Genomic DNA, 144,179 nt, shown 5'->3' with positions numbered 1-144,179 from the left:
GAAAATGGTTTATGGACAAAAGGTCGAAAGGACAAAAGGTCGAAAGACAAAAGGTCGAAAGGACAAAAGGTCGAAAACGATTTGCATGGTTGGAATTTTTTCCTTCTTTGAAAAAAGATTTTCGACCTTTTGTCCCTTCGTTTTTGTTCTTCGACCTTTTGTCCTTTCGACCTTTTGTCTTTCGACCTTCTGTCCTTTCGACCTTTTGTCTTTCGACCTTTTGTCATACATTCCAGGAAAATATGCTAATTGAAAACAATTGTTGAATATATCAACTAAAAATGATAAGCTAATTTCTGGAAGTTTCTTGATGAGGATGTGATTTTCAATTGGACTAGTAAGCCCTAAATTATAATTGTGCGCGCTTTCAAACTACATAGCAAGTTTTTGAATTTTTTCGCAATTAGTTAGTAATAATTTGTTTTCCTCTTTCAATGCCGGTATTTGCTTCTGACGTTTTTCAAGATTTTAGATAATTTCCAAAAGGGCTTAGAGCCAGAGTCCAGTTGAGAAATCTTATTTTCAAAATTTTTGTTTCTTAATTGTGCAAAACATTTCTTAATTTCTTTCTGCAAATCCTGCAATATAATATTCATAGCAGGATCGCAAGTGCATTGAAATTGCCTTCTCCTCACGTTTTTAAGACGGATCAAGAGTTTACGATCATCGTCTATAATCACGGATTCAAGGTTTACTTCATATTTTGGAATTGCAATGCTCCTGGCTTCAACAATAGAATTTGTTAAGGTGATTATAGAACGAAGCCACACCTCAAATTTCCAAGAGCACAAGACTTGAGAACCAAACAGCGCTTCGCGTTAAAAATCTATCCCATTGCTCACCACCTGCAAGCAAGCAAGTTGATTGGTTTTCAACGCGAACTGTTGTTAGATACTCTCGTCTTGTGCACTTGAAAATTCAAAGTTTGGCTTCGTTTTATAATCACCTTAAAGTCTCACGAGCATTGTCAATATCAAGTCAAAAGAAAGTTTGTACCGAAATGTCAACATCAAGATTAGAGTCAATATATGTATCATATATATATTCCAGTCAGCTCGAAAATAATTGAAAGTAGAGCTGATAGGATTGAGAATCGCTTCATGGGATATTTGAAATGTAACAGGGACATGATCAGAATCAAAATCAGCATGAGTAATCAGTTGGCTACAAAGATGACTAGAGTCGGTTAAGACTTAATCAATCGAAGATGCATTTCTAGAAGAGGAAAAACATGTAGGGCTATCAGGGTATTGAATTGAGAAATATCCTGAAGAGCACTCATCAATTAAAATTCTGCCGTTGGAATTACTTTGAGAATTATTCCATGACTGATGTTTTTCATTAAAGTCACCAATGACTAAAAATTTTGACTTATTGCGAGTCAATTTTCGCAAGTCAGTTTGGAGCAAATTTACTTGCTGTCCAGAGCATTGAAAAGGCAAATAGGCAGCTATGAAAGTATACTTACTTACCAAGCTGTGTTTGAACAGAAACACCTAAAGTTTAAAAAAAATTAGTTTGAAATGACGAAAACAGTCGATGTTTTATACGCCTATGAATGATGATTGCAACTCCCCCACATGCCCCATCAAGTCGATCATTACGATAAACAAAAAAGTTAGGATCTCTTATGAGTTTAGATCCAGGTTTTAAATACGTTTCGGTAATAACTGCTATATGCACGTTATTTGCTATAAGAAAATTAAACAGCTCGTCCTCTATACCATTCAGAGAACAAGCATTCCAATTTAAAATATTCAAATTATTATTTGGATCCATTATAAAAACGTAATCCAATAACAATTTGATTTGTCAGTAAACGTAAAATCCGTTTTTGAGCATAACAGAGTGAGAGTCATACAAAGTTAAAAATAATGAAGATAACACGTCATGTAAATTTCATTTATGCGATGTAAACATGACGTCATGTAAATTTAAGTCTGGAATCATGTAAATTTGTGTTATAAGTCATGTAATCTCACAGAATCCTGCTGGATTACATGACATATAATTGAAGTTTAAATGACATGTCATGTAAATATCCAGTATATACCACGCTCCAATTATGTGCGTTATATGTCTCAGAAATTTACACGTTTCGTTCGAACTGTGTAGCCTAGAACATTTATGGTAAAATTTATATCACTTTCAACCATTTTTCTAGCCAAGTTTCTCCTGAATCGGCACTTTTCGGCAGCCATACTTAGTATAATTTTCGGTAATTGAACCGACACTTCCAGATTCGATGCGGCTAAATGCTTTGTAACACTAACCGCATGGCCATGAAGCTCACATTGCTTCATTTTATGTATCAGTTAAAGCTCCATGGTATAACAGAACTATCGGATCTTACAGGGCACATAAATATTAACCATTTTTAGACAAGCTTGGTTTTAAATAGTTTTTTGACATTTTGTTTGCTCACAGTGCAATCAATAAACTTGGGATATTCTGCTTTTTGATATATCTTAAAACTAAATTACTATGTAGAATTATTTTATATTCGATAGAGAACATAGTGTTTTTTTTTTTTAATAAAACAGCTTTTGATAATCAACGGAGGAAATGCCCTCATCAGTACTGCGGGCGATGGAAACCAATCAGCCCCCACCTTGAGGGAGGTTAAGGATGCCATTCACCAGTTCAAGAACAATAAAGCTGCTGATAAGGATGGTATCGGAGAGACTGGCCATCTGTTTGCATCGGCTGATAGGCACAATCTGGGAAACAGAACAGCTACCGGAGGAGTGAAAGGAAGGGGTAATTACTCCATCTACAAATAAGGCGACAAGTTAGATTGTGAAAACTCTCTAGCGATCACGATCCTAAACGCGGTCTACAAAGTGTTATCCTAGATCATCTTTCATCGTTTGCCACCTGTAGTGAACGAGTTCAAATCAATTTTTTTATTGTTATTATTAGGTCCGCCGAAAACGATTCCGTTGACAAAAATTCTTTATGTATATTCAGTTAAGAAAAATTTACAAATTACTATGAATAAATCAGAATAGTAATTCATTTACAATTGCATTTCGAAATTTCATTTCCCCTATTATCCAGTTCAGAAATTTGTCTAGACAGCAATTTCCGCCCTCTATCTATCGGATTTTGCTCGGGCGTACTGCAATGGAATTTGCACAAATTTCAATAGACAGCGGGGCTTCTCAGTATTCGACGCGGAGTTGTTACTGATAGTTAGAACAGCTTCATAAAATTTTGTGTTTCAGTGGCAGCAATATGGTTCTGTCGAAATGAGGGGAGAATAGTACAAAAGAAACTAGTGAGGTGGAGATACAAAGCGAACATCTGCAACTATTTGCAGAAGGTAAAGGTTTGTCAATATTGCTATGACTCAGTGATATTTTAAACACAATTGGGATATACTTCCTAAACTTGTTGCATGCTTGGCTATATTTATTATCTTGCTGAGGTTTATTGTGCGCTTAATACAATCTGTAATTTATTTCACACGTAATTAATGGTTCATAATGTAAAAGAGTAATTCAGCAGCTTAATTCAGAGCATCTAATGAATGTTTGTTTTTGTATATTCCAACGTTAAATAAAATTTTTCATCAATTTGAATCTCTACATTCCATACCATTTTTTTATGTAAATTTATGTGGTATGTGATCAATGTTTGTCTCACAAAAACATCATTGGAGAATAATGTTCAAATAGTTTTCAATTGTTACAGATCCCTTATCGGTGCATTCTGTTATAATAATCTCTACAAATTTCCCCAAACCTGCGTTGACCGCGTGTGTTGCCATTTGCTCAACAACGTTTCAAAAATTTCAGTCCGAGCGTAAGCGTTGTAAGAAAGGGGTTATTTAGTAAAAGTGAGCAGATAGATATTCCAAAAAGATTGAGGTGTCGAATATTTTATCATTCTGTTTCTCAAAACTTAAAACAAAACATTATGTCATGCATCCACTCAGAATACATATGCCAATCTAGATGGATATTCGTTACTGATATCTCTGGATATCTCTGGCCCTTCCTTTGCCTAGTGGTTAGAATCCGTGGCTTTAAAGCAAAGCCATGCTGAAGGTGTCTGGATTCGAATGCTGGTCGGTCCAGGATCTTTTCGTAATAGAAATTTCCTTGACTTCCCTGGGCATATATTATCATCGCCACACGATATTCGAATGCGAAAATGGCAAATTTGGGAAAGGCTCTCAGTTAATAACTATGGAAGTGCTCATTGGACACTAAGCTGAGATGCAGGCTCTGTCTCAGTGAGGACGTAATGCCAATAAGAAGGAAAAAAAGATCTCTGGAAACCTAGCAGCATAAACTGCGGAATTTGTTATTGTTGGTTAATAGGAAAAAGGGCTTCCCTAAGGGGAAATTAAACTCATACTTCTTAATATGCTGCTGATAAATGCCTGGTGACGCTAGTCGCCTGGCCAGAAACCCCACTTTGATATTCTTTTATGGATCATCACGTTTTTATGATCCACCCTGAGAGTGATGTAATTTTCATAATTTTCAGCCAATTTCAATAAATTTTCAACACAACACCACTACACTATTCATATTTCGTGGCCTATACTGGGAACCTCAAACGGACGGTCGGTTTCGGAGACATTTCCGTAATTTGTTTTGTGTGGATCAAATAAAACTAGTGTTTAAAACTGAATCATAAACAATTAGTATACAACAACTCTTTCAATTCATTTGGAAGCATCCTGGGCAGTTTCGAATTACCTGGAATCGATTTCTGGGGTATCAGTTAGGGATCAACCAAATTGATCAACACAAACCATATCATGCGACACATCAATCTTCAAGATTTTACAACAGAATTGTAGTACAATGCAAATTAAGTAATTGTATGCAACATAGGCCTATCTACAAGTACTTCCGGGATATACTAGAGCCGATTTCGGAACTCCGGAAAAGGACATTAATCCGATGTTGGCAAACCAGAACTTCGGACACTTTCCTCGTAGCATAAGAGTCTCATTTCTAACCAATTATGGAGTAACCATGGCAGTTGATTATTCAGAAAATGCCTCAGAAAGCATCGCTTTAAAATTTCTTGAAGTCTGATACCCATATTAAGTCAAAATGGTGCAAATTCCAAAAAATAAAAAAGCAAATATTTCTTTTTAAACAGAAGAAAATAAGAACACACAGCTCTTTTATTTGCTAAATCCGATCTTCTGCGAAGGAATTATGTCCCAGAATATGTCTACAGGAGTGACATTTGTTTTCTTCGTGAGTCAGAATGTTCAAAATTATGTGATCGTAAGCTCAAAATCATAGGAGAAGCTGCTTTGACGCTGTATTTGTCCCTAGACATGGATAACGTTATCAAAAGGAAGAATCAAAGCAGATTGTGGTTATGTCGAGTGTGATTGAAGAAAATAAGGTTTCAAAGTGGATTTTGACTTTTTCGATTTTCAATATCTGAATACAGAGCTGCCCAAATAAGTTATTGCAATAATAAGTGCTTTCAATAAATCAAACATTTAGACATAGATTATGACCGCCTATGGGACAATGCTTGTGATATCATCTCTCATCCAAAACAATCTCGCCAGATGTCACCTAGTATTTCAACATGGTGGATTCAGTGTTTTGACTCATTGAACTGACTCCCTTTTAGATACCTTGTTTCCGGATTGTTCCAAATTGGCCATCTCCGCCAGGGCACCTGAAACCTACTATAGGGTAATCAGTGCATCTCATAATTCTGAAAGTGCTTCAATTTTCAATTGGTTCTAGTTTAAAAAAAAAATCTGTTACATCAATATAAAAAAATGTCCAGTGGCCAATATGTATGGCCAAGCAGATTTGCCTTCGAATGCTTTCGGATACATTTAATTTCATCCTTTTTTCAGAAAGTAATGAGCATTTGAGTTAAGCAAAAAATTCGTCTATCTCATCATTTTGTCTATCCCCTGTAAATACGATAGTCTTATAACACTTTGTTGTGGAACAGATAATATTGCACACATAATTGTCCACATTTCAATGTAAAGCCAAAATAATACGATAATATAAAAACGATTTTACGCGGCATCTAGCACTTTGAAATTGGTTCTGAGAAATATATGGGACAGATATGCGTAGAATTTCAGTAGCGAGACAGTTATACGTAGAAATTCAACAGTGGGAAAAATTGTTTGGTATACTTTCCACAGAGTCTTCGAACAAAGTATGTTTACAGAAATTATTTTCTAATAATATAGGTAAAAATAGACTATTTGGCTACAAAGGTGGTAGATCATTTGGCTTGAAGTCGTTTGGCATAAAGCCGTTTGACATAAAGTCGTTTGGCATAATGGTCATTTCGCATAAAGTCGTTTTACATAATGGTCGTTTGGCATAATAGTCGTTTAGCATAATGAGTCTGAAACCAAGAATTTATCGTTTTTATGTTTCTGTTGAATCCTTCTGATGACATCAGGCTTGTCTTGGAGTCAATTGATACAAAATGACACTATATCATACAATCCTTCGCTCTTGAATGATTTTAAGAATATTAGGAAAGTTATTGTCAATAGTTTTTTATTATTTATCCAGAAATTTCCCTTCTTTCAAATATTAATTCTTCTTTTGAGTTTCGCTATTGGAACACATTTTCGCACAGACGATTTTTATTTATTTAGCATAAATTTACCCTTTTTTATATATGATAGGTATGAAAACTGTTGATTTAAAATTTCATTAAATTTCTCCTTCTTTTATGCATAGGCTGTTCTTTGGAGTTATATTTTTAAAGTATTTTTTTATTTCCAACTGACAAAAGGGCGGCAATCGATAACATTGATCTGCTCAAATTGTCAGCGAAAAGAGAAATCGATTACTGCTGTTACTTCGATGGATTGTGTAACTTTTCCTCGAATGTCGTTTCTCCGAACGTCAGTTCCCCGAACATCTCGTTTCCCCGACAATCCAACATCCCCGAATAATTTTCAGCACTCATGATTGTCGTTACTTTATACATTTCAGGGTGGTGAACGAACTGACCATATGCATCCTTCTTTATTTAATTGGGGGTTCTTTCGAGTTTTACCGTCCTCAGAATTTATGCCAACACGTGTATAGCCGAGAATGACAGAATGCTTCCTTCTTTTGACTATTTGTCGTTTTTATTATCACCCCTTTTCGGGGAACCGACATTCGGAGAAATGGCATCCGGGAAAAAGTAATACAATCACTTTGATGATTCTGAACGCACTTTTTATGTCTTTTTGTTTTATTACGCCGCATTTTTTTGGCGTCCATTCTTCTATTGGTTTAATTATAAATATTGCCTTTTTTGAAAAATAGGCTGTTCTTTGTATTAATACTGTTTTAAATTTTATTATTTAGTAAAGCTAAATGTTAATCAGTTTTATATTTTCTGTTTTACCAATGCCATATGTGTTGTTAAAATGATAATTACTTTAGAACCTGCCAATATTCAACACATACTCTTTTTGAGGCAAACGTGTGATCTCCTTCCGAGATATGCTGGAAAAAATATTATTTCAATCACAAATTTTCCCTTCTCTCGATAATAGACGGTGTTATAAATAAGAATTTATATTAAACCGTTGAAAAGTTTTGCCACAAATATTTTCCTCTAAAGATGTGTTGTTCATTTGAGCTATGCTGTGAAACGATTTTTTTTTTGCGTAGAGCCTTAAACATTTTAATGAATGAAAAATGAATCTGCTCTCGTATATAGGCTTATTTTGAATTAAGTCGCATTGATAGATTTTTGGATGAGAGCTTTTAATATTTTACAAAAAAAAATCCATTCTTTTATCAAGAAATTTTCATCGAGTGTTACGTCCAAACTGGGACAGAGCTTGATCTGCAGCGAAATACTCTATGAGCGTTCCCTTGATGAATAACTGCGAACTTTCTTTGTCAATTTACTGTTTTCAAATATGTATATCGCAACAAGCTTAAAGATACTCTATGTTCTGAGATGAAGAGACCCAACACGAGTTTTGTTCAGTAATGCTTTCTAATGTCACAACAATTTTTTAAATTCTTTGCTTAAAAAATCTTTGAACGAACACCACGCTTGTTTACAACCTACCAATTTTTTTTTTGCTATGGGTTCGGTGGTGTTGATCTCGGTAAAAGCTTTAAAAATACCGATATTTATTTTAGGTCAATCATTATGCCAAACAGCCATTATGCCAAACGACTTTATACCAAACGGCTTTATGCCAAACGGCCTTATGCCAAGCGACTTTATGCCAAACGGCTTCATGCCAAACGACCTTTTGCCAAACGCTTTTATGCCAAACGGGGTACAATCGGCTACAAAACCTCAAAAATGGCAAAAAATAACATGGGAAACTATGCCTTATATATGAAAATTTTATTGAAATCGGCTGAAAATTATAGAAATTACAGTCAAAACATCATAAAAATTTGGTTGTTAAAAATAGGTCAGGGACTAACTAATAACACAGATGACAAGACAAGACAATAGACAAGAGACTAATAATAACACAAGTGTGAGCTTAGTGGCCGAGTGGTCAGTTTCGTCAGGTATTCAGCAGCATTGTGTCAAGAAGTGTGGACTCGATTCCCGCTTCAGTCTGATTAACTTTTTGTGAGGAATGTTTCTCTGACGTGCTTCTGAGAGTTTCATGCTGGTTTGTTGTCATAAGTATTTACTAAAAATCAAACACTTTGAAAAAACTAACATTCCAAATGACGTAAATTTCATGTTTAAAGTTTAGGAAGCCGTGTCGATATTACTCATTGGTGATCTGATTTTGGAGATATTCCGATGTACCTTGGGGGACCGACATTTTCAATATAAAATATCTTTGGCGGCCATTTTGTTTTTGGTCAGTTTATCAAAAAAATAAAATGTGGGCTATATAATGCCAGGTAATAAGGAGCTACTCTGAAAAAATCTTTCAAATCAAATAAGAATACTTGCAGATACCTGAAAATTACGACATGATATTTTTTTCGAAGTTTTCAAGATCTTTATTTGGCCAGCGTGGTTTCAGAAACATAAATGCTCATTATTTTAAAAGGGTTGCACCAAATTGCTTCATTTTTTCACAACATTCTCTTATTGTAGTATTGTTCTGAAGGGTGAATATCCAAATATGATTAAAATTCTGTAGCCTGAGAAATGGACAAGGGTTTCTGGTAACGCGTCGGTCCCCCAAGGAATTTTTAAATATCTTCAAAACGAGATAACCAATTATCAATATCGACATAGATCCTAAAGCTAGAAGAGTTTTTTGAGAACTTGTGAAGAAATCGTGCAAAACTATAGAAAAACAAAAAAAGTTATGACGATTTGAATATTTATTTTGCGGTAAAAAATGAAGCTGCCAGTTAAATCAGGTTTGATCTTTTCACTCCTTGTAATGCATTTATTGGAAATATACATTGCAAGTGTATTTAAATTATCGCATATTTGGCAATTACGCTCAGAGCTTAAAAGCCTGGTAATTCCGATTAAGCATAAAGGAAATTTATTTTTATTTACAAACATACATTCATTTTATTTGATTTTATATGTCAGGCATATCTAACGTATATGTGAAGGTTTTCGCCAATTTGGACACATTCGATTAGTTCCCCAAATGAATCCGAATAAGCCTTGATCTGGAAAAACGGTCGCAACTACCCACCCTAGTATACACCAATGAATTCGACACCCCCAGGGCCAAGGGCAAACGAAAACCGGCCCGGAAGCAACCCTCTTTCGAATTCCAATTTGGATTGGTTTCGGACCATTCCATCAAGCTGGCAGCTTGTCGCATGTTTTCATTCCAATTTTGGCCCCTCACACCCGTTCGCCTGTGTAACAGATTGGGCTATCGGATCCACCTGTAAGCGGCTGGCTGGAACTGTCCGTATCACAATGCTAACTATATTGAATGAGACAGGGATGCAGGTAACCATTTGGAATTAATACATACATATTAGTTTCGCCGAAATCCGGGGATTGACCGTGGACCGCGTTTCCATCAGAAATTCAATTTCGATTTTGCGGGAATCGCAATTTGCCGGATTTGAAAGAATTCCTGGTGAAAAGGTTAATAAAACCGTTCCGTAAATTGATTGATGTCTTGCATTGGCATATGAAATCAGGAAAAACGTGGAGGTGGAAAAGTTTTCTTCGATTCGAAATGTGTATTACTTCCCAAAAAGAAACGTGGCACAGATTAAGTGAAGATGGTTTCATCTGGCTGGAACCAGCATCAGTCTAGGTCGTGCTCGTGGTCGTAGAAAGTGTGATTTATGATTTCACTTCTAAAGAGTAAGTCACTTGCTCTAGATTCCATACGTTGGACTGGTGGTTTGGTCGATGATATTTCGTGACGTGATGTGCATGGCGTACAAGACCAAACAGTAGCCGGTGGCTTCTTCACAGCTTTAACTATGCGCTGCTGTTCGGAGTGGCTGTTGTCCGTTGAGCTGATAATTGACAAAACTCATTCGCACATTTCTTCGGACAGTAACTCGATTGGTTTGCTGTTTCTGGGGAATCTGGCGAAACGTTGTTTGCGAATAGGATCTATCCTAGAAAATATTGTCGAAAAATACGAAAATGTTCATTTAATGTTTACCTCTTCATTCTTTCTGTTCTCTCAAAATACAACTTATTTTCAATATTGGCTGTTGTTCAAAGTTTAATGTTATGTAGGTATGTAATGTTGGTTGGATTGATGTCTTGTAATGCATATAAGATTTAAATGCTTTGAAGTTGTGATTGGTGGATAGTTTCATTCTAGTATTTTTTTTATAATAGCAAGTGATTAACATATTTACTACTAAATAAATATAGGCATAACTCAACTTGTAGTAATAACAAGATGCTTTCTTCTTCTTCTTGGCATAACGTCCTCACTGGGACAAAGCCTGCTTCTCAGCTGTGTTCTTATGCGTTCTTCCACAATTATTAACTAAGAGCTTTCTTTGTGTGGCAGGTACGATTGTACTCTATGCTCAGGGAAGTCAAGGAAATTTCCATTACGAAAAGATCCTGGACCGACCGGGAATCGAACCAGACTTCTTCAGCATGGCTTTGGTCTGTCGCCGCGGACTCTAACCACTCGGCTAAGGAAGGCCCCAACAAGATGCTTTTTGACTTCAATTTAATAGTGAAAATTTAATTTCCGGTGATAATAAATCAACCATTCGAAGAAATTTGATTTTATCAATAAAAAAATATGTTTTTGGGTAGTTTTTGCCACAACAATTTTTTAAGTAAAAATTGTTGTATGGACAGTTTAAAAACAAATGAAAAAAATGCATGTATACATATCTAGGATCGGATGAGTGTTCATGAAGTTATAGTCAAACAAAGATGAATTTGTTAGCAAAAAGAAAGAAAATTAGAGGAAAACTACTCCTAACTTTAGTTTTGATTTTGGACAAATTTGATATTCTATGAACTTTTCACAAATTGAATTTTGAAGACAAATGTGCTAACAGCTTCGAAGTTGACTGAGAAACAACAAAGTTATGAAGACTAAATTGAAGGTCTTATATCAAAACTTGAAAATGCACCTTCAAGCCGGTTGCGCCATCTCTAAATCTTAATATTTTCGGTTCAAAATTTGAGGTTTCTTTTTTTATCTGATTTAAATTCAGAAGAGCACACCAATTTTTGGTTTTGAGAATTTTCTAAAAATAAGCCGCACCCTATTGAAGAGCTACTTTCTACAAAGCTTCAGACAATTTAGCTGTGAAAAATTCTGCCATGTCATAATGAATCATGGAAAGACCCAAACAGTACTTTACACTACAATCATCCAACAGTTAAAAAAATATGAATTTTCATACATCTACAAATAGCGATTCCAAACCAAAAAAACGAACATATAACATGTTACCTATATCAGGATACGCATATCTACCTGAAGTCCTGCCAAATCAGGGTAAATTGATAAAATAATACTAAGATACGACGGATAGACATTTTTGATGTTTTGCCCAGAAATTTTGAGCTGAAGAACCCAACTAACAATTCAGAGCCACAAATAAGCATACATGTTCAATTATTGTTTATTAATAGCAATGACATCTGAATAATCTGAATTTGCCTTTTAAGGAGCTGGGAAAATGGTTTTTAAACACAAACTAAGGCCAATGTTCAGCGTTATGCGTTGGAATGAACAAAAGTGGAATAACCACTGATTAAACGTTTCCAAAGATTATCATTCGACTGGTCAAGATTGTTTTACAAATGATCTGAACAAGACATGTTTCACCTAATTAAAAAGCCAATATTCCACAAAACAAATGAAAATGTATTAAGGGATATTCAGAAGATGAACGTTTTATTTGCTTCGCACTTCAGCTATTTCCACATGCTTAACATGAACATGATTAAGAGCTGAATAAGTATTTTATAAAATAATAATTCAGCTTTTGTTTTCATAATACAGAAAACAAAAGAGACCAAAATGCCGATTAAAAAATACATTGTTCAACAATAAATTAGCGTTGCAAAAGAGGACACACTACAGCAAAATTTTCAGAAAATGGACAAAATATTCGAAACTTGTGTTGAGTTCCGAATGCACTTTAAAGTTCAAAATACTAATATAAAAAAAACCATACACAATCATTATAATGTTCGTTAAATGAGTGAATGTAGGGGGGTCTGTAGCCTTGAGGTTACGCTTTCGCTTCAAAAGCGGAAGGTCATGGGTTCGATTCCCAGCCCCTCCACAAAAAACCCGTCCAGCCACCAGAAGACGCCTCACGGAGGACCGTGCTTTGGGGAGCACATCCATCCTCCGTCAGTATCAGACACGCTAAGCCTGCTCAACGCAGCGCATGTGTTAAAACTACACAGAATGAGGCAACCAATGCAGGACTCTCTGGCTGAGTGAAAATTCTGTGTAAGTCGCACTCATGCTGTGTGTAGCCGATGTGTTGGCCTTCGGCTGTGCGAGGATCGATGGAAATAGAACTGACAATCTCTCCCGCGCGGCAGCAAACAGTTGGCCGTTGGTAAGATGGGGAGTTTTCTATGATTTTTTCAGGCGAAAAGCCGGAGGATGGTCGCAAATGTGGAAGTTTTTCCCCATTTGTTTCTGCTTCGGCTATTCGAATGAAAAAATCTCTGAAAACTTGAAAATTTGAATGTTTTTTTTTAATGTTTTCAGAAGAAAAACAGAAATGGAAGCGAATTCCGCATTCCAAGCGTTCCTCCTCTGTGCGCATTTCACTCATTCGGTTTGTTTACCACCGTTTGCTCAAAACTGTGTACAGCCCCCTTTGCACAGAATCTGTGCTGCATGAAGAGAGGCTGATTTTGTGTACTCGGCACTCATTTCTGAGCGTGACAAGTTTAGCGTGGATGGTGACTGAGACAAACTGATCTGTCACGCTCAGAAATGAGTGCCGAGTACACAAAAAAAATCAGCCTCTGTTTTAGGTTACATAATTTTTAAAAGACTGGCTTGCTCTTTTTGACTCCCATGCAATTAGTTTAGAATGAAAAATTGCTAAAAAACTAAAAAGTGGATCTTCTTAAAACTAGGGTTTTGTCACTGACACCCCTTTGCTTCTAACCGCCTCATTTTCATGCCAGTTGTTACAACAAGATTGAGATAGCTTTTCGTCTTTACAGGGCAGGTAGCGACTGAGTGTCTTGAAAATAGGAAATTGAAAACCTCTTGCCAGACGAAAGAGACCTAAAAGTTAACAAAAAAGAGGCCAAAAAGAGATCAAACAGGGGCAAAGAAATCAACACAAAACTTAATACGAGCCAGGAGATAAGAGTTTGATTCTTCATAGCAACAGACAGACAGACTCTAAGATCTGATCTGAAACTTTTTTTTTTGAGAATTCCTCGTTACCTTACGACAAGTTTTACTGTATGTGTTTTTTTCGTGATATTTTCAAGGAATTTCATCATCAATTTATGCAAATGTTTTTTTCAAATGTTCTGATATAACTCCTGAAGTTTCTAAAGAAGATATTTTAGAAGATTTCCACTCGGCTAGTTATCATAAGCAAAACAAGGCGAATCATAATTAAAACAAGTATTTGTCGACCAACGGACTCATATTCCGTAACCCACACAATAGAAATCTCAGCCAGCACGTCGTTGACGAGTGTGGTGTGGTATTTCAATACCTAAAAATTAATGCGCTCTCGTGCTATGCATTGCATATAAATAGAAAGCGTTGTGTTTGGATGAGCATCTAATTCTTCCAAAAGAGGTGCGCTTTACGAAAACGGACCACGTGATTATTGTGCTGAAATCGAATTCAGGTTAACTTCTGTGTCCATGAGTCCTCTCGTGGCGTAGGGGTAACGCACCCTAACTATGGATCAGGGAGTCGTAAGCTCGATTCTCACCGAAAAGACGTATATTTTTTTTGCACAAACTTCCCATCAATTTGTTCATTTAATCCAATTGCAAAGTATATGTAATGATTAGTTTTTCGGTAGTTGCCAAACTTCCACTCGGCTGGTTAGCCGTAAACCATGAATCAAAATAATTAAACACAAGTATGAGACTGGATGCCAAACCAGAGCAAAGAAAACTTTTATCAGTAGATAAATCAAGCTAATAAATTTTGAGTGTTATCGAAAATTTAGTTTTTTACTCAAACTTGTTCACTTAGGCTATCATAATCTATTTTATGAAGGGAAAACTACATATGCATCGCGTGTTACAGGCAAACGGGTCTAAAAATAGGGTTTTACGAAATATTTTAGGTAAAAGATATTTTGAGTGTAATCGAAAATACAATTTCTGCTCAAATATATTTACTACACTCAAGCAAGCAAATTAATGTCGAAGAAACAATGTTTCCCATCCTCATCGTAATAGGTCGTTCTTTCATGGAACGGCCTACTTTTCTGCACTGAATTAGGCAGTGTTGTTATAGTCATTATGAAACTGAAATAAGTTGCGTGATGACTATTACGCAACGCTTTTTCATAACGCAACTGTTTCAATAACTTTGGGTTGATGTATCTATTTCTGAACCCTGCACTTCCAACTTTTTTTGGACCCTTGGTAGGGTGTTTTATGTATTTTTGACATGGTTTTGCGTATATAATTTAGACACTTCCATTTGATTGTGCCGTAAATGGCCAAATTATTTACGCGTAACGGTCTGTCCAAAATACTTTGAACACCCTAGGAGCCCAGATAGCCGTAGCGGTAAACGCGCAGCTATTCAGCATGACCATGCTAAGGTTCGTGGGTTCGAATCCCGCTGGTCGAGGATCTTTTCGTAAAGGAAATTTTCTCGATTCCCAGGGCATAGAGTATTTTCGTACCTGCCACACGATATACACATGCAAAAATTGTCCCAGCTGGGATGTAACGCCAGAAAGAAGAAGAAAACCCTAGTTGGCGTAAGTTTTCACCCACTTGCCAGAAGAAGAGTTAGGGCAGTGTCCATTTATTACGTAACGCTGAAATTGAAAATTATCTCCACCAATTTTTATGTGGACCGTAACGCTTCAGGCTACTCTCTCCCCTTTCTAGCGTTTAGTAATTTTTGGATAGCACCTTATAGACAAAAGTGTTTATCGCCAGTCGATATGTCACTCTCTTAGTGTGGGACGAAATTCAGATTTTTGCTCTAGTCCACTTGTTGGAATGACATCTGTGCAAAATTTCAGCTCAATCGGGGGAACTATAATTTAGCACCAGCCGTTCAGAGTTTTTATGGGATTTACTACACACTAAGATTTTTCTCATGAGCCTGGCTGTGCGAATCTCGGGTTTCCAATTTTAACCGAGATTCAACTTAAAAACTGTCCGGTTGTGTAGTAATGAAGTACCGTAATTTCGGGTGAAATTGATCATTTTTCACGGTTTTTCTAGTCTGTTTTCTATAATTTTAACAATGCCAAACAACTTAATGCAGGAAAACAAGTACGAAGGTGAGCCTCATCGATTCATGTACCGAAATTTTCTAACAAATATCATTTTAGTGTTAACAAATATCTCTAAAATAAATAATCAGGGTATCTCGGGGTGAAATTGATCACTTGACAATGCCATTATTGTTAGTTTTCAAAACAACTCTACATGATGAATTTGACCTCCCTGAATCCGAATATGCTTGTCAAATTCTTAACAACGCAATATTTATATAAATAACGAATATTTAAATTTCAAGAATTACGCGGACAACGCCTAAATGTATGCAATTTCTTAAGGAATTCAATGATATCTAACAGAAATTTAATTATTTCAACCATATGAGCTAATTGGTACGAGTTTTGGAGGTGGAATCTGGTTTGGGGATGTATCTCAAGTATCCTCAAAAACTTTCAGGTTTATACCATGTTCAAATCCTTGATTAGAAATAGAAGATCATAGGTGTTTGCCAATACTGCACCGTGCATGATTTTGAAATTTTACATTATTTTCATAGTAATAAACATTCTTTAACACAAAAAACTTCACAACACACAATTCGACAATAGTTACGACAAACAACGTTCATTTACTGCACCTTACATTGATATTTGTGCTCAATTACGAATTAATAAAATCGTGTGATACGATGATCAATTTCACCCTTCTGATCAATTACACTCGATTTTACGGTAGGGGAAGACGGGCCCGCCGGGGTTAGGCCCACCATCAGTTTGGCATGAAAATGGCGGTTTTCTTAAAAGTTCATCAAGCACTTTCCATTAACACAGATTTTTTGACTTTCAGAACCATTTAGGGTGATATTTACATTTAATTTTTCATAACAAATACCAAAAACAAAGTTTCTGCTCGTCGATTTTGAATTTGATCTTAATTTACCACTTAAGGATTTCGGAAGGGATTTTGCTGTAAAAACATTACTAATTATCCGTCCATGCTTTAAAAGAAATGTGAAATATGCTTCAGACCTTCACTTCCTCCTTCACTTTCGGGGAACGGAATACTCCAACACTTTTCACAGTGGTTTTGAGAGTGATCACAAGAAATGATTATTTGGGTAACCACAACCTTATCGTAGAGGGGTGGTTTCTCAACTGAAAGCATTCCATAATGTATTTTTTAAAATTTATCAGTTTTTGATTGCAAAAACGTAGATACTGCTGTGATTTGTTTGTTGTACCACACACTACCGAATCACTTTTTCTTAACGCACCGTGTTGTTTTTCTTGTTGGCTTTTCTATGCCCGATTTTAAACTCAAGTTTAATTGCATATCTATTCATCATACAAATTCGAAAACTTATATTCAACAATTTGTGCTCGATAAGCAGCACCGGAACGTGTATTCACTGAGCCCACATTGGTTATGAATGAGGTGCGCATCTCTTACTGATTGGAAGTCATGTTAGTTTTATGTTAGGAATTTGAATTGGTTGGATATTCGCTTGCTTCAGCCAAGTATTTTTCAAATTCAGAACTCTGAAAAGTTTCATAAGTAGATTAGAGTGCCTTGTACCTTTCAATTCCGCCCTAAATGCTTATCTTTGACAGATGCACGTATTTCGACTCCCACTACTTTAATGTCAGTTACTCGAAGAGACGACGTCAAGATCATCATAGGAGATTTGAACGCTCAGGTTGGCCAGGAGGAGGAGTTCAGACCGACGATTGGAAAGTTCAGCGCCCACCGGCTGACGAACGAGAACGGCCTACGATTGATAGATTTTGCCGCCTCCAAGAACATGGCCATTCGTAGCACCTATTTCCAGCACAGCCTCCCGTATCGGTACACCTGGAGATCACCTCAGCAGACAGAATCGCAAATCGACCACGTTTTGATCGATGGACGGCACTTCTCCGACATAACCGACGTCAGAACCTATCGTGGCGCCAACATTGACTCCGACCACTACCTGGTTACTTTTACTTACTTTTGCTGGCTCTACGTCCTTCAAGACATGACCTGCGCCACAATGTTACGCCAACTAACTCGGTCCATGGCTGCTAACCTCCAATTCCTCGATCGCCCCACACTTCCAAGATCCTGCTCCACTTGGTCAAACCACCTAGCTCGTTGCGCTCCCCTTCGTCTTGTACCGGCCGGATTTGAGTTGAACACCATTTTTGCGGGATTGTTGTCCGGCATTCTCACAACGTGTCCCGCCCATCGTACCCTTCCAGCTTTGGCGACTTTCGTGATACTGGGTTCACCGTAGAGTTGCGCAAGCTCGTGGTTCATTCTTCTCCTCCATACGCCGTTCTCACATACTCCGCCGAAGATCGTCCTAAGCACACGTCGTTCAAAAACTCCTAGCGCTTGCAGGTCCTCTCCGAGCATTGTCCACGTCTCATGCCCGTAGAGGACTACCGGTCTTATTAGCGTCTTGTACTTGGTACACTTAGTACGGAAGTGAAGTTTACCAGACTGCAAGGTCTTGTGGAGTCCATAGTAAGCACGACTTCCGGCGATGATACGTCTTCGAATTTCTCTGCTGCAGTTGTTATCCGCCGTTATCAATGATCCGAGGTAGACGAATTCGTCCAACACCTCGAACTCATTCCCGTCGATCGTCACGCGTCTGCCTATGCGAGCTCTATCGCGCTCGGTTCCTCCAGCCAGCAGATATTTCGTCTTCGACGTATTTACCTTCAATCCAACCCGATCTGCTTCACGTTTCAGCCTGGTATACTGTTCTGCAACCACCTGGAACGTTCTTCCGACAATGTCCACGTCGTCAGCGAAACAGATGAACTGGCTGGATTTATTGAAGATCGTGCCCCGCATGCTGAAGCTCGCCCGTTTCATAACACCTTCTAGCGCAATATTGAACAGGAGGCAGGAAAGATCATCGCCTTGTCGAAGTCCTTTGCGTGTTTCAAACGGGTCCGATAAAGCACCCGATATCTTCACACAGCACTGTACACTATCCATCGTTGCTTTGATCAGTCTAGTCAGTTTCCCGGGAAAACCATTATCGTCCATAATCTTCCATAGCTCTTCGCGGTCAATGGTATCATAGGCCGCTTTGAAATCGATGAATAGGTGGTGCGTAGGGACTTGATATTCGCGACATTTTTGGAGGATCTGCCGCAACATAAAGATTTGGTCTGTCGTCGATCGCCCGTCCACAAATCCGGCTTGATAACTCCCAACAAATCTGCTTGCCAGTGGCGATAGACGGCGGAAGATGATCTGGGAAAGCACTTTATAGGCTGCATTAAGAATGGTGATCGCTCGATAGTTCTCACATTCTAACTTGTCACCCTTTTTGTATATTGGGTATATTATTCCCTCCTTCCACTCCTCCGGTAGCTGTTCTGTATCCCAGATCCTGGCTATCAATCGGTGCAGACAAGTGGCCAACCTGTCCGGGCCCATTTTAATAAGTTCCGTTCCAATACCATCCTTTCCAGCTGCTTTGTTGTTCTTGAGCTGTTTGATAGCATCCTTAACTTCACCTATTGTGGGAGTTGGCACGTCTCCCTCATCCGCCGTACTGATGAAGCCATTCCTCCTGCTGTCTTGATCTTCCTCCTCTGCGCCGTTTAGGTGTTCATCGTAGTGCTGCTTCCACCTTTCAATCACCTCACGTTCGTCCGTCAAGATACCTCCATCCTTATCCCAGCACATTTCGGCTCGCGGCACAAAGCCTTTGCGGGATGCATTTAGTTTCTTGTAGAACTTACGTGTTTCTTGAGAACGATACAACTGCTCCATCTCTTCGCACTCCAACTCTTCCAGGCGGCGCTTTTTATCCCGGAATAGATGGGTTTGCTGTCTTCGCTTCTGTTTGTATCGTTCCACGTTTTGACGGGTGCCTTGCTGCAGCATCATCGCCCGCGCTGCATTCTTCTCGTCCAAAACCGTCTGACACTCCTCGTCGAACCAACCGTTCCGTCGATTTGCTTCCACGAACCCAATGGCACCTTCCGCTGCGTTGTTTATGGCTGCTTTGAGACTACTCCAGCAGTCCTCAAGAGGGGCTTCGGTGAGCTCTCCCTCTTCCGGCAACGCTGCCTCAAGGCTTTGCGCGTATTCAGTTGCGACTTCGGGTTGCTTGAGTCGTTCCAGATTGTACCGGGGCGGGCGTCGGTACCGAATGTTGTTCACAACGGAGAGTCGTTGGCGCACTTTAACCGTCACAAGGTAGTGGTCCGAATCGATGTTTGCGCCGCGATAGGTTCTGACGTCGATAATGTCCGAGAAGTGCCTTCCATCAATCAAAACGTGGTCGATTTGTGATTCAGTCTGTTGGGGTGATCTCCAGGTGTACCGATACGGGAGGCTGTGCTGGAAGTAGGTACTATGTATGGCCATGTTTTTGGAGGCGGCGAAATCAATCAGTCTAAGGCCGTTTTCGTTCGTAAGCTGGTGAGCGCTGAACTTCCCTATAATCGGTCTAAATTCCTCCTCCTGGCCAACCTGAGCGTTGAGATCTCCGATATCAATTTTGGCATCATGGCTTGGGCAGCCGTCGTATTCACGTTCCAGTTGTGCGTAGAAAGCGTCCTTATCGTCATCGTCACTTGCTAGGTGAGGGCTGTGCACGTTGATTATGCTGATATTGAAGAAACGGCCTTTGATCCTCAACTTGCACATTCTGTTGTCGATTGGCCACCACCCAATCATGCGCCTCTGCATTTCGCCCATCATGATAAAAGCTGTGCCCAGCTCATGTCTATTGCCGCAGCTCTGGTAGATGGTATAACCATCCCTATACGTATGTACCGTCGACCCTTTCCAGCAGACCTCCTGCAGCGCTACGATGTCGAACTTGCAGACCCTCAATAATTCGGAAAGAATGCGGGTACTTCCCAAGAAATTGAGAGACTTACAGTTCCATGATCCGAGTTTCCAATCGTTAATCCGTTTTCGATGCCTGGGTCTATGCCGATTGTTCCGGTCCGAATTTACATTGTATGCTTCCTGTACTGATGATTTTTACGGCTGGCTTGTAAGGCCTGCACCAACCCCCTGTCTCGCCGGAGGATCATCGTGCACAGCACTGTTTAGAGTCCCACGCTGGCACTAGGACGATGATCAGCCGCTCCTAACATGGAGAACAGACGCTGTTTTGAGCCGCCCCTAACATGGAGAACAGACGCTCTGATAAGCTACACTCTCAGAAGAGAGGAGCCCCCCTTCCCTGTCAGCATACGACCAAGGTTCCACCAGGGTTGGTTACCCGATCTTCCCTACGGTTATTCGTACCCCAGGCGGCACCACGGGGAGGTAGGGATAGGAGTTACTAGACAAGAGGCTAAGGACCATAAATGGGGTCTATTTTATACCTGCAGGTACGCGAAGTACCAATGGTACGCATTGTCCAGTCATTTACCACCCAACCACTACCTGGTGATGGTGAAACTGCGCCCAAAACTATCCGTCATCAACAATGTACGGTACCGACGCCTGCCGAGCGGCTGAAACAACCGGATGTCGCCAATGCGTACGCGCAGCATCTTGAGGCAGCGTTGCCGGATGAGGGCGAGCTCGATAGGGCCCCTCTTGAGGACTGCTGGAGGACAGTCAAAGCAGCCATTAACGACGCTGCCGAAAGCGTTGTCGGATATGTGGAACGGAGCTCAAGAAACGATTGGTTCGAGGAGGAGTGCCAGGAGGTTTTAGAGGAGAAGAATGCAGCGCGGGCTGCAATGCTACAGCATGGTACGCGGCAAAACGTGGAACGATACAGACTGAAGCGGAAACAGCAAACCCGCCTATTCCGGGACAAAAAGCGCCGCCTGGAAGAGGTGGAATGCCAAGAGATGGAGTTGCTGTACCGTTCTCAAGAAACGCGGAAGTTCTATCAGAAGCTCAACACATCTCACAAAGGCTTCGTGCCGCGAGCTGAGATGTGCCGGGACAAGGATGGGAGCATCTTGACGGACGGACTCGAGGTGATCGAAAGGTGGAAGCAGCACTACGATGAACACCTGAATGGCGCAGAGAACTCAGGCACAGAAGGTCAGGACAGCGAAGGCGATGGCTACGTCAGCACAGCGGACAGCGGAAATCAACCAGCTCCCACGATGGGGGAAGTTAAGAATGCCATTCAACAGCTCAAGAACAACAAAGCCGCTGGCAAGGATGGTATCGGAGCCGAACTCATCAAGATGGGCCCGGACAGGTTGGCCGCTTGTCTGCATCGGCTGAAAGTCAGAATCTGGGAAACGGAACAGCTACCGGAGGAGTGGAAGCAAGGCGTTATATGCCCTATCTACAAAAAGGGCGACAAACTGGAGTGTGAAAATTATCGTGCAATCTCCATCCTAAACGCCGCCTAGAAAGTGCTATCCCAGATTCTCTTCCGTCGTCTATCACCTATAGCAAACGAGTTCGTGGGAAGTTATCAAGCAGGTTTCATCGACGGCCGCTCCACAACGGACCAGATCTTTTCCGTGCGGCAAATCCTCCAGAAATGCCGTGAGTACCAGGTCCCTACGCACCATTTGTTCATCGATTTCAAGGCGGCATACGATAGTATCGACCGCATAGAGCTATGGAAAATCATGGACGAGAACAACTTTCCCGGGAAGCTCACAAGATTGATCAGAGCAACGATGGACGGTGTGCAAAACTGCGTGAAGATCTCGGGCGAACACTCCAGTTCGTTCGAGTCTCGGCGGGGACTACGACAGGGCAACGGACTTTCGTGCCTGTTGTTCAATATTGCGCTTGAAGGTATCATGCGGAGAGCCGGACTTAACAGTCGAGGCACGATTTTCACGAGATCCGGACAATTTGTTTGCTTCGCGGACGACATGGATATTATTGGGAGAAAATTTGAAACGGTGGCAGATTTGTTCACCCGCCTGAAACGCGAAGCAACAAGAGTCGGGCTAATGGTGAATGCGTCGAAAACAAAGTACATGCTGGTTGGCGGAACTGAGCGCGACAGGGCCCGCCTAGGAAGCAGTGTTACGATAGACGGGGATACCTTCGAGGTGGTGGACGAGTTCGTCTACCTCGGATCCTCGTTGACGGCTGACAACAATGTTAGTCGGGAAAGCGGAAGTCGTGCCTACTATGGGCTCCAGAAGAAACTGCGGTCAAGAAAGATTCACCCCCGCACCAAATGCACGATGTACAAAACGCTCATAAGACCGGTAGTCCTCTATGGGCATGAGGCGTGGACTATGCGCGAGGAGGACTTGCAAGCTCTTGGGGTTTTCGAACGCCGAGTGCTAAGGACGATCTTCGGCGGCGTGCAGGAGAACGGCATGTGGCGGCGAAGGATGAACCACGAGCTCGCTCAACTCTACGCCGAACCCAATATCGTGAAGGTAGCTAAAGCTGGAAGGATACGCTGGGCAGGGCATGTTGCAAGAATGCCGGACAACAACCCTGTAAAGACGGTGTTCGCCACGAATCCGGTCGGAACAAGAAGGCGCGGGGCGCAGCGAGCTAGGTGGATTGACCAGGTACACCAGGACCTGGAGAGCATGGGTCGCAGTCGAGGATGGAGAGAAGCGGCCATGAACCGAAGGAATTGGCGAAATATTGTTGGCGAGGCTTTATCAAGATAATTGATGTAAAGCCAAATAAGTAAGTAAGTCGAAGAGACTGCAAGTGGTAGTCGAAATACGCGTATCTGTTAAAAATAAGCATTTAGGGCGGAACTAAATCTACTTTTAAGTTTCTCTATTGAGATTCTGCTCAGAGGATTCGAATAAATTAAAAAGAGACTGAAAAGGTGCCCAATGTCACAAGTGTTGCAAAACATTTTTATGCGTGAGAAAAACAATACAGGATGCAATTAAACATAAAAAATGAGTTTAAGATATTATGCACTACAATAGACCGTACAATTGAAATGCATACTAATGGAAACATTTTCCAACTGTGAAAAGCGAGAGAAGAGAGAAGGAAACTGTCAAAAAATGTAAACAAAACTCTCATAGTGTGAGAAGTGCTTATAATTTTGGTCAAAGAGTATATTCCCACCACAAAATTAAATAAATTGTTATTTTGACCGAGTTACGAGTGTCAATATTATGCTTACGTACTCAATCAACGTTCACCTTAATGCTAATGCTTATTCTATAAACAATCCTATATGCATGGTTGATTAATGGAAGAAATGACTGTTCTGGTGGATGTCATCCTAGAATTTTTGGCTTGCAGTTACGGCAACATATTCCTACAAGTCGAAAATTCTAAAAAAAAATCCCTAGCGCATTTCTTCAAAGAAGTCTAAAAATTAACCAGAACATTGTGAAAGAATTTTCAAAATCATCACCATTCCAAGAGTGAGAGCCCACTAAATTACATCAATATTATCTATTCTACACTGGTGGTCCCGGTAAACTTTGTTTCGCCATCAAGTAGGCTGTTGAAAAACGCCATGAAACATCATGTACAAAATAATAGTTCTGTTGGTTCCCGTTTTTTTAACTTTCCCGTTCAATACCCTGTGATTTTTATATTCACAAACGCGTCGAAACACTTCTGGAACATAACTATGGAAGAATTTTCAAAATCTGATAGCCTATTCTCAATCCATTTCGTCACATACAAACACAATTCCATTTTTATTTATATAGATATTCTGATTGGTAGCAAGATTTTTATGTACAACTTTTTCGAAGCAATCATTTCTCATAAGATCGTTCAAGGCCAGTTCCAAACACATTTATTTCTCCGTCTTCAATTCTGTGTTGAGCTTATTGTTACAACAGGGGGATGGGGCGTTACGTAATAAATTTTCACGATTGTAAACATCGACTGTCCCGGTTAGAAACTGCGCTTGCTAGACGAGGATAGGAAATCATGTTTATTGAGGAAGCAAAAAAAAAATTTTCACAAGGCAACCTGATTTTTTCAATTATATTCTTAAAATTAAGGTGAAAGGTGTTTTGGGTGCGCGTTACGTAATTAAAGGGGAGGGGGTTTGGTGAAACGTTACTTACTGTTACATAGGGTGGGGGGGGAGTTGGTTTGGGTTGGTCAAAAAACTTGATTTCTAGCGTTATGTTATTTGCGTACCATGCCCAATGGACATGCTGACATTCGAATAGTGTTACCATCAAAAATAAGAATTAAAAATCAGAGTTGTCAAATCATACTTCAGTTTTGCGAGATATCTTAGATCTGCATTTTGTTTAGTAGTTGTTTTTTTTTTATCAAAAACATGATTTTACCTTATTTTTACGGCCTTCCTATGCGGGCTTATCTTTAAAATTTTGGTAATAAATATGTGATGAATTTTTTTTTCGTCCATCCATTATTCAAGCACCGTCTATCCAGCGTTCTATTGGCTGCCACCATTTCAAATCACATCTTCATGCACACGCGCTCCTGTCTTCTGTGCTCTACTGGCATGCCGAAACAGAAGGGAAAAAACCATCACGTTGGTGTCAATTGGACCATTGATGCGGTCAGTGGTCAGTGATCGAATCTCGGCCAATCGGCTCTCTCCCCCAAAAGATTCTTCTTTTTTCCCACCGCCACTTGGTAGATCAACCGGTACTCACGACGACTCAGTCAACGAGAACGGAGTCTTCTCCCCGACCACTCGTAATCTAATCTATTTCAATCATTTGTGAACCGTGATAAAAGATAGACATTTATCAGATTATTCCTCGGGAGGAAGGATCCTCATTCACTACCAGCACGAATTACACATCGGAAAGAAGATAAATTCGTGGTGCCCGCTTGAGTGGCCAGACTTGTCTAGTTGTGCTTGTGGACGCGAGTGTAAGGGGGGAAAATATTATTACGTTCCTTCAGTTGGTGCTCTATCCGGTGAACATTGTTTGCTCAGGATTTTCTGTTTCTTCGGCCATCACCCAACGAGCCATTGCTGGTACCAATCAAGCTTCAGAGTCTCGACATCGCCCCAAGTGGATGTGGAAAATTTTCGTAACGCATCGGAGAACCAGTTGTTGTTTCTACTATTATTTGCTGTGAACTTCGCCAAGAATCTGCTTGTTTGTGATTTTGACTTCTTACTAGGAACTAGGCAACGAGAAAAAGTCAGTGCGAGTGGAAAATGAAATTATGGTAAAATATTTGCCATGATGAAATAACATTCGGACAACCATTGGACTGGGAAATCGTTATCGCGAAGAACTGTGGAATGACTTTGGTCAGGCTTTGTGAGTGAGTTCCACCGAAAATAGTTGAGAAATCATTTTTTACTGAGTGATCCACCGTTGAGAGTTTTCCTATTCAAACCCTGAATGCATTTGCGTGGCAAACGAAGGCAAATTCCTTTCTAAAAGAAACTGTTCACGTTGTGAAATTGCAAACCAACTGCTATTGAAGGTATTTGGCTAGGTGCAATCTACTTTTCTTCGAAGAAAAAAAAATACACGAACCGAAAGCACCCACAAAAAATGTTCATCAACAGAAGTAGGAAGCACACCACCGGCTCAATAATGCTCATGACGAGTCTGGCGTTCGCTTTGGTCCTTTTGATTGTACCGGCAGCCTTGGTGGAAGCACAAGAGGCAGGGAACCGGGCGCGGAGTCACAAAGCTATGGAAACATTCGGCAGCAGCAGTGTGGTACAACAACCGAGATCCGCCACTAATGAGCAACTGCTACAGGACGAAGATGAGGATCAGGACATGGTCGATGGAAGCAGCGTTGAGAGCAGTGAAGATGGCATTAGTGGTAGAAACAGTGGGTCTGGTGGTAGCAGTGAGGATGCTCGGGGTACAACTGATGTATCGTCGGAACAACAGGATGTGACGACGCCCGGAAGTGTTGGTTATGTCGCAACGACTCCGAAGATTTTGAAATCAGCGAAGGTGCTTAGCAGGTGAGTTCAAATTTGGTGTATTTTTCAAAGTTGTTCTTTGATTGGATCTTCCTCCACACAATAAAAGATAAATTGTAAATCATGGTAAATTTATGTACAACAAAAATATGTACAAATTGTTGTAATAACATGTTTAAAACGACGTATTGTTCGATTCACAGCGTTTTATCTACATATTTTATCACAATCATTTGAATGAAATTTGAGGCTATTATCAGAGGACGCACAATTGATATTACAATTTATGTATTGTTGTGTACACAGAGACCTATCCTATTCCTAACACTTACGATTATTTCGTCGTGGTTGTTTTTCAAATTTTAATGGGACCACCCAAACAAGGAATTATCGTCTTATTGTTTTCTTGTCTTATTGATGTTAATCTTTACAGTACTGAATGCCCATATTAAAGCTTCAAAATTATGTATCCTTGCCATCGTTCGATCGAATTGGATGAGATTTTTAAGAAAAATCACAAATGAGTTGTATTTTTGATTCATGCATTAGAAATTTTGAATTAAGTGATCGTTCTGAATTTAGGTCCAAATTTTTTGAGGTACCAAGGATATTTAAAAATGATAATTATGAAGAAAATTCAAAAGACATAAAAAATTCAAAAATCAATGGAACATGGATCTTAATGATAAAATTTATCATTTGCTTCAATTTGAAGTGATATTGTGATGATTTAGGCATTTAGGGAATATGGCCACCGGGTATCAAGAAAACGTATCCCAAGCATTCAAAATATCAAAACACTTATATTTTTTGCAATGATAATGGAACTTATTTACTTAATGATATATCTGTATCACAATAGCATCGAAAAACCAAAATTGATGGAGTCCTTGATGGATCTTTATTACGTTAAAAAAATCATTAAGTCCGGTCTGCCTAAACACCGACCAAATAATGTATCAAATTTTGAGTAATTGTCACATTTTCGAAAAATTTTGATCACCTCCTCGTCAGTTTCCAGGATCGTTAGAGCCCAAAGCGACTCGTGTGCGTACCAATATGTTGGCAGATGGATTGAAATGGGGACCGTCTTCAATTATCATTGGCGGCATTCAGGACTGATTTTTAGCTACAATTATGGGTTAATAATCCCCAAAAAACCAAATGTGTCACATTGTATGAAGAAAGCCACCTTTCTCAAGTAACAATTTTGTTATTATTACGATATAAAGAAAAAAATGGGTAACAAAACCAGATATGTTCATGGACGTAGCCAGGATTTCCGTCAAGGAGGGGCTAGCAATTTTGAAGGCTTTATTACAAATTTACAAATTTCACGCAAAAACGATCACTATACACATGCTCTGCAAATTTTTTGCATGTAACGTTAAGCTATAAAGAACATCCATTCGCATTTTGATGGGCTTCGTAGCCGTGCGGTTAAAATCACCAGGCATTTAGTCGCATCGTGCTAAGGAATATGGGTTCGATTCCCCTGAACTTTTCGTGATGATTGTGTTCCGACTGAGCCACTGGACGTTGCATGCTAGTCCGTTGTCTAGTGTGGTTGCTTCCTTCAAAGGGCAAAATGCCCTCTGGAATCATGAAATGTGTCCGTGTCTTTTAAGAAAAAACATATCTTGGTTCAATTTGTTTGCTAGAATGGTTTGGAAAATTTCAGGGTAACAAAAGTTCAGAAATTCTATTGGTAGAGATTCTACCCAGACAACCAAAATGTACGTATAACGAAATCACCTGGAGGCTTTGTATGTGCAAAATTTCACTTATAACATTTCGCGAAAATGCCTTCTACGCACAAAAGTGGAGGCGAAACGCGTGCATATATTATGTGATAATAATAACATACAATGCGAGTGTATAAATATTCTACCGAAGTAACCTGTGATCCAATGCGACTTAACTTATGATAACAAATATTGATTTGACAGCTGTTACGGATTGATTCGACTTACTTTGTACGAGTGTACGGGACGAAGCAAAATGTACAAATGAACTCAGAAACGAAGTGTTTTATGCGAAGTAGCTTATCAATCTGACGAGTTTATCCACGGTGTTTTGCGGGTTTGATGTAATTAGTATGAAAAAACGAGTTGTAACGTGAATTTTCATGCGATTTCGGGTTGTCTGGGTAATGACCAGTAATTTCACCCTGGTCAGTTATTGACACGCAACATAACAAGTTCTTATATATGGACACTTATATTGAGCTGTTTGGTAATCCAATCCGCATGGTTATTAAATTAATTAACTCATTACGCGTTGTAAAGATGGACAAATTATGGGTGAAATTATGAAAAAAATTCCACGTGCTCATCTGGGATTTGAACCCAGGACTCTTGTATGCTAGACGAGCACTAAGTGGCTCGGTAGCTTAGTTGGTAAAGCGCTCGTCTAGCATATAAGAGTCCTGGGTTCAAATCCCAGCCAAGCTCGTGGATTTTTTTCATAATTTCACCCATAATTTGTCCATCTTTACAACGCGTAATGAGTTAATTAATGTAAATTTTTACAGTTCCATCAAGGATGCATTTCTTCCACAAGTAACTTCTGAGTTTTTGTAGTCATCTCTAAGTATTCCTTTGGATAATTACTAAGAAATTGCCCCAGAAATGTCTCTGGATTTCATTAGGGATTTCTCCTAGATCTATTTTTAGTTTTTACTATGGTTATGTATTCTATCAAATGTTAAACTTAAAAAATCCAAGCTATAAGTTAATGAATTACATTTTTTTATTTATTTTTAAAAGCTCTACTAATGAAACATTAGATTTCTGAACATTGAATATGTCTTCCTAAATTCCTTCAGGAATTACACTCAAAATTATTTTCAGGGATATTCTTAATGTTAATTTCTGGAATCAGTTCAAAATTATTTTAAGGGTATCTTCTCAATTTTATCATTTATTTGGAGAGATTATTTGAGAAAAAACGAAAAAATAGTAATTTTGCCAGATTTTTTTTCTGAATTAACCTCAAAAACTACTCCAAGAACCATGAATTTCTCTTTGGTTACTAAAATTCCTACATAAGTTCATGCACTCAACTGATTGGTTCAGAAACTCTGAAAACGAGTGAGGCTGAGAGTGGATTGTGGCTGCACAGTGAAGGATAAAGAATCAATTGGTGAGCTCGTTTCAGAACAGAACAACCCTTTTTACCTTTATTTTTGTAATTAAAAAAAAAACTTTGAATGGTTCCACACTACAAGTGTAGACTTGCGAAAGGTTCACTTTATTCAACAAACTTTGGATGGTTCGCCACTGTAAGTGTCGGCATAAGAATAAGAGTGTTCTATGATGTTCCAACCAATCGAGTTTTTTGTTTCTTTTCAAATAAGTAAAATATAATAACACATGCTTTCGTCCTGACAGCTGTAGGAATGTTACATTTCGGTATTTGTTCAACAAACTTTGAATGGTTCGTCACATCAAGTGTCGGCATAATTTTCCACTACATAGAAATTGTTCATATCAAATGAAAATATTATATTTACAAATAAGCATGTATATATCTCACAAATCATTATTTATCATGGTCTAATCGCTTATCAAAGTGAATCCTGTGACCCAACGATCCTTCCCATTAACAAACATCCCTCCCAGTAACCTTTGTGGAGATGCAGAGGTAAACACGGTCTCCAAATAGCAAAGGTTACACACTAATATTCCTTCCCCCAATCCCACCTGACTGCAAGGACGTGGCCGGCGCCGCTATTGACCCTGTATAAATAGAGGCACTGAATTATGCACATTGAAGAAGATTATGGCCAATCCCAGCCGAACTTCTAGTTGATTCTTTGTGCATTTTCACTGACTTCGGTCAATCACGGAATAGCAACCATTGATATGTGTAGTCAGACTAAGCTAAGCTAAGCTAAAGCTCAACTGATTGGTTCAGAAACTCTTCATAGTTATTTTCTCAGGATCTCTTCTTAACTAGAATTTCCTTGAGCATAATTAAAAATATTCCCCCCGGATTTTTTCTCAAAGTTTTCTACATTCCTTATAAAATCTATATAGGAGAAATTTCTTCTAAAATTATTTCAAAATTTCTTACAAGAAATTCGCCAAGGATTTATCCACGATTTTGTCTAAAGCCCCAAACACAGTATAGACGGCAGCACGGTACAACTGCAAAACGGCAAGCCCATCTTGATCTACACTCTACTTGTCAAATTGATCAAAACATTGAAATATCATTCAAGTCTATGTTGCCTATGTGGTTACCAAAACTGGATCGCATGCAGCTCGAACTTAAGTACATACGGCTTGAGTGTCAATCACAAAATATTTACACGGTTTATCTCACATTTGATCGTATTGTGTTGTCTCACACCACGTATGTACCGGATTTTGATTCATTACGGTACACGGTTCGAATGAAGTCTCTTTTGTCATGCATCGATCCATAAATAAAAATCATGGCTAACCCGATTCATTCAACGTTTCAAAAAGGTAACATAAGTACCGTAAAACGGGGTAACTTTGATAGTTTTTTCGAAGAAAACTTGAATATTCTTGCATTTTTGTTTCAAAGATTTACAATTTATATTTTTAAAACAAGTACTGGCATCCTAGCTATCGATTACAGTCGATAAATTGGCAAAAGATTTATTTTGATTGGATATATAATTTTTCATATAATCGAAAGTTGGTTTTCTGTTTTGGGGTAACTTTGATAATGGAGTATGATTCGAACAAAATTGAATGAATAGCGGACATTTGTAGGGCATTGCATACCTCTAGGCGTTATACGTTATATGGAAATTTCTGACTTAGATTACAAAAATGGTCCCAGTTTGTGAAAATGCTTTTCGCTAAGAGATTTGAGACCGTATTCAAGTTCTATGATAACTAGGCTATCAAAGATAAGTGGCCAACTATTCAAAACTACATCAAATAGTAATCGTAAAACAGATTGTTTGTAAGCGTTTCGAAAATGTTAAAATTGTGTCAATTATTTAAATTCGTATAAAAAGCCTAAAATGTTCTTGATTCAAACGAAAACCACTCTTACATGAAGTGTCATACTAATATTCTTTAGTTTTGCATTTGTTTTGCTTAACTGATTAACAGAAATTATGATATTTCGTTTAGTTTGTGGTGGGTTACGCACTATCAAAGTTACCCGCATTATCAAAGTTACCCCGTTTTACGGTATCAATATCATCAAAGCCTACTCAATCACGCTAATATTATCAAAGGTGATCAATTCGTTTACAATACATGCCCTCTATATTGAAAAGTAATGAAAGTATAAGTTTCAACCTGTAAAATCGTAACTACTCGGAATATGAGCCATGTTTGGAATTTGAGACAAAACGGTACAGTGAGTGAAAACGGTACTGAGAGCCGATATTTCATGACTCGATGTCTACCATATACCATAGTTACTCGATGGTTCTCTAAAATAGTTTTATAAAGCATTTCTGTTCCATGATTCAGTAATTCCATAAGTTGATGGACTCTTCAGTATGGGTTTGCTGGTTTGACTATATTTAAAATATTCATTTCAATCATTTTCTACTTCTATTTGACTTTCAATCACTCGGAAAAACTAGTTTTTGTATCGTTAAACCCACGTTCTCCTTGATATTTGGCAGCGCTGCCCTTATACACTCACAACACAACACGAGTAATCAAAAGAATGTCAGAAAGAAAAATGTCAATTAAATGCCTCTGACTACGATAGTTTCGCTAGGAAACTTTACAGTCTAGTTTGTTTCTGTCATTGTTCGTAATAGGCGCTACTTTTACTGTATATGTGTCAAATTCGACATAACAAGCTAGATCGTAGTATTTATGTTATTTATGGTCCGATATTTCTGAATATTATGCAAAACTTATTATTCGTGCAATTGTTATCGTATCTGACGACATTCAATTAACAGTTTTCTGTCTTAGTTGATATTCATTCTACCGCTTGTCGCAGATGAATGCAAAAAAATAAAATAATTGCTGACCATGGCAACGGAACGAACGTATTGAAAATTGTCAAATGTTAACAGCACTGGTTAAAACACAGTGAAAAGTGAAGTAGAACTTCCATCTCTTCACTGTTTTTTTTTTTGTGGGTACATCTCTGGAATCACAGGAGAATATCATTTAAAAATTTCTGGCAGCTTTTGAGGAAAAATGTAAGTCCTTTTTTCCTCATTTTCCAATTCCAATATCTACAGACGATCGCCTAGCAAAAAAGTTCTACCCTATTACCCCGACCGCCATCAACTCGAATGCCATGACCCCGAATTTTATTTTCTCGAATGCCATTGGCCCGAATGCCATTACCCTGAATTCCATAATCCTGAATTACATTAGACCGGGGTAATGTTATGCAGGATGATTGTGCATTCGAGGTTTTGTTATTCTGGTTAGTTATACATTCGGGAAAATGTGATTCGGAGACATGTCATTCGGAGCAATGGGTTTTGGGGTGTAGTAATTACCTAGTGTAGTAGTTTCGGAAGAAAATTCTAGCATAATCTGGGAACTGCAAGAAGAGATTCTGGAAATCCTAGCCAAACGAATGAGGAAACTGATTTTCTAATTCGTGTTTAAAACTCGTTGTTTTTTGTCTGTGAATATATGTGTTGTTGAAATTCAGAGATCCCTTTTTTGTTGAATTGATTAGAAATATGATTGAACATGTGAATGAAAATTATCAAAATATTATAAAAATCAGGGATTATTTTAGAGGTTTATTGTTTCGTCAAAAAAGTTTTATAAACAAAAATTACACTGATTATTCAAACGAAAATAACTTAAAAAGCGTTTGTTCCTTCAACAACTTCCTTTATTATGGTTTGTAGAATGAGTTTTATTTCTGGAATTATAAGTCTAAACTTACATTACAGTACTAACGTATCTGGAACATTGTTCGAAATTTCTTTATACTACATAATTTGCATCTAAAGGTACATCGTCTTTGGACCACTTTCAAATCACAAACGAAAAAACCAAAAGCTTCACGGAACACTACATTTCTGGTAAAAAAGATATGGAAGATAGGTTTTTTCACTTTTTTTGACGTTTTTACCGCCCTACTACAGTATGCCAGGGAAGATGAGAAAAACTTCAACATGAAAACATTTTCAGTCTTGGAATTTGAAATCGGCATCGTTCTTGTAGTTTATCTTTGCTTATAAGGTTTCAGCACTACACGATTGTTTTTCCTGCCGTGATTTTGTTAGTACATTATTTGAAAGTATGAACAGATTTAAACAAACACTAATTGTTTGTATTCAAATAGTATGAATTTAGCAGCATGACATGAGCTATGGAGCATTCCCCCTACGTACACGTGTATAGCTACCACAGAACCAAACTGCGCTCAGCCTGTAACGCTTTGACCTGTAACGGGTGAGAAAAGTTCGTATTTGTTTTGGTTCTGACGTGCCGGTTTGGACGGTTCTAGGTCGGATCAGAATAAAAAGTCCACCTTATACCGGTAGGAGTTTGATAGGGTTAATATGTGTTTGCCATCCTAGCTGAGTAACGGCAGCAGGTTCAAAAATGTGGCTTACTTCTAGGAATGACCAGTACGACGGATTATCGCTTGAAGGGTTTTGAATCGAATTATACGGTGCAGTTGATTCCACGATATGAACTTTCACGGGCATTAGGATGTGAAACGTGGGTGGGTGGAATTCGCTTGTGCGAGTTTATTTGTGTTTGGAATTCGGACTGAGGTTCGGAGAAGGTGGTCAAATGCATTAAAACTGATAACATTCTGTATCACAAAAAAGTTTTGTCATGTTCAACCAAGGGTGAACTTCTATAAGACTTGTTGGTAACAGGATAATACATATACAGAGCCTTACATTCGATAGGTTCATTCAAATAAATTACTTAATATTTTGAATTTACTTGTTTTAATTATGAATCGTGGTTTACGGCCAACCAGCCGAGTGGAAGTTTAACAACTACCGAAAAGCTAAACATTACATATAATTTGCAATTGGATTAGATGGACAAATTGATGTGAAGATTTGCGAAAAAGTTACACGTCTTCTCAGTGAGAATCGAACTCACGACTCCCCGATCTCTAGTTGGGGCGCGTTAACCACTACGCCATGAGAGGACTCATGAACGCAGAAGTTAACCTGAATTCGATTTCAGCTCAATAATCACGTGGTCCTCTTTCGCAAAGTGCACCTCTTTCGGAAGAATTAGATGCCCATCCAAACACAACGCTTTCTATATATATCCAATGCCTAGCCCGAGAGCGCATTGTTTTTTATGTATAGGAATAGCACACTACACTAGCCAGCAACTGCGCTGGCTGAGGTTTCTATTGTGTGGGCTTCCAATGGGTCGCGACGTTCTCAAACGACCGGTTACGGAACATGAGTCCGTTGCTCTATAAATACTTGTTTTAATTATGAATCGTGGTTTACGGCCAACCAGCCGAGTGGAAGTTTAACAACTACCGAAAAGCTAAACATTACATATAATTTGCAATTGGATTAGATGGACAAATTGATGTGAAGATTTGCGAAAAAGTTACACGTCTTCTCAGTGAGAATCGAACTCACGACTCCCCGATCTCTAGTTGGGGCGCGTTAACCACTACGCCATGAGAGGACTCATGAACGCAGAAGTTAACCTGAATTCGATTTCAGCTCAATAATCACGTGGTCCTCTTTCGCAAAGTGCACCTCTTTCGGAAGAATTAGATGCCCATCCAAACACAACGCTTTCTATATATATCCAATGCCTAGCCCGAGAGCGCATTGTTTTTTATGTATAGGAATAGCACACTACACTAGCCAGCAACTGCGCTGGCTGAGGTTTCTATTGTGTGGGCTTCCAATGGGTCGCGACGTTCTCAAACGACCGGTTACGGAACATGAGTCCGTTGCTCTATAAATACTTGTTTTAATTATGAATCGTGGTTTACGGCCAACCAGCCGAGTGGAAGTTTAACAACTACCGAAAAGCTAAACATTACATATAATTTGCAATTGGATTAGATGGACAAATTGATGTGAAGATTTGCGAAAAAGTTACACGTCTTCTCAGTGAGAATCGAACTCACGACTCCCCGATCTCTAGTTGGGGCGCGTTAACCACTACGCCATGAGAGGACTCATGAACGCAGAAGTTAACCTGAATTCGATTTCAGCTCAATAATCACGTGGTCCTCTTTCGCAAAGTGCACCTCTTTCGGAAGAATTAGATGCCCATCCAAACACAACGCTTTCTATATATATCCAATGCCTAGCCCGAGAGCGCATTGTTTTTTATGTATAGGAATAGCACACTACACTAGCCAGCAACTGCGCTGGCTGAGGTTTCTATTGTGTGGGCTTCCAATGGGTCGCGACGTTCTCAAACGACCGGTTACGGAACATGAGTCCGTTGCTCTATAAATACTTGTTTTAATTATGAATCGTGGTTTACGGCCAACCAGCCGAGTGGAAGTTTAACAACTACCGAAAAGCTAAACATTACATATAATTTGCAATTGGATTAGATGGACAAATTGATGTGAAGATTTGCGAAAAAGTTACACGTCTTCTCAGTGAGAATCGAACTCACGACTCCCCGATCTCTAGTTGGGGCGCGTTAACCACTACGCCATGAGAGGACTCATGAACGCAGAAGTTAACCTGAATTCGATTTCAGCTCAATAATCACGTGGTCCTCTTTCGCAAAGTGCACCTCTTTCGGAAGAATTAGATGCCCATCCAAACACAACGCTTTCTATATATATCCAATGCCTAGCCCGAGAGCGCATTGTTTTTTATGTATAGGAATAGCACACTACACTAGCCAGCAACTGCGCTGGCTGAGGTTTCTATTGTGTGGGCTTCCAATGGGTCGCGACGTTCTCAAACGACCGGTTACGGAACATGAGTCCGTTGCTCTATAAATACTTGTTTTAATTATGAATCGTGGTTTACGGCCAACCAGCCGAGTGGAAGTTTAACAACTACCGAAAAGCTAAACATTACATATAATTTGCAATTGGATTAGATGGACAAATTGATGTGAAGATTTGCGAAAAAGTTACACGTCTTCTCAGTGAGAATCGAACTCACGACTCCCCGATCTCTAGTTGGGGCGCGTTAACCACTACGCCATGAGAGGACTCATGAACGCAGAAGTTAACCTGAATTCGATTTCAGCTCAATAATCACGTGGTCCTCTTTCGCAAAGTGCACCTCTTTCGGAAGAATTAGATGCCCATCCAAACACAACGCTTTCTATATATATCCAATGCCTAGCCCGAGAGCGCATTGTTTTTTATGTATAGGAATAGCACACTACACTAGCCAGCAACTGCGCTGGCTGAGGTTTCTATTGTGTGGGCTTCCAATGGGTCGCGACGTTCTCAAACGACCGGTTACGGAACATGAGTCCGTTGCTCTATAAATACTTGTTTTAATTATGAATCGTGGTTTACGGCCAACCAGCCGAGTGGAAGTTTAACAACTACCGAACTACCGGTCGTTTGAGAACGTCGCGACCCATTGGAAGCCCACACAATAGAAACCTCAGCCAGCGCAGTTGCTGGCTAGTGTAGTGTGCTATTCCTATACATAAAAAACAATGCGCTCTCGGGCTAGGCATTGGATATATATAGAAAGCGTTGTGTTTGGATGGGCATCTAATTCTTCCGAAAGAGGTGCACTTTGCGAAAGAGGACCACGTGATTATTGAGCTGAAATCGAATTCAGGTTAACTTCTGCGTTCATGAGTCCTCTCATGGCGTAGTGGTTAACGCGCCCCAACTAGAGATCGGGGAGTCGTGAGTTCGATTCTCACTGAGAAGACGTGTAACTTTTTCGCAAATCTTCACATCAATTTGTCCATCTAATCCAATTGCAAATTATATGTAATGTTTAGCTTTTCGGTAGTTGTTAAACTTCCACTCGGCTGGTTGGCCGTAAACCACGATTCATAATTAAAACAAGTATTTATAGAGCAACGGACTCATGTTCCGTAACCGGTCGTTTGAGAACGTCGCGACCCATTGGAAGCCCACACAATAGAAACCTCAGCCAGCGCAGTTGCTGGCTAGTGTAGTGTGCTATTCCTATACATAAAAAACAATGCGCTCTCGGGCTAGGCATTGGATATATATAGAAAGCGTTGTGTTTGGATGGGCATCTAATTCTTCCGAAAGAGGTGCACTTTGCGAAAGAGGACCACGTGATTATTGAGCTGAAATCGAATTCAGGTTAACTTCTGCGTTCATGAGTCCTCTCATGGCGTAGTGGTTAACGCGCCCCAACTAGAGATCGGGGAGTCGTGAGTTCGATTCTCACTGAGAAGACGTGTAACTTTTTCGCAAATCTTCACATCAATTTGTCCATCTAATCCAATTGCAAATTATATGTAATGTTTAGCTTTTCGGTAATTTTGAATTTACTTTTTTTATCAGTTTCCACATTTTGGTAGTAATTGGTTGAATATTTTTCGTCATTCTGTGCAGGCTTTGTTGAAAGATAATTTCAAGATACTAAGTACCCCCGTTGGTTGCACCACTGTTCTTCTGAACACGTTTCAATCTGCATCCCGATAATCTGCACATCGTTCAAACTAAAATAAAAGCTTTTCAATTAGAGGAACTCGATTGCGTGAGTTACCAACATGTTTCAACAACTATAGGCAGCATAAGTAAACAGTGCAACGACTGTTGAATCACTTTACCCCGCATAATTTTCTAATATTCATCAATTACCGTAGGTGCCGACGTTGCCAAATGGCACACCAAATAAGCATTCTTATCACGCATCCTTGAAGGTATTCAGCACAACCTACCTCAACCTTGTAAATACTACCAATGCATCAAGTTGCAAGGCTCCCCTCTAACCGATAAGAAGCAAATAGAAAATTGAAACTTCCTCCCCTAAGTTGCTGTTCCGCGCAAGGTTCAACGATGGCGGCACCGTGCCAACCACAGTTCCATTTTCTTCTCGAATGCTCATTTACTGGAAAATTAATATTCGTTTGTTGCATAAATTTCTCATAAATTAGGGACACCAGCCAGTACTCTTGTTCGCCAGTTTCCTACGTCGCCGTTTTTCTCATCCTGCTAGAGTTAAGTGCCCTAATTAATTATTGGTTGGATGGTTACTTGGCAGGATATTTTTAACCTTTGCCAAGCAACGTCAACCGCCTAAGTTGGTGTCAATTTTTGTTCGTCTTTTGATTGTTAATGACGTTCATTACTGATCGGCTGGAAGGGTATTGATTTCAGCGTTTTTTTTAATAAGGGTTCAAAGAACGAGCTCATAATGGGATAAATAATATGAGTGATAGTTATTTTTTAAATAGAAATTTTAACTTTGCCCTTTAAAATCTGTTACGTTGTTTTTAAGAAAAAAAATTCAAACCAATCCGAAATTTAACATTACCGGTCTGCTCGTATAAGCATTCATTTTTATGGTCCAAAACTGCAACAGGGGTGCTAACATTTTCTTATTTTGTTAGTGACCATTGTTTTTTTTGAGACTACTGAGACTTGTATTAAAACATCTTATATTTGCATTACTTGTTTTTTTTATGAAACTTTTTTGGTATTTTATTGTTTTAACACCGCTTAGTTTAGTTCTGCTCTCAAAATAAGTTTAACCTTCGGGCTGTCACGCAGTTGTTTTTTTTTTTTATAAATGACACATTACACCATAGGGGCACGCTGTGATTTATATGCCGTCATTGTGAAACAAAGATATCTATCGACACCAAACCGAAATGTATTCCTCAAGAATCTTCTTAAGAACAATACTTGACAGGTCCTTTATAATACGGTCAAATCAACAAATGTACATGAAAGTCGCATAATAATGAACGCACTATATACGGTCTGAGTAAACCACAATTTGAAATCGGTTTAGCTCAAAATCCAGATAATATAGAAACTTGGGGTCTTTAGTAAAGTTGTTCTGGAGGTGAAGCACTATCTGATGGTACCTTATTTAATTCGAATATTGATCACTAGGTGGCACTAGTGGGCATGACAGTTTTACATTTGTTTTGCGGATATCTCAGGATCCTGACCATTTAGAAGGATGTTCGAGCTAGTTGATTCAAAATTTTGGCACTAGGCGGCGCTAGTGAGCATGAAACTTTTGTTTGCAGATATCTCAGGAGCCTGAGAGATAGTGTCTTCGGCAAAGTAGTTCAGTAGCTCAAGGGCTATCATTATTTGAACCAAGAAATAGGATAGTTTGCCACCAGGCGGCGCTAGTGAGCATGAAATTTTTATTTGAGGGTACTGCAGGATCTTGAATTTTCAGACAGGCACCTTCGGCAAAGTTGTTCAGAAGCTCAGCGATTATCATTATTCTACAAAATCTCGAACTTTAAGGTTTAAACAAAGAAAGAATTTGAGTTACAGATAAACTCTGCCGAAGACGCCATCTTTCTTAGTGATCAGGCTCCTGAGATATTTGCGAAACAAATGTTTTATGTTCACTAGCGCCGCCTGGTGGCAAATTTTTAAATCAACTAGCTCAAATAATGATAGTCCTTGAGTAACCGAACAATTTTGCCGAAGACGTCATCTTTCTTTGACTCCGGGGATATTCGCAAAACCAAAGGTGTTGTACAAAGTACACCGCGCGACTACTCGCGCTACAAAAATGCGCGGCGACTGAAAGGTTAAAGTACATTTTTGTTAAATAAAATTAAGTGTACCTACTTATATATATATATATATATATATATATATATATATATATATATATATATATATATATATATATATATATATATATATATATATATATATATGTATATATATATATATATATATATATATTATATATATATATATATATATATATATATATATATATATATATATATATATATATATATATATATATATATATATATATATATTTTAAATTGACTTATTTTGTTCCATTGAACTTCGAGCCTTCTGAGCATGGATTGTTTTCAACCAATGTTGTTCAGCATTAACATCGCTTTTGAGTATACATCGTCTGAGACATCGTAAATAATATATTACTGGGTCAATTCTACATTTTGAAGAATAACATAAAAGTTGTTACTACGGTTATTTCAAGCTTCTTTGTGCAATGGGGTCATTTTTGGCCTATCGGAAATCTAAAGCAGCTGTAAATTTGAAGACAAAAGAAATGGAAATCTGAAATTTGCTTACTTCTCCTAACTTTTAAAAGCGAACATTTTCATGGTCAAATAAGCTTCCGGTGGCCTCTAGGAGTGACTTTACAAAAAAAGTGACACATTATGTATAAGGGTAAAAAATTATCCATGACTTTGAGTCGCTCTCAAAAATCCATTTTTGAACTAATTTTCGTTCTTTTAGCTTTATATGGAATGAAACCCTGGACTTTTTTTGTAAGTATGGTTACTCTGGACACTAGAGATTCTATCAAGAGTTCCACCACCCCTTTCTCCAGAAACTGTTCCTGAGATTTTTCTAGGAATTCCTTCGAAGATTGCGCAAAGGATTGTACCAGAAATGTATCCGAGGTTATCCCTTCCATAATCCCTACAGTGAGTTGCCAGCGATTTCTTCTAGAATTCCTCCAGAACTATTGAACTAAACTAGATTTTTAAACCAGTTTCAATAGGGTTCTAGAAATACCTTCAGAAATTTCTCCAGCAATTCTTTCAAGTGTTCCTCTAAGGAGTGCACCAAAAATTATTTTAGGGATTTCTACAGGAAAATATCTACAATGATTTTCTTTTGTGACTACTGAGGTTATAAATGTAGAGAAAACACATTACAGTAGACTCTCCACATCTCGATGTTCTACATCTCGATATCTCTCCCTATGTCGATGATTGCTTCGGTCCCTTCATTCTGCACAAGATTTCTCTCTCCATATCTCGATACCCTCCTTTTCTCGATATCTCCATATCTCGATGTGTTCCTGTTGATTTTTTGTTCCCAATTTCCTCTACATATGTCGATATCAACATTATCAAAGGTTACTAGACCAGATTTGAGTGAATCAGAACAATTTAGAAACACGATATGAAGTTTGTTTGTTTGCTCCCCAAACTTGTTAATGATGCTTTTAACACTTGTATGATGAATTCCAAAGCGTTTCGCCAATTTTTGCATAGTAATACCCTTCTCACTTAGCCATGTGTCCAGAACCTTTTTTTTACTTCCTTTTTAATACGCGACATTTTGGAAACCAATAATTTGAACCGCGTAAACAAGCGGAAGCTGACAGGCAAACGAACAACACGCAGTGAAGACAACATAAAAAATCATCACAAATACATGTGTACAACGCAATTGTATGTGGATAGTTTATTTTCGATACACTCCTTATTATTTTCCTAGTAACGGAGTGATTTTCAATCTAGTGATCCTTAACCCCTCTACCGGCAGCTTCATTTTTTACCGCTAAAAAAATATTCAAATCGCGATAACTTTTTTGTTTCTCGATATTTTTGCACCATTTTTTCACAACATCTTAAAAAACTCTTCTAGTTTAAGAATCCGTGTCAATATTAATCATAGGTGATCTAGTTTTGAAGATATTCCGATATTCCTTGGGGGACCGACATTCTCCATACAAAGTGTATTTAGCGGCCATTTTGTTTTTGGTCAATTTTTCATAAAAATAAAATGTGTACTATACAATGCCAGGTAATAAGGAGCTACTCTGAAAAAATCATACCAATCGGTTCAGTATTCTTGGAGAAATCTAAAAATTACGATATGAGGTTTTTTAGAGTTTTCAAGATCTTCATTTGTCCAGCGTGGTACCAGAAACATAAATGCTCATTACTCAAAGACGGCTGCACCAAATTGCTTCATTTTTTCACAACATACTCGCATTAATATATAATTCCGTGGAGTGAATATCCGAGTAAGATAAAAATTTTGTAGCCTGAGATATTTACATGGGTTATGGCTACGCGTCGGTCCCCCAAGGAATTTTGGAATATCTCCGGATCCAGATGATCAATTATCAATATCGACACATATTTTTAAACTAGAAGAGTTTTTTGAGGGCTTGCCAAAAAATGGTGCAAAAATATCGAGAAACAAAAAAGTTATCGCGATTTGAATTTTTTTTTAGCGGTGAAAAGTGAAGCTGACGGTAGAGGGGTTAAATTAATGTTCTTTGTCTCGATCTCTCCCTATCTCGATGGTCCCTTCGATATGCAGATGTGGAGAGGCGACTGTATTTCATGTATTTATTTCAGTGTGCATGATTTGTTGTCAGTGTACAGACATGAATCTTTTGAGCATGCTTTTATTTGACAGTTCGAAGAACAATAAGCGCGAAAACGGCATGAACTTCATCACGTAGTCGAGAAATTAGTTTGATGAATTTTGCCGTGAGCGGTTGTGCTAGTTTGAACCCAGCTCATGTTTATTCGGCAGAAAGTTAAGTGACTTAGTGGATTCGGATACTACAACTACTTCATAGGTTCGTCCAGTTCAATCTTTACAAAGAATCCGCCAGGAATTCCTCCTAGGATTTCTGTGGGAACTTTTCAAGCAACAACTCCAGATAATGCTCCGGGGATTTCTTGAGAAATTTCTTCAAGGATTCTTCAAACGATTTCTACTGCTCTATAGGAAGAGCTTCCTCCATAATAATTCCTAGATTTCTTCAGGGATTCCACCAGGAATTTCATTTGACGTTCCGCAACGAATTTTTCTAGAGATTCTACAAGAAATTACTTCAAAATTTTACTTCAAGAATTCTCCGAATTACTCACAGAATTTTCAAATTAATCCTCCAAAAATTCCCTGAGAAAATTGTGCTCTTAAAAAAACACTTAGCTAAGAAGCAGACTCTATCCCAGTGAGGACGTTTATGCCAAGAAAAAGAATTGCTGTGCAAATTCCCCTAGAGATTCCCTCATGAATTCTTGCAAAGAATATAATCAAAAATTACCCATAAGTGCTTTTGAGGATTCCTTCATTATTTTCCCCGGAATTTTTCGCGAGGAACTGGGTCCTTTACTGAAGAAGTTTTTGAAAAAACCCTGTATAAATTCCTGGAGGAATAGCTGGAGAATTCTGTGAGCCATCCCTGAGGGAACCTTTAGAAATATTTCATTGTGAAATCCTTAAAATATAATTCCCCAAACTTGGTATTCATGACCCCAGACTGTTGCTCTGTCTATTATACAAAAAAGCGATCTGACGAGACGTTGAAACGGGATCGCGAAAACCAAGTTTGGGAAATGATGCCTTAGATTAATCCCTCGAAATCCCTGGATGATCCTCTCCGGAAAAAAAATAAGGAGAAATCCCAGCGTGGAGGAATCCTTGCTCAGACTAGTCCCTAGGAACATATCTGGGAGAACCCCTTGAGGAATCTTTGCCTAATCTTTTGAAGATTCCTTGGAAAATCCTTAGCATGAAAATTCTTGCAGGAATCTCAGGATGAATACCCGACAAAATCTCTGAAGAAATTCCTAAAGAAACCTCTTGAACAATTTTTAGAGGAACCCATGTGGAGATTTTTCTGGAGTAATTTTTGGAAAAACTCTTGAATAAATTGCTTGTTAAATCTTTGGAAGAATCCCTGTAGAGATTTTCCTGGAAGAATCTCTGGAGGAGTCTCTGGAAAAAATCCTACAGGAATCTCTGAAGGATTACCTGGGTAAATTGGAAATGATTCAAAGAAAGGTTACCCGCAATAATTAATGAAGGAATCTTTAAAGGATCTGGGTAAATTGATGAAGAAATCTCTGAAGGCATCCAATGAGGTATCATTGGAGGAATCCCTGGAAGAATCACTGTGTAGATTATGCGGGAGAAATCCCTGGACAGCCCTTGGAGGAATACATGGATGAATATCTGAGAAATATCTGAAGGAATCCATGAAAAGAGTTTCCTAGACAAATATAGCTGGAGATTCTCCTAATGTAATGCCTGGAGAAATTATTTGAGTATTTTCTGATAAAATTCCTGGAGGAGGATTCCATGGGGGTCTACAGGCAGCTACATTTTTTACCGCAATAAATTTAAATAATATTCAAACCTTGATAATTTTTTTGTTTCTTAAGGTGAAGATGAATCGAAGCCAAACCTCAAATTTTCAAGAGCACAAATCTGGAGAACCAAACACCTGATTAACCTGAAAACATAATCGATTGGTCACTAGCTGGTGGTGACCAATCGAATAAGTTTTCAGCTCAAACGGGTGTTTGGTTCTCCAGATTTGTGCTCTTGAAAATTTGAAGTTTGGCTTCGATTTATCTTCACCTTAATATTTTTGCACCATTTTTTCACAAGTTCTCAAAAAAACTATTCTAGTTTACGGATTTATGTCGGTATATGTCATTGGTGATCTGGTTTTAACAATATTTCGATGTTCCTTAAGGGACCGACATTCTCCATATAAAATATCTTCAGCGACCATTTTGTTTTACGCCAATTTATCAAAATAATAAAATGTGAACTACACTGTAGGGATAGTGAAAGGCAAGGAATAAAATAATTCAAATTTAATAAGGATTTGCTCGATGTTGAAGAAAATATACTGATGCAGATCATAGTAGGCAGTTGTTTCCGAGTATGAAAAGCAGATGTCAGTTTGTTGGTTTGTTTTGGGGAAAATAAACGTGTTCACTACATACACAAATCTAAGTAATAAGGAACAATTAATACAAATCGGTTAAGTATTCTAGGAGATATCTGAAAATTACGATATGGTGGTTTTTGAAGTTTTTAAAATCTTTATTTTGCCAGCGTGGTACCAGACACATGAATGCTCTTAACTAAAAGATGGCTGCACCAAATTGCTTCATTTTTTCACAACATACTCCAATTAATGCATTGTTCCACAGAGTGAATATTCAAATACGATAAAAATTCTGTAGCCAGAGATATTTACGTGAGTTATAGCTACGAGTCGGTCCCCATAGAAGTTTTTGAATATCCCAGGATCCAGTTGACCAATGAACAATATATACACAGATTTTAAAACTAGAAGAGTTTTTCGAGAACTTGTGAAATAATGGTGTAAAATTCTCGAGAAACAAGGAAGTTATCGAGGTTTGAATATCTTTATTGCGGTAAGATATGAAGCTGCCGGTAGAGGGGTTAATCTTTGGAGGAATTTCTAGAAAACATCTTGAAGGAATCCTTAGAGGAATTTTCAAAACGCCAGACCGAAACTCTGAAGAAATATATGAGGGAATTCCTGGAAGATTACCTGGTTTTTTTTTTAGAAATTTACCTGGCGATTTTCTATAATTCCTTAAGTAATTGTTGGAGTTATCCTAAAATAAAGTGAAGTAATTTCTGATTCTAGAATCAGAGCCTTTGAGCAATTTCTGGATCAATTCCGGGAGAATTTTAAGATGGAATCCCTGGAGAGATCTCTAGAGAAATCCATGGAGCCCTAAAGAGGATTATCTGGGGGTATCCTTCCATGTATCCTTGGAGGAATCCATGGATAAATTTCTGATAAAATATCTAGAGTATTCCTTGAATAGATTGTTCTTATGTTACACCTGGAGAAAGACTTGGAGACATCTCTGCAAGAATCCCTGTAGAGTTTTACATTCCTATAAAGTTACGGAAGAATCTCTGAAATAATATGAGGATGAATCGCTTGAAGAATTCCTAGAGAAATATCTGAAAGGATTCTTGGAAGAACCCTTGGTGAAATTCCTGGAGGGATCCCAATAAAAATTTAAATTGGGGAATCTGTGAAGGATTCATTGGAGGCATTCCTGTAGTTACTCCTTGCAAAATTTCTAGAAAAATCCCCTAGAGATATTCCTGCAGCAATCCTTGCAATAATTCTTGGAGGAATCTCTGCAAGAACTCCGGGCAGAATTCCTGGAGGTATTCTTGTAGCCCTATCGGACCTGGTCACAAAAATCATGGTGACATCATGGTCACAGGATCACTGGTGTTATCCCTAGAGAAATCCCTGGAGAAATCGTTGTAGAGGTTACGGTAGATAATCTCGCAATAAATTTTTAGTAAAATTTTATGAGAATTCGAAGGAATTCCTGGAGACATCTTTCTACCGATTTCTATAACATTCGGAATAAAAGTTTTGGCATTACATCTAAAACATTTGTTCTCAATCGAGCTAAAATTTTAGAAAGAAAATTTGGCTCCACTCGAATTTTTACCCCACTTTAATCTAAGTATAATTACTGTCATAGCTAAAACATATTCAAGGCAAGTGAAGATGAGCAAATATATGGTTAAGTGTGATTTCGATAAAACTGACATGAAAAGTGCTAAACCAAAAGCCATTGACATTTGTTGTTATGATCTGGTGATCCTGCCCTAAGTTATAACGTAATTTGGAACTTCCAGATGTTGAAACGAAATACATAAAACCAAATAAGTGCTTTGTGCCTAAAAAGTATAACGCTCGTAGTATTCATATACAGTTCATAACGATAGCCATTTCCCCTGATGGTGATTTAATTCTAGTGCCTACCCCTTTGTTCCGGTTTGCATTTATTTTTTTCTCATCATGCCCCACCCTATAGGAAAGAGATTGGCTCTGACATTTCATGCTTGGTTCACTTTAGTCCCGTTATGAATTAATTAAGCGAATCGGGCTGAAAATTTTTGAAAGCGCTATCTTTGTCGCACAATCTGATATTGTTTGCATACTCTGACTGACTGTGACTCTTGAGGGATAGAAAAGGGGAGCCCTCAGATTGGATGAAGGATCGGAAAGGGTGTCCGATGGTGGGAAGGGGCCATCAATTTATTCATATTTTTCCGAACGCGTATTTTTCTGTGTTTTTTTTTTGGGTGGTCCAAAAAGGGAAAATGAGAACGGCAACAGATATAAGTGAATGATGATGGTTGGTGATATTCAATAAATATTTCAGATGCAGTACTTGTTTACGATTCACTCTGACGAGTTTTTGTGCTGTTCTTGGCTTTTGTAGCTGGACGCCCACGAGCTCACGAGAGTCATGATTATTTCGAGCGGTTGAGTGCAATGCATCGCGAAAAATCAATGGAACCTTGTCCATGTAGCAGAAAATATGGATCATATGAAAACCATTATTTTATTGGAATTATTATGAGCATTGGTTTGGTTGGAACAAAAAGGGCAGTGAAATGAATAAGTATAATCACTGATGTACTATTTTTGGAAACATTTCACTGCTTTGCTGTCGATCATAAGAAACAATTATTAGTAAATTTTATGTTATTTTTTATCATTGTAATCGAAACATATTCTTACATTCTAAATTCTTTCTTCATGTTCCAATGGGGCCTTCCTTAGCCGAGTGGTTAGAGTCCGTGGCTACAAAGCAAAGCAGTGCTGAAGGTGTCTGGGTTCGATTCCCGGTCGGTCCAGGATCTTTTCGTAATGGAATTTTCCTTGACTTCTCTGGGCATAGAGTATCATCGCACCTCCCAAACGATATACGAATGCAAAAATGGCAACTAAGGCAAAGAAAGCTCTCAGTTGATAACTGTGGAAGTGCTCTTAGAACACTACGCTGAATAGCCGGTTCTGTCCCAGTGGGGACGATAATGCCAAGAAGAAGAAGATGTTCCAATACAAATTTATCTGAAAAAAATGCGAGTGATTTTACCAAGGTTTCTTCAATGAATATTATTAACAAAATCTCCAGGGAATTTCCAAGATATAACGGAGATTTTATAGTCATTCTTGTAAATTTTGTTTAATTTTTTTTAAAGATTGGTAAAAATATGAATATCTTTTAATATTGATTTAATATTGATTAAAAAAACCTTATAAATCACCTCCAATATTATATCATAATAGTTTTTTTTTCATACAACACCCCCATTGAATCGAGTTTAAAGCTGTGTAAAATTAATCCGCAATAAATCTTCACATTTTATTTGAATCGCCACTCACTCCCGTCTCAAGAGGGGGTATCAAATCTTTGATTTCGTTTCCCTCCATGAAACCCTTCCATTCGCATCCGAAGCTGTGCCATTCGTCTTTTTTTTCGACCCTACGACACTAAGACGTGAGTCTGGCTTTGAATCGGGCACGAAATGCTTTTCACTCATATTTCACCTTTTTAATCAGCTCTACAAGTGCCCTCGTGTCAGTAGCTGCTGCCTCACGAAGTTCTGCTGAATGGCCATTCACAGGCTAGAGAGAAAAAAAGAGTGCAAACTGAGATATGATGACGCACGCGGTGCCTTATATTGCGAATTGCTCCTTGCTGCTGCGACTGCTTGCCGGTGCAGCACAGTAAAAAGCTATGCAGGATGGATGCTTACTAGGGAATCGATGTTAAATCTGAAATGGTAAGGGATGGTTGGCAATAATGAGACATGAGGTATAGTTTGATCAATTTGGATGATAATGAATGTTTGAGACATTACCCATTGACTATTTTCCATTTCCATTATTATGAGAATATTAAAAAATGTTGTGCTAATTTTCCATTTTCTACCTTCAAAAACCAATATAAATTCAAAGAAACGAACAAAGATTTTTTGATACAAAACCGCAAATCTTTGATTCATTAAATTCGACTAACGGTTATACATGAATTATGGAGAAAACGATAAATCATGTCCCACAGTTGACCACTTCTCCCTATCAAAAAAAAGATCACTCACTGCTTTGATTCACTTCTTACGTTTCGAAAGAAAAATTATTATTAGTTTTCTCGCTGCGAGGATTACAGTGCGACGGTCGATTTGTCGAAGGGATTATATTTGCACTACTACATCGCCGGTGGCTAGATTAGCACTATCAGTCTGCACAACGCTAAGCTGAGGGGAGGAGAATTTCATTTAATTTTTCCGGTGTTAAACGTATCGTGCTCCTATTTTAATGCCACTCAATTTGCTGTTTCCCGACATAAACCACCAAATGGCCATTTTCTCCCGAAATCCCGGCGCCGTGAGTTTAGTATCTAATAACGGGATCACAAGTGGTCCCGTAAAATAATAAACCCGACGTCCGACACGCCACATAATGGCATTATTGTCCTCTGTCGCCATCTACCCCTCTATGTGGAGTTTCGGTTTCATCAGCAGCATCCATAAGAGTATATTCTGCCGTCTCGCACGACCAAACATTTGGGGGAACCCGAGTAGGGAATGAGAACTAATTGAAATATAATTTGGATGGTGTCATGGTACATAATAACTTAATATGTCAGTGTTCTGATCTAGTTAATAACAATCATAAAAATATACTACTGATACTGATAGTACTACTTAATACAAAAATAATATTCATTTATTGAAATGCAGTCCTTAAAAAATCCCAGAACTTTTTTCTATGTATCCTTGGAAGAATTTCTGTTTGAATATTTTGAGAAATTCTGGGGAAACCTTATTCAAACATTATTTGCCACAGCTTATTTCTTTTCACTGAATCGTACGCCGTCTTTTAATTAATTAACAGATGTTGAGTCTGCAAGCTATACTGCTAAGATTTCGAAATCAAATTCCGCTCGGGCTTGCTCGTTTCTGACATCAGGTCCGTCCGGGTGGTAGAGTTCGCTTCCGGCGAATCAGGGCGAATGAACAGCCGCAAACATCCATTCATTATGTGTTCTAATAAAACAATTGGAGCCATTGAATTAAATTTTGTTTATTGTTATTATGGCTTAATTTTGTTTCTATTTCGCACTGTCCTCTCGCTGGGGAGAAGTCGGTCATCAGGCGATGGCATCCGGTCAACATTCTCTTCGCTGGCTGGATTTGACGAAAGTGCTGCCAGGGCGATAGCTATCGTCCAAGGTGTGTAGCACGGTGTGAGTGGTCTTTCTTTATTATGTTAGTACTTGAAGTAGGAAGACGTTTGCTGAAATGTTTTGTCTAGCGTTGCTTTCATTTGTGAGACAAGAGAGGGTGTTAGGAAGAATGTTGTTCTATAGGGTTGACAAAACAACTGTAAGTTTGAAATGATTCAGAGGATGATATTTCAAGATGCTCATGATTTTTTATGCTTTTAGCTAACGACAAAATGGTATGTGAACGACAGAGCGACAAAAGGCTCTGTTATTATTCTTCTAATTCTTTTGTTTAACTAATTTTTCTCCTGCTTAACGTTGTTAATAATGGAGGGAGGAGGCCTGACTAGTTCAGAAAAAAAGACCACGTGGTTTATGGACAACCCCATATGTTTGTTCTTCTACTACTATTAATTCTTTTTCTATTTCTTCTTCAACTGATACTTTTTCTTCTTTTTATCCTTCACTTTAAACGTCGTTCATGCTCTCACAATCTCCGTCTTATACAGGGGTGGAGTTCTAAGAAAATTGAGAGTATCTCTCACTTATTGCTCTCTGTAACTATCACGATCCGCAACACATCATGAGATTCTGTTTATCATCTACGATATCAATTGAGAGTGCTGAAGATTTTTTTAAGATTTGCCTAGCTGGAAACCACCCTATTTCACTACTATGCACCTGTTTTGACTACCTTATCTCTATAATACTTTGTACCATCATGTTGTTCCCTCGATGCTTCCGAAAACAAACGAGTGCCTCAAGTCGAATAGAAATAGAGCACTGCATGATGTCTGGCAAACGTTCCGGACACCGACGACTGTAGGGCTTCCGTACGAACATCCATTTGAAGTGTTTATTTATTTTGTGTGCGTACCTTAAGCTCGTATGCTCTGCGATTCGACGATGTTCCGGTATTTGCTGTGTGATACCCCCGCATCAACAACAATTTTCCGCCGCTTGGACAGCACAAATCGTCCCTATTTTAACATGCACTCCTCCCCTATCTCGTGGATCACTTCCAGCTCAAAACGCAAATCAAAATGGCATTTTCAGACTGACTATGTCATTCTCCTTGGCATTACGCACTCACTGCGACAGAGCCTGCCTCTCAGCTTAGTGTTCAATGAGCACTTCCACCGGTAGACTATCATCGTACACCTACGGGTTATAGCCTCCATTTAATACCTATGCGATTATCCTGGCCGGTCTCCTGGAATGAAACTGACTTTTTTTCTCTTTGGAGTTTATAGTTAATCTGAAAACAGCGAAATTAGAATTATGCTTGAGACAATACCTATTATCAAGAAAACTTACTTGAAAATGGTTTGAGTTATTTTCTCGTTTCCAAAGCACTACGATTAGAGTTTGCAATCCCGGAAACATTTCCCGGGAAATGAGATTTCCCGGGATTCCAGTTTCCCGGGAATTGATTTTCTGTTTCCCGGGATTCCCGTATTTCCCGGGTAGTTCTAATAAAAAAAAAGAGTTGACCATCCGTTTTCAAACAAAAACCATGCACAATTTATTTTTCATATTATTTTAACCAATGACCTCTTTAGATCACTAGTTATACAGTCGCCTCTCCACATCTCGATATCGAAGGGACCATCGAGTTACGGAGAGATCGAGAAGAACAAATTTTTAATGAACACTAGATTGAAAATCACTCCGTTACCAGGAGAATAATAAACAAGCAGACGTTATCTCGTGTTCTGAAATTGTTTTGAATCACTTGTCTAGTCACCTTTAGTTATGGTCATATCGACATACGGAGAGAAAATTTGGGACATAAAATCAATAGGGACACATCGAGATATGGAGATATCGAGATAAGGAGAAAGAAAATGTATGCAGACTGAAGGGACTGAAGAAATCATCGGCATAGGGAGAGATATCGAGATATAGAACATCGAGATGTGGAGAGTCGACTGTTTTTCGATGTTGATTTGTTGTTTTTCGTAATCAAATAGTTGTCAGAGTTGCTTGCTGTCACTATCAACGCTTAAAATTTGCTGATTTGTACATTGCCGACTGCGATACAATTCAGATCAATCTACATCACATCAAAATCATGCTGTCTACTTCATCACCAGTGCATTGATGGCGATTGACTATGGATACCACTGATGGGTTAAGTTTGGCCTTAAATTAAGCAAATAAAATGGCAATTTATCATTACGATATTTTTAAGAGTGCTGCGGATAGATTGAAATTATATGTTGGTCACTGTAAAACAATGATAGCATGGATAATTACCACGTGATCACTCATTCTGCAATGATTGTGATCTAGAGTGCGTTGTCGCATCACTGCTGTTGGTTGTCAAATCAAAATGATATTGATAGCTCCTAAGTGATATTGATAGAGAGAGTATCAGGCATCAGCTGATATGATTAATATCAAACAACTCTGATAGTTGTTGATGAAATTACTATCTTCGTGTTTTTTTAACATTAAACTTGCTTCATTTTCACGTTTTGGAGGATTTCCCGGGATCCCGGGAATTCCCAGGAAATGGACATTTTATTTCCCGTTTCTCGGGAAGTCAAATCTCGTGAAAATTGGAAACTCTAACTACGATCAATAATTAACACTCTTATGGAAACGATAGCAACCACTTGAGGGGCCAGCTATCATTTTCCAGCCCTCACTGTTTACCACTCCCCGCATCCACTGTCTACCTTTCTTCAATATACCTTAGTTGCGTCCTGACGAAAGAGCGACTATTATAGTTTTTATATTAAAAAATAACCTACGCGTTCATAGAGTTGCTTATTTAGTCTTCACGTCATGTTAAAAGCAAAACAGAGAAAAAATGCGTTGTTTTCAAAAGAACTCTCAGAGCACAATAATAATCATCGGAATTGGCTACTCTGCTGTAATGAAATTGATTATTTTTTTATGTATTATTTTTATAATTGCTGTTTGCGTTTGACGTGCAAATCTCGTCTAGGGTAAGTGTTCCCTTAGTTGTGGGTGTTCCTATAGTTGCGGTAGTGCCGTTTTTACTGATTTTATTATATTAGCCACAGAACCGACACTGCCAATCGACGTATTTTTTCTTGTTGATATACGGAATAGTTGAAAATCGCGTTCAAATTGCATCAAAACTGATGAAATATCACTAAAATTGCTAAAACTTTTCTAACTTGTACCAAAAGTTGCGGTAAAGTGTTCCTATAGTGGAGGATCCCATAAGAAAACAACAGATACCGCAACTATAGGAACACAAATTAAAAATTTACCGCAACTAAAGGAACAGTGTACCAATAGTGGAGGTATTATTTTTCACTGACATTCCGTGGATTGCTGCGATGAAATCATTTTTCTCATTAAGTCAATGGTCGTTACTTCCCGTTACACCATTAACAAGTACATTAATTGCGCTTTTTGAATTTAGGCGGTTAAATGAAGTTCAATCGTGCTTAGTACCTCCACTATTGGTACATCTACCCTAACTGGTTTTCAAATGCGGTAACACAAAGTAACCAAAAGATGCTTAGCAACCATGATCCATATCACGCCAACCTAGCAAAGAAAATTAAATTTTGACTTCGCCTTCCTTGTTAAAAATCTTACCACGTTTGGTGCTCCCGCATTTGATATTCGCATTTCAAACGCACACAGCAATATATGTTATTCTGAGATTACGGATCTAAATTTTGAAGAAAAAGATTTACAAACAGCTATAAATCGGTAAATATGCGTACATGTTTTTAAAATCATGAGTTTTTTGTTATGCAAAAATCGATTGTACGACATTTCCCCGAATGAATTTATCCCGAAAACCATTTCTCCGAATGAACTGTTTCCCCGAATGTACTGTTTTCCCGAAAACTTTTTCGAAAGATAATTTTTGTTTATTTATTTTTAAAATTATCGGTCTAATAGACTATATTCTGCTAGTTTGATAATCGCTTTAAACGAATGATTCTCTTATGAATTATTCAAACCGAAAAATGAAAGATGGTGTATTTGGATTGGAAATCAATGACTGCTTTTAAATATATGTAAAAAAAAATAAGTTCGAAATTCAAATTTTATGATGCTTAGAATCATAATCAAAACGCAAAAAATTAAGAAGGTATGTTTTCAAAGAATATTCAAGAGACAAACAAATCTGATGCTGAATGTCGTTTTTTCCGAACATAATTTATCTTAAGGGAAAAAAAAATTGCATTCGGGAAGTGGCTTTCGGGGGATATGTCGAACAATCGCAAAAATCCATGTTTAACTAGCTTAGCTTAGCTTAGCTTAGCTTAGACTGACTGCACATATCAATGGTTGCTGTTCCGTGATTGACCGAAGTCAGTGAAAATGCACAAAGAATCAACTAGAAGTTCGGCTGGGATTGGCCATAATCTTCTTCAGTGTGCATAATTCAGTGCCTCTATTTATACATGGTCAATAACGGCGCCGGCCACGTCCTTACAGTCAGGTGGGATTGGGGGAAGGAATGTTAGTGTGCAATCTTTGCTATTTGGAGACCGTGTTTGCCTCTGCATCTCCACAAAGGTTACTAGGAGGGATGTTTGTTCATGGGAAGGATCGTTGGGTCACAAGATTCACTTTGATAAGCGATTAGACCATGATAAATAATTATTTGTGAGATATAAACATGCTTATATGTAAAAATAATATTTTCATTCGATATGAACAATATCTATGTAGAGAAAAAATATGCCGACACTTGAGGTGACGAACCTTTCAAAGTTTGTTGAATAAAGTGAACCTTTTGGAAGTCTACACTGGACCCTTTGGACAACCTTTTGGAAGTGTCGAACCATTCAAAGTTTTTTTTAATTACAAAAATAAAGGTAAAAAGAAGAAGGTGTTTTTAATAAAAAAAAAAAATTAGGCAGAAATAATTTGTGAATCAGAGTTTATGTCGACACTCACAGTGACGAACCATTCATATTTTTTTGAAAAATCATATTTACGTCTCACCGTTTTAACGATTAAAGGTGCAGTCATACATATTTTATAGATTAGAAACAATAGCATGAAACGAGCTCACCAATTGATCCGTCATCCTTGAGCAGCAACAATCCTCTTTCAGCGTCACTCGTTTGCTTAGCTATATAAAAACACTCAGAGAAAATAGGCGCGCAACCCGTGAGGGAAAACAACTGACGACTGCTGGGGCTTTCTTGACGCACTCCCCAGGAGCAAGCGTCAATGTCGGAAAATCAAAAAGAACTAATCGAAAGCGGCACTTTTCACTTTACTCGATCGACGCGGCACTTTTTCACTTTACTCGATCGACGCGCGACATGTTTGATCCTGTTCTCATCGCCGGCCACGGCAGGAGCAAGCGTCAAGGTCGAAGGATGAAACACAACTAACGGATCACGCCACTTTTTCACTCTCACTCGACCGACGCGTGACATGTTTGATCCTGCCCTCATCGCCGGCCCCCGCAGGAACAAGCGTCAAGGTCGGAAGATCAAACACCAATCGTAAAAATCAATGTTTAACTAGGAAGAAAAACTTTTCATATGAGCTTTTGGGAAAAAAATATAGGTTGTTCAACCAGAAGCATTTTGTTAGAGCTTATATTTTTTAAATATCGTAGAATAGTAGAGAAACTTTAAAGTAGATTGGAGTACATTGTACCTTTTTATTCCGCCGTACTTTTAATAGGGCGTAAAGTAAAGGTACAAGGTACTCCAATCTTCTTTTAAGTTTCTCTATTGAAATTCTACTCAGAGGATTCCAATACATCAAAAAGAGGTGGAATAGTAATTGAACTATGCCCCAAAAAAAAAACGATTATGATTTCATTTGATGTTCCTTGGGGGACCGACATTTTCCATACAAAATGTCTTAGGCGGCCATTTTGTTTTACGTCAACTTATCGGAAAAGTAAAATGTGGGCTATACAATGCCATGTTATAAGGAGCTACTGTGAAAAAATCATACAAATTGGTTAAGAATTCTTAGAAAATTACGATATGAGGTTTTTTGAAGTTTTCAAGATCTTTATTTGGTCAGCTTGGTACCAGCAACATAAATGCTCATTACTCAAAGACGGCTGCTCCAAATTACTTCATTTTTTCACAACATACTCTCATTGATGTATTGTTTCAAAGACTGAACATCTGAATACGTTAAACAATCTGTAGCCTAAGATTTATACGTGGGTTATGATTAAGCGTCGGTCCCCCAAGGAATTTCGGAATATCTCTGGATCCAGATGACCAATGATCAATATCGACACGGATCCTTAAATTAGAAGAATTTTTTGAGAACTTGTGAAAAAATTGTGCAAAAATACCGAGAAACAAAAAAGTTATCGCGATTTGAATTTTTTTCCTGCGGTAAAAATGAAGCTGCCGGTAGAGTGGTTAATAAATAAAAAAGATATAGCACATATAAGGTATCCACTTTATAAGCAATAGTCACTTTATAAACTAAAAAGTCTGTAGTCTATTCGAATTGAAAGAAAAAAAAACTTTCCCTAAAATTGGATTCATATGTATGGACAACAGTGCAAATTTCTCTGGAGGGCGTTTTGCATTTTTTCCTAGATGATGATGTTCTGGGGAAAACACGGCTGCTAACGTCTACTATTCGTCACGATCTTTCTTAGTAATTCTTCCAAGAACTTCGTTTTAGAGTACAATCTGGATTTTAGCTGGAATCTGGAAGATAGCCATAGTCATTACTACGGTTATTCCATCAGAAATCCCTTCAAATATCATTTCAGTTTGATTATGCAAAAAAGTCCCTAGCTCTTCAGAAAATTATCTATTGATTCTCGTAGGATTTCCTTAGGACTTCTTGCAATATTCTCGGTTAGAGCATTTTTAATAATTTAAAATTCCTTCAGGAAGTCTGATGTTTTTTTTTTTTCCTAGTCATGCATCTAAGGATGCTGCTAAGAAAATGTCAAAGAAATTATTCAAATTTTTTTGGAGAAACTTCCAATAAACGTCACGTCTTCTTCTTTTCGGCATTACGTCCTTCACTGAGACAGAGTCTGTTTCTCAGCTTAGCGTTCTTATGAGCACTTCACCTGTCACTAACTGAGAGCTTTCTTTGCCAATTATGCCATTTTCGCATTTGTATGTCATGTGACAGATATGACGATACTCTATGCCCAGGGAAGTCAAGGAAATTTTCATTATCAAAGGATCCTGGACCGACTGGAAATCGAACCCAGACACCTTCAGCATGGCTTTGCATTGTAACCGCACACTCCAAACACTCGGCTAAGGAAGGCCTGTCATGTGGAATTCAAAAAAAAAAATCTTGTGTAAATTCTAAGTAGGAAGAACTTCTGAAAGAACTAATGAATTTTTGATATAACCACTGCATATCGCAATATTGCTCTTTCTAAAATGCGTGCTCATCGAAGGCAATTGAATCTGCCTTCGGGTGATGCACACAAGCAGTAGCTAGAGTGAAAGTCCTGTAACCTTCGTGTTGTTAACGTCAAAGTAGTATTTTAGTTTGAATAAAATCATATTTAAATCTGTTTCGTTTACACCTGCAAGTTTAAATAACCGAGCAATGTGTCTCGGCCACCCTAAACTCCAGGATGTATCACTTAGATTTGAACTAACCAGGATTACCTAAAAAAAAATAAATCTCTGAATAATGTCATTTAAAACTTTTCGAAGAATAATTGAAAAAAAAGTATGAATGATCGAAATAATAATTGTTATAATTACTGTAGTATTAACTGGTGTGGAACCTTGAATTAAGTTTTGAAGGATCCATGGAGATTTGAAAATTGTATTGGAAGAATTTTTCTAGAAATGTTCGAGCCACAGCACTGATATTTGTAAAGAAATAATGGAAATATGCCGACAGAAATTTCTAGTGGAGAATAATGATGATGCCCAGGTCTAGTATATTGAAGAATTTTTGAATAAGGTTCGAAAAGATTTCATAGAATAATACCTGAAATAATGTCTTGGAGCAATTTGTAGCAGCAGTGAGTATTCGTAGATAAACTTTAAAAAAACCTCAAGAAAAATGTGATAAAATCGACGCAGGAATTGTTGTAGGGTTTCGTCGAATAAAAACGAAACTCTGAAATAAATATATGCGGAACAACTTCTGTAGGATCTGTGGTAATTTTTCTCAATTGGAAACACCAGTGAAAAAATCAGTAGAAAAACATCTGGAGCGAGTCCTGGGATAATTGCTAGAATTTTTTCAGGATAATATTTGTGAAAATTATTGGAGGTAGTAACGTTGGAGTGCTATAGGATTTTCTTGATCAAATTCTGTTGAAATTCAGCTAACTATCCCTTAAAGAATGCTGGTAGCCTAGGTGGTAATTTGTGGAATAGTTGCGAAAGTCTTTGAAGGTTTATTTGGAACTTCTAAAAGTTTGAACCAGAATTCACTGATAGCGGATAAAGGCAAAAATGTGACTTTAGAAACTTCTGAAACCTTACGCATAAATATTTTTTAAAGAATTGCTATAGTGACCAAGGCTCTAGAAAGAGACCTGTTTATCTGAGAAATGTACTCTTTTGCGTTATTTTTGCAATTTTCCTAAAAAGTTTATTTGATTTGTGTAAAATAGGCGAAAACACATTTACGTAAAAAATAAATGAAATGTTCTCCACCATGTTTCATATGCTCATGAACGACATCAAACTGAACTGTACTTTCCTTCACTAACTGACAATCTTAAGTATTGTTTCCTTGCCTAAGCATGGTTTATGCTGAATAAACAAACATTAAAATAAAGGACTAAACACTTTAAACAGTATTTTGATAGCTGCGCAGCCGAAATTGATTTTTTCTCTCGAAAGGCAATTACCTGAGATTTTAATTTTTTTTTCAGATAGTAAATACCCAGACAACTTGATATTGACAATGCTCTCGATACATTAAATAACTTCATTGTTGAAGCAATATAAAAAAAAACTAAACTTAAATTTAAATCCTTGATTATAGACGATAATATGAAACTCTTCATCCATTTCAGAAACATGAGGAGCAGGCAATTTCAACACACTGGCGGTCTGAAAATGATATGGCAGAATCGGCAACAAGAAATTATAAAACGTTGTGCTCAATCGGAAAACACAAATTAAAAAAAAAAAATATATATATATATATATATATATATATATATATATATATATATATATATATATATATATATATATATATATATATATATATATATATATATATATATATATATATATATATATATACATATATATATATATATATATATATATATATATATATATTGTTGGATCCTGCTTCTAAGCCGTTTTGGAAATTATCTTAATTTTGAAAATAAAACCTTAGTAGCCAATTTCGGCATTGCATGAGGAGAACAAATTACTAATAACTTATTGCGAAAAAGCTCAAAAGCTTACTATGCAGTTTAAAATCGCACCCAATTTCAATCTAGGACTCACTAGTCCGATTGAAAATCAAGTTACTCAGAATTTCAAAAGCGGAAGAAATGAGAATTATTATTGAAAAATGTAAATGTAAATGCCCCTGGCGATGATGGAATTTTCTACATTCTCATCAAGAAACTTCCAGAGAGTACAGTCGACTCTCCACATCTCGTGTGTCGATGATTTTCCGGTCCTTTCATTCTGCATACATTTTCACTCTCCATATCTCGAAATTCTCCTTATCTCGATATCTCCATATCTCGATGTGATTTTCGTTCCCAATGTTCTCTCTGTATGTCAATATGCCCATTGTCAAAGGTTACTAGACTAGATTGTAGAGATTCAAAACAATTTGCAAAGACGAAATGACATCTGTTTGTTTTTAATATTCCTGGTAACGAAGTGATTTTCAATCTAGTATCCATTAAAAATTAGTGCTATGTCTCGATCTTTCCCTATCTCGATGGTCCCTTCGATATCGAGATGTGGAGAGGCGACTGTAGCTTATCATTTTGAGTTGATATATTCAACAGATGTTTTCAGTTGGCATGTTTTCCTGACCAATGTAAAAATGCCAAGGTTGTAAGAATTCCAAGATTGTACCAATTTTTCAAAATCTCGCTAAAGCTTGCTCTCCTATATCAATGAACTTTTTTGAAAGGTTTTGGAGAGGTTGACAGTAGACAAAGGAATTAGGAATGAATAATGGCTGGGGCGCTTTTAAGATATTTCGCATTTTTGAGAAACTCCGCTGGTCAACATTTAACAAGACACTTGTCTTTGTTTTCAAGCAAATTTGATCTCTTATTACGATGCTGCTCTGATTTTATATATCTGGAGTTTTTATTTGTTATTTTGCACTGTTTTAATAAATTGTTTTCACTTAAGGTGAAGCGGCGTGTAACTCAAAGAATCATTAGAATCATCATTGATGTAACAGTAGTAGTGTCGCCTTTCCATTGTATATTTTCAAAACAAACAAACAAAAAATATAACATTTGTGTTAAGCATATTTTTATGTAAACACATGGGAAATTTAGTAAATTGACGAGTATTGGAAATCAAAATTAACTGTTCAATCGTACATATCAAAAGAAAACATTACAATTTAATGAAGGGCAACGGAATTTCTCTGTTTTTTATTGGATTTATCGCATATTTTTGTTATGCATCGGTACGGTTTATGTTTGCAAGGGATGACGGTGTTGCCAGGTGATTGGTGACAGATTTTTCTAGCAATTGTTATATGCTTGTTTTCGGAACATTTGCTGCATATTATAAAAACTTATCATTTTACAAATAGTTTTCCATCATAAGATCACTGATTTAATAAAATTTTAATGATTTTTGTGATTAATCCACATTAAATGCTATGATTTCACAGATAGCAACTCTGACATCACTGCGCTCAACGATCGCGATGATTGTGCACACACGATAGACGCGTCCCGACGCATCCCGACGCATCGCACTGTGGAGCTTTTCAATTATTTTGGGTGGTCCAAATTGATAAACACTTGGTATGATTTTATGCTTCGTAGAGATGGTTTCTGTAATTTGAGAGAATCGAAAAACAAACAACGTATGAGTTTCAAGTTTCTATGCTTTGCCCAACCTTTCCACACTGAAAATTAATACAACAGAAAAAAAAGTTGGATATTTTAGACTATGAACACAGGCATGTCTCAGTGTGCGGTGGCGGCGCCGATTCGCAACAAGTGAAAACCATCGCCATAATAGTTTTGAGTGATGGGGTTGATAAAACTTTATAAATATTGAAATCCCGGTGGAAATGTGTTCCTTTAAGGAAAGTGAATAAAAGATTTGTTTAGTGGAAGTGTAGTGAACGCAATATGGGATCCAAAACACAAATGCTTGCCGCTGAATTACAATCGAAAAGGTAAGTACCTTCTATTTACAAGTGTAGTTGTGTGAGGCAATGAAATGCGGCATGAAATCGGAGATTTTTTTGTTGAGAATATAAATCTCATGTATATTGTCGCTAAATTGATAATGCTGTACCGTCAAACGGGGTAACTTGCAACACTTTTCAACTTCAAATCTATTTGGACGAAAATTTTAAGAACTTGGATGAACCAAATACAATCTGGTATCCTAATCGGTACGTAAAGAATGCCATGTGGTATTTATTTTAATATAATTTGGTTTCCTGTATTCAGGAGAGGCTGAAAATATGTATTTTTCATACTACCCCTGATGTGGGGTAACATGCAACACACAATGCTGACTGAAGTTTACTATCAAAATTTTTATCGATACCATGTTTTAAATCATTAGATAATTAACCACGCAAAAGCATAACAACAAAAAAAAACTTGGTACTTGGTAATTTTTGAAAAATCATTAGTATTAATTGAATTATAAGTATTGACCCTATCCGATTAAAAAATTAATTGATTTTCTATTTTATTGGTTCCACAAGTGAAAACTTTAGCAAACCACAAGTCTTGACGACTAGTAGAAACCCATTCAAAAGTTTTAGTGTTATTTTTTTTTTTATTAAACTGCAATGGTTTGGAGGTTTTGCTTCACATAACTTATTTTTTATTCATTTTTTAACCAAAGTAACGTATCATATATTGAAAGCATGTCTTGAAATGGCCTCTGTTGGTAAATGAAAATAGCTATCTTTATATTTCATGTGAATAGTTCACAATGACAGATTTGCAAGTTAAATTTGAACAGATTTTTGAAATTAATTTTAGTTTTCTAGAATATAAAATAATAAAATCCAATAATAATGCCATTAATGTAACTTTTCTAGATTTTTATACCGAACGTGTAATAAGTTGGTTCAGGATCAACAGTTTTAATGTAATTCTACAAATAAATGGTCAATCTTGCTTTTCCATGTGTTTTTGATGACAAGCGGCAGAAAACATCTTGCCATTGAGATTAAAATTACTGTTGCAAGTTACCCCACAAGGGTAGTCAAAAACGTTTTTAATTATTTTCTGTGTTTAAACGTGAAATTAACCAAACTTTTTTACAGTCGTTTTGTACACTATTAAATACTGTAGCAAACAGCAAATACCTAGAATAATATTTATATCCCGGTTGTGTGGTACTAGGAACGATTTTCAGTCTTAATTTTATATGAACAAATGTGTGATATGATTTTCTCCTCCAACGAACCAACCAAAGTAGAAATAATACCAAAAACCTCACCAAATCCTCTCTATTTATATCTAAGGCCATTAACCGGTGTAACAAATTAGAATAATTGAACTTAATGCTTTAGAAAACATCAATTCAGTTACATGTCGTTGTGTTGCAAGTTTCACCCCTGTTGCAAGTTACCCCGTTTGACGGTATCTGAAAGTGTTGATTAAATATTGAAATACCACCTGAAGCATTTTTCTTCGCATAAATTATCCATTAAATCAGGTGATAAGCAGTTATATTTCATCGATGTTGCAAATACCAATACTATCATAAGAATATGTTAATGATTTTGGAAGAAGCCATTTTGTGATGACGCACCAAAAGGCCTTAATACCAAGCGTTTCTTTCATTTGTGTTTGTTTATAGGTGAAATTTACATCTTTTGATATTGTTAGAGTTTTTTTTTCTTAAGTGTTGGATGTTTGACGAGAAATGTCATATAGCCTTTAATACAATTTAAAAATTTTATTCAATACGCAAAAGATTAGGTTCAAGGGATTTGCGTTTTGACCTGGAAGTGCCCCATAACGAACGATAATGCATGTGATTCATCTTTTCGTTTTTGCATCCCTCTCTTCCCATAGGTACGAGCAAGGTCTGGAGGACTACGAGGAAGCCGCTGCCCGAGTAGAGCAGGAAGACAACCAGCAACGGGAACAGCAGCAGCAACAGCAACAACAGCAGTCCCCACTCGGAGGCCTGATGAATCCGATCCTTTCGACGTTGTTCAATGTGGTGACGACGGCTTTGTCGTCAAAGAGATCGATCGAGGTGGCGGGACCCAACCCGGCCATGATATTTGGAGCCTGGAACAACCTCCAAAAGGCACTGGACGATGGCAGAGCTAGTGCCCGGGCCAATAACGATGCCGAAGAATCAACAAGCAGCGGCGATGGCAGCGGTAACGATGCAGATAATCAAAATGGTAATGAATATTTTCGGTTGCTTATTTGACATATTTTCCCGATGACATACAGCGGGTGCTTCATGTGCGCGAATGCCACCCACAAACAACTATGATTCAATGTTTGTATTTGTTTAGCAACATGCACGGAGGATATGCTGTAATGGGGTGGACTCGTGGACATCATTGCTAAAATTTTTCACTGAGGAATTGCTGGTTGACGTGGGTGAGATGTTTCCGATGTCATGAAAAGTTCTCAGAATCTGTTTCGCTGTAGATCATCACATCAAGCGATGCGATGAAGATGATGATGGTGATTTCAATTTTCATCTGAAATTGAAGCATTCGTGAAAAACTAAATCCATGTATTTGACTTGTTTATTATGTTGAAAGGATGGCTTCCAGAATGGCTAACAAGCTTAGAGCTGTTGTGGTTTTGGATTGTATTTTAGGACTACATAACATTGACACGATACGCTGAATACTCAACGTATTTTATTGTTGCAAGACAGCGTCCATTTACGACGTAACGCCAAAATTTGAAATTCCCTTATTGAGAAAAACGGTTTTAATGTATTTTTCAAGATCCTGTCATTCAATTTCAATAGCAGGATCGCGAGTGCGTTTAAATTGCCTTCTCCTCCGTTTTCAATTAACTTAAGTTTCAATAATTACTCAAGAAATAAATTTTCTTGAAATAATATGCTACGAATTCTTGTTATATGGACTCCCGAGAATAATCTTAAAGATGTTGGATTTTCTTGACCCCTTGGAAGATAGTTTGTAGAATACTTGAAAAATCTTTGGTAGAAACTCTGAAAAAAAAAGCTATTTTCAATTTCTGAAGCATGTTTTGGAGCAATACACAAGAAAATTCCAAAACACGTCGTTATTTGACATGAGTGGATTGTAGGCATTCAACAGATCCTTTCCATCAGCTACAAATAATAAAAAAATCAAGTTGATCTTGTGTTGCAATCTGCCATCTATATAACACATTTTTCACTCTAACACGCTTTCCTCTCCAATCAGAAGGTATTTGCAATATCGAGTAAGGTTGAAATCGCTAAAGTCTAATCTTATATTATCTTATCGTTGCACAAAACTCAAGCTACCTATCAGAAACCTCAGAAAAAACTTGTTTATTAAAAAAGTTTTCTCGCCTCTCCGGTCCTGCAAAGATCCTTATCAGCCATAGTTTTGTGTTACCAAATTTACACCACACCAATGAAAACTGCAACAGATGCTTCACGATTGTCTTCTTCTGGCTGTTCATTATTTTCCCAACAACCAAACTATCCCCATTTAGTCTCATTAGTGTCCGCAGATTATGAACTTGACTTCTGTATGCAGGGCATCCCATACAAAGTACTGCGCGGTGACATTTGCACACGGTCACTTATATAATAAAGTTAATTCGATTTCATACTTGTTTAATTTGTTTGCTGGACTTAACTATCCGTTCAGTAGAGTAAAGTGGGGCGAAAGTTTCTTTTCTTTTTCATTTTTCCAGCTCAATGCAAAACAAATGGTTCAAATGGTAATCGAACTAGAGTAATTTCTTTCCAAAATGTATAGAAAACAATTAAGGTTTCTAAAAATAATGACAACTTGTTGTTTTTCTGTATAAAAATTTAATTGTTCGATGCTTTGAGGTTTATTAGTATTTGTACACATATTTAAAAAGCAACAGGTGGAACCAGCAGGGCAAAAGTACAAGATATAATTACTACCTAGTATGTACTTATTATCTGAAATTACCCAAATATGCAAAAACATAATGAAATTTCAATGATTTCCCTAGTTATATGATAAGTTTATATTTTTGGGTATATAACTATCAATCCAATTTTGAGAGAATTTGAAATCAGTGGCTACTTTTATGTTAACATCACTTTATTTCTGACATGAACTATTCCTGGTATGACAAAATATAAGTAAACTAAAATGGTTAAATATTCTTAGTTTGTTAAACCAAATTGTAGACTTTAAATTAGCTGTCCACCGTATGACATTTGTAATTTTGTTGATTCCACTAAGGTCGAAATTTTGCCCCACCCTACTCTACCCATATGCAGTGGAGGATAACGCGAACTTTTTCCGGCCAACGCGTTCAGTTGACATTCGTTGTCCACGGTCATCTGATACGGTGGCGGTGGAAGCTTTTCCCCACCAAGTAGAATCAACTATAGGTACCTACACGGTAGCGAACAAGTTTATTATCTTGCTGGGCACTGTACGTATGTACCTACCCCCTAATTGGATGTAGCATCTGGTGGTGCTGATTATCCGCCGAAAATGGACCAACAGCATCGGCGTTGTTCTGCATATTGCTCTGTCTCTCTTTGTCGGTGTACAGAGTTGGATTGATCTGGTGAGAACATTTCATGTGATTCCCCACAATTGTGAAATTCATAAATTCTTTATGAGCGTAATATCCAGAGTGATAACAATAAGCGGCACATTCTGTATCAACTTATTTGTGTCGATCATCCGATGAAGTGGTTGTGTGGTATAGTATGTAGCTCTTAATCGGATGGTTCTTGGTTGGAATCCCGCTCTAGCATTTATGTTTTTTATTCCATTGATCATAAACGGATGCACAAATCATAAGTTCAGGCATTTTATCCATGATTCAAGCAATCTGAAGCAAATACATAACGCGGATGTTGTGTTATGGCTATTTGATCCATGTGTCCAAATCATGGTGTCTATTCATATGATGAAAACACACCGAAATCATGATTTTATGAGTGATAATCTTGCTTTTGGATTCTGTTTCTACCCGTGAATACTTGGAACGATTCTACTCCATTTTCCTGAATTCTATTACCTCAAATGCCATAAACTCGAATGCCACTATCCCGAATGTACCATAACCCCGAATGCTCTTACCGCCAATATACATGTACTTCGAATGATATTGCCACGCGATAACGGAATTCAGGGTCATGAGTCTTTTGGGAGATATGGAATTCTAAGTAACGAGTTTCGGGTTAATGGCATACGGAGAAATAAGGTAGAATTTTCATTCGATTTTCACTGAGGAACTGAGCAAAAAATCAACAAAGCATTTCTAAAAAATCTGCTAGATGATGATTCATGCCTACAACCTGGCAACGAATACTTACATTATGTGTCACTTATTAAAGTTTAACTTTTGGATTATCTTCAAGTCACAGCACACGAGTTCACAGATAACTACAAAAAAAAACATAAAACATTACAAATGATTTAACCATAAATTGAAAAGAGATGTTTTCTGCTGGGTGGCGAGATAAATATGTACAGAAACAGTTTGTAGTAAATTTGTGAATGGTTCAAATTTCCCAAAGTATTATAAATGTTCCAAAGAATATAGGAAAATGAGGTAGAGGTTCGACCTCAGTGACAACACGGTGCTTCTCAGATCGTTATTCTCAGAAAAAAATATCCGTCATATCTGAGTTCACTAATCGATCTCTGAGACAAAGCTGCAGCTGTGGGCAAAATAAAAAAAGTTGAGCCCTTTTTGAAGTTACGACCTTTTGAAGTAGTAAGTCCACAAATTCAAAGAAATTCAATGATATTGAAACGGTTTTTTTTCTTTATCGTGAGAAATATACTATCAAAACCTAGTATAAAGAGTCCGAGATCGACCAAATTTAGCGTTATGCCAATTTTAGGCCTAACCAGTACAATTTACTTTTAAAAAGATTAAAAATAATTTGCAATTTCATTTTGGAGACGAACTAGCCAACGGATGAAAATCTCGATAATGAAGATAAAAATAATGCAATATCATCAATCATGTTAAAATGATGACAATAATAAATTGTAATAACATGCCATATTTTTTTTTCAAAATAGATATTTTTTCATAGGCTCAAGTGCCTTCAGGCATTACGGAGCCAGTTTGTTCAAACAACTATTTGTTTTGTAGCACAATATTTTGGATAATTGAGTAAACCCATATACTTCTGTTTCAATTTATTTTGATACAACACATGGTTACATGTTGTACATGTTGTAACAATTCCCAAGTTCACCTCACAGAATATTTCCAAATTATGGGTTGTCAAGAAAAATTACGAATTTTCATATATAGCTTTGTATGAACCGTATTGTAGCTTATGAATTCTGAACATACCAACTTGAAACGACTTGTGTGAGCTAAACTAAAAGAGCATGGAAAATTAAGCTCTGCAAGTGTCACAATTTAGAATTAAAATACCAAAGAACATAAAAACAATAGGCTATTGGATTATTTCTACTTTGCCTAAGCATCTCTTTTTTAATCATTTCAACCATTTTTGGGAAATTAATTTAAGGAGCCTAACACATCTCTTACTGAAACATAGGGTAGTCTACCTCGGGTCGCAAGGGTATCCAAATAGGGATCTTGCAAATTTTATCAACTTATCTTCTCTTAATTTTCACTCACATACACTTCTTTTTCTTTGTCCTCACATACGTCCTCACTGGGTCAGAGCCTGCTTCTCAGCTTAGTGTTCTAAGAGCACTTCCACAGGGTGTCCGGCCATTTGGCCGAATTAATTTTCATAAGAGATTTTTCCTTCTTTCATTCTAGACTATTCTTCTAAGAGTGAAGTATTTTTCATAGTTATTGGAATTTACGCTCGTTTATGAAGAGTCTATTTCAAAATATATTTTTTTAGCACGACGGTCTTTCTCCTCCAAGATTACGATTGCAACGTGCGAACTGAGCTTTTTACCCTTGCTTGCGTAAAGCAGTAAACCGAACGAAACAGTGAACACTTACGTCGAAGAAGCTGACTGGCTCTCCGTTGTGAAAAAAGAAACAAAGGCTTGTAGTTGCTAGAACTATGAAATATTTTACTTAGCACGATTCGACAGATCGAAGCAACCCGATACTGTCAGAGGCCTACAAGACTAAAAATGCGATGCGAAAACCTCTGCTGGCAGCTCTTACTTGTAGCAGAGAATTGAATGATTACATACATTTAGAACGTTCTTGTTTTCAGCATTCACTGTTTCTTGAACTAACACTAAAGAGCTTATTTTTGAATATCAACGATGATTTACAATTCTTTAAGAATAAGCAGAACAAGTTCTTTGAAATTTATTTCAAATCCATACATTCGGTCAAATGACCCTGTTGCCATTTACGCATTTGTATATCGTGTGGCAAGTACGATGATACTTTATGCCCAGGAAAGTCAAGGAGATTTCCATTACGAAAAGATCCTAGATCGACCGGGAATCGAGCCCAGTCACTTTCTGTATGGCTTTGCTTTGTAGCCGCGGACTCTAACCACTCGGCTAAGGAAGGCCCCACTCATATACACCTTACACAGAAATTGATTGGTATTGTACTATACAACAGGTTCGAATTCAAGTTGGTCAAAAAGATCGATATCGGAAAGGAATGTACAGCAAAGAAGGACGGACGGCACACAATCGTAAGCTGAAACTTCTGAAGTAGTCATTAGAGCAAAGTAAAGTAAAGCTATATTAAATGTCAGTGTGAATTTTACCAAGTTATCCAGATTAAACTGCTATAAACAAATTTCACGATTCATTTCAGCTCCGGAGTGTTTAGAGCATTTGAGCTAATGAAAAATTAATTGATTGTTTTGTTTCACCAGTTTGTCGTTAACAATTTTTGAACATGATTAACGTTATTAGAATGCAGATTTAATCTTTTTAAATTAGTGCTTCTGGAGATTATGCCCAAAAAGGCGTAAATATAAATTTGATTAAACTTGTGACACAAAACTCCGCCACTGAAAAATAACTTTGAATCAAGTTTTGATGATATATTCTCTCTGATAGTTACAGGAGTAACTTGAAAACGGGACCTACGATTTTTTAAATTTTGTCCAAATATACAGCTTTGTCATAGAAATTTCCACAATTTTAAATTTCCACTTAGTTTTGCGAAAATATTTTTTAGTATTTTACAGTTTTGAGCAATTTTTCGATGAACATTTATCTAGTGTGTATTTTTTGGCAAACTTAAGTTTACGGCTGGTATAAAGTATGCCTGTCATAAAATTATCGATATTTTGTGTTTTAGTCAGCGAACTTTTACTCAAAAAAAAAAAAAATCGTTCAAGACAATCAATTTTGTAACTGTTATAACTAAAAATGGGCAAATATTTTGACACAAGTTTGTTCAGCAAAATTATAGCCAGTATGTTGAAGGTTCGCTGTATGGTATTTGTTTTGTTTCAACTGTATTGTTTTCCTGAAAACTCTGATTATACCGCTAAGGTCGAACTTTTGCCCCATCTTACTCTAAGCCTACATATTTAAATCAACTCGAAAGATTTCATAAAATCATTCTTGAAGAAACATATAATCGAAAAGTAATGCATTTTATAAATAACTATTCAATTACGGAAAACAACAAAAACGCTTTGAAACTAGTGATATAGCGAGGACATTGGTTGGTAGGGGAATTAGAGGCTCAATGGACACATTGAGAAATGGTATTTTCAAAACCATAAAATGGCATTTTTTTATAATTTACGCCCGGCTTGTTTTCAAGTTTTATATTAGTATGACGTGCTAACTCATTCATTGTAATAAAAATTATATCATATGTCAGAAAAGTGAGATAGAAAATTTGGTCGAATAAAAGGCTACAAAAAAGGTATCGGGGCAAAATTAACACTTGCATGAATTTTGGTGATTTTAAAATATAAAATGACTGTCGATCGTTCAGACATGCATAAGGGCTCTCCCTCAATCATAATACCTGAACCTTTCAGAGTTGATTACTTTGCTCAAAAATAAGTTTCTTCCACCACCTTGCTTATATGTCAATTTGAAGCTGATCAAAACTTAAAATCTTATTTCATAGGACAAATAAAGTAAAACATAAAACTTTATATTGTCAAACATTTCATTTCAACATATTCTCAGAGATTAAGGCGATGTCCATTTCGCTCCGTATGTTCATTGTGCCCCCAATTCCACTATGATATGATAAATCAATTGTGCGATAGTTTTTTTATGTAGATGTTTAATCCCTAATGAAATGGATCTTCCCAAGAAAAATAGGAATCTCGGGAAATACGGAAGTCCCTGGAATAGGAAATCTCATTTTCCGGAATGGAAACTCTAGATCAAACAAGATTTGTAAACTTTTATGCATGAATCTTTCATTTCCTTTTCATTTCAGGGAAGTAGATAAAATCGTTGGGAGTAGCTTTGCTAAGAATGTTAATGCACACTCCATGATTCCATCTCCTGGGATGGGACACAGGTGTTTCTCCCTTGTGCCCTGACTCAAGAGTTTTGGCTTGAGCGCATTCCCTCGCACTTTAGAAAAATATTAAGACCTACCCATTTATAATAAATTTAGTAAAATAATAGAAAATCAATCGACTTCTGGTCTTCATTAAAACAAACACATATTTGAAGAGTATATCGGTACGAACTCACCAAATTCATCAAATCGATTTGGTATCCAATACAATAGTGACTTCTTTTTTGTCACTTGCCATTGCCATATGTAATTTGAATGGAATTTTTTGTTATGTCTTGAACAATAAAAGGAATTACCAACACAGCTTAAAATATGTTGTAAATTTCAGTCTATTTTCATGCACATATTTGGAGCATCAGAATAAACCTAAATTTCAACGACCAATCCATTATTTTTCAATCGAATTCACTTTGAATGTACACGATAATGTAATATTTTCATTCCAGTTGAGTCAGTCGTCGGGTGTAGACGCATTTTTAAGCGCTCCGTAGTTATTTTAAATTATTTTTTTTGCTGTTTACAAACAGCGCGCGCGACCGGTAAACCAATATGTTGAGCTTTAGTTAGCGTTTTAGCTACAATTTTCGGAATCCATATAGATTAAAACCTTGTACATTGCTTATGTAAGATCAGTCCTAGAATATTGTAGTATTGTGTGGTCTCCACATATAAAAACACATGGTGATAGAATCGAATCAGTACAGAAGCCATTTCTTTTATATGTGTTACGCAAATTAGGCTGGATAACGTTTCCACTGCCATCATACGAGGCTCGATTCATGCTTATCGATATTCAAACCTTAAATGAGCGTCGCGAAATAGCCATGATTTCATTTGTCTTTGATATTGTATCGCAGCGAATTGATTCCACCAATATTTTATCATGTTTGAATTTCTACACGCCCGCTAGACAGTTAAGAAATCGGAATTTGTTTGCGTCAAATAATCATCGAACTAACTATGCAAAATTCGGCCCAATGAATCGAATGATGTCTCTTTATTATTTATTTATTTCTTCTTTGCCTTCAACTCAGTGGTTGCACAGACTGTAGCTTAAATTAATTATCTTATCCTACTTTTAAATGTCGTCTTTGTTATATTAAAATCGAACTTGTCATGCACTTCATTAAAATATCTACAGCAGCTATGGAGAGGATTATTATGACCGTAAAGCGTACGATGCGTTGGTAGATAAAATAACGTATTTTGTCGTAGACGACGAACCGGAGCATGGAAATTCATATGTCGAAGAAGCATTGCACAGAAATTGATCTGACCATGTCGCGAACAAAGCTAAGACAATATTTTAATTCCTTAAGATATAATAATACATATAATTAAGAAAACATATAGTCTACTATTGATTGACAAAATAAGTAAATATTGAACCATTTTTAGTTGAAAATTGAACTCATTTGAGTTTACATGTGGCTTCGATTCATCTTTACCTTAACCTTGTAATGATATGTTGGTACTTGGGACACAAACTTGTTGCGCTCAGGTCAGGATTTAAGAGGGGAGGGGACATGGAGTCGATTGCCCTGGGCCCCTTGAACGCCCTCCCCGAGTGTTGAAAATATATGAAAAAAAAAAATATTTGTAATACTTTTAAATATATTTTTCTAAAATGTAGTTCATTGAAAAACTTCAAAAGGAATATCACATCAAAGGGTGCTCATATTACCCAGGTGGCCATTTTGCCCCACCTATACTATAACAAAAAAGTTAAATTTTGTATCTTTCGGGCCACCTGAATGAGATTTAATCGGGACACCCAGGTATCCAGATCTGGCATTTTTTATAATTGATGATTGATGTATCTCTCAGCAGTTGAGACCTACCTTGACCACGTTCTAGCTGGAAAATGTCAATTGCCTACTGAAACAAATCGAAGACAGCTTAGCATCATCTCATTGATTTATATATGTCTTAAAGTCCTGAGAGGAATCAAAACTATGTTTCAAAATTTTTCGCGACGTTTAAATTCAGAATCGAGTCTTTCTCTGGGGAGAATTCTGAATAATGATTGATAAGATTCTGGGACGAAACGTCGCGAAAAACCTTGAATATCGTTTTGATTCTTCCAATGATTGCAGTGTAGAAACCAGTAACTCTACAGCTCAGACCAGTTGAACCTCTTTCTACAAGCGTAGCCAATGATCGTCTAATATTTTTTTAAGGTGATACCCATATTTCAGATTCCGGTAAACAATAAAATAGCCTAGTAGTAACGTAAATAATGTTGAATTTTTCTGGGTTCGATTCCCGAACGATCCAGGGTTTTTGCAGGATTTTGACAATTTTCTCGCATTCCCTAGAATAATAACTATGGAAGTGTTCTTAAGGACACTTACCAGAGAAGCTTTCAGTGCGGACGTCATGGAAAGCGGTGAAGAAGAATAACCTCAATGAATACAATATGTAAGATATCAGAAAAAACAGTTCCTGACTATAAAAGATCTGGGAAGATCACGAAAAGTTACTTAAAGTCTCTCAGTATGACAAAGGCCAAGCCTGCCCTGTTCTTTCCATATTGAGTGGAAAACTCGGGCGGAAAAATTCCAACTGGATGAAATTAACTCTTTTATCTGGTTCCTGCGAAAAGTTTTCGTTTGTTGCAGTGGAGCGCGGCTGCATACGTAAACACATTTGGTCGTCGCTTCTGGTTTGGTTGTCGCTGGTGGATAATTCCCATCCCATCCATTCGCGGGCGGCATTCCGAGCCAGTCAGGGTAAGAAGGCTCCCCGTATTTTGGGGACATGACATCTGCAGCATGGGTCATGCGGGAACTGCTCTGGGGGAGTTTTGTGGGATAATTAATTGAATTATACTGAAGTTTATAAATGTCCGCTGCAGCTGGAAAAGATGGACCCAGCAAGAGTGTTGAAGAAGTGGGGTAGAGTTGGTAGAGAAGGGGTGAAGACCGGGTTGCTGGTAATTACTCTTGGCTGCATGTGCACTTTTTTTCGATTATACTGGACACACTTACAGGGGGTCATTGACTGGCGGGATGTATCCGAATTTCATGGCGGAATTATGCTTAATTTAATGGAAGCCATATTACAATCGGCTTAATGAGTTGTTTTTATTTTAATCGGAGCCGCAGGTGCTGTTTCTCGTAAGAGATGATTCAACTGCATTGTGTTCAGTGGAAGGCGGATCAGTGCTTCCCAGATTTCATGTTTATATGTGGAAAGTGGATTCAGTTTAACCCTTTGCCTGTGTTCTGGGGTCAATTTTCGCTTTGAAGAGCTGTAACTTTTTGATTTCAAGAGCGCTTTGAAGAGCTTTCGTGAGTTATGTTTGATCCTTCGACCTTGACGCTTGCTCCTACGGGGGCCGGCGATGAGGGCAGGATCAAACATGTCGCGCGATCGGTCGGATAAAGTGAAAAAGTGGCGCGTTCGATTAGTTCTTTTTGATCTTTCGAAGTTGACACTTGCTCCTGGGCAGTGCAGCAAGAAAGCCCGAGCAGTCGTCAGTTGTTTTCCCTCTCGGGTCGTGCGCCTATTTTCTCTGAGTGCTTTTATATAGCCGATCAAATGAGTGAAGCTGAAAGTGGATTGTTGCTGCTCAAGGATGACGGATCAATTGGTGAGCTCGTTTCATGCTACTATTTCTAATCTATAAAATATGTATGACTGCACCTTTAATCGTTACAACGGTGAGACGTAAATATGATTTTTCAACAAACTATGAAAGGTAGTGACGAACCTGTCGAGTGTCGACATAAACTCTGATTCATAAATTATTAATGTCTATTTTTTTTTTTTCAAAACACCTTTTTCCTTTTACCTTTATTTTTGTAATTAAAAAAAACTTTGAATGGTTCGACACTACGAGTGTAGACTTGCGAAGGGTTCACTTTATTTAACAAACTTTGAAAGGTTCGTCACGTCAAGTGTCGGCATAATTTTTCTCTACACAGATATTGTTCATATCAAATGAAAAAATAATATTTACATATAAGCATGTTTATATCTCACCAATAATTATTTATCATGGTCTAATCGCTTATCAAAGTGAATCCTGTGACCCAACGATCCTCCCCATTAACAAACATCCCTCCCAGTAACCTTTGTGGAGATGCAGAGGCAAACACGGTCTCCAAATAGCAAAGGTTACACACTAACATTCCTTCCCCCAATCCCACCTGACTGCAAGGACGTGGCCGGCGCCGTTATTGACCATGTATAAATAGAGGCACTGAATTATGCACACTGAAAAAGATTATGGCCAATCCCAGCCGATCTTCTAGTTGATTCTTTGTGCATTTTCACTGACTCCGGTCAATCACGGAATAGCAACCATTGATATGTGTAGTCAGTCTAAGCTAAGCTAAGCTTAAGAGCGCTTTGAAGAGCTTTCGCATGAACTAGAGCCAACATGCGGCAATGTTCTCAACTAATCAATCATTTATATAGTAGCACTTTTCCTTTTGCAAAACTTCACCGAAGAAAATTTAATTATTCGTCTCTTGTCCAGTGTTATACAGAACTATGTTCTTATATATGCGCTTCCAAAGTTTCTCAATTTCGCTCTTTTTGGAACTTTTATTATCGAAACAATTTTTCTTCCCAATAAACCATCCCCCTTTCAAATTTTATATATTTTTCCGAAAACTGAATTAATTTTTTATTTCAAAATATAAGCAAAAATCGAATAATCATTCAAATTTCATGATTTGAACTTTGCGTCAGCATGACTCCAAGCACAGACAATATATTGTTTAGTCCAGATAGAAGGTTGATAAATAATAGTTTAATTTTGAAATTTTAACCACAGTGTCAGACATGCACAATGAAATATTTAGCAGTGAATTCTACTACAATCAAAATATCTAGTACTCATTTCCAACGGTTCCGCTTCCTGCCCAGAAACCTTCAACGCATTCCATAATGCACAGGTGGAAACCCCGAGGGGCGATGCCGACTGACATGCTTGTCATGGAATCGCACTTCCCCCCGTAGTTCATCCTGCGGCTGCGGTTGTCATTCCGCGTTGAAAATTTTATGCAAATCTCGTAGAAACAATTTAATGAATACACCGCACCGAGAAGCATAGAAAGATACCTTACCATTCTCAGGACGATAGACAGGTCTCTCCACTATGGTTGTAGGTAGACGGTGCTGTGTTTCGCCAGTTGGTTGAATTCCTACACCGACCGTTACTCGTAACTCACAAACTAGAAGCGGGAAAATCTCCTTCCTGCACGGAAAAATCCCACTCCATCCATATCTAATTTTCTGCCTCGTAAGTCGGTTGCACACTGCGGACGGAACGTCCCTTCTTTCCACTCACTCACTCACTCACAGCAGCAGCAGACCTGGAGTTCCAGTAAAATGTATGCACACTTTAGTATTCATTTTCTAAATGTATAATTGAATTCCGAGGCAAGTAAATTCAATTTGAATTTGGACGACGATGATACATTTACCTTCGTCTCTAAAATGAATAAACATTATGAAGGGAAACCGAACGGTCGGCCGACCACCTTCAGCTCACTCATCCCGCTTGCCCGACGACGAAGACTGTAGTGAATATAAAATTATATCCTTGGAATTTGAGTTCAAGTAGACAGTGGCGCTTGATTTTGGGTCTGCTTACATGTTATTTTTCTTAGATTTAGTTTGTTCAAAGAATTGTGTTAGGATTTGCTTTTGGAACTGATTAAAAATGATTTTGGTTTATTTACAATTTTTCCTATCGAAAGCGAACAAAATCTTCGCAGTGTTGTTGTCCAGCATTCTTACAATGTTCCTCTATCAATATCTTCTTCTTCTTGGCATTTACGTCCCCACTAGGACAGAGCCTGCTGCTCAGCTTAGTGTTCTTATGAGCAGTGAATAAATTGTCACCCAACACCCAGCAACTAAGACATTGTCATCTCTTATTCTTGTTGTAACAATTTTATTCCGCAACATCAGTTTATTACCACTTGAACAGAATATGACAAAGATAGATCACCATGAGCGAAGCGATTTTCTGGGCTTCGCATTGCAATTTTCGAGAACTTTTTCTGTGTTGGTAAACATTGGCACACGATAGTTCGATAGAACAGCATGCATAAAACAAATTTGGTTTTGTCTTTAAAATAACTGATAAATCGCGAGTTGAAAAGGTTGCAACAATGTTGTGCCCTGTGATTGTCATGACAATTTTGCTTCTGATTATATCCCTATCCGCAAAAGTATGGATAAACGGGTTGTGAGCGACTTGCTTTGTTGTTTGTTTTTCGTCTCCTTTGATGACAATTTGATTCACTGCTTATGAGCATTTTCACAAATATTAACTGAGAGCTTTCATTGCCAAAGTTGCCATTTTCGCATTCGTATATCGTGTGGCAGGCACGATGCTACTCTTTGCCCAGGGGAGTCAAGCAAATTTCCATTACGAAAAGATCCTGGACCGACCGGGAATCGAACCCAGACACCTTCAGCATGGCTTTGCTTTGTAGCCGCGGACCCTATCCACTCGTCTAAAGAAGGCCCCTCCCAATATATTCTCGTCCATGATTCTTCATAGTTCTAAACTTCTATGCGATCAATACTGTTGTATACTTACCTTACCAGTCAGGCTAAGGCCTGACTTGATCCATGGCTGCTCGTCGTAAGCCACGTATTCTGCGAAAGGTCCACAGATCGTCTTAAATTTGATCGATCCATCTGAACCGCTGCGCACCACGTCGTCGTGTGCCAGTCGGAATGTTTTCGAGAAACATTTTCACCAGGTACTTAGTTATCCGACATTCTGGTAACATGCCCGGCCCACCACAACTTCCCATTTTTTGCGAGATGAACGATGGTTGGTTCTCCCAGCAGCTGGTGCATTTCATGATTCATCTGCTTTCTCCACGTTCCGTCTTCCATCTGCACTCCGCCGTAAATGGTCCAAAACACCATCCGTTAGAAAACACCTAGAGCGCTTTGATCCTCTGCACGTTGGGTCCATGTTTCGTACCCATAGGGGCGTACCGGTCTAACCAGAGTCTTGTAGATGGTTAACTACGTGCGATGGCGACCTTTGCTCGTTCGACGAGTTCTGCGGTGTCCAAAGTAGGCACGATTTCCAGCAACAATGCGTCTCTGGATTTCTCTGCTGGAGTCTTTGTCGGCGGTCACCAGTGAACCCAAGTATACGAATTCTTCCACAACCTTGATTTCATCACCTCGATGTTCAGTCCGATTTGCCTAGCTTCAACCCTTAGACGGATGTACATATCCGCCATCGTCTCAAAGTTGCGAGCAACAATATCAATGTCGAAGGCGAAACCAAGTAGCTGAACGGACTTTCTGAAGATCGTGCCACTCGTGTATATAAGGTACAGTGGGGGAAGTGTATCAGTGGGGTAAGTGGATCATTATCACACGACGCGACGCGAGACAGGACACAACACTTATGGTTCTTACAAACGTTAAAAGGACATATAAATTACCTTTTTTTAACAACCGGTTTCGGGCTTGATGCTGCCCATCATCAGGACGATGTCCAACCGTTGGACATCGTCCTGATGATGGGCAGCATCAAGCCCGAAACCGGTTGTTAAAAAAAGGTAATTTATATGTCCTTTTAACGTTTGTAAGAACCATAAGTGTTGTGTCCTGTCTCGCGTCGCGTCGTGTGATTGTGATATAGTTCTTACGTTGCACAAAACCCAAAATAATAAGTGGATCATTTGTCAATATTAAGCATAAATACTTGAATATGTTGAATGATTTCGCACCATTGCTTCGTTTTAGGTTATATTCTTACGTCCACACTAATACTATTGCAAAACTGGTACTACACATACACTAACACAAGCAAACTTGTTAGCAGCAAAAATCAATTAGTTTCAAAATTGTTTTCTACCAATCAAAAATCCATTGTATCTCAGTTTAAAATCGAATACTATTAGTTTTCTCAACACATGGTGAGCATTTCAGTTCTAATTTAATGAATATCGATGAAAAATATGTGATTTTAAAAAATAAATACAGATATATTGGACATGGTACACTTACCCCTACTTCTTCATGGGGTGGGGTAAGTGGATCAAGTATTATTATCATTTGTTGGCAGACTACTTACAAGAAATTAAATAAGTTTCAATATCCGCAAGTGTTGTTTTCCTTTAACTTTATCTATTCCTAGCTTAAACTTGTCAAAGTGGCCATAGAAAATTTGAATTAATCCACCTAAAAGGTATATCAATCTTTCTGGTATAAAAAATATAAAAGAATGAATATTGCAAAATTCAAACAAAACTTTTTGTGGTATATCTTTTGTTTAATTTCAAAAAAGGCAAAGTATACATTTTTTTTTAATTGAATGCATATTAAGGAACCTTATTTGACCATATTAATTGTTCTAGACAGATGGAACAACTAAATAAATAAATAGAATAAAAAGATTTCAGTATGTTAATCAAAAGTAAATGTAACTAATATTTTTAAATTATGAATGTTTTTCAAAAACATCGTTAGGAATAATCCTACAATACTTCTGTACAACTTATGAGTATTAAATGGATGATTTTTCTCCAAATTACTCTAGTTACAATATTTTTTTTTGTTCGAATTGCCACCATGGTGGGGCAAGTGGACCATTTGGCGCAAATTTTCAAGTTCCTCATACTCATTACATAACAATCAAAAAAATCAAAATAAATGGTGATTTGAAGTATATTAGTCCCTCACTTCTCATCCACAGAAAAAAGTTTGATTAACATTATTAACGTTAGCTGTGCATAACAATGAAGTTGACTATTGATTTTTCTGTATCCACTTACCCCACGGTACCTTACCCGCTCTTCTTATAACTCCCTCTAACGCAATGTTCAACAGTAAACACGAAAAGCCATAACCTTGCCGTAACCCTTTGCGAGATTCGAAGGGAGTCGAGAGTGTCCTCGATACTTGGACTACGGACATCACTCGCTCCATCGTCGCCTTCTTATCAGTTTGTCCGAGAAACGGTATTCGTGCATAATCTGCTATAGCTGTTCTTAATCGATTGCATCATAGGCTGACATTGCATTCGCGGCATTTCTGCAACACCTGGCGATTGGCGAATATCTGGTCCGTTGTTGCTCGTTTGCCCATAAATTCTGCCTGATATTGTCCAACGGATTCTCTAGCAATTGGTGATAGACGACGGCATGAAATTTGGAAGAGTACCTTGTAGGCGGCGCTAAAAATGGTGATCGATCGATAATTGGCGCAATCCAACTTGTCGTCCTTTTTGTAAATGGGACACACGACACCTTCCATCCACTCCTCCGGTAATACTTCTTCCTCCCAAATCTTCGAAATAGCCCAGTCCAGCGCTCTTGCCAGTGCATCACCACCGTATTTTAGCAGCTCACTGGTCCACTCCAGCGGCTTTGTGGTTTTTCAACCGACTAAACTCCGTTTCTATCTCTTGGAGATCTGAGGGCGTCTTCCGTCGTCCGCGCGTGCCTCCAAAGTTATTTTCGTGCCACTTTCGCTACTGGTCACATCACCATTACGGTGCTCGTCAAGAAATCTTCGATGCAGAGATGTCAACCGGAAAGTCGAACTGACAACGGAAAAATTACAGTCCCTACTGGGCGCCCATGCTGCTGAGCGAGTTATCCATGTGCGGGATAAACAAACACCTTGGATCACCCGAGGCATTGAGCAAGCTGCAGGAGATCTTGCTTTGCGTTATAAAAACGTCCGTAATCCCAACCGATCCAGAGACAGCAATCAGTGGCGAGAATATTAACATGCCCGTAATCGAGTAAAGTCGCTGATTAATGGTGCCAAAAATCAATATGTATCACGACATTTTTCAGCTGACTTTTCTGCCAAAAACTATAGAGCAATTTGCGTAGAGAAGATGCTGAGCCCATTTATACTCCCATTATTGACTCATATCTTCGATACGATCATTGCTGACAAAACATTCGAATCCTCCTGGAAGAAAGCAGTAGTAACACCGATCCCCAAATCGTCCAACCCTACGGCTCCCAAAGATTTCCACCCCATCAGCGTTCTCCCATCTATTTCGAAGATCCTTGAAAAGATTTTGCTGGCGCAGATCTCCCATCTCCTAGACAACTTCAACCCTCACCTCATGGCTTCACATCAATCAGGCTACCGACGCGGCTATAGCTCCACAACTGCGCTGGCAGATGTAGGATATAATTTCTATGCTGTTCGCAGTGCGCATCGTACCTTCGTGCTGTGCGTACACGAATTCTCTCTGCTCTTGGAAGTTTTCTTAAAAACTACCTAAAGCAATAAAACAGTACTTTTCAGTGCTACACAAACAGTACTTTTCAGTGCTAAAATTAAAAACGGTACTTTTCAGTGCTACTTAAACAGTACTTTTCAGTACTATTTGTTCTACTATTGATCCCTTTACGATCCTTGTTTGGACCGGTGCCTTCGATTTTTCGTTGGACCCGTTGGCGAAAGCTAGCGGTGGTAATCCTTCTTGGACACCGTCAAGGGAAAAAAACCTCTCGAAGGTCACGTCTTTCTCGTTTATTAACTAAACATGGTATCAACAACTAACAAAAGGAAGGGTGAATCTCTGAATTCACTACTTCCTTCCAAAAAAGTGGGTTTTAAAACTGTCACTACACGTGGCAAGAATGGAAGAAAGGACGCTTCCCCGGAATGCGAAGTTTCTTCCAAGGGTGAAATGAATAATTGTATCGAAATGAGCAATCAGTTCGATGCTCTAGACAAATTTTCCGAACACCAAATCGAAGCAGCCTCTAGCCCAGGCTCTTTGATTCAAGTGAGGAAGCAAAGAGTGCCACCTATCGTGATCAGTTATTCCGAATTTGGGGGATTTAGGCAGGAGATCTTGAACTCCATTAGGGGAATCAAGGTTTCCTTCCAAATCGCAAAGAAAGGAGACTGTCGCGTTTTGCCGGAAACTCTTAAAGATCGCGAACTTCTTCTCAGATATCTTGAAGAGAAGAAGCACAATTTTTTTACTTATGACGACAAAACTGAACGTTTGTCCAAAGTCGTCTTGAAAGGTCTCTCAAGTGATAATAAGTCACCTGAAGAGATCAAAAATGGAATAAATGATTTACTTGGATTTTCTCCAGTCCAAGTAATCATTATGAAAAAGAGAACCCAATCTGGCATTGTTCGGAAAAAGCTTTCTCAAGAATATTATTTAGTTCACTTTAACAAAAAAGAACTAAATAATATTAAAGCTTTAGAAAAAGCTAAACTTATGTTCGATGTTCGTGTGACGAGGGAACATTTCCAGAAACCTGGAGGAAATTACCAGAACCCCACTCAGTGCCGTCGGTGCCAAAAGTGGGGTCATGGTACAAAAAATTGTCGCATGGATGCTAAATGCATGATTTGCGGAGGTTCTTCTCACGCTAAGGACGACTGTCCTGTGAAAGAAGATACCAGAAAGTTTGAATGCGCCAATTGCAAGGGCCCTCATAAACCTAACTTTTGGGAATGCCCTTCACGCAAGAGAGTCGTTGAGGCTCGTGCCAGGCAGATGAAGGATAATATCCGTTACGATAACGGTCGTTTCCGGAATTTGCCTGGTAGAGTATCGAACAATGCTCATTTTTCAGTTAACGATCTTTTGATTAGGAATTATACCCACCAGGAAGATCATAATCATGCTCATTCACAAACAAATTTTAATCCGTCGGGTAACCGTTCGAATCTTTCAATTTCGAATGTATCTACCCACGGTAAATCCTTTGCCGATATCGTAGCAGGTAATTTGGACTATTCCCCTATTCGTTCCATGAGTACCCATCCTACTTGTTTCAAATCAAATGAAAAAAACCCTACCTCCATAGGTAACTCCGCTTCTTCGTCAACCGGAAATTCCAATGGGAAATCACATGACATGTCTGCCTCTGATTTTAATTTTCTAACTGAACAATTGAATCTAATGATTGATGCAATGTTCAAAGCCACCACTATGACTGAAACAGTCCAAGTAGGTGTAAAATTTACAAATCAAATTGTTATTGGATTACGTTTTTCTAATGGATCCAAATAATAATTTAAATATTTTAAATTGGAATGCTCGTTCTCTGAACGATAAAGAGGACGAGCTGTTTAATTTTCTTACAGCTAAGAACGTGCATATAGCAGTTATTACCGAAACTTATTTAAAACCTGGATCCAAACTAAAAAAAGATCCTAACTTTTTTGTTTATCGTAATGATCGACTTGATGGGGCATGTGGGGGAGTTGCAATCATCATTCATAGGCGTATAAAACATCAACTGTTTTCGTCATTTGAAACTAAAGTTTTTGAAACTTTAGGTGTTTCTGTTGAAACACAGTTTGGTAAATATACTTTCATAGCTGCCTATTTGCCTTTTCAATGCTCTGGACAGCAAGTTAATTTGCTCTAAACTGACTTGCGAAAATTGACTCGCAATAAGTCAAAATGTTTTGTCATTGGTGACTTTAATGCCAAACATCGGTCATGGAATAATTCTCAAAGTAATTCCAACGGCAGAATTTTATTTGATGAGTGCTCTACAGGATATTTCTCAATTCAATACCCTGATAGCCCTACATGTTTTTCCTCTTCTAGAAATCCATCTACGATTGACTTGGTCTTAACCGACTCTAGTCATCTTTGTAGCCAACTGATTACTCATGCTGATTTTGATTCTGATCATGTCCCTGTTAGATTTCAAATATCCCAAGAAGCGATTCTCAATCCTATCAGCTCCACTTTCAATTATTTTCGAGCCGACTGCAATATATATGAAACATTTATTGACTCCAATCTTGATGTTAATATTCCCTTACAAACAAAACTTGATATTGACAATGCTCTTGAAACTTTAACAAATTCCATTGTTGAAGCCAGGAGCATTTCAATTCCAAAATGTGAAGTAAAATTTGAATCCGTGATTATAGACGATGATCTTAAACTCTTGATCCGTCTTAAAAACGTGAGGAGAAGGCAATTTCAACGCACTCGCGATCCTGCTATGAAAATTATATGGCGGGATTTGCAGAAAGAAATCAAGAAACGTTTTGCAGATTTAAGAAACAAAAATTTTGAAAATAAAATTTCTCAATTGGACCCCGGCTCTAAGCCCTTTTGGAAATTATCTAAAATCTTGAAAAAACCTCAGAAGCCAATACCGGCATTGAAAGAGGAAAACAAATTATTACTAACTAATTGCGAAAAAGCTCAAAAACTTGCTATGCAGTTTGAAAGTGCGCACAATTTTAATTTAGGACTTACTAGTCCAATTGAAAATCAAGTTACTCAGGAGTTCGAAAATATTCTCAATCAAGAGAACGTTTTCGAAAATGCCTGGGAGACTGATTTGGAAGAAGTGAGAACTATTATTAAAAAATTCAAAAACATGAAAGCTCCTGGCGATGATGGAAATTTCTACATCCTCATCAAGAAACTTCCAGAAAGTAACTTATCATTTTTAGTTGATATATTTAACAAATGTTTTCAATTAGCATATATTCCTGACAAATGGAAAAATGCTAAGGTTGTTCCAATTTTAAAACCAGACAAAAATCCTGCAGAATCTTCCAGCTATCGTCCAATCAGTTTGCTTTCCTCCATCAGTAAACTTTTTGAAAAGGTTATTTTGAACAGAATGATGGCCCACATCAACGAAAATTCAATTTTTGCCAATGAACAGTTCGGATTCCGCCATGGACATTCGACCACTCATCAACTTTTACGTGTAACAAATTTGATCCGTTCCAACAAATCTGAAGGCTACTCTTCTGGTCTTGCTCTTCTAGACATAGAAAAAGCATTCGACAGTGTTTGGCATGAAGGTTTGATCGTAAAATAAAAAACTTTAATTTTCCAGCATACATTGTTAGAATAATTCAAAGTTATCTGTCAAATCGTACACTTCAGGTTAATTATCAGAACTCCAGATCTGAAAGACTTCCTGTAAGAGCTGGTGTTCCCCAAGGCAGCATTTTGGGACCAATATTATACAATATTTTCACATCTGACTTACCTGAGTTACCTCAGGGATGTCAAAAATCTTTGTTTGCAGATGACACAGGCCTCTCCGCCAAAGGACGAAGCCTGCGTGTCGTCTGTAGTCGATTGCAAAAAAGTTTGGATAATTTTTCTTCATACTTGCAAAAATGGAAGATTTCTCCTAATGCTTCCAAAACTCAACTAATAATATTCCCACATAAACCAAAAGCTCTTTATTCGAAACCTTCAAGTAGACATGTTGTCACGATGAGAGGGGTTCCAATAAATTGGTCAGATGAAGTTAAGTATCTAGGGCTCATGATAGATAAGAATTTAACTTTCAAAAATCACATTCAGGGCATTCAAGCCAAATGTAATAAATATGTAAAATGTCTCTATCCCCTTATTAATAGAAAATCAAAACTTTGTCTTAAGAACAAGCTTTTGATATTCAAACAAATTTTCAGGCCAGCCATGTTGTATGCTGTACCAATATGGACTAGCTGTTGTAATACCAGGAAGAAAGCTCTGCAGAGAATTCAAAATAAAATTTTGAAAACGATTCTGAGGCTTCCTCCCTGGTATAGTACCAATGAGTTACATAGAATATCCAATGTTGAAACATTGGAACAAATGTCAAATAAAATAATCAATAATTTCAGGCAAAAATCGTTACAATCTTCTATTGCCACGATTAATGCGTTATATGATTAGGTTAAGTTAGGTTAAGTATATTAAAAGCGTTTTTTTTCTTTTATAAGCAGGTGAAATCAACTCACCTGTAAAAAATCTGAACTGCTACGGCAAATGAAATGTAATATGTTGTTAACAAAATGTTAATAAAATCTTAGATTTGTTTTACCAAATTAGGATGATAGTGTTGTCTAATAACACAGAACACCTAAATATAAGAAATAATGAATGTAATGTTTGGAATGATACTAATAAAGAAAAAAAAATTCTATGCTGTTCTTTACAATCGCCATTGCACAGTGATGATGGTGGTTGATTTCTTGTTAGCTTTCAACTGCGTTAAGCAACGAATCATCCTGAGGAAAGTTAGCCAAGCATTGAAGCATGGGAATACTTCTTCTACAACTCTATGTTGATTTCCTCCAGGTTTAAATTTCGGAACCTATCAATCAGGTTAACAGGCAGGTTAACATCATTGATCTGAACCTGGGATCGATCGAAGCCTGAACCAAACGCAATATGCTGACTTCGAACCCTAAGAAAACTCAAACAATCGTGTTTAGTAAGGATGAAAACGTCATCCCACAAAATCGTATTGTATTTTGTGGAGAACCCATCCAATTTTTGGAAAAGGTTACTAACCTGGGACTTGTTATGGACAATAGATACAACAGGACAAACCAAGTCAGGGTAGACGATCGTCACCGTCAAATGGAAAAAGTCGTCAACGAAACTAAAATAAGAATCGTCGTTGTCACTCAACCAACGTTGGATGACGATTTGCTGCAGTGGTCCGCCTCAAAGGCTCGGCGTCATGACGAACAAATAAGGCGAAGAAGGCCGTCATTGAGGTTTGTACGCGTCTTTGATGATTATTGCTAATTCATCTCACGATTTCGAATCAAAGAAAATCAGTTGGTTTTGCACTGACACAGCTGAAAAAGTATCAGCATACTTTATGCATGTAAGCGCGTACAAGGATACTTTTTCAAGTCAATATAAACTATCTGTTGCGGACTGTACGACGGAACTAGCGGAACCAAATCGACGAAGACCGGACCGGGAAACCGACGAAACCTCCAAGCGAAAATTCGGACGATTAATTTGGAAAAACGAGAAAATACTGTTTCATATTTATTTGCACTTTTACAGAGTTCAACTTGTTCGCTTGGTGGCTCAAAAAACACTGGTAGATTTCTCTTCTCCTCTTTCAGTCACTCTTGCTCTGTCGTTGTCGTTCTTTCTCTCTTCTTTCTTGTTTCTGCACATTCTGTTTGGCTCGCTGCATTTGTGTTGTCGCGTTTGGAGATCAATCGCCGTAGCCGGGGGGTCGCATTTGTAAACTCAGACACTTTCGAGCTGTCACACAGTGGCTCGAACACTATCAAAATTGAGTTTTATTACTTTGAAATGCAAGCTGAAAAGTCAAGGCTACTTAGCCATAAGCCTCCTTCGTTAAGGTCGAATCTTCGTTCGGGAGCTCTGAGCCGACTAAAAATATGAACCGTGGAGTCGATAGATTATGAGCCTTTATTGAAAAAATTATACAAAAACAAAAAAAAACAAAACGTGGCCGGAATTGAACAAACGATCGCTGAATCGTCAACGTCACGCGCTTACCAACAGAGCTATGCATAAGCTTGAGGAGTACGGGTTAAATCGCCAATACAAGCAATTCTGGGATGGCATTCGCCATTTTGTGCATAGCAAGCGAATATACAATAAAGACTCCTTCGTTTGAGAAAGGGCAGCGAACGGAATGAAGACAATGTTGTTCGTTGACGATTTTGGATTGACGTTCGTCGTGCATTCTTTCGTCGATGACGAGACGACGACCTGCCAGAGTTATTATACTGGATGACGATGTCTTTTTTTATTTCGTCATCGCACTGTGACGAATCTGGCGATTGCACCAAGTCAACGATGTAGTGAAAAAGGTCTATGGCACCATACGGACCTTTCGTCGTTTTCGGAATGTACTATCGCTGCCCACACTTGTCCCAGCTGTCATCATGCCACTCACTGCATACATAGTGCGACGTGGTATACTATCTAGCATTAACGGAAGCGCCAAAGGAGTAATTACACCGACGCTTCAAAGCAGCCGTACGATTCGTCTACAATCTTACGATTTTTGGCAGAAATCTCCTAGACAATTATAGATGACCTGTCTGCTGCTTTCTTTCTTCTTTTGCTTGATTCTTTCTTGGCAGATTTTTTCAATGGTCATTGGCTCCTAAGAAACCCATTTGCAAGTTTCTTAAAAAAATAATGCAGCTTGATATAGTGATACTTTTTGGATACCGTATCTAAGAAAATTTTTGAAAGTAACTTACCTTACCTAAGAAAATGCTTTACGGATTCTAATGAAACTTTTAAGGATATTCACAGAAACCTTTCAAATTCTGTGGATTTTTTTTTCGGTGGTGCTTCAATAAACTTTTATGGGTTCTGCACACAAATGTACCTCTCCCTTTTATTCTTTCATGAAATTTGTAAACAACAAAGCCGGTAAAAGTCAAAATCCCTTGCAAAATCAAAACAGTGCAGAGGCCTATTGTACTCCTGGGATAGATTTTAAAAATTGCTGCTGATTCTATACCATTACCCGGAATGCAATTTACCGGAAAAACCATTTACCGGAAATGCACCATTACCCGGAAAATCAAATCTTCCATTTTCGACGACAGTTATCAGTACATTTGTATACAATTTTTATTCTCTTTCATTGATGCTCAGCACATATTATGTCACGCTAACCATGGACATTCTCGACTCCCTCGGTTTCCATAAACACTTCTTCGCAAGACATCTCCAAACAGCTCCAAATATGTTGTTCTTCTTGCCGGCGTTACGACTCAACTGGGACAAAACCTGCTTCTCAGCTGTTCTACGAGCATTTCTACTGTTAATAGCTTACAGCCATTTTTGCATTCGTTTATAGTTTGACAAGTATATAAGTACTCTAGCTCCGAAACATCGTCAAATTTGCCAACCTGAAATTATTTTAAACCGGCGGTATTAAATTCTACTAACCTCAGCTTGATCTTTCTGAATAGCTTCATTTTGCTGCATCGTAGGACTATGAACGAATATTACGATACCAAAATTTGATTGAACATTTAATTTTTAGACGATTTAATTAGAAAAGGATCACCTGATATAGATAGGAAAACTATGTATTAAAATTTAAGCTATAAAACTAAACATTACAGGCAAGGATAAAAAAATGAAAGGAATTATTTTTGTTAGGCTGATACAAATATTAATAATAAATTTTGATGCGTCCGAGACTACTTGGAAAGTACGAGGGGGGGGATAAAAATATAAAAGAAACGAACAAAAAATCTGAAATGAAAAAAATAAGTTATTTTAATATTAATTGTTGAACTTTTTTCATGCGTCCTCTGAATCGACATTTTCCCTAATTTTTGTGCCTTGAAAAAAATTTAATATCTAACTGATTTAAAAAAATTATGGATCTCTGTTTTCTCCCCTCCAATATTTTAAATTATAGAAGTAAATTAATATCAGCCGTATGCGTGTTTGACGCCAAATACTGACGTGGTTAGTATATAAAAAAACGCCTAACAAATAAGGTAGGGTGCATTTCAGTAAATGGAACATCTCAGCATTTGAAAATGTTTTGAGTTATGATGATTTTCTTATTCCTTTAAGTTAAAACAGCTTAGAATCCAATTTTGATATTGTATCAAAATATAAAAAAACACTTATCTTGCGAGGAAGCGACATTCTTTTTTACAGCTTTATGGTATGAGGAAAGCTAAAAAAATCAAGACGAAAAATTAGAGCGTCTCGGTGATTAAAAGTAGGGACACTAATCGCCATTGTGACTTTCGGCTTTGGATTCCGCAATATTGAACCTCAAAAGATCTACCTTTCTTTGAATTTGCTGGATTGTGCCAATTGTCTGTACCCCGAATTCAATTCCAGGGAATACACTAGAAAGAACAATAAGCAATCAAAAGAAGAAGATTTTGGTCATTTTCGACAAAACACATTTTGCTAAGATTGGTGGAACTCGAAAGAATCGGCAACCAAATAAAGAAGGGTGAATATCAGATGGCCCGAAATAGGTCATTCTAGAAAAAAGGGTATACGGGGGATATGCATTCGATTGATTGACGTTTGTGGAAACGACATTCGGTGAATTGACTCTCGGCGAAAAGTAGCACAACCAATCGTATTAAAATTCTAATCATTGCTTACACTGCGGAACACGATTTTGTCTCAAGCACCAAAATACCGCTATTAACTTAATTAAGGGTTGCTGAATGCATTGCCATTCTCAGAAAAATCATAGCACGTCTAGTTTTTGTGATATTGGCTGTTGAAAATGCTAAATTTGACTATTTCACCCAACTTGTATGCAAGTTTGTCAGCTTGTATGATAATTTATTTGCTCAATTTGTCTCACAACTCAAACTTCATGAGCATAACAATACTTATCAACAAGGTTCATAACACTTTCGATGCTCAACCATAATTTTTGTTGGTTTTGAAAAGTATTGTATTTTGTCACATAAAAAAACGACTCATGTTTGAAAAATCGATTTAATCTAAATTTAACCGTGTAGTTTCAACCAAATTATATCTGAGATGAAAGTTGAAGTCCTATTTTGCAGGCTTTGTGGATTAGATCACAAAAAATTTGATGAATCATTATTTAAATGTTATGTGAACATCAATGAAACCATTGTTTTATGTAACTTTGGCAACCTGTGGCTAAAAATTGTGACGTGCAAGAACATTTCTGAGAACTGCATTAGATTCAGCAGCCCCAAATCTACTAGAGACACATAATTTGATCCTTGAGACACGCAAAAATGTCATTTTTGTTACGCTGTGTTATTTATTATCATTTGGATGGAGAACCGACGGTCGAATGTTAAAAGTAAAGTTAAATAGTTGTAGCCAAATTTAGCCAGTTCAGACATGACAAGCTGAAATGATAAGTTGAAAGAACAGCTTATGTTTAAAGGAAGGGTTAATCATCTTTGAAATGAAACCATTGCTGCTACAAAAAATCTGCTACATTTTCTGTAGAGTTTTGGCGAAAACGTTTTCAGAGTTGATTTTCAGACTCTTGAAAAGATACTTGGTAGAATTCAAATGATCTTGGCAGAATTCTTGAATTGTATTTAGTGGATTATATACGTCATACTAGGATGTGCCTGCCAAGAGTATCGGTTGATTAATAAGCATTCCATTATCTTGCATTTCGAAAACATCCGTTTTTTAGGGTTCCACCAGACGATCGTAGAATTCTGAAGGTGTTCGTAGCTTTAAACATTTCGGGAGCCACTGCTCTTAGACTAATATAATAGCCTTACACTGCTTTAAAAAAAGTTAGGTAAAGGTCTTTGTAACAGTACTTTGCAGCCCGTGGCTGGAAACTCTAAATTAATCTCTATCAATCGAAAAAAATGGGATCAGTTTGAACCACACAATTTTAAGAAGAGCCATTTCACTACATTATTTATAAATCTCTATATGTCCAGTTTGGGTAATTTCTATCTCGAATAATTGTAATCACCTCACTTAGAAGTGAATTGCTCCCCACTATATTTCCCATAGCTTGTTAGCTGAAAGCTTCGGGGCTTAGCTTTTCTTTGACCGTTTGACTCCGGGCCAGAAACTTTGTTCCTTCCACCTTCGAGGGTCGTGCCAGCAACCCGGGCTAGCCAAAACTTTCAAATCCTTGTCATCACATTATGCGGTGTTGCAAAAGTTTTGCAATGGACTGATGGGTTCGGCCAGTTTGGTGCAGTCTGCAGGAGAAGCGGATTGTCTACGCCGGTTTGTTGGTGAGAGAGAGGGCCTGGTAGGGCCAAGTGTTTGCTGCATTCGCAAGGAAACAGAAAGGAAGTTGCAGTTGAAAAGTAGTTATTCATAAGGAAGTTTTTCTGCTTCAAAGGCGGGAAAAAATCTTCGGAGGTACTGAGGAAAAGCTTTCGAAAGATTGATATTGATAGATGTATAAGTTTTCTTTACCAATTGATGAAAAATAAGATTTGTATCTCTTATTAGATTTGAATTCTTAGGAATCCCAAAAGTTTTGTTTCAAAGTGAAATATGCAATATATTTTTGCTCTTTATTTTTCTGCTTCGGAAGGCCTTTTTACTCGACGGAGATGGTGTCATTCGCGTTGTAAATTATGAAGACTTATTCACAATTTAGTCTAATCTGAGTATGATGTAGTCCAAAACTATGGGAATGAGTAATTGTACTTGAAGAGAACACTATTATGTTTTGAAGAATACACTTCGTTCTTCTTACACTTCGTTGAAACGCCCGCTCTTTCAAACATAGCAACATTACAATGGTTCCAATATTGGACGAAATTAAGTAGTGTCTAAGTTTGTGGTACTAAGGCCGGAACAAATCTTAAAATCTTCTTTTGTCACCTTCCATAAATATGTGTCGAGGGGAGGGACAATAAATAATAAAATGAAAATTCAGTAAATTTATCATTTTTTATACTCATATGCTGCAAACCATGTTTATGCCATTTTTTTTATTTTGCATAACATTGATCTATAACATTTTTCATAACAACAACCTCCAGGTTTTTTGTCGTCTTTTTTCTTGAGTTTTGAAGAGAGAAAATGTTGAACTTTCAAATTGTATTTAAGCTATTTACAATTTTAGGAACTCTGCAGATCAACGCACGATTAATCTAAAATTCGCAATAAAATTCTTTGAATTTCGAAGGTAATGAAACTAAAATTTCTTGGTTTTGTCGCGGACCCATACTTTTGGGAAAATTTTGCACTAAAGTACATATTCTCAGTGAAAATACATTTTAAATGTATAAACTCAGCCGATTGTTAATAATTGCGAATTTCCAATGTCCCTTGTTATAAGTGTCCTGAAAAGCAGCTTTGATGGCACTTTTTCTGTATAGAGCGATTTTCCCCGTATATATGGATTTATTCTTTCATGCAAAAGAAAATAGAATCACAACTTTCACACGAATACAACGCAGATAAGAACAGGGACATTTGATACGCAACTTTTGGATGATGATCACGCTTTCAATATTTATACATCCAGAAGAAGGAGTATCTACTAGGTAAACATGTATTCAAATAAATTTTAAGAGCCAATTGTTGAATTGATTCGACAAATTGATTGTTCATTGAAAGTTTAAATGAATAATAATTCATGGAAATCACTAAAATATTATATTTTGAGAGGCTACACTATTACGGAAAGAGTGGCGTAAACTTTGTTCTAAAAGAAAAACCGTCAGTAACAAATCCCACAACTATTAGCATTAAGTAATGAATAGATTTCGGATTTATAATCCAATTACACTTATTATCTCATGTAAAATTGTAAGGAAGAATTACAAAACTAGCTAAAAACACAAACAAGAATGAAAAACCAACACTGAAAATATGACATTTTATTTATTTCCCCCCTCTGACTTTTTGAAAAATTTGAAGAGGGGGGGGGGTGACAAAAGTAAAATTTCAAATTTGTTCCGGCCTAATTAGCATCATATATGAAAACATAGCTGTAATTATCACCTTTTGAATACAACACAGCTGAGATATTGAATTGAGTGATGAATTTCTGGCACCAGGTTGACCCGATTGTAGGCGGATATGTAAACGCCAATGCACAACAGAACTAATCGCCCACGCTTTTCAGCTGAAGAATCGGAAACATAAAGATTAGCTTCCCAATCATAGCCATTAATCTTGCTCTCGATTTTCTCCCTCCTTAGGAAACTTAACCGCTGTAGTGACAGCTGCTGAAAGTGCCAGGTACATCAAGGGAGACCCGCTCAATGGATACTACGACTTCGTAATCTCTGAAGGATCATATAAATTCTGGGCCGTTTTTCAGGTAATCTATTAGTCTGCTCCTAATGTCAGTGCTCTTGTTCGGCTTAATCATTATCATGCCCTGGGAAAAGGATAACTATTACTAGTTTAGTAAAAACAGCTAATAAATCAATTCGGATCAAGCATTAATTGGGTGATAAAATAGCATTTACGAATATATTTTCGCTGAGCAACTTGCAGGACCAGCATTAAAAAATAGAAAATAAGCACTTCAGAATCAAATATTTCCCAAAAAAGAACTGGAAATAAGTGCTCCGCGCCTAGAATGTTATATTTTTTCTCTAAGTAAATTGTTTGAATGCTTGTAAATTTATTTGGATGCCCCCTTGTCCTAATACCCCACACTTCACATTGTTTCTCTCCCCCTCTAGGTAGCCACAGCTGTTCTCATCATCTATTCCACCTTCGCCGCTATCTACTACTCGAAAGTAAGCCCGCTGACGTCCGATTATGACTATATCGATTATTTGAACGGTGGCCGGTCCTTTGCCGGAAGTCGGTCACTGGATGGTGGAGCAGCGGCACGGAGATCCTACTCGAGCAACATGTGGGACGGTCTGCTGGAAAAACCGTGGTTCAACGTGGCAACTAATTCGTTCGCTTTCGTGATGAATGCCATCGAGAATGCGCCCAAGTAGGGCGGCGGGAAGCGATCCCGGACCGCTGCTGCCCCGAAAGGGTTTGCATTATTGCCAATTTAGATGAAACATTTGACACAGCTGGATAGATGGCGGAATCCTTCGCGGGAATGAAGCTGAGGAGCTTGGTCTCGAATGTTTTATTTGAATTCCGGTTTCTGGATTTTCTTATGGATTAGGTTAGGAATGAATTGTAACAATTTGTTATTTAATATATTATTTTGTACCAGTGGTGTAGACTATGCTGTCGAAATGTAGCTATTTTTCAAGTTTGTTACTTATTAATAAAGCGTACAGTTTGAATAAGCCGTGTTGATTTATTTTGATGAGAATACCAGCATGCCTGTTTTTATTTTCGTTATAATTGTGAACTCAATGATTGAAATTGGTGTTTTTGTGGTTTGGCAATGTAATTGAAAAACTGATGCATCATGTACAACAAAAGCCATTGGTGCTTCAACAGAACTACAACACCAGACGAGCTAACTTCAGTTTTTGATCGGCTACAATGTTTCGAACGTGAGAGTTTTTTTCTAGTTGTCATGCATTTGATAATGATACATTATAATTAATGTTTCATTTTGAAGGATGCCATTAGCGAGGTGACGAAAATCAACTTTCTATACTAATTTAACTTTTAATCAAATTTTCAAACATCTAATTCCAGTCTACGTGAAATTGTTTTTAATAAGCTACGGCGTCGTCGGTTACACAATAAGTTTTGGCAGCAGTGCACAACGGTGTGTTCTCTCCAGTGATAATAAAAAGGTTCGAAGAAATGTATCAATGTATTCAATGTAATTGATTCATGGCAATGTATTCAAATTGATAAAAAACTATAAAAAATATTGTTTTTCTGTATACATATTGATGACGTGAAAAATACAAATATATAAAGCTTCCATTGAAGAAACAGCGACAACCTACCAACCGTTTCATTTAAGGAAGATAATTAAAATTGTTGGGAGTGACTTTGCTAAGAATGTTAATGTACAATCTATAAGTTGCTCCTGGATGGGACATTTACCCCTAGTGCTCTAGCTCAAGAGCTGGCTTAACCTTCCTTGTACGCTGGGGTTATTTCGGCAAGGTAAATAAGCTGTAACTTCGTAGAGAAAAGAGATAGAAATCTGAAATTTGCTAGAAGAAGCTTTAAGAGACCCCTAGGAGTAGCGCTACAAAAAAGTGACACATTATGCATTAAGAGTCAAAAATGACCCATGATTTTGTAACCCCCTCAAAAATCCATTAATGAACCGATTTTTTTGTGTGGGTGGCCATTCTGGGCACAAGGGCACAAGGGAACCTGGATTGTGTTTCAAAAGGAACTAGCACGAATCATATTCGGAAGTTCATACGACGGTTCAAATTTCTTGGTTTTTCTTTCCAATTCCGGAACCGCTACTTTTATTTAACAAGTTGTGTTACTTAGATTAGCGGTAAACGCGCATCAAAATCAAACTTATGAGCACGGGTTCGAATCCCACCGGCAGAGGTCCTTTCCTGGTTAGAAATTTTCTCGACTTCCCAGGCATAGAGCATCCTTGTGCTTGCCACACGATATACAATGCCAAACATAGTTAAATGGCGCAAGACTCTCAATTAATAACTGTGGAAGTGCTCATAAGAACACTAAGCTGAGAAGCAGGCTCTGTTCCAGTAGAGACGTGACGGGATGATAAATCGTGTATTTTGAGCCATCGTATGATGGAACTATATGATGGTCTGCAAATGTCCACACCAAACCCAAGCGGAACCGGTTCTGAAATACTCTGGCCAAATCCAGCCAAATCTAAATGATGGTCCTCTTTTGGTCGCATTTGAACTGCTGTCATATACGTCTGTATGAACTGCTGAATATGATATACGCCAGTTCCTTCTGAAACAGGCTACAAGCACTTACAAAAAAATCCAGGGTTCCATACAAGTGTTCCATATATTTCTTTTGAAGCTTAAAGAACGAAAATCGGGTAAAAAATTGGATTTTTGAGAGCGTTTCGAAGACATGGGTCTTTTTTGACCCTTTATGCATAATGCATAACTTTATTTAATGCATTGTTTTTTTTTATTTCGTTATTACTATCATTCCAAACATTGAATTTATTTCTTATATCTAGGTGTTTTGTACTATAAGACAAAACTATCATTCTAATATGGTAAAACAAATTTCAGATATCGTTAACATACATTTACATATAACATTTCATTTGCCGTAACAGTTCAGATTTTTCACAGAAGAGTTGATTTCACCTGCTTATTAGAGAAAAAAAAAACGTTTTCAATTTACTTAACCTAACTTTATAACGCATCAATCGTGGCAATAGAAGATTGTAACGATTTTTACCTGAAATTATTAATTATTTTATTTGACATTTGTTCCAATGTTTCAAAATTGGATATTCTATTGGTACTATACCAGGGAGGAAACTTCAGAATCATATTGGTCCTAAAATGCTGACTTGAGAAACACCAGCTCTTACAGGAATTCTTTTAGACCTGGAGTTCTGATAATTAACCTGAAGTGTACGATTTGACAGATTACTTTGAATTATTTTAACAATCAATGCTGGAAAATTGAAGTTTTTTATTTTATGATCAAACCTTCATGCCAAACACTGTCGAATGCTTTTTTATGTCTAGAAGAGCAAGACCAGTAGAATTGCCTTCAAATTTGTTGGAAAGAATCAAATTTATTACACGTAATAGTTGATGAGTGGTTGAATGTCCATAGCGGAATCCAAACTGTTCATTGACAAAATTGAATTTTCGTTGATGTGGGCCTTCATTCTGTTCAAAATGACCTTTTCAAAAAAATAACCGAGGGAAGAAAGCAAACAGATTGGACGATAGCTAGAAGCTTCTGCAGGATTTTGTGTGGTTTTAAGATTGGTACAACCTTAGCATTTTTCCATTTGTCAGGAATATAGGGTAAATGAAAACATTTGTTAAATATATCAACTAAGAATGATAAACTACTTTCTGGAAGTTTCTTGATGAAAATGTAGAAAATTCCATCAACGCCAGGAGCTTTTATATTTTTGATTTTTTTAATAATAGTTCTCACTTCTTCCAAATCGGTGTACCAGTAATTTTAGAAAACGTTCTCTTGATTGATAATATTTTCGAACTCCTGAGTAACTTGATTTTCAATTGGACTAGTGAGTCCTAAATAAAAATTGTGCGTGCTTTCAAACTGCATAGCATGTTTTTGAGCTTTTTCGCAATAAGTTAGTAATAATTTGTTTTTCTCTTTCAATGCCGGTTTTGGCTTCTGAGGTTTTTTTTTTTTCAAAATTTTAGATAATTTCCAAAAGGGCTTAGAGCCAGGGTCCAAATGAGTAATTTTATTTTCAAATTTTTTGTTTCCCAAATGTGAAATACGTTTCTTGATTTCTTTTTGCAAATCCTGTTAAAGTTTCAAGTGCAATGTCAATATCAAGTTTTGTTTGTAAGGATATATTAACATCAAGACTAGAGTCAATATATGTTTCATTTATATTCCAGTCAGCTCGTAAATAATTGAAAGTGGAGCTTATAGGATAGTTAAACGCTTCATGGGATATTTGAATTATAACAGGGACATGATCAGAATAAAAATCAGCATCAGTTGGCTACAAAGATGACTAGAGGGCATTTTTTTAAATTATCGGACAGGTTTGGGCCGGAGGTTCTCCGATTTGCATGAAATTTTCACCAGAGGTAGAGCTAGTGGATACATGACCAAAAGTGAAATTCAAAAAAAATATAGTGGCCTATTTTCCCGGAAAACTCTAGATGAATTTTCACGATTTCTCTATATACCTCATACTTTAAAAATTCATATCTCCTGAACTATGCATCGTAGAACAAAAGTTTTTTAGTGAAATCGAAAGGAAATTTTCTCAGCAATCCATTAAAAATATAAAAAGAAAAACATTTCTCGGAAAATTTTTCACCATGGAGAAAATTGTTGGAAAAATATCAAAAAAACTATCGTCTGTATCATAAAAAATTTTCAAAAAAATATTTTTTGTTTCATCAATTCATACTCTAACTTTCGTCCATAGACGCCAAAGTGGTATCTTTTACCGTTTAGGCGACAGAACTGAAAAACCGATGACCACCCGCACGCTTCCCATAGGAAAATGTGTTCTATTGTGGGCCTCATAACCGTGCGCTAACGGCGGCAGTAATTTACACGCATTGTAAGTGTAACACAGTAAACCATCCTTTCCTTTCCAGTCAGAAGAAGCTTTTCGTCAATCGGACCACTCTCCATTGGTCAGTTGGGTGTTTTGTGTGCCCTTCATCAGTAACGTTATTTAGTATTAAAGCTAACAGCCTCTATGAAAGCCGCACGGGAAGCTCTTGTTACAATCAATCATTATGGTAACGTTTGAAGGATCAAATCTCAAGATCCACTTTCTTTGAAAACTTATGAATATATTGTTAATATGTTGTTTCGGCCAGGACGTCTTTCCTACGTTGTGTCTTTTACGATACAACGGACGGCAAATCAAGTGAACGGCTTCACTTTAACAGATTCATTACCACTGAGAGGCAACATGCCTACTCGGTGGAGAAACGAAAGAAACGACATTCTTACAAATTCAATGGGTGCGCCTTATATAGGCGCACGATACGGCCAGACAAAACATACAATAATTATTCATTACGCGCGTACGCTTCTCAATACAGTTTGGCGCGCTGTTGGGTTGGCGCCAACTGTAGAGGCTGCACGCTGACTAGCAGTGGAATATTCTACAGCAGCCATCAATGGAACAATAGATAGCGTCCCTGAGTGTTATACAGTTGATTGATATTATATACATGCAAATACTATACTATATTCTTCCAAGGAACAATCAGAATTTACATCAAATATATCACTTTGTATAGAAAACAAAACTGAAAATTTATTCGCGCGCTTTTGGTTAATTATCTAATTATTTGATAAATTGAACAAAATTTGAAAAAAGCAAGAAAATTAAAAATAGCACTTTATGTATGCATAAATATCCTTTTTGCTTGGCAACTATATGATACTGAGGGTCAAGCATGGGAAACACCTACTCAATTATTGTGTTTGCCTCACTCGCTTCCACGCACAGTCGGGAGCGAGAAAGCCGTTTATTTAACCAAGCCGAACGTTTCAATTTCCAGTGGCCATTCTATTTCTTCGGCAAGCACTAAGCGAAACAAAAAACGGCATCTGATCAGTCAAATGCAATACCAAAATTCGGACAAAGGACAAACATTTGAAAAGGGCCCAAGAGGTCTTGAGCTTTTTTTTCAGAAACGTTGCTGTTGAGCCCTTTTTAGCCCGCCCACGCAAACTTACCCCACTATCAGAAAGATTGGTGTTAGCTCTTCCTGATAGTGGTATTGGTGAGCGTGATCGAGTTGAATTGGGTTCAACAGCGGCTTGCAAAGCCAATGTTTACTAATGTCGATGTGCCCTTTTGAAATGTTTGTCCAGGAATGATTGTTTACATTCTGATTCCGTTCGAATGGCATTCGGGTTTGAGTGTTAAGGAGCGTTCACTGACTAGCAGTCCACACCACGGAATGATTCAGTGAGTAGGAATCCTCTCAGTCAGTTCAATGCATTCGGCGAATGGATGCTAAGTGCATTAACTCGTGCCTCGCAGATACAAGTGTATTGGTATTCACTTCTCTTCGCGTTCCTTCCGATTATCGCTTTTACACAATCGGTTTCGACGCTTTCATGCTACACTCCGCCTAGGACGGTTCAGCTATCACTGAATGTTCGATAGCTGCAGATTTTTTGCTATTTTTCATCGGTGGCGTTCGGGTGAGTGAGTGAATTTTCCCATGCTTGCTGAGGGTCAGTTCCTATTACCTATATTATTAAATGTTAGGATCGTTTTCAATTAAATACTGTTGGTCTCAATAGTAAAGGTTACGAATAAAGGACATACAAAACACCCAACAGACCAAAGGAGAGTGCTCCGATTGACGAAAAGCTTCTTCTGACTGGAAAGGAAAGTATGGTTTACTGCGTTACACTTACAATGCGTGTAAATTACTGCCGCCGTTAGCGCACGGTTATAAGGCCCACAATAGAACACATTTTTCTATGAGAAGCGTGCGGGTGGTCATCGGTTTTTCAGTTCTGTCGCCTAAATGGTAAAAGATACCACTTTGGCGTCTATGGACGAAAGTTAGAGTATGAATTGATGAAACAAAAAATATTTTTTTGAAAATTTTTTATGATACAAACGATAGTTTTTTTGATATTTTTCCAACAATTTTCTCCATGGTGAAAAATTTTCCGAGAAATGTTTTTCTTTTTATATTTTTAATGGATTGCTGAGAAAATTTCCTTCCGATTTCACTAAAAAACTATTGTTCTACGATGCATAGTTCAGGAGATATGAATTTTTAAAGTATGAGGTATATAGAAAAATCGTGAAAATTCATCTAGAGTTTTCCGGGAAAATAGGCCACTATAATTTTTTTGAATTTCTTTTTTGGTCATGTATCCACAAGCTCTACCTCTGGTGAAAATTTCATGCAAATCGGAGAACCTCCGGCCCAAATTGTCCGATAATAAAAAAAAATCCCCTAGAGTCGTTTAAGACCAAATCAAACGTAGATGGATGACCGATGTTTGGCATTAAAGTCACCTAAGTGCATTATTGCGAGTAAATTTTCGCAAGTCAGTTAGGAGCAAATTAACTTGTTTAAAAGGCAAATAGGCAGCTATGAAAGTATATTTACCAAGCTGTGTTTCAATAGAAACACCTTAAGTTTCAAAAACTTTAGTTTCAAATGACGAAAAACTGTTGATGTTTTATAACCCATATGTTTTTTTCCCCACATGCCCCATCAAGTCAATCATTACGATAAACAAAAAACAGTAAGGATGTTTTTTTGTTTGGATCCAGGATTTAAATAAGTTTTAGCTACTTGTTTTTAATTATGAATCGTAGTTTACGGCTAACCACCTCAGTGAAAGTTTAACAACTACCGAAGAGCTAAACATTACAATAATTTGCAATTGGATTAGATGGACAAATTGATGTGAAGATTTGCGAAAAAGTTACACGTCTTCTCAGTGAGAATCGAACTCACGACTCCCTGATCTCTAGTTAGGGTGCGTCCAATTGCAAATTATATGTAATGTTTAGCTTTTCGGTAGTTGTTAAACTTCCACTCGGCTGGTTAGCCGTAAACCACGATTCATAATTTAAAACAAGTATTTATCGAGCAACGGACTCATGTTCCGTAACCGGTCGTTTGAGATCGTCGCGACCCATTGGAAGCCCACACAATAGAAACCTCAGCCAGTACAGTTGCTGGCTAGTGTTGTGTGCTATTTCATTACCTAAAAAATAATGCGCTCTCGGGCTAGGCATTGGATATAAATAGAAAGCGTTGCGTTTGGATGGGCATCTAATTCTTCCGAAAGAGGTGCACTTTGAGAGTACCACGTGATTATTGAGCTGAAATCAAATTCAGGTTAACTTCTGCGTTCATGAGTCCACTCATGGCGTAGAGGTAACGCGCCCTAACTAGAGATCAGGGAGTCGTGAGTTCGATTCTCACTGAGAAGACGTGTAACTTTTTCGCAAATCTTCACATCAATTTGTCCATCTAATCCAATTGCAAATTATATGTAATGTTTAGCTTTTCGGTAGTTGTTAGGTTCCAGTTATTACTGGTATATGCATGCATGAAAATGAAACAGCTCGTCCTCTTTACCATTCAATGAACGAGCATTCCAATTTAAAATATTTAAATAATTATTTATTGGATCCATTACAATAGCGTAATCCAATAACAATTTGATTAGTGAATTAGCACCAACTTGGACAGAATATCTTTTCGTGCAACATGCTCATCAGATGATAATAGTGTAAACTGGGCGATGGATTTTGAAGAAATTTGTTCTAAGTGTTACGTCTGCTTGTCTGTGGTTACGGGTTATCCGGGTTTTGTCACACGATGTATGAATGCAAAAAAATGCTTAAATGAGAATAAAAATCTCAGTTAATACAAATAAGAGCTCATAGAAAACTAAGCTTAGCAACAATCTCTGATCCAGATGAGAAAAAATAAGAAGATGACAATTATAGATTTTATACCAAAATTTTAAATATACCAAACTGTAAGAAATCATTTATCCCTATGGAACCTGACCAGCAAATCAAATGAGCTATTCATATCTGGGCACGCCGGAACACACACATCCGGACAAAGTAGTACAACAACAGCCGATGACGACAAGCGACAACGGAAGCACACAATCACAAATCTGGATTGTGATCCGGGGCATTTCTGCAATGTCTTGACGACCAATTGCTTGCTTGTGCTTCGCCATTCCCGGCTTAGGCACGCGAGCACAATGGAATGTTGTAACATTTATGGGAAAAATAACCCACAGTCGAAAGGGGGAAACGTAGAGTAATATGGGGCAAAAGTTTCTTAGGATTTCTAGTTCAATTCAAAACATATTTCATGAATGTTAAATGCCTTACGCTTATTTCGAACTCTTGCCCAACCGATGGGAAAATCTCGTTTTGAAAAATGGCAATCAATTTTTAAACTGTAATCATTAGAAATGAGTAAATAAGTTGACATTTGGCTTAATTGTAGCTAATCTGTTGAAGGTTCACTGTGCTGTATTTATTTCTTCAAGTGTTATAGTATTTCTGCAAATTTTGATTATTACGCTAAGATCAAACTTTCACCCTACCTTACTCTACTATTGGCACGGTTAAGTTGAGCTTGGGGCTTGCAAAAGCAGTGGAGCTGATTAACATCTTCGTCAAAGCAAAAGACTGGCCAAGCACTCATTTTTACTTGGTCAACCGCGATTTACACGTTCCTGCGATTGTTACAGCCCAAAGCTAAAAAAGGCCCGGCCACAGTTAGCTGTGGATTGAAAACATCTAAAAAAATGAGACTTTAATAATGAGAATGTACACCAATCCCAAGGGAGTTGACCCATTTGACAGTGGCTCATCAATTATGTCAAACACGCTCCCAGTTCCGGAGCATTCTGCAAGGGGAGGCTTGTTGTTTTATTATGAAATTAAATCAAATTAACATATTACGACCATGCTGCGGAGATGGATGATCAGCCCAACGTTCCCGGAGGGCCACCAAAAGGAATATGTATCATTATGCAAAAGATGAACTACTTGGCACAACTGAATGGAAAACAAACTCTGGAAGGGTTTTGCGTGGAGTGCTTCCCACACACTGTACTGTGTTCTAATAAACTTGGTTTGGTAGACAATCCAGTACCAATTAGAAGGGCTTGTGAGTAAATAGCACCGATAAACCGCCTAGCTATAATTATAATTGAAAAAAAATGTGCTGCGGTTGGCAGGAAATAATGACACATATTTTATTATGCAAATAAGAACCGTGGAAATTAACGCATAATTGTCAATCATTTATGATGTGGTAGTAGTGCGATCGTAACCACACGTGATTGATACAAAATCAAAATGTAATTTGATTCATCTGGTTGGTTTGCCAAATGCACCACTAAAAACAAATACAGTTACGTTCCCTGTCAGACACTGCCCATCCACTGTCCTCACAACAGTCAATTTCATCTACAGACCTATAGAAACTCTTAAAATGTTATATACATCCGATTCTGTTTTTGCACGGATTTTTTTACACGGCCGTGAAAAAAAGTTTCCATACATATTTTTTTGCTAAAACCTTATTTTTGCATGAAACGTCGAGAAACGGTGTTACTTTTTTTGCACGGTTTTTGAAATTTCGAACTGAAAACTTTTTTTGCACGGTACGCATCCCCCGTGCAAAAACAGAATCGGGTGTATAATAACAAAATGAGGCCTGTCTAAGCCTGTCAAAGCCATGCTGAAGGTGTCTGGGTTCGATTTTCGGTCGGTCCAGTATCTTTTCGTAATGGAATTTTCCTTCACTTCCCTGGGCATAAAGTATCATTGTACCTGCAACACGATAAACGAATGCGAAAATGTCAACTTTGGCAAAGTGAGCTCCCAGTTAATAACTGTGGAAGTGCTTATTGAACACTAAGATGAGAAGCAGGCTCTGTTCCAGTGAGGACATAATGCCAAGAAAAAAAAAAAGAAAAAAGTAAGTACACTATTTTAGAATTTTATTAGTGGTTACCCTGCCATGCACGTGCCCCTAGTATTCTACATTCAATTCTCTGAATGACTAAATTGAAACTGCGAAATGGTTAACCTATATTTCATCGTAGGCTCGGTGCAAAATTAATTTCGGGATCACGTTTCCACCTCTCCATGTCCCATTTCCCCAGTAAATGGAACCTACTCACTAATGAGCGTTCATTCCGCCGCCAACAACAGGTGGCGACCGTCAGCAGGTGCACGAAGGCGCTGCTGTGCCAACAGTGACTTTGCTATTAATCAAAATCTTATTACACCTTCATACCTACCTACCGCCCGCACGCCACAAATCGTTCCGAACTTCTGGTGCTGCCAAGCGAGTAATGAATGAAAATGAATCGAATTTTCACCTCATTCAAGTGGTGCGCACTCAAGTGTGTGTTTGTGAGGAAGTGGAAGTGCAAACCGCCATCCAGCTGCCTGCCAATCGGAAGTGCCTATCGACTGCCTGCGAGGAAACCATTTTCAGGGAGATATCCCACTCTAAATTTGGTGGCCCATTCTTCCGGTAGGGTTAATTGGGACAAAAAGCCACTGAGATTTTCTTCAAATAAGACCCACAGTTTGAAGCAATTCAAAGTTCTAACAGTGATTATACAGTATTTGCTAGACAAAAACATATTTTTTCCCTAAACAATTAAACATTAAGTAAATAAAAAAAAGTACAATACCATTTAATTCTACTAGAGTTTGTATTCTTTGATGGATACGCGTATTTCGACCTCAACTGAAAGGCCGTTTTCAGTGTCGTGGATTGCAGTCGAATCTAGTACACGACATTAAAGATGGCCTTACAGTTGAGGTCGAAATACGCATATCTGTCAACTTTAGAAAACAAACTTGAGTGGAATTAAATGGTATAGTACTACGTTCGGTTTTTCATTTACTTATAGGTATTCCACTGAACAGCTCGAAGATTTATTATAATAAAACAGTGCTTTTCAGTACAACAAAAACAACAATTTTCAGTGGCCATTTTTACCTATTGATCCATTTTTTATCCTTGTCTGGACTCGTGCCTTCGATTTTTCGTGGAATCCGTTAGCGAACGCTAGCGGTAGTAATCCTCCTTGGACACTGTCTTGAAAAAAAAAACTTTTAGAAAGTCACGTTTTCCTTCGTTTATTTACTGAACATGGTTGCAATGACGAGCAAGAAGAAGGGTGAATCTTGGTTCTGAAGCAGCCATCGTCGGAGCTGCCAGCAACGCCAATATATATTTCGGCGTGGAAATTTCCCAACGTCAAGTTAGCAGATCCCCAGTTCAGTGTTCCCGGATGTGTTGACCTTGTTATCGGTAGTGAAACATACTGGGAATTGCATACAGGACCGAAGATGCCTCTGGGAAAAGGTCTTCCGTAGGCAGTCAAAACTCAATTAGGTTGGGAGTTCTCTGATTCCGCTTCTCGCTCGGCTACCTGCATTCAACGATTCTGCTATCTTTATTCTGCCGATGATCGACTGAAATCCGCTCTTCGCAAATCCTGGGTCATGGAAACGATTCCATTGGGTTCAGTTCAATCCACCGAAGAAAGCCATTGTGAAGAGCTGTACGCTGCAACGAAGACGCGCGTTGCAACCGTACGGTACGTTGTGCGCCTGCCGCGGACTGAAGACCCTGAAACGGTTTTGGGAGGATCATCGCCTGAACCTGAAACGCCAACTCGAAAAAAAAACCTGCAACCAAGGATTCAACCAATTAGTTAATGGAAGTGAATCTGCAACTTGAGCACATGAAGAAGGTGTAAGAGCCTGTAGATAATATTACTCCACACTGCTACAAATCCCACCATGTCATTTTCAAGGAATCCAGCACGACCATGAAGGTCCAGGTAGTCTTTGACGCGTCTTGCAAGACCTTGTCCGGCTATTCTTTGAACGACACGCTTCTCGTTGGACCAGTTATCCTGCAGGACCTCTACTCCATCTACCTGAGGTACGGACGCAAATTATCGCTGTTGTAGCATACGTCGAAAGTGTTGCACCATCCCGATGATCTTCCATTTCTCCGACTTCGTCATCGCAGTAGACCGTCCGATCTCATCGCTACGTTCGAGCTACAGACCGTCATAGACCTCCAGCAAATCGCCAATGATCAAGCAGAATTGTAGAAGATTTCTACGTCGACGATCTACTGTCCGGGGCACCGGACGTCGACTCTGCTGTAACTCTCCGGCAGCAAGTCAACGCTATGCTCGGCTCCCCCGGGTTAACCATAAAAAAGTGGGCGTCCTACGTCCAGGAAGTGTTGCAGGATGTACCGCCGGAAGATCTGGTCTTCCAGCCCCTGCACGATTTACAGGATGAGCAGACAATATCCACGCTCGGTCTTCTATGGGATCCGAAGGCCGACAATTTCCAATTCAAGGTAGAAACACCTCTCCCTGCTCCCATTCTTACCAAGCGGAAAGAGATGTCACACATCTCTCAGATTTTCGGCCCTTTGGGCTTGTTAGGCCAGTCATCGCAAGGGCCAAATTGTTTATACAGTGCCTGTGAGCGTTGAAGCAGGAAGGTGTCTCCTGCAAATGGGATTCTTCATTGCCAAAAAAACTTCAACACGAGTGGAAACAATTCTACACTACGTTACCCATACTCTCTGGAGTACGAGTTCCTCGTTTGGTGCTCTCTGCCGACGGTGACAGTATTCAGCTTAATTTCTTCGCCGACGCTTCGTTAATTGCGTACGGAGCCTTTGCTTTGTCCGCACAGTTTCGGCGGAAGGAATTCAAGTTCGCCTGTTGACATGATAGTAAAAGGTAACCCGCTGTCAACACATCATTGCATTGCCAGACTAGAACTCTGCACCACGCATCTGGCAACGCAATTTTTCAAGAAGGTTCAAGCATCGTCGAAAATCAATTCCATCGCTTTTTTTGGTGGGACTCCAGTACCGTGCTACAGTGAATGCGCTCTTCATCAATCCATTGGAAGACATTCGTAGCTAATCGTGTGTCTAAGATCAAGAGCATCGACCACTGGAGGCATATCGCAGGCTCCGATAATCCTGCTGATGACATTTCTCGCGGTCTCAACCCAACATACATCCTATGTTGTTTCCGCTGGTGGCAAGGCCCATCTTGGTTGTCTCTGGCGTCGTATTGCTGACCAAAGACCATCGTTGACCAAGAAAATTAGCCCGTCGTGGCATTGACTACCGATCAAACTAGTTTTTGCGCTAAATTATTCTCTCGATACGCCCTTTTCAACAAGCTACGCCGAGTAGTGGCATTCTACAGTCGTTATCTGCATCGTTTGAAGGACCGCATACAGCTGCGCCAGACTAAGTCGGACGACCAATGTAGCGTCGTTAGCATCTGATCAATATCATTACCAGTCCCATCACTTACAACCGCCTAGGTCCAACTCGCTGAACCATCTATTCTGCCGTTTAGCACAGCGTGAAGCATTCGCTGAAGAGATATCGGAACTATCGAATGGCGAACGTGTCCTTAAGTCGTCAGCACTCAAGAGTCTGAGACCGTACGTCTATGAAGACGACACTCTTCGCGTCGGCGGTCGTCTGCATACTCTCCGCCAGAAGTTCTGGATTCTTGTTGGCAGAAATCTTGTAAAGTCCGTCATTAACCAATGCCACACTTGTTTCCAATACAAGCTCACCCTAGTCCAACAGAGCACAGCCGATCTACCGGTCTTGCGAGTTTCACCGACCGAGTTTCCCTGTGCGTGGTCGACTACTGTGGAGCATTTTATGTGAAGTCAGCAGTTCAAAATCGTGGTCCAACAAAGGTCTATGTGGCCATATTCGTTTGCTTCCCAACCAAGGCTGTCCACATTGAGCTAGTGAGCAACTTGTCAACTCCTGCGTTCCTAGCGCTAGCTGCACTCCATCGTTTCGACGCCCACTGTGGAAGGATCGTCGAACCCTTCAAATGCGCTCAAGAGAGTCTACCCGCATGCTGGAGATTGAAGTCGCCAATCGTCAGCAAATCTTCGACTGGTGTGCCGGAAACGAGATAGTGTGGAAATTCATTTCACCTAGGGCACAACATTTTGGAGGCTTCTGAGAGGCCACCGTCAAGTCAGCGAAAACGCATCTACTGAAGATCGTTGGTAACGTCAATATAGGATCTGTTAACATCATTGGTGCAAGTCTAACGCCGATACCTGAGAACCCCACGGATTTGGACTCTTTAACGCCAGGACACTTCCTTGTCGGTTCCTAATCAAAATTGGAAGGAGACCGCCAAAACCGACTGGATTACTGGGATTCAACCCAGAAACGTCTGCAGCAACTACAATCTTGTGAACTCTGCAGCAATTACAGCCTCGTGCAAGTAAAGGTTGCAACCCGCCGGTCGCCATCGAGGTCGGCACCATCGTCATCATAAAGGAGGACAATGTTAACTCAGCAAACTGGCCGCTGGGAAATTGTGAAGCTCCATCCGGGAAAGGACGGTGTGGTAACCCTCATTGCAGCGAGCTCCAACGAAGCGGTGCGTCCCGTGGCTCGAATTGCACTTCTTCCGTCACCGAGATCGTCAAAATAGAAATCAGGTGAAGCAACTCTTACTGGGAGAACTTGCTGGATGCCTACCTGTGTTTCTGCAGAGGTAACTACAGCTCCAATAAGTCCCCGTAAGATCCCCTGGTTTTTTCCTTCGTTCCAGGTTGACGATGGTGAACTTTCAATCGGCTTTTCTGCATCCAAGGCTAGAATTGGAATGAACTGAAGTCCCGCGTTAACGCAGTGAAGTCTCCGTCTACGGAAACGAGATGTACCCAGCCGAACTTCAGAGAGAAGGCCTAGTGAAAGTGCGTACGTTATTACGAATGATTGTGCTTTGCAAATAGTTTAAATTTATTAAAACATCCATTTTACAGGGTTGCCGGAATGTTGTGTATAGTTTATTTTAATCAATGAATCTTATCATATCCAAATTACAACGACAATGCTCTCCTTTCGCCTTATGTACAGAGAGTGAGAGGTTTATATTGACCGATCATTAGGTAGCCGATGGTCACTCAGCAACGCTGTAGGCTGTCAAGGACTAGCGAAGAAAGTCCTTCGAGACTCGGCAAGGTTAGTATCGCCATAAAGTGCTCTTCAGGATATTTCTCAATCCAATACCCTGATAGTCCTTCTTGTTTTTCTGCATTAACGATTGATTTGGTTTTTATCGACTCTAATCACCTTAGTAGCCAACTAATAACTTACGCTGATTTTGATTCCGATCATGTCCCTGTCACACTTCAAATATCCACATTTAGTGCGTATTGGACCACGCGCTCCTATCTATATTGGCATCGGGCGGAGGCGACCAACAAACAGATTCCGGGGAATGTTGTTGCCAGGAAACTGTGTGCAGTGAATTTTCCAATTATGGTTAAATTGTAATTAAAAATGTTCGACTTCGACAGCTTTCCCCATCGGGCACCGAGGTTGAAAGCGTAGATTGAAACTTGCTTCGGTTAGCATGTTAATTTCGTGCTTGGTTTGGTAATTGAATCAATTTGGGTGTGTTGGTATTTTATTTTGCCGGAAAACAGTTTATTATTTGATTAGCGGGAAGGAGATTCTTATCTGCTTCCGATGGCAACGCAAATTGTGACGGTGGATGTAGACCTAGTAAGACGATAGAATAATGGTTTTGTGAACAGTTAACACAATGGACATTAATTTTTACTTGTTAGAAACAAGTAAGACTCAATGAAATGAAATTATGTTATTCACCAGAATTCTGCCAAAAATAGCTAATAGCTGCTTACTAATAGCTGCTGACAGAACTATTTGTTATTTTAATATAAATAAGGATGAAAATGTCGAACAATTGTGTTCCTTTAAGGATAATTTCTGCAACTCTTCTCGTTTCAGAAAACACTTCCCGTTTTTGTTTTCAGAGAGTCCTCAGAAGTTCAACCTGGTATTTTCACAGGAATTCGTGTCACAACTATTTTAAAAACATCGAAAAAATTTCCTAAAAATACAAAAATCTAGAATTTTACAAAACATTTCGTAAGAGATCTGAAAAGTCTTAAATCTTGTGCCTTTTTGAGTTTCATCATCTCGTGAATTGTCGTTAGGACAACATGAAGAAACTTCACGGTATCGAACCATCAATAAATAATAAAAAAATAAGCAATAAATTCTGTTGAGCCCAAGTTTCCACATTTTTTTCTTTCTGCTAGGTTCCATATGAAACAAGAAACATGATGTTCTGTGGAATAAAAATTCAAAACATACTCAGTCGTCACAAATTAAAAATACGACAAATTATTAGGAACAAATTTCAAAATAATGTCCGTATAACAAAAGACTTCTGCTAACATATATAGTTTCTGATAGAAATGGAAATATGAGTGATATAAATGTTAAAATTAGATTTCATCGTTACTCCAAGATATATCCCCGGAGAAGTCTTCGGTAAGAAATTTTATCATTACAAATCATAGGCCTAAAGCAAAGGTACATCTATAATAAAGATAATTATAATCTTCTAGCAGATTGTCTAAGAAAAGCAAGTTTTGAATTTGTCAATGCAATTATCCTGAAAGATCCCATAAAAAAACCGGAATTGTGTCGAATCAAGAACTTTTCAGAAATCTTAGACTGATTCGAACAGGCATTTCACTGAGGACAACCTTTTTTTCTAGGCAGGAAAATATTTGGCAAGTATTTTCAACCATTTATTTTTTTATTCCTCCAAAAAACAACAGGGTCAAAAATGAGCCTTGAATGTTTTTAAACTTATTATTAAAAACTATTCAAGAATTCTACTCAATTTTACTGACAGTGCAACCAGTGCGCTCACTACATCTTGGAATATTTCCAAAATTTTATAATATATTTTTGTTTTGATCAAAATGAATCGAAATTCACTGAAATAAAGAAAAAAACTAACCATTTGAGCAAGTCAATGTTAGCCAGATTTTTCGTTTGAAATTTAATCAACAAAAAAGTACATGAGAATTATAAAAGCGGCAATTTAAAATCTACAAAAAAACACAAAAATAAAACATTAGAGTTCAATATCTAAAGTGCCGATACCAATAGCAGATAACCAATGAACAAAAAAAAAAATCATGAAAATAGTTTTTTTGGCACAGGCACCTTATATAGATTCATTGAAATATGATTGCATCCCAACACGAATCTTTTTATCGATTTTGTTTGGATTCCATTCATTTGTAAATTTAACAAGATCCCAGTAATTGTCGGGAGATTAGAAATTTGTTTCCCGTTTCCTGTGAGTGCTCTGAAAAAAGTATCTTGATTGCTTAAGTAGTTGGCGTACTTATTAGATATGAGAGAGTCCAAGAAGATGGTCTTAGAGGTAAATACCCCTCTGCTAATCTCTTGTCTTCAAAAACAAATCTGATGCACCATCTATCTATCTATCTACCCTTCTTTTAAATTTAGAAGGTGGTATACATTGCAATTTACGAACTGACCCAGCGATCACGTTCGATTTAAAGGCTAATCGTATCGAATTCATCCGCGCCAGAGTATCGGACTCGAAATCCACTACCGACTAAATTCACTTTCGCCATTCCCCTCGGATTGTGCTCACCAGCAGTGCTTCTTGCTTCGCTTTCTGCGTGTGACTCATGTGCATCTTGTGCTCTTGTACTTCCCTTGCTCTCTACATACTGCATTTGGGACTGGCGTTACGCCAGCTTCTACTGCCGCTTCTGTGATTTTTACGCTTCGTTGCTCTGCTGCGACGCGTTTGGGGCCAGAGCCCTGCGCAACTTTTGCACCTGCTGCTAATCCACTGATTCTTAAGCTCTCCAGGTTGGACCAGTTGGATGCCGAGGACGGTCCAGCAATTCCGGTTGGAGGGTAGCTTCCAGTTAACTGGTGGTTTGTTACGATCGCTACTCGGCATAGTCCGCGACGGTGGAGCTAGCCTAATCCAGCGGAGAGTTCCTCACGTAGGAATATCTCTCGAAACCGTTAACGTAACGCGTTTGATCCCGCTTCACTGCTGCTGATCGGTGAAGTACCGAGGTCGATCCAGTGATTCCGGTTGTCCGACGACTTAAGCCGGTGACTCCCTACGGACTACTCAGAATAGTCCCCGACGGTGGATCTATCTTACTCCGACGAAGATTACCCCGATGGCGGAAGATCTCCCAAGCCGATGCTTTCCGGGCAGATGCCGAGATCAGTTTTGCGATTCCGGTGGTGAGAAGTTTCCGGTTCGCAGGCGCCCCGACGGCCAATTTTTCTTCTTTTTCTTCTTGGCATTAACATCCCCACTGGGACAGAGCCTGCTTCTCAGCGTAGTGTTATGCTTATGAGCACTTCCACAGTTATTAACTGAGAGCTTTCTTTGCCAAAGTTGCCATTTTCGCATTCGGTCGCGCCCGTTGGTCTCCTTATGTGCTAACTTCAGCAGACTTACTTGTCGAGTGCCGAGGTCGATCCGACGATTCCGGATGCCCCAACGACCCAAAGCCATGTGCTGTCCGCTATGTTGAGTGCCGCTGCTCCTCTTGACATCTTCGTTGTAACAGAAACATCAGCTGGACGATTGTCCTGTTTACCACGTCTCATTTTTCTTCATCAGTTCACATTCGTTGGACAATATTGTGCACAGTAACGTCATTGCCGTCGACGGATCTCATCTCGACTCGCTCATGCTCGAAGCGCGGACATTTGAAGAGTATGTGCTCAGGGGTTTCCTCAGCATCGCCGGTGCATAACGGCGGACCTTGCGTGTCCAAACCTATTCAGCCATGGCCAGACAAAAATTGCATCGAGTGGTAATTCGCTTCTCCATGTTTTCTATTCATAAACATCGACAGGCACGGAATTAGTCGGTGGGCCCATCTACCGTTCTTTCCCACTGCTCTGGCTCTTTTCCGAATTTCCCGCGTCCCTTGATCCTTGTAGCACTTGCTGTCCTCTTCGAGTTGAAGGCTTATAGGGATCAATCTGCAATCATTTAGACTGCTTCCTATGATATCGTACGATATGCAATCGACACAAGTATGGCCATCAGTTTGAACGTACTGTTCAGCAGGAAGCAGTTCCGCTTCGTCTGCAGTGCAGTCACCCACACGAGGTCAGCGTATCTAAGTATCTGTGTGCAATCTCTAACTTGATGATGAGATACATAATATCGAGTAAGGAAGAGTTGGCTGCGGAATGTATTGACGATTTTATTTGAAGTAATTGTGGTGCACATAGAGCTTCTAAAATATATATGAAAAATATTTTCTGTTAGGCTAACCAAAACTGGTGTGTCTGCCCTTTTATCCAAATGAATATTTCGAGCTATCTCTTACCAAGTGTTTCGATAAGTTTTGGAAAGTATTTTTGAAAAGAAAATCTTAAATTTATTACAAGGAAAAAATATACGACATCCCCGGAATAATCCATAGAGGATTCCATGTGTTATTCTACGAGGAATAAAAGAGAAAATACCTTTATATATCTGATGAGAAATCAATGGAGTCTTGAAATTCTTGGAGAAACCTCTACAAGAATTTTTAACTGAAATTGATGAGTTTCCGACAGGTTGCTTTTAGAAATTGATCGAAAAACGCTTTTGCATATTCTGGAGTTATTACTGGGTGAGACGTAGGAGGAATTCACGGTGATTGATTTCTGGCAAAAAGTTATCGGAGTTTTTACAACCTGTGCAAAATCTTGAGCCAAATCGTTGGATAACATTAAGGTGAAGCGGCGTGTAATTCAAAGAATCGTTAGAATCATCATTGATGTAATAGTAGTAGTGTCTCCTTTCCATGTACATTTTCAAAAAAAAAAAACAAAACATTCAACATTTGTGTTCAGCTTATTTGTATGTAAACACATAGGAAATTCAAAAGATTGACGAGTATTGGAAAATCTACTCTTTAATCATACATATCAAAAGAAAACATTATTATTTCATGAATAGCAACGGAAGTTCTCTGTTTTATGTTGGATTTATCGTTTATGCTTCGTAGAGATGAGACAATCGCAAACAAATAAACATATGAGTTTCGAGTTTCCATGCTTTGCTCAACCTTCCTGAGCTAAAAATTACTCCAAAGGGGAAAAATGTTGTAAAATTTGGACTTTTAACACAGGCATGTCTCCGTGTCCGTGTTCAGCAAGGAAAAATCGCCGCCATCATTGTTTTGAGTGTGGCGGGTAATAAAACTATACAAATGTTTGATTCTCAGGGCCTTCCTTAGCCGAGTGGTTAGAGTCCGCGGCTACAAAGCAAAGCCATGCTGTAGGTGTCTGGGTTCGATTTCCGATCGATCCAGGATCCTTTCGTAATGGAAATTTCCTTAACTTTCCTGGGCATAGAGTATAATCGTACCTGCCACACGATATACGAATGCAAAAATGACAACATTGTCAAAGGTAGCTCTCAGTTAATAACTGTGGAAGTGCTCATAAGAACATTTAGCTGAGAAGCAGGCTCTGTCCCAGTGAGGACGTAATGCCAAGAAGATGAAGAAGAAATGTTTGATTCTCGTATGAAATGTGATCCTTTAAGGAAAGTGAATGAAAGATTTGTTTTGGGGAAGTAAACGCTATATAAAGTTCAAAACACAAATATTTGCTGCAGAATTACAATAGAAATGGTAAGCACCTTCTATGTACAAATGTGGTTGTGTGTGGCAATGAAATGAGGCATAAGATCGGAGATTTGATTCTATGACATTTGGTCGATAGACATTTGGTCGAATGACATTTAGTCGAATGACGTTTGGTCGAAAGTACATTTGGTCGAACGGACATTTCGTCGAATAAATATTTGGTCGAAAAAGTTTAGTTGCAACAGAAAACATATAATATTTGGTCGAACCGACATTTCATGGAAAGGATAGTGGTCGAATCAAAATACTATGGAAACATAGTTTTACGTTTAGTCTGACTATCCTCGAGAGTTGCATTTTTTCGCTATTACAAGAGAGATTGAATAATTGAAAAAGTATTAACTATTTTACCAACAACCTGTATGCGATAAGCAAAATTTTGCTATTCAATTTGATGGACTCATTCCCAACATATTTATCAACCTCTTTTAGACTCTTTAATGAATGTTCGAATCCTCTGAGCAGAATCTCAAATAGAGAAACTTTAAAGTAGATGGAGTACCGTGTACCTTTTAATTCCGCTCCTAAATGCTTATCTTTGACAGATACGCGTATTTCGACTACCACTTGCAGTCTTCTTCAGTGTCAGTTACTCGTATCCACGTGGATACGAGTAACTGACACTGAAGAAGACTGCAAGTGGTAGTCGAAATACGCGTATCTGTCAAAGATAAACATTTAGGAGCGGAATTAAAAGGTACACGGTACTCCATCTACTTTAAAGTTTCTCTCTTTTAGACGTTTTAGACGTTTCATGCTACATTTTTGTTCAGGTATGTTCTGCAATTCGAAATAAGCTGATTTCAAATAGAAGCAAGCTTTTGTCGCCTCTGTCAACTCGTCTTCCCTTACCCGATACATAGGATTAGCACAATTTTCATTTTTCATAATTCAGAGCTTCTACTACAAACTCTGTTATTCACCCGAGGTCATCAACACTGTCATCAAAGCCGGCTTTAGGACATTTGGTCGAAAGACACTTGGTCGAATGACGTTTGGTCGAATGACATTTGGTCGAAAGTACATTTGGTCGAAAGGACATTTGGTCGAATGGACATTTGGTCGAATGGCTTCAAAACTTTTTCGTCGAAAGATTATTTTGAAATGATTGATCGAAACATCGTTTGGTTCAACTGATATTGAACCGAACTAGATTTGTTGCGCAATGTTTTATTTTACGGTTATTTTGGGCAAACATACTTTTTTCATAAGACAATAACGAATCTATTAACATGATTATTAGTACCTACGCTCTACAACGTGATTAATATATGTTCTAGTGTCTATATATGATACATTATTCTTGTAAATTATCTTATTCATCAATATTTTTTATTTGAAAGCGGGAAGAAGGTAAAGGTAATCAAGGACTGTTGAATTTATTATTCTTTCAGTATATCATCATTCTTTTGAAATTATCCTCCCAAATTTTTTTGTCGCTCAGTTATTGGAATTTTAAACATTGTTGAGTTTATTATTCTTTCAAAATGCCATCGTTCTTCATATATAACTGCTGATCTTTATCCAATAACAACTTCTAGTGTGAGTGCTCGGATTCTTTATTAAGTATAAAGTTTTGCTGCCGTTCGTAAGAACAAACCTGATAGGCATAGAATAAATTGGTCACCTAGAATTGTCTGCATATAATTCACTTTAACACGTAGAATAAAGAGGCAAATTTGAACGGCTTTAAATAAAGATTTTGACGAAATGCATCAAAAGCTTTGTATGTAGGAAACGTTTTCCTACTCATGATGAATTATTGTAGTGATTATGACTTAAATCCAAATGAAATTCTTTGAGAAAATATGTAGCTTCGATGGCATAATCGTTGATTCCGAGGGATAATAAGTTGATAATTATTTCAATCGAAATTAATCAAAGACGATTATAATTATAATATATTTAAATTGACAAAAGTTAACTGGCTTCCATTTCAGATCTGTTTATTGCGATTCATCCAATTCACAGAATCAGCTGGAATAAAATAAATTACATCATGTAACGTCTACAACGCAAGGGGTCAATCGTTTTTGTGGGTGAGTCTGGGTGATCAACTGAATCCCGAAATATCGCTCGTCACTTACGGAAGGCTTGAAGTTTCTTCAAGAAATACCAGTATACCAATGTAGATTCCTTGCACTTTATCATGTTGTTCTAGCATATACAACTGCCAGTAATAGCACCTACCATACACGCTTTCAATTTAAAACACGCTCTGTTTTAAATCAAAATATCACTCTGTAAAGTAATCTGAAAAATTCCTATTTGACGAAATATTCGACTAAATGTCCGTTCGACCAAATGTCATACTCTTCTTACAGGAATTTAATTCTTTTCGACCAAATGTCCATTCGACGAAATGTCCATTCGACCAAATGTACTTTCGACTAAATGTCATTCGACCAAACGTCATTCGACCAAATGTCATTCGACCAAATGTCATAGATTCATCAAAGCCATATATTTGCTTATGGAATGTTATTAAGCTGGAAGTCTCAATAAGCCAATTGGCCATAAGTAGAGTTACCGACACCTAACATTCACTTCGCCATAAAGGTTTTCCTTAAAGAAAATTTTTGCTGCCTTAATTCTGATATCCGCATTCAAAAATCTGCAAGACCTGCAATTCAAAGAAAAATCCCGAGTACTTTCTCCGAATGCTTCCATTAGATGAAGATCAGCAGCTCATTACGAAAAAGGATGACATTTCAAAAGAATGCAAAAATAAAAACATTATGTTCACAACGTTGAGTAATAAAATAACTCGTTCTTCGAAGAATGATAATATTTTCAAAGAATAATAAATTCACTTGAACTAAATATTACAGTCAATTAAAAAAACCGAAATCCTAGATTATGGCATAACTTTGAATTACAAATAAATAGATAGATTTTTTCAACAACTTTTAATGTTTCAGATTATTCAAAACAATACGTTATCTAATCAACTTTGTAAAACTCAGAACACTTATAATTTTACCATATGATCTTTCAATAAACTATTTGAAAAGCTTTCAACCAAATTTCCGTTCAACTAAACGTCATTCGACCAAAATAAGTGTTCCAATGCAATTCGACCAAATGTCCATTCGACCAAATGTCCTTGCGACTTAATGTACTTTCGACCAGATGTCATTCGACCAAATGTCATTCGACGTTTTTTTTTGTAAAAAAATCCTTAAAATCAGGCGATGGGCAATAATATTTCATTGATTCTGCAAATGCCAATACTACCATAACATTATGTTATAGATTTTAAAAAAAGCAATTTTGTGATATCGTACCAAAAGGCCTTAAAGAAATAGAATAGCATTTTTAAAGAGGAGACCCACTCCAATAGAAAGAGGAGGATTCACTTACTGCATAGTATTACGTTTCATGCAAAAGTTTGAAGTAAACACACAAAGAGGAGGCGAAAAATTGTCATTTTGTTAGAAATCAATGAATCATGCCTTAAAGGTCACCACACACTCCCTTCTCCTTCCGCATTTTTAAATCCTGGCTTTGCTCGTGATTCAGCATTTAAAAATCGTCCAATCGATGTAAGTTTTCGTTCTTCCGCAATTTTACGGACTTCCCGCTTGGACATTTAACAAAGTTTGCAGCATAAAATATTTCATTCTAGATGATTTATGCCCAACAGCCAAACCACACGACGAGCCAAACATAGAAAGACGGATGGAGAAGAAAAAAAAACTGAAACACAGACAATACGCGAATAGGTTGGTAGCTACTCTACCTATCGTGCGGAAAACTGTGCAGCAATTCCAGCTCAAAACTCAAATCGCTTATATAAAAATCTGTATAGTTCTTATGCAATTGAGTTTTTAGTAAACAGCATTGAAAAATATCTGTAGAAATTGAAAAAAAAAATCAACAAAATTATTCATTGAGTTGATTAATAATCGTTAAACTGAATAACCAAATTAATAGTTTTTAAATACCATATTTTCCTAGTTCTAAGACTTTTTTTTGCTATAGTTCAGGCCCATACTTTGCAATACAGCTCAGGGTGGCTCATCAACTTTTATGACTTTTGATTATTCCAGAACAAACTTAGAAAACCTCCAAAAACATTCAAAAAAGGGTAATATATTTAAAAACATGCATTTTATTCTCAAATCTGCTCTAATTAGAAAACGGTTAGAGGTTAGTCGTTTGACTATCTCAGGGCAAATGGCTAAACCAAGGTCTAGGCTTGAGCTTTTCCAAGAAAATATTTAAACAAATCGAAAGGCAAGGCTTAAAAAAATTTGCCTAGCATGGGCGCTAGATACTTAGCTTTATCTGAAAAACTTTTTTTGGAACTCCTCAAATCGTGACAACATATCATCTACTTGAAAGTGTCAAATAAAATGCTTTTGTTTATGTTGGAATACTATAAGTTAAGCTTCGGAATCATTAGGAAAAATCACTTATTTTTGCAAGTGTGAAGCAAAAATTTTCATGTGATCTTCAACAGATGATACGCAGCCATCGTCGTTTGGCGGAGAGAACTCATTAAACATACATAAACATAAACATTTCATAAAACGGCAATTTTATAAATGTTAGTTAATTTTTCTCAACTCAAACTTGTTGCAGTAAAATTACTAAAATAAATCTGTTGTAAATGTTCACATTCCAAAACACACCAATTACACAGCGTAATGCAAATAAAATTTTTGCGTGTCTCAAGGTTCAAATTATGCGTTTCTAGTAATTTTAGGGTTGCAGTATCTGATGTCGATCTCAGAATAATTCTGAACAATTATTGTGCCAGCACGTCAGAATTTTTAGCTACAGGTCGCTAAAATTGTATAAATCACTGTCTCCATTGATGTTTACATAATATTTAAAGTATAATTTACCAAATCTTTCGTGTTTTTGTGATCCACCAAGCATGTAAAATGTGAATTTAATTTTAATTTCAGATAGGGTTTGGTTGAAATTGAACAATAGATCTAGATCATATCGATTTTTCTAACATGCTTGCAGTCTTCATACAAAATTCTTCGTTTCTCTTGTATGAAAAAATACAATACTTTTTGAAACCATCAAATAATATCTTTTGAGCACCAAAAGCATTATAAACTTTATTGATAATAATGGTTATATATATGAAGTTTGAATTATGTGGCATATTAAATGCCATACAAGCAAGTAAAGTTGCATGCAAGTTGTCTGAAATATTCTTATTTCGCATTTTCAACCGTCAATATCTCAAAAACTAGACGTGCTATGGTATTTTTGAAAACGGCGATGGATTCAGCAACCCTTAATTAAGTTAGTAGCGATATTTTGATGCTTGAATCGAAAACGTGTTCCGCAGTGTTATTTACCCTTTTCAAAACGTAGTACAAGAGATTTAGCAAAATTTCAAGGGCAAATATTAATTCCATTTTATAGTAGTGGTCTAAAATGCCATCTTCATTTGCGTCTTGGGCTGGAAATGCTCCGTGACGATACACAAAGAGAGCTAATGGCAAGGTTCGAATAGGTAGGTACCCCAGTAATGGGAGAGCCCGATCTCGTTGGTCAAACTTCCGCATGGTAGGAATGTAGGAAACTAACGCGAACACCTCCTATACCTAACGGTCGAGAGAGCTGCGGGTGGTGGACTGGACTCGACTCTATTATTTTCTTTGACCTCAGTAGAAATGGAGCCGGGATCGAATGGAACCGCATGAGCGACAACAATGAGCCCACTGAGGTCCACGATGCCTACGTGGTTACTCCGATCTGCGGCTGAATGTGCAGTTTTGCTTACCTCTAACGCAATGTACTTTCCTAGATCTGGGTTAGTGTGGTCAATTTTTATTGGCTAATGGAACTCTCCGTCGGTCCGAGATTAGGTGACGAGGGAATGAGTCAGAGTAAGGGAAACTCCCAGGCGATGATAGTCTTGGTTGACCTCAACTCAGTAGATAATGCGAATTGGCGATTCGGGTTGTAGGCAAACGTAATGTGGTCAAAAAATGTGCGGTTTCGAATATTTGCCCAGCAATGATGAATGCGTGTGAGTTTCCTGTTATTGAAATCGATTGTTTCATACTTTTATTGAACAAAAGTCGAATCACTCTAAGTTAACCTTGAGTTGGATTTGATTTGGATTATATTTGGGTTGGAATTGAATTGGATTTGGATTAGATTTAGAATCGATCAGAATAAATCTGTCGGAAAACTTGATGATTGAAATTTGAGATCAAATGCCCCATCATTTTCAGATAATTTTAAAAAATCATTAACTGTAGTAATTTGACTCCAACATGCGTATCCTTTTCATCATTATCCTAATGTAATGACATAACATGTCTAGTTCGATGTTCTCTTGCTGTTGACTGGACCACACATTTGTATGTTTTCATAGGTAGCCCAAGAATTTTTGCTTGTCCAAGGTAAATTTGTTAATGATGTCGAAGCCGTCGTTGAGATCGAATTCTTGGAGTTTTCGTTCTACAGCAGTCAGTGGCTACACGTGACACAACCAGTGTAGTTGTGAATGAAGCTCTTACACTCCATCCTGGCTGCATATGAGCCACTGCCATTCATTGGACATGAGAACGTGGTGTGAAATAGATTCTGTGAAAGAAGGCCTAGTAACATGCTTACCTCAGAATTGTTGCATTGAAGGTGGATGATTTCTAAGAAAAACTATATCATAATTTTTCATGTAAATATTGATTTGAAAATTTAATTTTGTTTTCCCTTCCAATTTAGTCAAATATACGTTATGGTGTTCTCTGAATCACCTTCTTGAAAATTGAAAAACAGAAATAGTTGAATGTGACATTTTGACCCACAATCCCTTGACTGTCCCGGTGAGGCAGAGACCACTCAATGTTGACCGACGACGACCAATCCTTTCTCCACACGGTCGTGGTTGGATGCTGACACTGAGTGACTGTTGCTATTTATGATGATGGCTGATGCCTGATGTTGGTAGTATGGTACCTTCGCCATCGTCCGTTTTATTACTCTTTTGAGAAGCGAACGGACCATTAGTGGCGGTTGTTGTTGAGAGTAAACTGCAACATTATTCTAGTTCTTCTACAACATCGACCTCCTCGTCAATGGGATACCGTTTGTAAGCTCGTAGATAGATAGAGATAATGTTCTTGATTTGCTATTATATGAATAAGGATGATAAGAATGAACATCATATTATGCTATTACAAAATTTCTGTAAATTTCTGAGACATATAATGCACATAATTGGAGCGTGGAATATCATGGATATTTACATGATATGTCATGTAAACTACAATCATATGCCATGTAATTCAGCAGGATTCTGAGTGGTTACATGACATATAACACATTTTTACATGATTTCAGACTTAAATTTACATGACGTTATGTTTACATGGCATAAATGAGGTTTACATGACGTGTAATCTTCATTATTTTTAACAGTGTACAATACTTGGTTTTTCATTGAATACCATTTGAACTAATCATTGGTTTTTTAGTCAATGTGTACGTTTTAAGAGGATGAACCTAAACTTTTGCACGGGAGTGTAATGAAAACCTGGGAGGGAGGCACAGATACCGTTTTGATTCATATTACGGACAGCTTCAAATTCCGGACACTCTACTTTGTATGGGAAACATTTCACACGAAATGTTTCAATTTTCGCCGTTCAAAACTCCTCACTTTCAAGACTCGTTTTAACAAGCATTTTCCATAGATATCTATGACAATTTATAACGCCCAACTCCCTTAGGCGTCTCTCTAGTGGTTAAACGATTACATTTGATTATTTGTCTTTTCTATTTATGATTTGTTTGACCTGTCCGGAATTCGAATCGAAGTGTCCGGAATATGAGGCAAAAGTAAGGAAGCGTCCGGAATAAGAATCATGTAAGGTCCACACATTTCTATTTATTTAAAATTATTCATGTTTCGGAATCGAAACCTTCACTCACCATTCGAGAGTAAAGGGGTTTCAAGGTTCGATAACGCGGTGGAATCATACAGATTGATTTATTTTATATGCTTCCTAATGAGTTACACTTCATTGAGGCCTTAAGTGTCCGTAATATGAATCAAAACGGCACTACACACGAAATTTGATACATTTTTTTCCGAACGGCAAGATAACTCTAGTATGCCAACGACAATCAAGGCAGGCTTGGTGAAAATCGTTAGTTTTCATTTGTTGTGTATCTTCGATCTTTCTGGTCAAACATTGAAAAAGGACCACAGTTTTCTATGCGTTAAATTTTCAGTTTTATTGAAAACAGTAAAAAGAGCCTCATTCCAATACGTTGTATTCAATTAGAATAAACGGTGCTCTCGCGACGTTACTTTTGAATATGCATGAATTGATTCTAATTCGATTTTTGCTACTTTTGATGAAATGCAAAAATATGATTTGGCTAATTATGCGCTTTTATCATGTTGAACGATTGTTTTAGATCCGGGCTCACTGTGACGTAGAGAAATTTAGTATTGGTTTCTCCCTCCCAGATGAAAACCATTCTCTTGTAATGTTTGCAATATACCTTTTGGTGCTGTGGATTCAAACGTTTCTTATTTTCTAATGATATTCAATCAAAAACGATTGATTATTGTTGAGAGGTTCGAATTCTGGCCAAGTCTCTTGCTTTTTCACTATATTTTGGACTACACTAAGCAAGAACAACGTCACATAATAGATGAATGAATTTATTGAGAACGTTTTTACCCGTGTTGATGTTGTTTTTTTTCATGCTTTTTTTCTGACCACTAGGTACTCGAGCTGAAGTACCTACACTCTAACCAACTGATGAGTAATGTCATAAAAAATCAGCACAACGACGGTTCACCTTTTTCATAGATATGTTAGGCAACGTTGAACTTCTCTGGCATGCGGTTTTTCGTCCCTCTGATCGATTGGAATCTATGATGAAAAAAAAAACTGTATGGAGTTTTTGTGACATTCGAAAGGGTGAGATCAATTTTCTGGCTCCTTCAATGATAAATGAGCTACAGTTAACTCTCCCTTACTCGATATTCCGTATCTCGATATCGAGTTAGAGAACCATAGTAAATGTTGGTTTTCATGGCTAACTCGATGGTCCCTTGGATCGCAGTTGCACTGGTTTTGTGTTCTGTAACTCGATACCTCCCTAACTCGTTGGTCCCTTCAATATCTTCATTATTTTTAACAGTAATATCGGGTTAGGGAGAGTTGACTGTAGTAGGTCTTTTAAAAGATTTGTCGTTTTTCCTGTCGAATGGTCTATTTGCGTGTTGCACACATTTATTCTTCTTGGCATTACATCTTCATTGGGACAGAGCCTGCTTCTCAGCTTACTGTTCTTATGAGCACTTCCATAACTGAGAGCCTTCTTTGCCAAAGTTGCCATTTTCGCATTCGTATATCGTGTGGCAGGTGCGATGATACTCTATTCCCAGGGAAGTCTAGGAAGTTTACATTACGAAAACATCATAGGCCGACGGAGAATGGAACCCATACACCTCCAGCATGGCTTTGCTTTGTATCCGCGAACTCTAACCACTCGGCTAAGGATGGCCTATTTGTGTTGCACACACATAGAAATTGAAATGCTTTTTTATCCATCCAAGTAGATGTGGCTCTGAGAACATCGGGATACAAGTAAAATACTATGTTTATCAATACACTCATTTGATTTACATGCAATGCCCATCCTAGGAAACATATCTAACGAGCGGCAGTTGATTAGGTTTGTTAATTAATATAAGTTTTCTACCATCATAAGTGGTCACGGTCGACCGTAAAAACACTCTAGTGCAAAAGATTCGGGTCATCTTCTAAACATATACAAACGTGTATTGTCCATATCTCTGTGATTACACGTCTATTAAAAGCTCCTGTAGTGCATTCCAAAGACTAGAAATTAATCTCACTTCCTTCTTGTTTCGACAATTTTTTTGAAAGATGTTTTCCAAATTTGTATTTAAAAATTTCCCTAATTTTGGGCGGAGCATCTGGAATATATTTGAAATAAATACAATCGACTCTCCACAACTCGATATACTCTATAACTCGATGGATTTTTCGGTTCCTTCAAATCTCCATACATCGTGCTCTCCATAAGTCGATATATCTATAACTCGATATCTCTATTAGTCGATGTCACGTGAGAGGAAAATTTCCCTCCATAACTCGATATCCATTTTAAAATCCTTCTTATACGGGGAAACTTGGACTTATTCTTGTTTGGAAGTGAAAATATATTTGCAAGTTGTAATAAATGTTTAAAAACATTAAAATAAAAAAAAAATATTGTAAGTAAAAATATGGTATTTTTCGAACATTTCGCAAAAAAATTTCAAATAATTGTTTGTAAAATAATATCAACAAAATATTATTGCTTTCTTACAGAAGTAATCATATATGTATTGGAAATACAGAAATTTGTTTCTTCGATTTTGGGATTTTTTGCGTTGATAAATTCTATAACTCGATAATTCTATAAGTCGATGGTCCCTTGAATATCGAGTTATGGAGAGTCGACTGTATAATAATCTTTTTTTTATCTTTATTAAGGAGACTTTTAGCCAGTGGCTGGTTCGTCTCCGCATATAAATATAATAATCATTTTGCGAACAGTTCCAGTCTCATGTCTAATGCTCATTTAGTCAAGGGAGAACTAAACAGAGATTTAACAGAATTTCCTGTTTAAGGTACGTTATAGTGGCCCAAAAACTAGCCTTAAACTATAATGCGATAAGTACACCATACTGACTGAGAGATTACTTTGAAGTTTTGCTCATTGATTTGAGTGAATATTTCATTGGTTTTAAATAGTTTTCAAATTATTTCATGCTTTTCTTGGAATAAAATATTGTGATTTAAATGCCGCATTGTTTTAAATTTTCGGTCCACCCAGTTTGCAATGTTCTTTCCGTTTAATTTTTGTAAAAATTCATAACTTGAAATAAATATTTGTTATACAAATTAAAAAAAATCGGATGGGGTTCCTGCGAAGAAAGATTAATTTATTGCTTTTCGAATGATCTATACAGAGTTTTAATAAGACGTGAATTCACAGTTGACTTGAATTGACTGGAGGTTTCGAATCCCGGACACAGGCTGTATTTCACCAAAAAATAAATATTTCATCTACTTGCACCCCATGCGAAACAAAATTTGAATTAAGTCGAAAAATACCGTTACAAAGGCGAGTGTCCGGCTTTCTAAGCAGCACGGTATGATCAAAAACAGTTTTGTACGTATTTGTTGGGTGGCCCCAAACTTATGCAGGGGAGTGTAAATATGAACCACGTGTTTCGTCATGCAATCCTATCATTCTCCACTCTTTCTAAGCTTGCAAGAATAATGAAGCTATGTGATGCAGTGGCAAACCAATCAGCTGCTCGGAGGAAAGCGAAAATCATACATCAAAAGAGTTATAACGCGTGGTATCTTATTGAGTACCGTTCTCGTTCGATCCGTGCGACTGCTGGTAGCGAAAGAATCACCATGTGCCTACATAGTTCTACAGCTTATGGGTTTTAAGAATCTGTTAGTGAGACATGAAGAGAAATGTTCAATACTCAGTGACGCAATCAGAGGTGGCATTTGGGGGTCAAACAACCCCCACTCTCCCCAGTACAAAAAAGTTGGACTTACCAAACATATTTCTGAAATTTCTCCGTTAATATCGTACGCCGATTAAGCAACTTGTTATATGCTTTTTTTTTAATTACAGTGTTTGTTGAATATAAAGAATGCATTATTAGGTTTGTTCAATTCTAATACACAAAATGCGAAAGATTTTTTTTAATGTAAATATTTAGAATAATGTATACTTTTGTAATTTGATAATTCAAGGAAATCATTGAAACAACTTCTGTTGATATTCAGATAACTATGATTTTTTTTGCTGAGTGAGCTTCAACTAAAGCTTCTGTAGTTATTTCAGGTCAATCCATATGATAAATTCTAGAGCTCTGCAAATGGTTTCAGTGGAAACAATAATAATATCAATCTTTTTAATCTTTCCAATAACCGCCAGTGTCCGAAAACAAATGTCGTGTATCTAGAAGGTTGACTATATCTGCCAATGAATAAGGCACATACGCACGTGCCACGAATTTCGTATTTATACCTTGAGGAACAATCTTAGTTTCATTTTCAAGCTTAACGAGAGAACGGATGCATCCAAAAAACAATATCAAATGTACTCTGTCGGAATTGCCGATGAAAAAAAAGTGATTTACATTTTCAAAACATTTGAACCATAATAAACATGCAAATCATTATTAAGTAGATGAAAAAAAAAACAATTTAGTACTATACCATTTATCTCCACTAGAGTTTGTATCCTTTGACAGATACGCGTATTTCGACCTCAACTGTAAGCCCGTCTTCAGTGTCGTATACTAGACTCGACTCGAGGCCCCCTAGGTTTACGTGGACCAACAGTTAGGATAGCCTGTTCTATTTTATCCGCAGAGACCAGCCAGCCATGATCTGAGCTGAAAGTCTCTTTAATAAAGATAATATTAATAATAATATTTTATCCAGTAATGTACATTCTCCCAAGTTAAGAAACCGAAATTTTATCATCAATATTTAAAAAGTAAAATAGACCTTAATTCTTCTGATATAATGAAAATCCTTCACAACTTAGCTATTTCGACGAGAACGAGTTTTCTTTGCATCCAACGGTTTAGGTTGAACTACCGTAACCCTCGGATGTATTTTTTTTTAAGGGAGACTTTACCCAGAAGGAATAACTTGAATTCTTCATTTCAAAATTGATTATTATTTTTTTACCTTTCCAAAAAGCATAACCTGATGTTAAGAATACCCCCTCCAGGACTAAATTCAGGTTGCGCTACTTGGTACTTGAGAACACAACTCGGTCATGCAATGTAAATATGGAACACACAGTAAGAGGTCATCCATTAATTACTTAAGGTATTGAGGAGGGTGAGGGGATTTGAAATTTCTTACGTCCCATACAATTCAATTTCATCCTCAATACGAAACAGAGCGTAACCAGAGGAGGACAGGGGGCCATCTCCTCCTGGCGCTTGGATTTATCAAAGATTGCATCATGATGAACTTATTACTCTTGTAGTTCAATTTAAAATCAGACTTCTGCCAAAGATCCTTCCAGAAATCAATCATAGAATTTGGCATCGTTCCGCTTCTGATTTGCTGATTAAACATTTTTGCCACGCATATAAGTGTTTTGTTTGAATTTCACGAAAAAAAAATATTCAAAATACGTCTCGATTGATTTATTGAAGAAATGTTGGAGTTCACCAAAATTAATTATTCTATCAAATATCTTTCCAGAAATCATTGCAAGGTTTTACCAGTAGGAGTGCGTTATTAAGAGAAATCTGCTAAAAATCTATTATGGAACTCAAAAGGTTTATACTAGAGATCTTTGAAGTTATTTTGAAACGAAATCATCCAGGGATTCTCCAAGGAATAAACCAAAGATTTTTTTAGAAGATTGTTTTACATATTCCCCAAATATTTCACATGGTTCAAGATGTTTTTCTTTCCACTTTTGAAGGAATTTCTTGGATAATCACTCTAGAGTTTTTTCAAGAAATTGTTCCACGGAGTACCCCTTACTTCTTCTACGACTCGTCTGCATTACTTCAAGGTTCTTTTTTGAATGCCTCTTCGGAATCTTGCTTCGTGAATTTTTCCAAGAGTTAGAGTGCAAAAAGCACTAATTTCCCTTTTGGATTTTATTTTACAGATTACAGGGATTGAATCCTGAAAAAAATGAGAGAAACTCTCACTTATCACTCTCTGTAATAATCATGATTTGCAGCACATCATCATAACCTGTTTATCATATACTGCTACAGCTGTAGTTAGATCGAGGAGATAGCAACCCTCTAATCAAGCTCCAAATATGAGGGACACTATTGCTATCGGATGTTCGGAGATATTTTATCATGTCAGTAAAATAAAACACCTACCCCCCATTTCATTTATCATTAACCTGAAAACTATTTCTCGACAATGTCGATTTTTTTAAGTTCAGCATGTTGACTTAAAAATATTTGAAATGACCACCAAAGTTAATAAACAGGGGAGGTTCATCCTTCAAAATACATTTGCATCGAAGATTGAATTTCATAGATGATTCACCCTTCTTTAAAAAATAAGCAGTTCTTTCAACTTATCTCTGCAGCTTGTCTTGATTGAACTGTCTAAATATAACTATTACTATATAGCTTTACTCTTAATTTACAGGCAACGCAGTCTTTATTAAGATATAACGAGGTGCTTATTTGCCCGACGTTTCGACACGGGTCGTCGGACAAAAAATCACCTCATTTTATCTTAATAAATACTGCGTTGCCGGATAATTTAGATAAACCATACAATCGATATTTCACAAAGTATGTAACTTTACTTTTAATATTTGTCCGCTCCAAGTGTTAATAAATAAACAATGATTAGAATTATCAATACGATGGGTTGTGCTAATTTTCGCCGAGTGTAAATTCAACGAATGTCGTTTCCGTAAAGGTCAGTAACACGATTGCAAATCCCCCGAATATCCCTTGTTCTAAAATGACTCATTTCGAGTCATGTAGAATTTACCCTTCTTTGTTTGGTTGGCAGCTCTTTCGAGTTCCACCGATCTTGACAATATGTGTTAAGTCGAAGAAGACCAAATATCTTCGTTTTGCTTATTGTTCTTTCTAGTTTATCACCGTGGCACTGATTTCGGGGAACAGACATTGAGATATACGATACTCGGAGAAAAATAGCACAATCAAGCACATTAAAAATAAAAGTAGATCTATTAAGGTTCAGTAGATCTACTTTCGATCACCAAGGCACTAAATTTGTATTTGATTTTTTTAAGGTTTTTTCAGGGGCCGGCTACAAAGCAAAGCCATGCTGAAGGTGATTGGGTTCAACACTGAAAATATATATTGTTTTATATTTTAAAATCGTTCGTTTGAACAACCAGCTTCGTAATATTATTCAAGCTCGAAATCAAAACAAACAATGATTGTTATAATGTACTAAACATTTCGTAATCGAAATTCGTTTGTTTCATATTTAGAACGAACATTTATACGCGTTTCTTCTTACCTCCCTCGGCTGCGGTCGTGTCATGTTGTATTTTACGAAATGTGTCTACGAAACCTTTCGTTGCAGAAAACAACGAATGATTTCGTAGATTAAACGATCAGTTTCGTAATACTAAACAATCCGTAATACGAACAACACGATTATGCACATCTTACGATTATTTCGTAAAGTCACTGAATCGCGAAATTCTGTCAAGTACAAATAATTCGTACAATGAATGAAAATAGCGTTATATGTACGAAATTTTGTTTTACGAAATGGATTTTGGATAAATTACGAATAAATGTTTTCAGTGAATTCCCGGTCGGTCCAGGATCTTTTTGTTATGGAAATTTCCTTGACTTCCTTGGGCATAGAGTATAATTGTACCTGCAACCCGATATACGAATACGAAAATGGCAACTTTGGCAAAAAAAGCTCTCAGTTAATAACAGTGGAAGTGCTCATAAGAACACTAAGCTGAGAAACAGGCTCTGTCCCAGGACGTAATGCCAAAACGGAGAGAAGAAGGTTTTTTCAAATCATAAATCTTAAATGAGAATTTCACTGTTGTATGTCGTTTCCTTCGCAAGATTAGTGTTTTGTATTTTTTTATGCAATGTTAAAATTGGATTCGATTTTAACTTAAAGGAACAAGAAAAACACCATAACTCCAAAAATATTCAAATGCTTATATCTTTCTTTTACTCCTTTACTTTTACTTATTTGATAGGCGATTTTTTCGTTTTATATTGACCTCGTCATTATTTGGCATCAAACATGTTAAACGAAAATAATTCTTTTCATTCTTTCTATCCTTGCCTGTAATGTTTCGTTTTGTAGCCTTAATTTGAAGACATAGCCTTCCTATCTCTCAGGCAATTATTTTCTTATTAAATCACAAATAAATTACGTTTTCAATCAAATTTTGGTATCGTAATATTCGTTCATAGCATAGGTAGGGCCTACGTTGCGGCAAAGTGAAGCTATTCAGAAAGATCAAGCAGTGGTTGATAGAATTTAATACCGTCGGTTCAAAATTATTCCTTATGTCAAATTTGACTACTTTTCAGAGCTAGAGTGCTTACATACTTGTCGAACTTTAAACGAATGTAAAAAATGTCATTTGACATTGGCCCTCAGCTAATAACTGTAGAAATGATCCCAGAACAGCAGAAATGCAGGTTTCGTCCCGGTTGAGTCGTATCGCCAGCAAGAAGAACAACATATTTTGTCCATAGCAGTTTGGAGATGTTTTTCGAAAAAGCGTTTATGGAAACCAAGGGAGTTGAGAATGTCCATGGTTAGCGAGACATAATATGTGTTGAGCATCAATGAAAGATAATAAAAATTGTATACAAATGTACTGATAAACGTCGAAAATGGAAGATTTGGTTTTCCGGATAATGGTGCATTTCGGTAAATGGTTTTTCCGGGTAATGGTACATTCCGATAAGTGGACTTCCGGTAAACTACATTCCCGGTAATGGTATTCCGGGTAATGGTATAGAATCAATAAATACATCTTACGATACATTGTCGATCATGGATCGCTATAGATGGGATGTTTTTCTTCGCTTGCTTTGACCGTGTTTCTTTATCATATGTGAATAAATTCTGCAATGAATGGCTGTTTTTTTACAATTAGGTTAATGAGCAATTTCAATAGAAACTAAGATCAACGAAGGATTTCTACAGGAGTTATCCCTGAGATTTTTCAAGGATTCGATCAGGAGTTTCCTCAAGAAGTTGATTCAGGACTTTTTTTTATAATTTGCTTTATATAGTTTTTGAAAACTATACTGAATCATTTTTCAGATATCTCTCAAAAGGTTTATTACTCTTAAAAAAAGTTTGCACCATACCTGGATTTGTTTTTAGAAATTTTCGCTACACATTTTGTTGAGTATTTCTTCTTGGATTTTCCAGAAATTACTATAGCTATTGCATAAAAAGATTCTATAGCATTACATGTAGAAATTTTTCCAGGCAACGCTTTGAGATTTCATCAGATATATTCCAATAATAAATATTTGAATTCTCTCTTCAGTCTTTTTTGAACATTCCTAGAAAATTCTAACAGAATGTTTAGAATCTCTAAAGAGTTTCTTCAGTAATGTAATTCAAGAATGCAATCAAAGGTAGATCAAATTATGGTTTTAGCACTTCATCTAATGTTCACTTGTGATTTACCTATGCATACCTCTTAGAACACCAAAATATCGTCTACAGAACTCAAAGGATTTTTTTCAACATTTTTCTTTTTAGATGTCTCAAATTTCTGGGATATTAAATGAAAATCATGGACAAAGCCTTGGAGAACTTTCTGAGAGAATGTATGCAGTTTTTTTTAACAAGGAATTCCTTGGGAGAATTCTAGGGAAATTCTGGGGGTATTGTGTCGAACTCAATTCAAAGGGTTACCAGTTTTCTAGAAGTTTAGGGAAGAACTTACCTTTTTGAATGAATTTCGTTAGGAATCGCCAGAGAAATTCCTTAAAAAAATCGAAGGGAATTATGAAAAGTTTATGGCAGAATTTCAGAAAAAATATCAGGAGTAATGCATAACAAAATATTTTGATAATATCTCAAGAAAAAGATAAAAGAAATTTGAAACAAATCTTTAGAAAATCTTGAATTAATTCTTATTGAACTTGCTGTTGAACAGAACAGTAATCGCCTACCTCGATGCTTGGGAAATTACTTGCCAGAAATGCTCAAGAAGTTCAGTTTACTTTGATCGCAGTACACAGTTAAAAATAAATGTCTGTAGAAATTTTTATTACCCATTCGGATCATTGATGTTGAGAAATTGTTGCTCTAGCTGATATTGTTGTGTTTTTTGTTGGTGTTTCAGGCTTCCGCTGCAAAGATCGTAACTAGAGGATCGACGATCGTGGGTGGGCAGGAGACGTCCTCAATATTTCCATCGGGAAATATACTGGGATGGAGAAAATGTTGTGTACCCAACCATTGTGATTCCGCCCCTTAGAATAAATCATCGCTAGCTATTCTGTTGCGAAGTCGCTTTCATTCTGTTCAGTTGCTGTTTGGAGCGGCATCTTCTTTTTCTTTCTGGAATTACGTCCCCACTGGGACAGAGCCTGCTTCTCAGCTTAGTGTTCTTATGAGCATTTCCACAGTTATTAACTGAGAGCTTACTGTTCCGATGACCATATTAGCATGCGTATATCGTGTGGGAGGTACGAAGATACTCTATGCCCTAGGAAGTCGAGAAAATTTCCAACCCGAAAAGATCCTTGACCGGTGGGATTCGTACCCACGACCCTCAGCTTGGTCTTGCTGAAAAGCTGCGCGTTTACCGCTACGGTTATCTGGAGCGGCATAATAGTTACTTTGTCTACAGCCAAATATGCACTTGAGAACATTCAAAATATAAAAAATCAATAAAACAATTGAAAATTTAATGTTTATGGCTATTACATTTCATTTTTGAAAGAGATACAAGAGGAGCAGGAAGGAAAATAAGGTTTACAGTATATCGGTAAAGAGCTACCGAACGAATCGGTCAATTTGACAGCTGTGCTCGAAAATGCAATTTACAGACCGATCGGTAATCTTCTCGTTTACCGAACGGTCAGCTGTTGAGATTTCGATAAACAGATTACCGAAGTCGGTAATTTGTTTTAAGTGTGTATGAAATGTTTAGAGTCTATCCAACTATTAAATGCCATATACAACTGCTTATCCTTAGGCCTGTACCTCATAGAGTCCTTAGAGGATTGATACTCATCAATAAAATGTCATTTTTACTTATATGAATGGTTAGGGGTTTAAGGCATATTAAAAACCAATGAAATCTTATATAAATTCACTTACATTTTTTTTTGTGTTTAAAAAGTCGTTGTAAATACCTGAAAAATAGAACAATTTGCATCATATTTCAATCATCGTATTGTGAACTATAAGGGAACATAATGTTAAGCTCAAAGAGAAAATATATACCTATTGTAGTTTTAATAAAAAGTAGGGGTGCCCCAAAGTCCGCTACTACAAATCGTCAATATGTGCAATAGATAGCTTTCTGTTCAAATTGAGTTTGGTTCCAGAGATTTGTTAAAATTTTGATACCATGGTATTAGAGAAAATTTTCAAAATATTGACTTATCAATAACATTGAAATGATTTTTACTCCAAAACCTTTTATTGTTGACACAGTGTTATTCATTGATACATTCACTAATAATAAAAAATATATGAACATATTGATAAAACAGAACTGAATTTTCAATTGAACTTTAAATTATGCTATTTCTGTTTCGCACTAATTTTCCTGAAATGTTATTACTCTTCATAAATTAATTAAATTCAGCTCTAGCATATGTGGAACTTATGTGTTCCCATTTTACGGTGGACAATGCAATGGTATGCCAAATAGTTTTTAAGTACCAGTAGAACAACAAGGTTACTTTGATTTAGATGGGTGTAAGCTTCTCTAATTAAGAAAACATCTTCAGACATTAATAAGAAGCGCTGTAAACACAAATTCACTCTCACCAAACCCCGATGATGGGCAGCCAACCGAAACCCTGCTCGCTTATTACGCTAACCTGTGTAATTGCATTGAACTCCCCCATTTACCTTTCCGATCCAAAACATTCAGAACCTGTGCCAGTCAGTGCAAAGTTCTTCCACGCACTGCGCTCCATATAACGGTTCTTGGTGGGCTGATGGAGCCGTGCCCGTAGTCGATTGATAATGAATACACCCTCGTGGAAACATGTTTTATTAATTGGATCACACGCTTCTACGCCAATGCGATGGATGGATGCCTTGGGGTCAGTGGATGATATCTTTGCGAAGAGTTTCCTTGTGGGAGGTTACTGAGGTGAGAATCAAGATGGGAAAAGATAAATGTTGTCCCACTGAGTGATGGTGATTGTTAGCTAGTTTCTGAGTGAGTTTGTTCTTCACTTTTATGTTTGTAAGAAGGATGATTCATAATTAAGTTCAGTTTCATTATTCTTGTTATTGCTGATTATATTAGTTGTTGAAAGTGTTCCATGCTTGTTCTCAAGCTTAATTTCAAGAAATTACCATTACGCTTATTGTTATGTATGACCCCATGTATGATCTACATTGAACATTTCTTTCAGGTTATTTACTCATCATTTAGAAGCCCAAATCTTGTCGATAACTATAGATGAACACCTTTATAAAATACCAGCACATTTTACACAACTCATTTTTAGTTTTGTACATTCCAAATAAACGCGCAGCTGTTCAGTAACACCAAGCTCAGAAACTTTGGTTCGAATCCCACCATTTAAGGATCTTTTCGTGAAGGGATTTTTCATGACTGGGCATAGAATATCTTCGTACCTGCCACGCGATTACACATGCAAAAATGGTCAATTCCAATGGCAGCTCTCAGTTAGAGCAAGAGAATGATGTCAGTACTTGCCGGATATGAATTGTTTTTCGAAAATTCAAATTTTTATTGTTAAAATGTAATTCAGTCGACAATATGAAATGTGGCGATAAAATAAGTAAAATACTATTATTTTTGTTATCAAAGTTGTGCTCATACTCTATTTCACGAACCTCCTAACAAAAGCTTAAAAGTTTAAAATGCAAATTGTTACTAACTGATTATTAGCTTGTAGTTTAAGAAATTATCTAGTAAATCGGTGGGCTTTGGTCTGATCCACCCTCCCTACACCACTAACAAGCATGGTTAATGGACGACCCCTTGATGTTAGGTACAAGTGTTGTTCACCGAGCTATTTTTTTTATTCCATTCATATTCATCCTTTCTCCGTAGCATAGGTTAATTTTGATTCGTTTGTTAGTGGGTGCCAACCGGTACAGTTTAAACAATTCATCTCCATCCGATTTCTGTTACGGTACTCATTCAAACCTTATTGCAACGAAACAACAAATCTTACCTTCTGAGCATTAATGAAGATCCTCCGTCCGGCTTTTCGTGTTTATCGCGCGACCGATTTCCCCGATCTGCAAATAATCAGAGGAACTAAATCAGTTATGTCCCGTCATGATAAAGGGTGTCCACGATGAAATTGCCACACTATGAAATTGCTCTAACTTTTTAACCGTTAATGAAAATTTGGGTGGATTTAGTTCATAGTGCATTATTTAAATCCTGCAAGTTTTAAAGTCCTGTGATCAAAACTAGCGGAAATGGAGTCGAAAGAACAACTCGTGCGTGATGAAATCTTGCGCATTCATCACGAGAACAAGGATCTCTCGCATCGTTCCATCGCTGAAACGTTGGAAATCGTGAATTTCACGGTGTCGCGAGTGATTAAGCGGTTCAAGGAACGATTGACCACCGATCGGAAGCCTAGAAGTGAAGGAAAAAGTATTCCGAACAACACCAAAAATCACAACTGCGTAGTGAAAGCCTTCAACAGAAACCCGAACGCCTCCGTTCAGGATGTGGCTAAGAACCTGCACCTAAGCCGAAGTTTTGTCCAGAAGGGCAAAACTAAAGCTGGGCTTCGAACGTTCAAGGTACAAAAGGCCCCTAATCGCGACGAGAAGCAGAACAAGTCCGCCAAAACTCGTGCCAGGAAGTTGTACCTCGACATGCTGACGAAAGTTGAATGCTGCATCGTGGACAACGCAACACATGTGAAGGCCGACTTCAAACAGATCCCCGGCAACCTATTTTTCACGGCCAAGGATAAGTTCAGCGCTCCGGAGTATGTCCGCACTCACAAGATGTCCAAATTTGCGAAGAAATTCCTGGCAGTGCTCCTTTCGTGACCCAGGACTCGATGAATGGACAGGTGTACATGAAAGAGTGCTTCCAGAAGCGGCTGCTTCCTCTCCTGAAGTCCCACAACGTCCCAACAATCATCTGGCCGGATTTGGCCTCATGCCATTACTCCAAGGGTGTGCTGAAGTGGTATGCGGACAATAAGGTCAATTTCGTGCCGAAATTCTTCAACACTCCGGAGCTCCGCCCCATCGAGAAGTACTGGGCGATTATGAAGCAGCACCTTCTTAAACGACCTAAGGTAGTGAAGACAGTCGAGGAACTGAAGAAAGTATGGGTTTACATGCAAAAAACGGTTGATTCACAGGTTGTGCAGAATCTTATGGCCGGGGTTAAGGCCAAGGTGCGGGCATTTGCGTATGGACTGTAAATGAAATACGAGTAAAATGGTAAAATGAAGTTTAATAGTTATTTTTCAATCCCTGAAAATTTGATGTCAATCGGATGAAAACTCGAATTTTACGAATCAATTTTGTGTGTGGCAATTTCATCGTGGACACCCTTTATGGCCCACCGTGAACGCGCGATTCGGCTGCCCACGGCAAAAGTTCGAAATTAAAACAAGAACTGTAAATCCAATTAATTAAACAAATTCAGCCGAGTTGAACGCTCAGCCAGGCCAATTGGATACGCCGAAAAATGAATTTCATGTTTTCATTGTTTTCCGCGCTCGTGTTTCTGTGCTCCGCTTTGCTGCGGATCACATTTTCTTTGCTCTGACTTTCCGCAATCTGCTCATCAACACTCTTCGGTCTTCGGCCGCCCGCCCCACAAAAGCCCGATCGGCGAGCGTTCGCTGCTCTGGATCATATGTCTTTTACCTTGGTGTGCGTTGTGGGATCCGCTAGACGTCTCTCAGTTTTCCATCAGCAATCAGCCAGATGATGTGCTAGATGATGTGACGGGTGCTTGGTTGGTAGGGTAAAATGATCCAAAATGTTACTTTATGAATATTTGCCATATATTTTTTATTTTTTTATTTTTTATTTCTCTATCAGTACCATTTTAAACATTACTTCCATTTCTTGAATCCAGGTTTTCTGTGTTAGATAACACTATCATCCTAATTTAACAAAATTAAGCTTTTATTAACATTTTGTTAACAACAAATTACATTTAGTTTGCGGTTGCAGAGCATATTATTCACAGATGAGTTGATTTCATCTGCTTATGAGATAAAAACTTGATCTTAGTTAACCTAACGCATGTATCGTGACAATACACGCTACACACTCAATCTGTTCGGTAATAATAACTGGGTTTTGGAACTACCGAAAAAGTCAGTAAACAAAAAAATGTCAGAAATCGAAAAACAGAGATTCTTCACTGAAATTTTGCAGAGAGCTTTCTTTTTATATCATATATCGATAAAGAATAAAATATGGTGAAATTTGCTTTTCAATTACGCGTGGGGACAGTTTTCATTTTACTGACTTTTTCGGTAGTTCCAAAACCCAGCAAAATTTTACCGACCCCAGTAATTCAATCTAAGTGTGTATGTCTAAGCCAGCAGATTATAAAGATCAAATGTACCTCGGATTTTTTTTTCCCGCTAGATATCAGTATTTGGTCTGTAATTCCATAATCGGAAGGTTTCAAAATATTCTATCAGTGAAATTTTTCCCATACATTTTGTATGGGCTGAAATGTGTAGAAAAAAGTGATTTTCATTGCGTTTCATAGACTGTATGAGGAAAAAAACTAAAAAGTGGTAAAAATCAAAATTTTACCGATGGAATATTTTAAAACTTTCCGATTATGAATATTACTGAACTCTAGCGGAAAAAATCCGAGGTACATTCGATTTGCATAATATGTTGGCTTAGCGTGCAATAGAAGAAGGCAACGATTTTTGTCTAAAATTATAATTTTATTGATCGTTTTTTCCAATGTTTCAACATTGGATATTCTATGTAACTCAATAGTACTATAGCAGGTAGGAAGCTTCAGAATCATTTTCCAAATTTTATTTTGAATCCTCTGCAGAGCTTCCTTTCTCGTATTACAACAGCTTGTCCATATTGGTACGGCATACAGCATGGCTGGCCGTAAAATTTGTTTGAAGATCAAAAGCTTATCCTTAACACGGAGAACAAAATATAGTGTTCGTAATCATTTTTCCGGTCAATTTAACTATATTTTAAGGTTAATTTGGAGATAACTAAAAATATAGTTGAATTGACACTATATTGTTAAACATAACTAAACCATATAGTTGTTGATAACTATATTTTTGATTAAATTTACAAACGTCAAACGTCAAAATTTAACTATATTTTTGTTGACTCAAAGTGAATTTTATTGAGTTTACAATATTTTGCAATGTTTACTCAGCATTTTGTTCTGCTTTATCAACATATCTGAAAAGATTCGGTGCTGCTTTATCGATCTAAAAAAAACATTGCAAAAATGAAAACAAAGGGCGAGTCGACAAACTTGATATGTGGTCGCCTGCGTGAGAGGTGGTCATCTTAGCACCTACACTATTCCTTGCAAGTTAGAAGTAAGTAGATTTGTGAGCATGACTTGAATTCTAGGGAGGTGAATGTTTCCGAATAGTGATAATTATCAAAATTATAATTGTTATAAGTACAAGTGGATAGCTCAATCAAAGAAGTGTGTTTATTTGATTTGACGTTAATTTAGTGTTGGCGTAAGTTAATTTTATTTCGAAACAACTATTTGTGTGTAGGTAAAAGTAATTGACAGGATTGTAATCTTAACATACAGAAATTCTTCTGCGTGAAGACTAAGTTTTGATTATCTAAGGAGTGTATCGAAAAGTAGTCGCAAATATTCAAAACGGTATATCTCAGATTGTAGTTTATCTTTTCAAAAGCTTTTTTCACGCAAATCTTCATCATGTCATAAAGTCATGGAATGGTGTTTGTATGTCACGAAATGGCATACGAACGGGTCAACGGATTTGAATGACTCTTTCTCCGTTTTGTTCGTCAAGGGTTCCGACGTGTTTGTGTGTATAAAAATCAAAGGATACCCGAGCAGGTGGAAAAAGCTGACCAAGATCGTATTTCGTTGTTCTAAAATAATTTCTGACGATCATAATCAGCTATTGGTTTGTTGGAGATAAGAGATAAAAGATCAAAAATAATATCAAAAATTAATATGGAGAAGTATTATGCAATATCTTATTAAGATATTATAAGATCTAAGCAATATCTGGCAAGTTTATTGATTGACTAACAAATCAATATAAAAAAATGATCTGACAGTTGGCGAAGAATAAAAATAATCAAAATGTCGACAATCAGCATCGAACCTTCGACCTTCTGATCTAAAGACAAGGATGCTAACTATTTGACTATGCCTATCAGATGGAAGATCAAGGAAATAAGAGCAACATTTTCTTCACTTTCTGAGACTACTTTTTGCTTCTAGAGGTTGTCATGACGACACACAGTTCAGTGCCGCCATTTTGCTGTTGAATGTGTTTTGTTTCAAGTCAAAGAACTTATTTTAATTTTGTTTACATATTTTGAGATGTTGCGCTACAACGCTGATATTTATAAAATTTTCGAACATCTTTTCAATGTCAAATTGAGATATGCGATCATAATTTGTTCGTGTTGAGATGTGATTTTGATTTTTCCATCTGCCCGGGTATTCACCGAGAAAGTTGCAAAAAGGGGGTGAATGGAACTATCATTTTGTATGGGACGATCAAAAGCGTTTTTCAACAGCCTACTTGATGGCAAGACGAATTTTGCTGGGACCACTAGTACTAATAAAAAAGTTGTTTGCATAGCACTTGCTTAAATTTTCATGAGAGTTTTTTCCTTCTTTTGAACATAGACTGTTCTTTCTGTTTCTCCTCCAATATTAAGATTGCAACGTTTGAACTGAGCTCTGCGCCATTGCTTGCGTGTAGCAGTAAACCGATTGACTCTGTGAACAATTACGTGGAAAAAGCTCACAGTTTCTCCTTTGTGAAAAGAAGAAGCCAAAATTTGCGGTTACTTAATACGTTTCGAGCAATCCAGTCCTGCAGCAGGACTAATAATACGTGAACCGTTTTAGTTACTGTCAAAAGCTGACTACAAACACAATGCAAAAGCTTCTGCTGGCAGCTATTACCACTAGCAGAGAAGTGAATATTTGCTTACATTAAGGATGTCCTTTTTTCAGCACTGACTGTTTGTTGAACTGACATCAAAGAGCCAATTATGTGTTTATCAATGATAATTAACCTTCTTAAAAAATAAAGAGGGCTTCGTAGCCGTGCGGTTAGTGTCACCGAGGCATTTAGCCGCATCGTGCTAAGAAGTGTGGGTTCGATTCCCACCTCAGGCCGAAAACTTTTCGAGAGGAATGTTTTCCGACTGTGCCTGCCACTGGGCGTTGCATGCTAGTCCGTTGTCTAGTGTGGTGCTTCCTTCAAAGGGCAAACAGCCCACTGGAAGCATTAACGTGTAGTGTCATTTTTTTTTTAAATAAGCTGAATAAGTTCTTTGAAATTCAGCTTCAAAGCTCACTTCAATAATATGCTAACTGTAATTCACTATTATTTCCTATTTCGGCCAAACGGCATTAAGCCAAATAACCCTTTTTTAAAATAGGTCCAGAGGTGCAAATTGACTTCAAGAACCGAGCCCTGTGTTCAGATTTGATGTACATTATTTTTTATATTAACGGTCTGTCAGGGCACCGTAGCTTGATGAATAACAGCTACGAATAAGGAGAGCCCCTAAGAGAGAACGCTGATGAAGTCCATTTTTCCATTTATTTATTATTGGGGATAAGTGTTTTTCTTAACTAAATTGATAAACAATATTCGAACATCCTATAAAAATAGTGCTCCCTAGTTATGGAGCCTGTGCAGATGTGTTTTATCATGCACTGTTTTTCTCCTATATAATCAGAGCTGTAGCAGTAAACAATGACCAGACTCCCATGATGTGTTGTGGATCATGATTGAGAGATACTCTCAAATTTCTCAGAATTAAATCCCAGGTTAAATGATAGATTCCAGCACAGCAATGAATCCTTAAAAATTGTTTACTAAAATAAAACTTCTAACACTTAAAAAGGTTGATTTCACATTTTTTTCAATTGCGAAATGTAATCCTTTAATAACTCACAACTGGATTAGGTTTATCAAGTTTTTGTCAGGATCAAGTTTAGCAAAAGCAAAAAAATACATGATTTTTCATGATGATAATACATCTTCGAGCTGTTCAGTGGAATAGCTATAAATATACGAAATCCAGAATTTATTACTATACCATTTAACTCTACTCTAGTTGGTATCATTTGACAGGCACGCGTATTTCGACCTCAACTGTAAGGCCGTCTTCAGTGTCGTGTACTAGACTATGATCGTATGCATACTAGAGGGGTTCAAAAAATCGTTTTTGCTCCACACCGTTCATTTGATTCTAGATCAAATTCTGAGTGTCCTCCCGAAATTTGAGATCATTTGGATGAAAACTGAGACTGCACAAGCCCTTTAAATTTATATTGGAATTATTATGAGAAAAGCAAGCAATTCAACCAATCGGTCATAGTGTTTGCCTATGAGATCTTTGGGATTAGAGCTATGTCGATACTGTGAGATTCAAAAATGAGCTACAACTTTGCAGAAGATCGTTTTTTAATCGGACGCCCCAGTAATTAGTCATTGATTTTTGAATGACATGTAAAATTTTGGCTATAATTATTGGGCTGTTCTGCAGGCACACTGGATATATGCAGTAAAACATAGTAGGGTAGGTGTACCAGTTATGGACATAGTGGTTCCCTATTTCGCCATATGGGATTACTTTGATGTCTTAAATTTTTTTTAAATGTTTGTGTGTTGTAGTAGTTAGATTTAAGATATATATTGATGTTAAAACATTCAAAAAAATTTAAAATGTGAAAGTAATCAAAATTTCACATATGGCCAAATAGGGAACCACTATGGCCATAACTGGTACACTTTCCCTAGCCATGATTTGTGCGTGATATCGTTCGCGCCAGATGCAGCAATGTTGCCTGTTCAGAAGTTAAATGAGCACTGCTGAAGAATTTGTGACTGGATATAAATCAATAACTAATTACTGAGGCGTCCGATTTGAAAACGGTTTACGGCAAAGTTGTAGCTGATGAATGTATCTCACAGCATCAACGTAACTCTAATTCCCAAGATCGCATGGGCAAACACTATAACCGATTGAATGAATTGGTTGCGTTTCTCATACTAATTCCCATATAAACTTCAAAGGGCTTGTGCAGTCTCAGTTATCATCCAAATGAGCTCAAATTTTGGGAGGATACTCAGAATTTTATCTAAAATCGAATGAGCGGTGTGGAGCAAAAACGGTTTTTTCAACCACTCTATTATGTATATTCAATTAAAATTTTATAAACTGTATGCACTCTATATTGTAAATAGTCTGTTTGACGATATAAAAGTTTATTGTTTGCTTCTATTATCCTCTGAAACTTGAGATCATTTTTTTCTCAGCTTCAAATTGGTTTATAAGCAAATCGGTAAAAAAATAATTTTTCTTTCACGTTTTTTTTAACATCTGATTTGACTTTTCTCAGCATGAATGAATGAAGCACGTCGTTCTAATTACGAACTTGGAAACCAGCCGAGGGTAACTGAAAAATATTACGCAACTAGGGTTTTCATTTGTATTACGGCTTAAACCAGCCGACGGTGTTTTGAAAAAAAAAAAAAAAAAACTGTAGACACAAAAGTCAATTTGGGCAAATTGAGACGTAAAATGGTTAAAAATTAATTAATCGTTATGGTGGATCTCGATCCCACGACTGGGCGCGTTAACCAACTACGCCACAGAACGCGTAAGGATTCTGCAGTGCAATCGACAAACCTGAAATTAAAATCTGTTAAGACCTCACATTCTCATTCACATCTCCTTCGGTTCTCTTTGATGCCTAATTCGACTCTGAACGGTTTTTGCCAATTTACGTGATTACAAGCCAGCGGGCACTTTATTTTTCGGGTGAAAAACCATGCCGTTAACGGGGATCGAACCGAGACATGTACCAAACCTCCTGAATGGACCTGATGCCCCTACCGTTGAGGGTATACCTACACTTGAATTGAAGAGTAATGCAAGTTCAACTGGTTCTACGTCTGCTTTGCTCATATGAATGGGCTTGGTGTTTTTCAATTTGCTTCTGCTTTTCAGCTAAAAAACAAAACGTCACAGTTTATCACATAAATAAAAGACACACTTATCAGTTCATGGTAAATGTTCATCATACAATATCACACAGTTATCTCATGTGATGTTATCATAACAACCTATGATATAATTTTGTTATGATGATGAATGCAGCTAAAATTCTGTTCAAGTTAACAACGTTAACAAGATTGTAATAGGATTGTCATTGTTTTAACTTTTCGTAACATGATGTGTTATGAAATAAATTATAACACGTTCAGGTATAATCTTGCTATGAATCATTGGAAAAATAATACATCATATCTAAATTTCATCAACAGGAAATATTTGTAACTCAATATAATATATTTTTGATATAATTTTTGTATGATCTGCTAGTCGGAAAGTTATTGCTTACCAATGTTACATCGTAATATTGGCAAA

General features: G+C 37.6%; 1 protein-coding gene across 1 annotated transcript; it reads left to right on the top strand.

Annotated features, from left to right (window-relative positions):
* Positions 1-25,253: 25,253 nt before the first annotated feature.
* Positions 25,254-94,405, top strand: LOC5577296. Its single transcript, XM_021846715.1, has 4 exons — positions 25,254-26,623; positions 63,410-63,750; positions 93,350-93,471; positions 93,842-94,405. Exons 1-4 carry the CDS (start codon positions 26,196-26,198, stop codon positions 94,106-94,108), a joined length of 1,158 nt encoding a protein of 385 aa, XP_021702407.1. The 5' UTR covers positions 25,254-26,195; the 3' UTR covers positions 94,109-94,405.
* Positions 94,406-144,179: the final 49,774 nt, after the last annotated feature.

This window comes from Aedes aegypti, chromosome 2 (assembly GCF_002204515.2).
Source record: "Aedes aegypti strain LVP_AGWG chromosome 2, AaegL5.0 Primary Assembly, whole genome shotgun sequence".
Taxonomy (NCBI): domain Eukaryota; kingdom Metazoa; phylum Arthropoda; class Insecta; order Diptera; family Culicidae; genus Aedes; species Aedes aegypti.
This window is presented reverse-complemented; position numbering and strand designations above follow the sequence as displayed.

Excerpts from the sequence above, each read along its gene's own strand:
- LOC5577296 (XM_021846715.1), top strand. The coding sequence starts at position 26,196 with ATGTTCATCAACAGAAGTAGGAAGCACACCACCGGCTCAATAATGCTC. Across the intron at positions 26,624-63,409 it reads TCAGCGAAGGTGCTTAGCAG|GTACGAGCAAGGTCTGGAGG; the intron begins GTGAGTTCAAAT and ends CTCTTCCCATAG. Across the intron at positions 63,751-93,349 it reads CGATGCAGATAATCAAAATG|GAAACTTAACCGCTGTAGTG; the intron begins GTAATGAATATT and ends CTCCCTCCTTAG.